This window comes from Lagopus muta, chromosome Z (assembly GCF_023343835.1).
Source record: "Lagopus muta isolate bLagMut1 chromosome Z, bLagMut1 primary, whole genome shotgun sequence".
Classification (NCBI taxonomy): domain Eukaryota; kingdom Metazoa; phylum Chordata; class Aves; order Galliformes; family Phasianidae; genus Lagopus; species Lagopus muta.
In genome coordinates, this window is record NC_064472.1 from 55,219,093 (window position 1) to 55,361,837 (window position 142,745).

The 142,745-nt window shown below is 43.8% G+C and overlaps 1 protein-coding gene across 5 annotated transcripts; it reads left to right on the forward strand.

Annotated features, from left to right (window-relative positions):
* Window positions 1–508: 508 nt before the first annotated feature.
* On the forward strand, window positions 509–117,474 carry LOC125686714 (PH and SEC7 domain-containing protein 3-like). 5 transcript variants are annotated; one of them, XM_048931048.1, is made up of 19 exons: window positions 585–620; window positions 6,415–6,660; window positions 11,053–11,161; window positions 23,119–24,187; window positions 25,363–25,755; window positions 38,029–38,235; window positions 38,340–38,420; window positions 41,734–41,846; window positions 44,282–44,340; window positions 48,272–48,361; window positions 72,083–72,126; window positions 83,376–83,569; window positions 87,289–87,359; window positions 93,403–93,560; window positions 94,446–94,590; window positions 98,049–98,192; window positions 104,090–104,230; window positions 115,594–115,770; window positions 117,388–117,474. In XM_048931048.1, the coding sequence occupies exons 1-18, from the start codon at window positions 600–602 to the stop codon at window positions 115,600–115,602; spliced, it is 3,294 nt and encodes a 1,097-aa protein (XP_048787005.1). In that variant the 5' UTR covers window positions 585–599; the 3' UTR covers window positions 115,603–115,770; window positions 117,388–117,474. The 5 variants fall into 5 exon arrangements, with proteins under 5 accessions (XP_048787006.1, XP_048787005.1, XP_048787004.1 ...); XM_048931047.1 differs by lacking the exons at window positions 115,594–115,770; window positions 117,388–117,474 and having other exon boundaries at window positions 104,090–113,624; XM_048931049.1 differs by lacking the exons at window positions 6,415–6,660; window positions 115,594–115,770; window positions 117,388–117,474 and having other exon boundaries at window positions 509–620; window positions 104,090–113,624.
* The last annotated feature ends 25,271 nt before the right edge of the window (window positions 117,475–142,745 follow it).

Here is a 142,745-nt window from a genome sequence, read left to right on the forward strand (position 1 = left end):
CAGTGAACTGTGAAAAACAAGTCAGAGCCGAGGGTTCAGACAGGCTGCTCAGAAGACATCTGTGCTCTTTTGCGCTCTGCATCAGGCTGCTTGGAAAAGCCCCTGGGCTGGAGCTGGGTATTTCTGTAGCGGCTGCAGGCGAGCTTCACAGAACAGGGAGCGCAGAGGAGAACAGCACGTCCTGACGCCCGCGGGCTTTTGGAAGCGCCTCTCACACACGCCGTCGTTATGGGTACGCGTTCTGTTTTGCGTTTCGCACTCGGCTGCTTTCGGTAATCCCGAAATTCTTTTTTTTTAATCTTTTTCACGAGCACGTGGTACCTCTCGTTCCTCTTCCCTTTCACTACCTCCCCCCGCCGCCTTCCCCTTCCCCCCTCCCGTGCCGCCCGAGTCCCGGCCCTGCCCGCCCCCGCCCCGCCCCGCCGGGCCCGGCCCGGCCCGGCCCCGCCGCCGGCCTGCTCCCGCCGCGCCCACCGTACAGGGGCCGCCCGCGGCCGCGCTGCCCGGCTCCGCCGCCGGCGCTGCGGCCGGCTGGGCTCCACGGCGCGGCGCGGCCTCGTGGGAGGGCGGCTGCGATCCGCCGGGGCCGGCGATGGGAGATGGACGGAGCCGGCCGAGCGGTAAGGGCGGCGTGCGGAGCGGGAGCGGGGCGGGGGCCGCCCGCCCGCCCGTCGGGGGCACCTCTTCCCTTTCGTCTACTTGTCGTTTTCTCTTTTCACTTTTTCTTTCTTTTTTTTTTTTTTTTTTTTTTCTTCTTCTTCCTATTACTTTCTTTTTATTTTCTTCGTTTTTTAATCTCCACTTTTATTTAGCTTTTCCTTCTCTCCCTCCCCCCCTTTCCTTTTCTCTTTTAACTTTAACTTTTTTTCGTTTCCTTTTCCCTTTTTTTTTGCCTTTTTTTTTTTTTTTTTTTTTTTTTTTTTTTTCCTCCTTTTCCTTTTTTCTTCCCTCTCTTCTCACATTCCCCTAAGGAGCAAAATCTCAGAGCCCGCCTGCTCTCACTGCTGCCAGATCCCCAGCCGCACCAGCCGCCCCAGGGAGGCAGCGCTGGGACTCCGTCCCGTGGCTGGGACCCTTAGTCTGCATCCTGAACGGTTGATTTTGCTTCTATCTCCGTGTAACTTATCAATATAACAAATAGGCGCTCTTGCTGCACTGATAGGCTCTTCTAATCATGCCAAATTCTTGAATTAAAGAAGATTTAGTGCAAAACCCAGCAAGTTAGTATCATTGTGCTTTTTGAGTAAAACAAGGGTTCAGGCAAATTCACCAAAGATACAAAGTTTTACAGCATGGAACTTGGACAGATACGCTCTTGCACAAACATCCTCACAAGGTGTTGTTATCTTAAGCCTTGCTGCAGTGTGCTGGAGCTGTGCTTCTCAGTGTGAGCATGTGGAGTGGTAATGATCTTGAACTTTACACAAGCTCGCTTAAGATGCTAACTTCTCATGCAGGCGCATTATTTTGATGCCATAAACAACATAATGGGGCTCCCGCAGGGTGCCGGTTAGTACATTGTCAAGCAGAGCACATTTATGTGCTGTTGAAGCGATTTGGGTGTGTAATAGGTAACTGCTTTTGCAGCTTCAGTCACCATCAAAACCATTAAAGGGCCATTAAAACAGGGAGAGAAAGTCAAATACAATATTTCCAATGAAGATGCTTGCTGCATACCCAGAGTTGGAAACAGTTGTAATATACTGCTGATAGTCATCCAAGCCATTCTGGTTTAGCTGGTAGTAAGGAATCTCTTTTATTCTAAGAGCTTTTTCATCAGTCATATCCTCAGTTGATGTGCATTAGCAGATGTTGCCATTTTAACACTAGTTGTATGTCTGACCTAGCTCTCTTAATTTTACAGACTGGGAATTTGGTGTGCAATGGGTGGTTTGGGAGTATGCCTTTGGTATGAGAGGAGGTGAGGCAAAACCAGGTAGGAATCCCTATGCAAATACCTCTGTTCAATTATAGCATTGGTTTGCTATAGAAAAGAGTGTAAGAAATTCCTCTGTGGTAGTGGTGAAGTTGAAAACAATTCCAAGTATGCTATGCATTGCTCTCTTCTAAACTTGACATTAAAAAAAAAAAAGTAAAATAAAATCAGGACTTCTTGATAGATAAAGAAAGAAAATTCTTGTTGTACCACTTGCCTGAGTGAAGGAGGTCCTCTTGTGCTGCTGGTGCCAAGCAGATTACCTGGCTTACTGTCGCCATTCCTAAATGATCAGGTTGGCAGGAATGGCATTGAGGATCCTCACGAACACAGCTGATACCTTATCTTCCTCTTCCTTCCTGGAAGGCTGCTGAAACTAGGGGAGCAACAATTTCTTTGCTGTTGTCAAACTGGGTGGCTAGAAGACGTGGGTGTAGTTCAGAGTGTTTCCCTTTCCTACTTTGTCCCAGGAATGGTCCTTCTATTGCCCACATTTCCAGGAAAGTTTTGCCTTTGGTTTTGCAGTTTGGAATTAAGAGACAGTTTGGGCTTTGATTCCCGCAGGATGAAGAGGCAGCTGTCTTTGGGAGGGTTGTGGCTGGTGCCACAGAGCGTCTATGCAGGCAAATGCTTATCTTGATGAATATGCTCCTGGTCCAAGTGCCAGGAGCTCCAGTACTGAGGCTGGTGGCTGTGGCAACTGGAATTGTGGCTGCCAGCATGCAGGAAGGATCCTTTGGCTATGGCTGTGAATAGTACTTGTGTGCGGCATGGGTGGTGGCCTGAAATGATTTCTGCTCTGTAGAGATACAGGCTGGCAGGCCTGGGAGCTATAATGGGAGTTTTAAGTCACTCCTCATTTTGTTTTTTGGAGTTCCTCTGTTGTAAGGGTTCTGAGTGAGCAAGTGACTTGGGTTTGTGTGAAAGCAGTCTTGGCTACACTAGGTAGAGTGAAAGAAATAAAAGGAAGGGAGGGAGGAGTCAACATCTGGTGCATAATGGTAGATAGGTCTTCGGGGTACCTGGTAGCAATCTGCTATACTGCTGTGCTCTACCTGAGGTTGGGGAAGCCCATGGCTGGCCAAAGTTTGAAGGTCAGCCAGTCACACACTGAAGCATCCCACTACATGCTGGCCCTGTGGCAGTGAGAGCAGCAGTGAGTCTAGTGGGACCTCCTCACTGTGGCTTGCAGACCACATTGGAATAGTTGAGAGAGGCATGTTCCAAGGATGTCCAGCCAGACTTCATTCTCTCCGAAGGTTCTGGTTAGGCTTATTGGTGATCAAACAGCTCCTCCAAGCCGTCTGTGTATGAAGCATCGAGGATGCAGCCAGACCAAGGTAAATCTTGAGCAGTTTGTGTCTTAAGTATTTAAATCTCATTCTGGGAGAATTTCTGTGTTCTGGGGCCTATGGTAGCACAGATTATTTCCAGTCTTTTTCCTCCTATTTGCATTGGGATGAGGCTGAGTGGTGGGGGTAGATATAGCATGCTTCAGTGGGATGAAAAAAACTATTTCAGAGCAATGATAAGTTCTGGTCTGATACTTTTAGCCTGGCCATACATGTCACATTTCTCTCAGGAGTGACACTGTTTGAAGTATGCTCTTGCAGTATGTTCCCAGATGCTTTTTGTGACCGTGTCCCCTCCTAGGTCAGAGGCTCCTCTTGCTGTGATACCAACTCCTGCAAGAGACCAAGTGTTCTTGAGATGCTTTTGCGTCTGGGTCTTTGTGCTCTGTGTCACAGCAACAAGAGAGACGGGTCATGGATGGACTTAAGTGCAGGGTGGAGCGGAGTTTATTCCAGGTGAGGGTAGGTTGCTATGGGGTTGTATCAGAGGAATTGTCTAGCCCTCGAAGCTTGAATTGCTCCTGAGTTGACTGTACTTCCTGGATGCTGTAAGCAAACAAACCTGCTGGGGCACAGGATCAAGCTGTCCATCAGCGGAGCTCTGTGTTACTAGCTCCATCAAGCACCTTGGACACCAGCTGCAGCTGCTGGAAATACGCAGTACTTGCCATGGCTTATTTTGCAAAACTGTACTGGAGGAAAGTGTTTTCAATGCCATGAAGGGTGGGATTAGCCTAAGAAAGCCAGCCTGGAACAAGCTCTTGGGCCTGGGCTGTCAAAGCAGAAGCAAGCTGGTAGCAGTCACAACTTGAGGACTTCATATTAAAGCCACAGCAATTTTTTTGACACTTGGTAAAAGAACTGAACAAGAAGGTGCTGTCATGAGTGAGCAACACAGTAGTGTGGAGCGCTAAGAAAACAGCCCAAATGGCAGAGATTAAATAATGAAAACCTCCCTTTGTGGAGGAGCAGTGAATGTGGTGTGCTCTCCCTTCTTAGCATGAAGTGGCATAGTGAAAGAAGTGGCTTATTTCCAAATTGTACCCATTTTTTTTTTTTTTTTTACAACAGTTTTCGAACAGGAAGTGTCACTAATAACTGCGTCTTCCAGGCTGGGCAAAGGCCAAATGCAATGGCAAGATGCACTTAAGCCTGGAATATGGCTGTGTTTCAGCCTTTGCAGAAGAACCATTAACAAGGAAGGAACTTTTGTCAGAAGATAACAAATTCTACTCTCAATGAGTTCTGGTTTTCATCAGCTTTCTTGTGTGTGAAGTGCCTGTGGCCTAATGGAAAAGAAAGATGAGATGTGTATCAGCTTCTCCACCAGTGGGACAGTTGTGCCAGCTGGCCCACTTTATGCTGCTTGCAGGGAATGTGTAGCCTTTGGTGTCTTATATCTTTCTGCCATGGCTGGAATGGCCTGGTGGCTTCTGGCCATCTGTGGGGTCACAGCTACCGGAGGCTGCCTGTTGCCCATGCTGGCACTCCCTGACTTATACTTCCTTAGCAAGCACTCTGCTCTTGCAAAAACATCTTTTCAGTCTCAAAGCCAGAAGCTCACATGCATTTCATTGGTGTGACCTCCAGCTTCTGCCTCAGTTCTGCAAGGGGAAGATGGATCAGCTCAAACTTTAGTCAGATTTCTGATCTGAGTAACTTCTGTTAAGTCTAATTAAAACTCTGAAAGAACAGTGGAGGTCAATGCTGTAAAATAAATATAAATATGTGATATGAAATAATCATGCAGAGTCAAACAGCTTTGGCTATGTTAGAGGCAGATATATACACATTTTTACATGATCTGATGCTGCACTGCAGCTTTACAGCTTGTCTTTCTGCGGAGGAAATGCAGGTTTTTACACCTTTGCAAATGTAACTTCTTGAGTAGCTCTTCTGAAGAACGATTAGCTTTTTGTTATTTTTTTTCCCCACTATTGAGTTTCCTGAGCTTGAGATGCAAAGAATATTTTAGTCACTCTGAGCTGTCTTAGACCAACCATGTTTGTAACACTGATTTGAGAAAGGAAGATGGTCTCTCTTGATAAACCCTCTTTCTTTACTTCCATCAGTAAACCAGAACTTTTTAGTTCGGTGTAAGAGGAAAATAGGTGCAGCGCTTGACTTTTGCTAGTTCTCAGCAGATGTTGCCTAGGTTTTGGAAAAAAATTAGTTGTTCAAAGATACAGATGTAACTTCTGGTATCCTCATGAGGAGCCCTATTTTAGCTTCTATAGGGCTGAAATTCATGTGGGCAGACTTGTAGTCTATCTAAACATTGTTCTGCCTCCTGAGTTATCTAAATATCATGGAAGTGCAATACCTGCTGAACAGAAGCAGTCTGTCAGTTTGCTAAATATACTCAGAACAGATTGAAGAAAAAAAGTAAACGCAAGATTTCTAGTATATGCACTGATGAATTCTCTGAATAAAAATGCTGGCTTTGTGCAGTTTTCCTTAAATCAGGCCTCTATCCTAATGCTGTCCGAGATGACGAAGGTGAAATACTTGCCTTGTGACTTCTGACTATTTAGATCTTTTTGCTCTGTTTTCTAAGAAGATGGTTTTTTGTACAGTGAGCAGCAGCATACCTCTCAGTGAGCTTTCTTTGACTTGACCTGCACACATACTATAGACATAATACATAGATGTCCAGAGGTCCTTACAGCACGCATCAAAAAATCACTGACTTGGCAAATGGAAAATGCTGAGTGACCTTTAAAGGTAAAGTGTAATCATAAAGACTTCAAATTAAAATGCTATGCACATTCACACAGTTACAGCTCAGACAGTGTCAGCCATTGCATGTTAAAAAGCATTTAATTCAGAATAGCAGCTGACTGCTTCCTTACGGCTTCAACCGAACAACAAAGCAAGCATTTCTTTAAGAGGAGAAAAACTGACATACAGGTGTAGAGCAAGATTAACAGACTGAAAACAAAATCTACCTGCAGCTGTTTGATTCTGCTGGTACAGAATGCATTTTTAGTTACCGTTTCCATGGCTTTTCTAAGAGGAGACTCTTGTGCCTAGTTTCTGAATTGAGCCTCTCATCAGACACTGAACTTTTGTGAAGTCTGCCTTTGAGGAGGGAGAACAGCCTTGATAGTATCTGCCTTCTCTTAGTTTTTCTCTCTTCAGCCTGAACGCTTCCCAGGAGGCAAACAAATCCTGGTAAACAAATTCTGCCATGTCCTGAGCGCAATGAGAAGCCTGCAAAGCCCTGATTCCTTTCGGCACATTCCTGGGGAGCGGGCACAGGGTGTGTGCCTGGGAGAGCCTTGCAGTGGGGATGAAGGAGCAGAGCCACCTGCCTCAGTGCTGAGCCTAAGGCCTGCCTTGTACCGGGACATGATGAAGCCTGATAAGCAGGTAAGAGTGCTGGTTGATGATGGCTGGGCCCTCAGTCAGCCCAGGAGCCTGTAGGTGGTTGTGGACGTCAGCAGGTGCCTGGAAAGGGTTTGTCTTGAAGTTTCATGAGGAGAATGTGATGGTCTCTACCTATGTGGAGGACGTGTATCCCTTAAGTTTATTTGGCCTCTTATTCTGCTCCTGCAGGCTTCTGGCTTCCGTGACACTGCTTTGAAGGGAACACTGTGGTTTGAGTACAGTCTGTTTGAGGAACCATCTCCTCCTGCTTGGTTCAGTGCTGACTCTTTAATACCTTCTTTTGATGTCTTCTGGCTGATGTATTAAAAGAGGTGGTGAATCACTTTTCATAGGCTTTTCCAGACCCCCTGTGAGTGCGTGCGTCTCTGCCATGCATTTCCAGCCAGTTCTTTCCTTTAGTTGAAAAGCTGTACCTGATTTAGTCATCCCTTTGTATAATCCAAAATGCTGGAGAATGATTATATGGATTGCCTTCACATTAGTCCTGTTCTTTCTCCCAGACCTCCTGGCTCTTCACAGACCTCCCTGTAACTCCCCTGCACCTTTGCTAATGTTGATATTGGTTGCTTCAGGTGAGATTAAGCCTTGCAGACCTGCTCTTCTCAGTCTTAATCTATTTACTATTGCTTTAATTTAAAAGTTGCGAACACACATATTAGCATGTGGGAGTGTGTGTGAGGAAAACAGAACATGGTGTACGAGGTCGTACAAAAATAAAAGCTACAAACCATCTCAGTAGTCTTTTTATGAGCACCAGTGTTCTCTCAGTTCCCTCTCTGCTGCCAATGCATTGGCTTTCAGAAGCTAGCATGTTTATTTTAGCTCCAGCTTTCCCTATTTCATCCTGTTACTTTGGAAAGTGACTTAAGAAAAGCTCAACAGAAATAGGCTTTTCAGAACAATTAGCACAACCTGTCAGAAGCACTAAGGCTTGCTGAGTTCACACCCACACAGGAATTCTAAATGTGCTTAAAAACCAAGGGGTGACCATTAGTGGTGCCGGGTGGTTGGATGGTTTGTCCATCCATGGCAGCAGAGGCAGAGCTCTCATTGCTGTGGAGATTTGACCATGGAATGGCAGCTTGATGTGGACACTGTTGGGAACCTGCTGAAGAACGCATCACATCTATCAAAACCTGTCCATCATTCTTGCCTCTCTCTTATGTATTTCTTTTTATTAGCAGTTCCTTTTCGAGTTACTGTGTTTCAGTGAATCTCTGAGGGAGATTCTTGACTGTGGAAGAGAACACTGACACAGATATTTAAACTGCTCCTGAAAGCATAAGCTCACCAGATCAGGGTGTGTGATAGGCTGCTGAAAGGCATTTTGTATCTTGCCAGAGATGCTGGTGAAGAAGTGAGGATTCTGGGCTGAGGAGTGGTCTGTGTGTGTGGCTGTGAAGTCATCCAAAGCTGATGCTGGATGTACTTAATTCCCTTCAGCCTCACAGCAAAGAGGAAGGTGGTAAACTTTGCCGGGTAGAGCACTGCACATAAGAGAGTAAAGAACTGTGGCTACATGCCTGTGGCACACTGTAGCTGTAAACCCCTCATCCTAACTGCTCTTTCCCTCTTGGACCTCCAGAAGAACTAGAGTCAAGTAAGCCAAGAACTGAAATCACCTTTCTTTCTCTGAATGGGGTGGCAGAGTTTTATTAACAAACCTTATAGGGAATCCTCTGAGGGAACTTTCACTTCTCTATCCTGGTGCAGTCCTTGATGAGAGGTCCCCTTCCTCCTGAGGTATTTTTAATGTGGCTGGTCTCCTGCTGTCTGTCTTACTCACGCTCCCTGAAGAATCAAATTTGTGCACTCCTCCCATTCTGATTTTCCTAAGCGCCATGTTGTCAGGTCTCTTCTATGAAGTCACTGTGGTCTGTCTCACTGCATCTGGCCTGTTGGGCCAGAGACAAGTGCAGCCTCTTCAGCTCCCAACCAAGAACTATGACCCAAAGGATTAGGCTTGATCAAATGTGATCAAATATGCAGAAAGTACTGCTAGAGAGGTGGGTGAATGGGCAGGGACTTGCTGCTCTTCTGCCTAGAGCTCAGTCTGGACTGAAAAACAGTGTGTTTGAGGCCTATGAGAAGTGTATGTACAGCTGGACTGATCCCAGCTGGACTGGGATTGATGCTTTGAGTGTCAACTTCTGTGGCAGTGACAATCACCAAATGCATCAAAGGTGGTGGTTAAAGCCCTCTGAGGGAAGCAATTAAGAAATGAGCCGACCAGGATGCAGATTTCTTTGGTCTTGAGCTGAAGGAGAAGGCTTAAGCAGGAGTTTTATATCCCTTCCAATCTTGCTTGCTTTTAATCCTTGCTAATGCAGCCTGGAAAGCTCCATGAACATTTGCCCAGCCCTTCTCTGAGCTCCTGGTTTCAGGGGCATTATGACTTCAGCAAGATTTAGGTGAGTGACAGAGTGAAGAAAGGAAAGGAGAGCTAATTCTTTTCTCTTGATTTTCTTCTTTAACTCTTCATTCTGTTGTCTCTAAGGAAGAAGCACAGTAAAGCAGTAGTCTTAAAACCAGCTCATACCTCATAGCATTCTCATTCTCTCCCTCTTCTTTCTCTAATATCTCTTGTTTAGATGAAATAATACAACCTTGTTGCTAAGCCTGGGTCTGGAGGCTGTGAACTGCTTTAGGTTATCCTTTTCAGGTGGCAAGATGAAGGTCTTACAGACCCTACTTGGACATCTAACTGTGAAAGGTTGTCCTGTACACTGAAAAATCATTCACTTCTACTAGTTATTGGGTAGTGAAGAGAGCATCGCGAGCCAAACTGTGCACAGTGCTCTTTACGATAAGGTATGGGCAAATATAAGCCCTTGAAAAATGTGTTTGCTGGCAGGGAAGCTCAGTGCAGATGTCTGTGAAATTCTGAAGAGCAGTGCTGGGAGATGGAGATGCTGTATTGCATAGGTGCGTAGATCAGAAATTCCTGACTGCCCAGGAACTGGAGCATTCTGCCCATTTTATTTTACTATTTAATTCATCTGTGAGCAGAATTTGGCATCAGCTAGAATTTGAACCACTGCATAAATAGAACAGTGAATGAGTGATGAATACATCCAAGAATGTCATAGATGATCTACTGCTCAGTTATTAAGCATGTGTGCTGGACCAAATTCTTCAGCACTGGCTCAAGGCAGAGAGGTGGGAGAGGTAATTGGGGAGAAAAAAAAACAGGAAAGCCGGGCACTGTTGTAGGGCATGTAGCAAGATGGTTATTTGCCAATATGGTCTTGGAAGAAAATACAACTGTTGGAGAGCTGTCCTCAAGGGAAAGTATAGATTTGTGATTTCATTTATTTCATCTGTTAAAGATCATGTGCTATTGTGAATTATGTGTCTCCTATATTTTGAATTTCTGTTTGTAGCTGACGCTTACCCTCAGGTATTTGATGGAAGTGCATAGAAGTTATTAATGTCCTGGGGGGCAGAATGTTCCATCGGCCTTTTTTTTTTGAGTATTTTTGTAAGCAAAGTCCTTTGTCATGAACCATGAAATGACTTGATATGCTGTAAGAACTGGCTGCTTCAGACATAGGGTATGAATACGAAGATTGATGAAGAATTTATAGAGTTAATGATTTATTTCATCTGTCACCTCAGAAACAAGAATTACAGGCTCTGTCTTGCCCAGCTACGTAGAAACTCAGTGCTGATTGCAAACAGTATTTGCAGTACAGTGTATTTCTGGAGTGTGTTTTAGAGATTTGATTTGGCCTCACCTCTCAGAAAACTAATTTTAATGTTAGTCATGCAGCCTTTCTTTCCGCTGGGAAACTGGGCTTTACCATGTCAAATTGCTTCTTATTAGCAGGAAGTGGTGGGTGGAGCCTGTGTGACACCCAGGTGCTTGATCTGTCCATCCATCCATCCCCCCAGATGCCTCCTTGTGAGGCAGGAGGATTACCCCGAGCCTCCTCCTGGCTAAAGAAGCACGTTCAACTTGTTTAAAAAAAGGTTTGTTTGATCAAACAAACCTTTTGTTTGATCATAAACAGAAGGTTGGGTTGATGTAAACAGTGGAGGTTGGGTGTAAACTGCCTGGCAGAGACCCTCAGACATCTCTAAACACCCTTCTACATGCCTCACTGTCCTTTTACCCATTTCTGACTCTCCCTGTTGTAGCTCTTACTCCTCCCTTTCACTGCCCTACTCTTTTGCCACTGAAACAGCCTGTCCTGTTTTTCATGGGGGTTCTAGCTTTGTAACATTCTTAGTTGAATTTACAGTTTCTGATACTCTTGCCCAGGCACTTTAAACTTTACCTTGCAACCTACCTGAATGGACCTCATGTTCCTGCTGCCATTTTTTTTTTTTTCCACTGAAGATAAATAAGCTTTGTTTATTTTGACTCTGCAGGCAGAAGCACTTGTGTGGGATAATGATATATCAGCTCATGCCCAGTCTGTTGCCAAGGCCAAATATGAATTTTTGTTTGGCTTGGAGGAAGAGAAGCCTTCAGAAGTGGGTAAGTGCTATTTATTGCTAATATGTGCAAAAACAGCCTGAAGACTTTTGGGAAGAAATTGCAGAAGCTGCTCCTGATAGCCATGCAAGGGCTCACTTGCTGTGCCATACTGCCCTTCACCAGAACTCAGCGTATGTGCCAGATCAAAAGAGCCCGATGTTTTGGCCATGGCAAATTAAAGCAGTTCTTTGTCTGAAGCCCTTATCTTTCTGTTTGGCTCAGCTGGGCAGCCTTGATGTGATGGGGGCTCATGTGCCAATCACACACAGGTGATGGGGATGGCGGATGGAGCCTGGCACTTCTACACAGTGGAGACATCTCAGCCATGCGTCTGTACTCCACGTGCCAAAACACAGCTCTGCCTGGCAGTCCTTCCAGGAATGCCCTGTATGAGCTGCACGCTGCTGTTCTGACAGCCAGAAGTAGATAAGATTTTAATTTAGATACTCTAGGTATACCTGAACTGCTCCCTCCACTGTGTTCAGTAATTAATGTACTCCAGATGCAATATCTACTGTTACGCCTAAGGATCAGTCTTGTTTCTGTACTGTTCTTTCAAACGGAGGGGTGTATCCTACCTTTCCCCAACCCCAGCTGAGATTAAAAAAAAAAAAAAAAAAGTTGTTACTGTATCTGGTTTTTTTTTTGTTTTTTTTTGTTTTTGTTTTTTTTTTTTGCTTCATTTTAATTACCACCAATCTCTGCCATCTTTGCAAAAGTATTTCCTTAGGCTGTTCTCTTTGCACCCTGATCCCTTCTAATCGCAAACTTTCTGGAATGTCACTTTTAATTAAAGATGATTCTCTTCCTACTGGAGAAGGGCAGCACAGAAACAAGCTGTGAGTTCCCTTACTTTAGTTGGGAGGAAAAAAAAAAAAGAAGAAAAAGCATCAGTGAAGTTTGGAAAGCGAGCAGTATGTTTCTCCTTGATTTCCTAAAGATAGGTCTTCCATGTGGGAAATCCTAATTGCAGAGTAGTTGGAGAGACAAAACCAAGCAGATGTCTTCATTTAGGAATTTTAAAAACTTTTACAAACTGCTACAAACATGTATATCACATTATTACATGAATCACAATGACCTCATTTCTAGTTTGGTAATAGACAATGTGAGAGTACTGTCAGCAGGCATTAGTACAATTCTGGAGATTGGCATTAATGAAGTATGCTGTGTCTAATAAATCCAAGTGAATCTGTTATTGTTACTAGCCAAAACAATTAGCAAGCATGATAGGCATTCAGAGTCATTTGACTACTTAGCAATAAAAGAAAGCGTAGCAAAGTATCAGCCAGAAGTATGGGCTTATGTATGTTCTTCACTATAGTTTTGCTGTGTTGCCTCTTGCCTTGTATCTGAATTACCTTCTGTACCTTTATTAATTAGAAACTATTATTAGGGGCTAACAAAATTAATGAAAAGGGAATGGCTGCAATGGAGAATATGCAAATAATTTAACAGTGGTTAACATCTAACATTTGTATAGCAGTTTTTGGGTATGATTCACAAGTGCTTTTTCTATACCATTATGCCTAGAGAATGAATGACTGTGATAAATACCACACGGAGTCTCAGAAAGGGTCCCTTACTTTGCAGTAGGGGGTTTCTTCAGCCAGAAAAGAGAGAAGATGAACTCCAAATGGGACCTTAAGGAGCCTCCTTGGCCTGTGTTCCAGCCACTTTGTCTGGGCAGAGATCTGCAGTCCTCCGTTTGTCCCTTGGGTAGTGATAAAAGTTTACTAAGCCATACGCCTTCTGTTGTAGATTTTCCCCAGCTGGGCTGAGGATATGTGCTCTCCTTGAGGCTGCTATTCCTCCTGTACAAAACTCAGATTCCCTACTGTGTGTTATTATGCCTACCCAGACCTGTTTCTTGCTGTCACAGGCAAATGTGGCCTCCTCCTTCTCCTGGAAGATGCTTGACAAAAACAGATGCACAAAGATGGCACTGCTCCTTCTACTTGTTTTCTTCAAACCAGTGAACTTTAGTTTGTTCTTCACTGCAGATTAATGAGTATGGAGGTGACTGACTGCAGCAGTACAAACTCAGGGCCTTGTGCACCAAAACCCAGCTTTCTTTGACTCAATATATACTAAATATGCTGTGATAGAACTTCAACGAAGGGTTAGGAGCTGTTTCAGTGGAAGCAGCTATGTCTGGCAGTCTCTCTATTTGTGGAGAGGGGGTAACACCACTGAATATCCAAACCAATTTGCTACTTTCTATAGTTGCTTTTAAAAGAAAGATATCGTGCTTTTCACGTGTCAAAGTTTGTAAGATTTCAAGTGAGTGACAGGGATAGTGGCCAGGAGCAGCACTCCTGTTTAAACTTAATCAGGAGAACAGCTTGCCACTGTGAGCAGTAAAGCTGAACTTTCTTTTATCTAACTCAAAGAGGTTTCACCCATGCTTTGGCTGGCCTCAGAAAATGAGAACACGATACATAAGCTGCTGAACAGCTTAATTAGTTATGCCTCCCAATTTGTCCTTTCTCTCAAAAACAGTCTTATTTCTGAGACCCTGTTGGATGCTGTTGAGAATCTATTTTTTTTATTTGGGTACTGAAATGCTTGTATTGGATAATACACTTTAAAAAGAGGGGAGAATGACTGGGGGAAAGCGTGCCAAACACTTCTGTTTGCATAGGTCTCACTCTGGAGACAGCAGACATGGTTAACAAGCTTATGGTCATTTTCACAGAGGAGAGGAGAAAAGAATCCACTTAGATGCATATAGAAGAGATGCTTAATTGTTGTATTCAATTGTGCATTCTAATAAAGCTGCCACATTACAAACACTTTCTCAGTTCTCTCTTTAGTACCCTCAGTCTGCTTTTATCTGGGAGCTTTGTAATCTCTGATAATCTGTACGCAGGCTCTGTCTTTGGTTTGTGACTTCTGTCTGGCTTTTCCTTCTCCTCCGTTGCTGGTCCTCCTCCTGCAGGGAAGTGAGTAGATGTATCCACACAGAAGCAGATTCAGGCCCCCTGCACCCTTGTCTCATTCAGTTGGGATAAGGGGACGTGTGTTTTCCTGCAGAGCCCTGCTCATGGTCTCTGTGGCCACATACCCCAGCACTGCCTCACCATACTCCTCAGAAGTGCCTCAGCCTCCTGCCTCCAGCAAAAGAAAATATTTTCTAAAATCTGAACTCGGTGGGAGTGCACAAGACGTCTTCTCAGCATCGCTTGCATAAAGGGCGCTTGTTGTTTAGGTCTGAAAGCATATCCTGCTCTGGATCTGGCCATGCAAACAGTGGTCTCTGTTGAACAGCCCCATCTCTTAGGCCTTGGTAGGCTGCAGAGTACTGATTTTTCTGACTTAGCACTTCATGCATCTAAATGCCAAAAAAAGTGTCTTGACAAAATGACAGTCCTAAAAAGTGTGTCCCTTATTTTGGAAGGAACCCTACAAAATGACTGCTCAAAGAAACATGTAATCCAAGAAATTCCTAACGCCTATCATATGAAGAGAGAAATCCAAGAAAATATCTTCGTAAAATGCATGAAATCTTTTCTCTGATACTTCTAGGAGGGGAAGCTGTTAGTCCTCCTCTGTAACAGAAAGCTTAATCTTTTTCACAAAAAAAGCCCTGTACAAGTAGTCCTGGGGTTGCTATGCAAATCTGGTCTTTCCCAACAGCTGCTGGGAAAAGCTTGTTTTTGAATTCCTGGTGAAATGAATAGCTTTTTGGAAAGCCTGTCACTCACTGTTTTGTGTACAGTGAGGTGTCATGAGGCAGCTGAGCTCATTGTAACAGCTTGCTTCTGCCAAAAGGAATGGTTCCAGCCACACACTGCTGTGCATTGCCTCATACTAACTCTTCTGTTCTTTTGATTTCTTAGCAAGCTTAATCCAGCAAAAACTTGGTAAGAAAAGGTCTAACAAAAGGCAAAGTTTCTCCTGGCAATGCATGCTGAATAACCTCTGCAAGTGATCAAACAGTGCCAGAGCAGGCACACAGAAGAGAAGGAAATACATACCTTAACCCATGTGACAATATTTATTCTTGAATGTGAATCATGGAGATGAGTGCATTTGCTGTAGATTTCTTTGACTTGTTTCAAGACCTAAGGAAGAGCATGGTGTTGTTTCTTTGCACATCCTTTTTGTGGTCCTAGATGTCTGATTTAAGCAGCCTTAAGAAAGTTATACCTGTAACTTATAGTAAAATATCACTAACTTTGTAAGTTCTTTGCTCTTCCGCCTTGCTTTCTTTGTCTTCATCATTTTGAGTCATGTATGTCCATCTCTGCTACATCCTCTTTGCGTCTGCACAAACATGGCACCTTCCTGACCCTAACTCTCAAAACTTCCCTTAAATCAGATTTATTTGCTTACATGTTGCACCATTCTCATATTTGTGGGGATGGCTAACTGTAGGCTTCCTCAGCATTTTAACCACATCACTTTCTGTTTCAATACCCCACCCTCTGTCATTTTTTTCTTTCTCACTCCTCCCGCCTCCAGGCAGCATTGAAAGTCTGTCCTCCCCAGTATGTTGTTTTCGTCAGCAGCTTTTCTTTCCTGAAAAGGTGCAAAAGGGCATTCTGTGAGGACTGAAGGGCTGCCAGATTTCTAAGTCCATTTTGCAGTGACAGAGCCCCTGAAGATACGTATGTACCTTTGAGATCCACTCCACAACATTTAGCAGGGATGCGCTTTAAGACTGAAATCTGGAAAGCTAAGATGTGGTGCTTACACGCTCAGTGGAAATTCAGTGTTACGTACACTTGAATTTGTAAGCTAAATTCTTATTGTTTCTAGGGTCCTACCATTGTTTGTGACATGCTGAAGACTGGCAAGGGTTTTTAAATGATAGTGTGCATTACTACTTTTTCTTGTGGCTGTCCCTGATGTTTGCTGTCTCTGCTGGGTTGTGAGACATTATGTGAAGCTCATTGCTCTCCAGGAAGAAATTGCACGTCTTGTGACCTGCACTTTAACAAGTTATCATAACCTACAGCTGCAGGGAGGAGATTGCCACATCCTTGACTCAGTAAACAACAAAGCTGTTTGAAGGGCAGGGGTTTAGTAGGAATTATAGTTAAAACATGGGCTATTTGTTTATTGATTTTAAAAGCACAGAATTAAACACTCAGTGGCTAGGAAATGCCAGATGGAGGCAGTAATTACCTCTTTTGCTGGCTGTGCATGATAGTTGGGGGCTGGTGTTGCCAGCTGCCCTTGGTGCTGGCTGGTCTCCTTCAGGCACCCTAATTGTACATGGTGCAGGCAGAGCACAGCAACAGCTGAGTAGAAACGTTTTCCTGGCATGATGGAGCCCTGCTCATGAGCACAAAAGGAAGGTCTTTGGTGGCTGATGTGATGCCATACGTGGGCACAGCGGGGCACAGCTGCATTGTTGCTTGTCCTTGCCCTGGGCACCTCTCAGCCCCATCACTTCTTGAGGAGAATGAGGGAGGCAGTACATAGGCATAAGCCCTCTGACAGGTTGTTGTCCTGGTTCATCTCTAAAGTCTTCTGGAGGAATAGCAGCATGTTGTCCTGCTCCTCAGGGAGTCTTGATAATGAACAGGTAGAATATTATAATTGCACAGGTAGATGGAGTTCTGGTGTGGTATCACACTGAAAAAGCATAACATGGTACAATAAACACTTTTCCTACTCACCATCTGACACAGAGCAGCTTCTGCTCTGGAATCCCATGTTGTTTATTTAAGACTGCTCAGCTTCCTGAGGAAGGGAATCTTGTTCACCCTGCCAGTTCCTGAAGAGTTCCCATGCAGTGTCCAACCACACCTTCAGCAGCAAAGCCTGAAGAGACACATACATCCCTCCATGCCCTATTTTTATTTTAACTGTGTAACTTGATATCCAGCTCCTCAGATGTTTTGATGACTGCATAGGATGCCTTCTTTTTAGCCTGTTTTATTGATCCTGAATCTCAAAATGCAACAAAGAACATCCTTTCCTGTGGGTGCGTCTGGTTTCCTCAGTGGCTGCTTGCGAGGACCAAGAGTTTCTCAGATTTGTGATGAACTGTATAGTTGCTTTTTTTTTTTTTTTAAAGACATCGTTGCTACCTTGAAATCTAGAGAGGTTTTTCTGTATTTCTGTTTCAAGGATTTTTGCTGCTTCTTAAAAGATTTGTTAAAAACACAGTATTTTAAATACTTAAATGCAAGTGCATACAGGGAGTCCTCCCTTGGTAGACTGTGAGTGTCAAAGCAGCTGTGGGTTGTCATTGCTCCAGAAGATTACTCTGTCAGCTGGAGGTTTTTAAAATAATTCTTGATATCACTACATCTGTCTGAACCTGGAAAATCATCTGTTAGGAGCTTCCTTTCTGCAGTGGATAAACTGTAAAGTTTGGATTCTTTCTGGATTTGCCATTTGAATTTGGGGATCAATGTTCATGCTTTCCAGCTTTTTAAACCCCGAAGTTGATGTTCTGAGAGTCACTGTGGGTTGTATTGAAGAAGAAAAATACCTTGCATTTAGCAAGACTTACCCATGTCACAACAGAAGCCCAGTTTTTCCCTTTGTATTCCCTCCCATTCGCTCTCATGCTAGAACTGTTTCACTCTACACATTTGCTTTCCAGGGTAATGACTCTGGGGACTGAGCTATCTCATTGACCATCTGCAGCCCATGCAGCAATTTGTAGCATATAATCCCTTCCACTAAGCTCTCCCAGCACGTGCTCTGTGTTAGTTTTGGACTCGGTCCTGTTCTGAGCTCAGTGTGGGCCTGCAGTCTGATGTGGCAAGGTGCCATCCTTCTTGCAGCCTGAGGAACAACGAGGTGCCCAGTGGAGAACTTGTAGTTCAGTGCAGTTTGAGTTACACCAGAAACTTTCAAACCCCATTTACCTCTGGGGAAAAAAAAAAAGAAAAAACTCTGTGAAAGAAATTAATAACATGTTATTCTGGTTGTTGCTTTCTTAATGGAGAGTATTTCAGTGTGCAGCCTGGAAGCCCTTCTCGGTCTCCTTTTCACAAGCAGTGGTGACTTGTGCCGCATGGCAGGTTGCAAGAGCTGGAGCACTGCTTGCAGCTGGAGAGGCTCTTGGTATTGTATCTGATGAGAGAGCAGCTGTCCCATAGCAGACTGAAGGTTCACCTCCTGCAGCCTCTTGTGGCCAAAACTAGAATTTAGGGAACAGAGAACTACACACAGTGATACTTCTCTGGTAAGGTCTTCTAATGTCCTATGGGCCAGGGGCTTCCTGAGCAGCATGAAATAGCTTGGTGGATGGAGTCCTTTCCTATGCTGGTCAGTTCAACTGTGGACTCAGTTTGGGCTGTTGGCCTCCACTGGGTCTGTGTTTCTGGGGCTTGTCTGTAACCTTTTCTGATCCTCTTTTCTTTGGGGTGAGGGATTTCAGGCAGCATGATTGCTTCTTCTGCTTAGGCCCTTCTGGTTCCCCTCCACATTCCTGGGTGTTTGCCAAAGAGAGTGTGGAGAAAGCAGTGGTGTTTAACTTGCACCTATTTTATAGGCCCTACTCCTCTCTCTGCTTCAGTCAGCTCCCATATTTCCACCACGCTGTGTTTTGCACTGTGCTGCTGGGCAGGTGGAGGCCTGGCTTCAGCTTTTCCTGGATAAGCACAATGTCCAAAAGCCCAGAGAGGCTGCAGGCTGCCTGGTATATGGATGCCTGCAGTCTGATCAGAAAAGCTCAGTGCTCGCATTATGTAAATCCCTTGGCTTTGGCTAGCAGAGGACTATCAGGGTATGGAGAGTGACATCATTTGGAAAAAGAGCTGCTGACAGCAATGGAGAGGCATCCCTGCTCTCCCACAGGCAGGGTCTGCTCCAGCTCAGTCTGCAGGTGCTGCCCTGTAGATCTGAATAGTTCTAGGTGAAGTGCTGGATGCAGTGTGCAATCTGCATGGCTCCCCCTCCCGCTTTGTATGGGTGCAGATAATGATAGTGCTGCAGCGGCTGTGATCTGTTCGTTCAACTTTGTCACCCAGAGATCATTTCCTTGTAACGTACACATTGTTTATACTGCCCTGATTTGGCTTTTACAAAGAAAGGCGACAAATGTCTGCAGTAGAAAGATGTCACTGCTGCAATTCTGCATGCAGCTTCACCCACGCATTGCTAGTGATCACTGCTGAGAGCTGCAGAGAAATAGGATGCAAGATGACTGCACTGTTGTGTGAAACCTTCAGCTCAGTAATGCTGAAATGCTATCAGACACCTTCTGCTCTAAAACCAACACAACACTCTCAGGATCACCATTCTGCCCCTTTATTCCTCCGTGAACAGTACTAGAGCAAGCAGCAGTTGAGCACAAGCAGGCAGCCTTCACTAGAGGAGATCTTTTTCCCCCTGCAAGCTGCCAAAGTGGACTCCTTAGCTCCGGCGATAGACTGAATGAGACTGCAGTTCCCCCATCAGTTTCATAATATTCAGAAAGCTTCCATTTACATCACTGTGTGCAGTGCAGGGCAGCAGCTGCCAGGAAATTTGAAACTATTTCGATTCCAGTTGACTAGAACAGCAGCAATTGAATTAGCTGGTATCGCTATAGATAAACTGATGATCTGTGCATTTTATTTCTTTGACCAATGGGTAACTGCTGGAGCTACAGTAACCTCTGTGAGTAAGGAGACTGTTCAAGCAAATATATCTAATTTCTCTTCCTAGCTAATATATATATATATATATATATACATATATATATATATATAAATTATGTATAGAGAGAGACACTCACACCATTCTTTTGTAAAATGTACCTGTGAACAGAATGTCTGTCTATGCTTGTAACTTGTATTTTTCTTCCTAGAATTTCCTTCTATTATGCTGCAGACAAGCTTGATTGAATTGGAGTGGTTATTTATCTATGAAATATCATATCTATGCCTGATGTAAGTCATGAATTCTTTCAGTCTCTAGTCATCAGAAAGGCTGCCAGTTGCTGTTAGATTATATTCGCCCGGTCTCCGTTTTCTAGCCACTCGCCCCCATGGTATTTTAGCCTTTTCTCTCATTGTAATTTTGCTCTGTTGAAAGAAGCTGCTTTCAATGCAAAGTAGAAATCGGTGTTACCTGATTGTGTCCTTTCATTGTTTGTTTGGTGGTGGGTGTTTTTTTTTCCCTGCGCATCTTCAGTGCAGTCCTTAAATTTTGTTGTTGCTTTTCTAGTCTTGTTTGTAATGCAGTCATATTGGGGGATGGGATTAGACAGGATATGCCAGTAGCTGCAGCAAGACATGATGCTGTGGTGGTGGATGGGAATAAGGGAGGAGTTTCCCTTAAAGAGCTCAGCTTGCTCCAGACACTGGCACCTGAAGAGATGTGCTGAGCAGTGGGAAGGGTTTTGCCTCTTGCAGGTGCAGGTGGTGCTGCTGTCTATATGGAGCAGAGACTGTGGCAGTGTTGTGTGTGGCTCTACTTCATGCAGCGGGAACAGGCTGTTGCTTTGGTGCCGCATATGAACTTTTTCCATTCATCTCTGAATGATATAATGTTTCTCCAGGATGCTGTGAAAGCAAGAAACCCATTTGTTTGTGGTCACACTGCAGCTGCAGAAGTCCTGCCAAAGCTTTGCTGCTGTAGACATCGCTGTAGAAAATGCCTTAATTTTATACTGTGGAAGTGCTTCCCTCTTGCCCACATGAAACACTTGCAGCTTGCGTGTTCTCAGAGAGGCATGCCATGCTCCTTCCCCATGTGTCTCTGTGCCTGCATACATACCTGCCTGTTCTACGTGCCTGGCTTTTCCTGAGTGTACTGAGGTTGCTGGAGGGTAATATTTGATTGGGAGTAGCTTATGGAAAACATTTTGGAGGAGAAGCAAACCGGAAACTTTCTTGGGACTGCTTTCTGCTGTGTGCAGCAGCCACCGGCGATAGAAGAGGCATGCAGCAATGTGTTCAGCATTCAGGGCTAGAAATAAGGCTGCTTCTGTTTCCCTCAGCTCGGTTCAGAAGCTAAGATAACAATTAGCAGAGACGAGTCTGGCTGCTTGGCATAAGCTCTATGTGGGGCCTTGTTGGAGATTGGCCTTCAATATGCATTGGCTGCATCTCAGCTCCATGGAGGTCTGGGGGGGTGATGCACCGGGCTCATTTCAACTGTTGGGAGCCTTTTGCTGGTTTGAGGTTGAGCTAGTGCTGGTGCAAGTATGAAAGCTCTGCAACCACACAGCATTGTTCTTTTCATGTCTTTTCCTAGCAGAAGCGTGTCCAAACGGTGACCTGGTGCTGGTGCCGTAAAACAGACAGAGAATGCATCCTCGGTGTGGTTGTGCAGTTGAAATTGTGTGCAGTGGGTGCTGCTTGTCTGGAGCTCCCAGAAAAGGCACATCTGGAAGTGCTCATCTTGGGGCAGGAGACTTCGCTGTCTTGTTACTCCTCCAGTGCATGTGTAACTGTGAGCTGAAAACCCTGTGATGGAGCCAGACTAGGAGTGCGGTGTCGACAAATTTCTGCACTTCACAGCCATGTGGGATCTTACTGTTTGGTCTGAGGCTGCGTGAATCTTGTAGCAGAGGAGATCCTTACTTGGCCCAGACACTGTCCTCAGTGGCAGCCCAGTCATCTTGATGAAATCTGACCCACTGAAGTTTTATTCTGGAGTGAATAAATCAAGGGTGCAGAGATGCCAGAGAACCTACAAGGAAAGAAACTGTGTCTTAGCACAGTCTGAATCTGTCAGTTTGATCCAGGGCATGCTCACCTCAAGCGCAGTATTGCAGTATTAACCCTGTGGTTAGAGCTACTCTCTTGTTAGCTGCCAGGTATGGGCTGCTTCATCTTGTCTTGTCTGTGTATCTACCACTGGCAGATACATAGCCACACTTGTGTGATGCTGAACTCGCATTAAATTATCCTCCCTCTTACCTTGAACTCAGCCTGTCATTAAACAGATATGTGAGTTTCTTCTCAGCAGTGGCTTGTGGCCAGGTTGAGAGGTGGCAGCCATGTGTTTGTAGAACAGCACCCAGAGATACACCTCAAGCTGGGCAAAGCATCCAAGTGCAAGTGGATAACTGGTTTCAGAGCTGTCCCTTGTAATGTTTTTCAGAGTAGTATTTGGATCTAGTCTCGTTATTTGGTTTAAAGCAATTTAAACCTCAGGCCAGGCCTTTCTCTAAGTTTACAGTGAACACAGCTGCAGCTGCTTTTTCTGAAAGCTCATCTCCTCCTTGGACCATGATATCAGGTGGCCAGATAGGCATCAGTGTGCCATCCATGCTGATTCATCCTCGCTCTGAGAACAACTGGATCTGTGTTACCCAAGAACAATAGGGGCCACTGGGTACTCGGCTCCTTTGAAAATGCCACCGATTGTTTTCTCTCCCTCTTTGTTTACTACATTGGTTTGAGAAGCAGCATGAGGAGCGAGTGCTAGCAGGCTTTTTGTGAAGCAGTGAATTTACTTTTTCAAAGAGAAAATGAGAGCTACTTGGTATGCATGTATTTCTGTAACAAGGCGTTCAGTTGCCTGAGTTGCTAAAGCAGGAGGGTAGTACTGGCAGAAAGTTGAATTACCATGTAATTTACATAATTGGTTTTGTAATATTTACTATGAGGTGTGGCTGATTACCTTCCTTGTGTTTCATCTTAATAAGTGAAAATTACCTAGAAGTAATTTTTAAGTAAAAACTGATGTGTATGACACATGCTGTGGATGGATGTTGAACCTCTGAATGTCTGCTTTCTTCAATTTTGCATTTGGCATGTGGCCTTAGATATTCATGGGCCACTGGGACCCTTTCCGAAGTGTAGCAGACATTTTTGGCATTCCTTCCTCAGCAGTACACACTTCCAAAGTAGGGCTGCCCAAAAACTCCTTTGTAAGAGGAATCAGTTGTGGATAACAGCAGTGTGAGCACGCAGAAGTGAGTTAAACAGAGTGGTGTTTTCCCTTCAGGAGTGAACGCAGTTGCTCTGTTATGAAAAAGCTGGGAGGGGAGGTTAGGCTTTTTGCTTATGCGTATACTAGGTAAATCCATACTCTGTTTTCTTTTTTTGCAGGTAGTGGCCATGGAAGTAATACTTTGCTGCCCCACACCATCATCAATGAATTTCCAGAATACGGCACTATGGAGGCAAGTAGAGATGCACTGAGGACTTCTTCAAAGAGCCAGGCAGAGCCTGTGACTTGCAGTCCAGAAGAACGGGACCGTTACCATATACCTGGCAGGCCTCCTCCCCAGTCTGTGGCTTCTGCAGATGAGCCTAGAGCTCAGGTTAAGGCAGCACAGCTGCACACTGGAGAAGAAGGTTTGCAACCTGTGGGTAACTTGCCAGAGATTATGAAAATTTCTCAACAGCTAGAAGCAACAAAGGTACAACAGAGAGCAAATACTTCTCTTGATTCAGAGACGCACATGGAAGAAAAGAGTGTTCCTGGCTGCCAAAATGTGCAGACAGCCAGAGAGCCAGTTGCAGCAGGCCAAGAAAAACCCTCAGACATGCCTCTTCCATCTAAGCAAACAGCTGAGGAAAAAATGCACTTGATCATAGAGAAAGATCTGGATACAATATGGACTGGTGAAAAGCAGACTGAGTCCTTGCAAGCCACCAGTAATAAAGCTGAGGAGGTCCACACAGCAGAGGAGACAAGTTGTCATAGACCATCTATGACAAACCTGGAAGCGGCCAGCACAGTGGAGGGGTGGGCGCAATCTGAGGAGTTTTCAGCTTACAGTCAAGGCAGAATGAAAATGGGTCCTGAGAGGAGGCTCTCTAAAGAGGCAGCTGTGAGCAAACATGTAGAATTTCAAGGGGTGGAGATTTTATGGCTGCAGAAAGCAGAGGACCAGAGCAGAAAGAAGCATGCAGTGCTGGAGACCACATCTGTGGAGAGAAAAGCGTTCCCCAAAACATCGAGCCACTCTGTGCCACTGATGATTGCCTCCAGCTTGGTCACCTTGCCAGACAGTGCTAAGAGTGAGGTCTGGGAAGAGCCTGGGGTGGGAGCTGCCTGTGAAGCTGCTCCTCTGGCACTGCTTGATGAAAGTGGGGAGGATGAAGTTTTTGTGAAGGACAAGAGGAACCGCAGCAAGGAGGAGACCACTGTGCTAGCGAGAGATCATGGCAGGTGAGATGGTGCCTGAGTGGTATGTGGGGGGAAGGATGAGTGTCTCTCCTTGCAAGCATGGGACTTGTGTCTGCCCATTTGGGAACAAACCGTTTGGTTTGCCATCAGCAGCATTTTTCATTTGTCTTCTGCCTGCAGCGTGGTGGAAACAGTAATGTTTCGTGTCAGTGTACGGTCATGGGCAGTGCCAGAAGTTAGCTGAACCCAGTCCACACCACAATGCTGGAGTTGGAAATGAGGCTCAGATTTGGAAGCGTGAAATTGTCTTTTGCAATCTGGTAATGATTGTGTGATGAAGAAACTGTGGCATATCATTAAATTTAGGCACTGCATAGGTCTGCCCACACGTACCCTGCTAGATGTTTTGGTTTTGAGCCAAGCACATGGAAGAGTGGTGTGGGCCATTCTTTGTAAGGGTGTCCTGATTTGATTGCTCTTCCTTATTGACTGTGTCTGTGATGGAATGACAGGTGCACCAGTGTCTGTGAACCAGTCAGCATGTGTCCCTTTGGGTCCCTGAGCACTTTGCTCTGGTTAGTGCTAGAGCCATTTCAGCCCTGATGGCAGTGAACACTTGAAATCCGCCCCTAGGTCTCAGGCCCTTACAGCCACATGAGGGCACGCAAGTCTCATCATGAGGCGTGTCAAAAATTGCTGGATTGTCTCAAATGGGGGAAAGCTTGAAAAAATAACCAGAGTGCACTCTTCCTACCTGATGCTGTGTGAGCTGTGGTCTTGCAGGATTCAGCCCAGGATCTTGCTTGCTTCACAGTTTTGAGAGGCTTCCTCCAGGCCAACAGAGTGCCTACCTGGGCTTGTGGCTCCAGCTTGTCTCTCAAGCATGGCCAGTGAGAGTGGTGCTAGTGGAGAGCTTGTGAATTTCTGAGTGGAGAAACTGACATTACCTTACATTAGGCTGTACATAGTGCTTCCCTCCTGCCTCTTGCCCGTCAGATTGAATCTCATGTCCCCCAGACTGTAACAAAGCAGAGAGGGAGATAGTGCTGTCGGAAGTGGAGGCAGCATGAGGAGAGAAGCTAGTGTGTTGTCCACTGAATGCTCTCCTGTACAAAGCACAGACCTTTCTTTTCTCTAAGGTCAGGAATGAGGAGGTCTTCTCAGTGGTCCAACCTTAGCTGCCAAACTGAAACAAGCTGTTTGTGATTCATTTCTAGAATCATGGAGGAGGGAAAAGCAACCATGGGAGGATATGAAGATGTGGTTGGACAAAGGCAATCTGACGTCTCCACCGATCTGTACAGCTCGCAGTTTGAAAACATCCTTGACAATACCTCTTTATACTATAGTGCAGAGTCTTTGGAGACATTATACTCGGAGCCTGATAGCTACTTCAGTTTTGAGATGCCACTCACTCCAATGATCCAGCAGCGTATGAAGGAGGGCAGTCAGTTTTTGGAGCGGACTTCAGCCTCAGGACAGATGGATGTCTTTCATCTTCCCCCTGATGGGGAAGCAAAGAGCTGCTGTGAAGGGATCGCCAATGGCTTAAGGAATGTAAGCGAAGCGCTCTTCAGAGGAGATGTCACAGAAGTTCCTCATTTGGGAAGGTAAAAATAGTGGATGGGCTTTCTGTGTTTGTGCTTAATTTTTCTTAATCCTTGTATACTTCAGCAGACCATTTCAGAGTCTAATTATGATCCTGCACACTGCATGCTTCATACACTAACTGATTTCTAGTGTAATAAAGTGAGCTGTAGAAGAGAAAAGAGCCATCCAAACCACTGTTTATTAGGAAGTACAGATGTGCAAATTTTTGTAGGTTTCTCTGTGATGCCTGCAATAAGAAAAAGGATTAGTTGTGTTGTAGCATCTCTGGGATCTGTCACAGAGAAGTTAGTGACCCAATACAGATGAATGTTCTTGTTTTCACTTACATCTGAGTTTAACAGCAGCAATTTTAGGAAAAGTAAAATCCTGTGCACCCTGATGAGTTGTCCAAGCGAACCCATGATCTGAATGTTAAAGTTGTGTCTCTCATTTCCTCTCGAGATCAGCAAGAGTTTTTCCAGTTATTTCTGTTGAGACGAGGCTTGGCTCCCACTTTGCCCTAGTTAACTGCACTAGTTGGCTGATTTTCTTAACTAGCGCACTAGAAACTGAGAAAGGATTGTTGCAAAAACTTTGAAGATTCAGGCAAAGGGAGAGACAGTTAAGAAGAGAGTTATGGGAGAAGCAAACACTGGGCTAAGTAATCAAAAAATTCTGAAAGTTTATACAAACTCGCACCATGAGAAACTTTCCTCATAAGGTGTTGTCAAAGAGAAATGGGGAGATGGGCAGGTCACAGCACAAGGGTACAGCCAAAAGCAGTGGAGGAGTGAGAGATCTTGCAAGTGACGAAGGTGCCTTGAGTCTCTTTCTTCCAGAGACAGGACATTATGTTAGTAGACCTTAGACTATTTCCTTAGATGGGACTGTATAGTCTGAGCTTTCCTGGGCATTTGTAGCAGAAGGTGTTTTATGTGTTTAGACCTTTTGTTTGCAAGTGTAAATTATTCATTGAGCAGAGGTGGTTTTGTCAGCTTCATGAGGAGCTTAGAGTTAGAAACCGAGGTAAGTCCTGACACTTGCAGCTCCTTCCACTGAAACCTGCAATTGCTGTAAGACTGTAGAGTAGTGGAAGACAAGCAGTGTGTGCACTCTGTTACCCCATCATTGTTGCCTTAGGTGACCCTCATGCTTAAAAGTGTCCTCAGGTAAGGTTCACACTGGCTTATCAAGACAGCATGAGGATGAAGTGAGCTCAGGCAGAGCTTGGAAACGTGCTGATTGCCCACCTAGTGTGGATTTCATTAGGAATTAAGTTCATTTGAGTTTAAATTTGCAGTGATAGAGAAATACTAACAGAAGCTTTTTAAGGAGCTTCTCTCCTTACTAATAAAACATTTTCACAGAAGTGTGTTTTTGACCAAGTGCTGTGGCCATCTGCATGACTGTTAGGTACAAAGCCTGAGAGTTTGCTTTCTTATGGTGGGTATGCATAAAAGAGTGTAGCTGCAGCAAAGCAGCCAGCCACAGATGTGCCCAAATGGGTAATTCTCCAGACAATAGTTTAATTAACCGCCCCCCACTATGATAGTCTAAAATTGTGCTGTTTTATACTGGGGCACAGATGGCTGGTAAATCATGTATGCTATAGCATTGAAGCCACAGAAGAACTGTGGTGTTGCAGCATGCTGTTGAGGAGTGAAGTTTGAGTGCTGAGGGTTGCATAGGGTTTATTTAGGTGATTTGTCAAGATGGAACATCATTGTAATGCTCAGGTGAACCAGACACAGCTGACAAGCAAACTGCCCCATCCCGGTCGGTGCCCGCCTGCAGTGCGGCGCAGAGCCGCCGGAGGTCCCCGCGTCCTGCGCCCGGCAGCGGGGCGAGCGAGGGGTGGGCGGAGCAAGCAGGGGGTGGGCGGGGGCTCGCGCTGCTTTGCCAGCCTCTCCTCTTCTGCCGGAGCCTTGCTTCCAGCTGAGAGAAACAAAAACCGAAAGCGAAAACACAGCAGCTCCCTACGCGCGGATATTCTCATGATATGTAGAGAGTGTGGGAAAGCGTGTAGGCGGAGTACGTTTTCCAGTACCTGCCTTAGTTGGTGAGGGAGAAGGCTGTAAATCACTGACAGTTCTCGGTTCCGTATGGGACGAGAGGGTGCATATGGAAGCAGAGAGCTTTACACCTGGAAATGGCACGCGGCGTCCCTGCTGCAAAAGGAGAATCGGGGGCTTCTGGCGGCAGTGCTGCCTGGGAATGGGGCCGGCCCGCGGTTTCCGAGCGGCTGTCGGGGAAGATCGCGGGCATTAATGGCACGCGGACCCTAGGTGGCGTGAGGTTGTAATGTACAGCCTGCAGTGACTCCGTGTTCTGCTGAGCGAGCGGGAGGATAACATCCTTCCCAGCTCTTAGGAAATCACTGGCTCTGGGAGGGGTCAGCCCTGGTATGTAAAGGCCAGTCACATGCCTTCAGAACTGAAAAAAGAAAAAAAAAAAAAAAGAGCGAGAGAGATTAAAGGCTTGCGGGCTGCTAGTTCCTATGGGCTCCTCTGCATCCGGATACTTCATCCCTACCAGCTGCTGGCCATGGCTGAATGCAGTAAGTGTTTGCGCAAGCTTGCAGGGCTGAGCGTGCTCCCCTGGCAGGGGCTGGTGTTGCTGTCCTGGGCTGCAGCTGGCCAGGGGAACCTGTGCAGCCCTTTGCAGAAGCAGTCCTTTCCCAGCAGAGCTTCTTTGCCCTTTGCATCTGGCTCAGATGTGAGGAGAATGGGATCCTCAAGAAAGATGCGTGTGCATTTTGCGTTCTTTTGGGAATGACTCCATCTCCTGTCATTATTGTGGGGTTTAATCTCTTTCTTAATTGTGTATGAGACATTTCAATGGGGAAAAACAAATTTCTGCTCTTGAGATAGGTTTAAGTCTCCCCAGCTGGCAGGGGCTGAGAGTGTATGCGAGGTTCTGGACCTGGAAATAGCCTTCATCTTGTTAGAACAGTATGGCACAGCATGCAGTGGCAATAAGATCGTATTTGGGTGGCATTTGGTCCTCTTACCTGTGAGCTATCCCTGCAGCTACACCTGCATGCCAGCGTAGGGCAGTGCTCCCGCATTGTGTCGGCATTGTGCTGAGATGGAAGAGGGTCCCAGGCCCAGTGCCTGGGATTTATTCTTCCTCGGAGGCAATAAAGAAGAGTATTTTCAAGATTCTTCCCAGACACTGAGCCTGAGTTTGTGTGGCCCAAAATAGGTGTAATCATTCATACTGAATCAGAGTGGGAGAAAGGTTATGTATTTCTAAAACAATAAGCTATAACTCACTTTTCCCTCAGGTGTCTTTGCTATGTATGCAGTGAGCAACTGAATAGCACTATGTCCCAAAGCAAGCAGTTCTCTCTATGATGATCGCTGTATTTCTTTTCTGTTTTCTGACTTTACACAGAGAATTTGTTTTAATCTTTTTTTCTGCATTCTTTGTAGCAGACTTTGCATTCCCTCTTCCCTTGTATACTACTGTCAGAACAAAGAAAGGAGAAGATCCAACTTCTGGCATTTATCCTCCTGAATTGTCTTGGAAGGTGTGGTCTCTTGGTAGGACATAGCCCAACATTTTTCCAAATCCAAGGAGAGAGAAGAAAAAAATGTCTTTAGCAGCTCCAAATACTGAAACAGACAAAATATTTGCCACCTGCCATCATCTTCAAAGGATTGCTGCTGCTCAGCAATTTTTGCACGTCCTTTGTTTTTTGTTTTTCTTTCTCTAGAAATGCAAACACAATTTTAGTCTCATAGGCGTTCTTTTGTAATTCAGGGGGTGGTGGTGGGAAACAAACTCCCTCAAGCAATCTGCTGGTTTTTGGAACAGATGCAGAAGAATGTTGACTGTAGTTCCCAGTGATTGTCAGGTTACTCTTACTGGATTGGACCTCTCAAATTCTCATAGTAGTTCCCAGCTGTTTTCTTTCTTCTGCATATGGATCATTTCCAGTGCTTTCCTTACTGGTGGTCTGCTTACTCCTCTTTACTAAACTTTGTGATAGATAAAGTCAGTTTTGAATCTACACTGAATTTACACTTCTGGCTTTCAGTTTACACCTTGTTTTTATTTTTCCAGTGGTAGCTTATATTTGATTTTCAGTGTAAATGTGAGATGCAGAACTTGCATACTTAATGGGTAAACTTTCTTCATTCATTTTATTAACCTCTGCAGCTGCAGCCTGGTAGGACTTTTCCCTTTTGAATACTCACCCTATGACTTGACTGTGTGTTTTCATTCAGAATGAAATCTGCCTAAGATCCCTAAGCTGCGAAGTGGCTATGTTTTGGCCTTCATGTGTGACATCACAGTGACACTGGGGACCTAGGAGGGCGGGGCTGTCAGAGAGTACCACTACTCTTTATTCACTACTTTGGACCTATGGAGAAGGATGCAGTGAATAAGAGCAGTTGCAACTTCCTTTCAAGCTGGTATTTTCTTGGTTGTGTGCTTGCTTATGAGCTGGCTCTGCTGTGATGAGTGGGTAAGTCATGCTGTGCTGGCTGCTGGCAGCATCTCACAGAAGTGGAGATTTTCGTAGCTGCCTTTTTCCACCTGTTCTCGCTTGAAAACGCCCATTTAGAAAATTGAAGTTACTTCTCAAATCACTGCAATGACAGCACAGCAGTTGCAGTTTCAGGAATTAGGAAATGAGCTCATCTTTTTTTGTAAACATAGGATGATGCAACGCTCTGGTGGAAGTTGTTCTTTGGAAAGGGTTGAGGGGACTAATGGAAGCAGAAGTCACTCTTGAACCTGCCTGTCAGTGCATCTAAGTTGTTGTGTTTCTCAGGTGCCTTTTCAAAGGCGCAGAAAATGTGCTATGCTCATTGTTACATTTTTTCTCAAACTGCAAGAATGCCTGGAGTAAGGAGAATTTTTCTGAGAAGTGTTGCTCACTGTCGTTACAGGATAGTGAGTGTATCAAATGTGTCTGCAGCCAGACAGCAAGCACACACATACTGGAGTGCATTTTCTGTGCATGGCTGGCTGAATCCATCGGCTACTGAGATGTGAGGAAATGTGATAGCCTGGCACAGACGCACTAAATCCAGGTAAAGACAATATGGCACAACCTGCAAGGATAGGTTTCTTTGGAATGATAGAATCGTAGAATCATTAAGGTTGGAAAAGACCTGTACTAAGTAATTCTAACTGTCAGTGCATCTCCACCGTGCCCGCCAACCACGTCCCTCAGTGCCACATCCACACAGTTCTTGAACACCTCCAGAGACGGTGACTCCAACACCTCCCTGGGCAGCCTGTGCCACTGCAGCATTGCTCTTTTGGAGGAGTTTTCCTCATATCCAACCTGACCCTCCCTGGGTGCAACTGTAGGTTTTATTGCTGTTACCTGGGAGAAGAGGCTTACCCCCACCTCACCACAGGTGGAAGTTTGAGGAAGTTTGAGGACTGATAGGATTTCTCCTTAGCCTCCTCCAGACTAACAATCCCAGCTCCCTCAGCTGGTCCTCATATAAGATTTGTGCTCCAGTCTCCTCACAGCTTCATTGCCTTTCTGTGAACTTGCTCCAGGGTCTCAATGTCTTGTAGTGAGGGACACAACAATGAATGCAGTACTCAAGGTTTGGCCTCACCAGAGCTGAGTACAGGGGGGCGATCACCTCCCTGCTCCTGCTGGCTGCACTGTTTCTGATACGAGCCAGGATACCCTCGGCCTTCTTGGCCACTTGAGCACACTGCTGGTTCTCAGCCCCTCTCTGGGGCTCTTCTGAAGCTGGTGTCGCTGTTTTGGCAGGTAGGGATTTGTCCCTTTGTCACATTAAAAATGTTAGGCCACTTGTCATCATAGTGTCCCCTGCTGGAGGGTACTTTGGTAACTCGTGGTGAGGCTCTCATCACACGGTGCAGGTTTGCCCTGCTCTGGTTAACACAGTGCTTGTGGTGCAAGTTCAGTGAGACTTTGTAAAAGTGCCTCCATCTCCTAAATAAACTGTTGTTTTAGGCAAAAAGGGCTGCTGATTCCTCGCCTCTTCAGTTCCCAGCCTCCTCCAAAAGCAAAGCAAACAAAACAAATACCCAGGAGCTGACAAAAACAAAAAAAAGGTGGGGGGGAACATGGAGCAGCTGATCAGTTCCCAAAGCACTCTGTATAAAGCTGTCAGCAACTCTGCTAAGCTGGCACGTGTTGGCATTCCTCCATTAAAGTCAAAGCCATGTGGGTCAGAAAGCCCCTGTTCACCCAAGCCCGGGCACCTGCCAGCCTGAGGCAGTGCCGAGTGCAGGTTGCTGCCATGTCCATTGGCCACATCGGGCTGTCCATCAAGCCTCAAGGTATCTTGTGGGTTCCTTTCCTCCTGCTGCTGTGTGGCTGTTGGGATGGAGGGCAAGCATAGTGGGCAGCAGCGCTTGAAAAGAATGGGGACCAGAGCACACTTTACCATCTCTAACCCTACCATAGCATTGAAAGGAGCATGAAGTTGAAAGGAAAACAAACCTGGATTATTTTTAGCAAAACACTTGTAGTTGGGTGGCAGTGAGCCAGTTTAATAAAGGACATACTGTCTCCTAAAACGATTGTAATCTTGTCTCTGTGTGGAGGGACTTTGTGTCCTAGTGCTGCAATCCGGTAAAGACAGCATTTACAATGCAACCCTACCAGAATTGTTCATGTTCAGAACATTTTAGCAGTTAGCTCTGCATTTATGATTAACAGGAATTCTTTTAATCAAAGAAAAAGGCATCTGATCTTAGGGAGCAAGAGCTTATTTTTAAGCAACACCATTCATTCAGTGCTGGAAAGTGACTTTGCATATGTGTTCATTGATAGCCAGTAACAGACTGTAGGATTTATCTGTTTTGTCTCCACCCTTTGTGACATGAAGGAGCTTGAGTACCTCTCACAGCTCCTTGGTGTCTCAGGTCTGTGCAGTCTATGCTCCCTCCATGTGTGCTCATGGATATCTCCTGATCTGCGCAGCAGTGAAGTGCAGCTGCACCAGTTCTCAAAGAGTGATCTACTTCAAAGCATGCCTTTGAAGAGAACTCCTTCTTAGGACTTCAAAGCTGATTAAACAGTTCAGAGTGAAATTGCACAATGAGTCATCTACCAGGAAAAAGCATTACTTTTTTAAAAACCTCCCGTGGTCTAATTTTGGAAGAGCCCTAGAACTGGAGGTGACTGGTAAATCACTGCTTGACGTGGTTTTGGGCTCACTTCTGGCTCTGGAGAACCTGGTTCAGAGCAGCTCTCAGCCTGTCATTTGCAACAGCAACCAAGTCGTCATGCCCTCCTGCTGCCAGGGTTTCATTTCTGTCTAAGGCTAGGGTTGAACCAACCTGTTCAAGCACTTCAGCTCCTTCAAAATACAGCTCAGCCAGTGACACAGATTGTTCCTCATCTGCTCTAAAGCATGGAAGCGTGTTGCTGGCTGAGTATGAGCATTCCTCTGGAAGTTTGTGGGGCAGGGCTTCATTCTCTTAGGGAGAGATTTTTCACACAGCCTAGCTGGGCTCAGCAATCCACACTGTTGTCAGTGACTCCTGTGTTTCTGATGTCTGTGCTGTTCTGCAAGGTGAGAGCTGCCATGGGGGCTGTTTGGGAACCAAAAGGCTTGGGGTGAAGGCATTTCAAACAATGAGCAATGTAGCGTGCAGCGTTAGCAGCCCTGGTTTTGCTCCCTGGCAGATGCTGCGTTCCTACTGCAGACAGCATTTGTTCTGGCCCTGGCTTCAGTGAGCCAGAACTCTTCTCCACCCTTCCTTATTTTTTATAATTGCTATGGTTTTGCTCTGATAGACTTTGGCAAATGCCTGACTTAGTCTGCTTTGAAGCAGGGCTCATAATAAGGGCATGCATGTTTGTTTGAGAGAAAAAAATGTGTTATGAACTGTGTTACTGCTGCTTCCTTCCTCCTTTCTGTCCAAAAAACTCCAGTTAGGTTGAGCCCTGAGCATTTTCTGGCTGGTGGCTGTGTTGGCTGCTCTGTTTGATATTTGAGTAGGAACTCTTTCCCCATAGTGCAGAATGCTAATGTGCTTTTCTCTGGGACAAAACTGAGAATTATTTCCCCACAGGTTTGCTGAAAATTAAGAGCATCCCAAGGTCTGATGTGCCTGACACTGCAGGTATTCATGTTGAGGTTTCCATCTGCAGTCCTGTAGACTGGGAGATAGAAACTGAGATGCAGCGTGCCTGGACCCTTACCTGTGGGTTAGTGGTCTTGCTCTCGTGTGTTTGGGAAGTTCTATCTGTTCACCAGCCCTCTTCAGCATCACTATGAAAGTTTGAATTTTGCAAACAACATCAAAAAGACAAAAATGAAAGTTAGTATAGAGGATTCTTAAACAGATCAAGTGTGCCAAGTGCTGAGCACAGTGAGATACCTTGGTGTTAGGAGCTAAATCCCCATGCACCTTGTCAGTAATGAAGTAAAGAAAATGCTATGAAAAGTTTCAGACCCTTCCTGGCTGTTGAGGCATGCTATGGGAAAGCAGCTTTGCAGATGTTGCTGTCTGCATGTTTCATCTGTGAGTACAGAGAAGTAGTTGATGCTGTTAGCACTGAATTTACTGCAGTGGCTGTTCACTGAATTGCTATAATTTCTGCTGGAAATAGTTGCCCAGGGCATGTGCATGCTCAGCTGAGAATATAGGAATGCTTTGGCAGAAGCAGCAGGGAGGATGGTCATTGCTGGGGACAGAAAAGAGGTGTCAGTACCTGATTTCAAGCCAGAACCCATGCACTGTGAGGCTAAAGAGGTTTGTTTTTCTGTAGCTTCTGTTTCCTGATAGAAAAGATCAATACAAGGATGAAGATCAGCAGCTGTTGCTGTGAAGGCAATTGGGAGTGGTACTGTTGCAATTTGGCCTTGAATACAGAATTAAGTGAAATATAATTTACTACATTTTCAGCCCACTTTTGTCAGTAAAAGTTTCTCATTTTGTATGACGAAGAGTAAAGCTGCATGAGAAATCCATGTCCAGTCAACTCTCTGTTTAAAGCCCTTTCTTGTCTCTATTTAGCTAGTAATGCTGCTGTGGACTCCAGATGTTTAGAAGCTGCAGACCATGGAAGACAAGCCTGTCTCTGCAACATGGGTCACTCCTTGCCTTTTGTTTAAGTCCCTTATAGGCACTTTGCAGAAGGAAGCTGATGTCAATATCTGCATTCAGCAATGAGGGATGGATGGAAAGAGTATACCTGCAGAACCTGGAGGTGCCAGGAGATGTCAGCCCTTCCAGGCCCTGTTAAATTGACCTGTCCAGGAGGAACACAGAAATGACAGCTTGCCATAGCCATGCTGTGAACATAAGGTGTTTATATACCTAAGCCTCTGATGGCACAAGCAGTGTCTACTCACTGTGTAGGAAACTTGAGAATTGAAGTCTCTTTTCAATTTCCCAGAACACGAGGCTTACAGACAACCTGTGTTATTGATTTGACCACCTTCTTGTATTTATTAATTAAGCAATGTGTTACTTAATTGCCAGAAGGACGGAAAGAAGCTGTGATTTGATTATCTGTGCCAGGACTCTCAGTGAGAATGAAGAATTTAAATCGGGGAAGCTGGGGGGTGAGGTTTTTATGCAGCTCTGTCAGCTTCTTGCTGAGCTTTCACAGAATCACAGAAACACCAAGGTTGGAAAAGACCTACAAGATCATCCAGTCCAACCATCCAACTACCACCAATAGTTCTCACCAAACCATATCCCTCAACACAAAATCCAGACATTCTTTGAACTCCTCCAAGGTTGGTGACCCATTCCAGTGCCTGACCACTCTTTTAGGGAAGTAGTATTTTCTGACATCCAGCCTGAATCTCCCCTGACGCAGCTTGAAGCCATTCCCTGTAGTCCTATCACCAGTTACACGAGAGAAGAGGCCGACCCCCAGCTCACTACATCTTCCCTTCAGGTAGTTATAGAGAGCAATAAGGTCTCCCCTGAGCCTCCTCTTCTCCAGACTGAACAACCCCAGCTCCTTCAGCCGCTCCTCATTCCTCCTACCTGCTCTGCATTAGAATGGCAGCCTGAGAGGCACAACAGAAGCCTGCAGCTCCTGCATGGTTCATTTCACCAAGTGGCAGACACTGGCACTTCTCTTTCTAAACTTCTGGAGGTTTGTGGTAATACTGACTCTTGCTGTGCACTGGTTCCTAACAGAGTGCAGATGTTCCTTGTCAGCTCTGGCCATCTTTCCAGGCTATAAATACTGCCTTTAGTAAAGAGTGGTGGTGAAACAGGCTGTGATTTATGAATGAGGTTGCACGAGTTGGCCTGGCTTTTGAAGTAGCTTTTGTGTGTGGAAAGCACTGTGGGTGTGTTAGCTCGCCTGTTTATTCTTTGCTCTTGTTCAGTGCTAAGAGATGGGTGTTCGAAACCTGTTGTAGCAGGTGTGAACGGATAAGGTGTTGCTTTGGCCACATGTCAGAGGAGGTGGGAATTTGCTTTCTTCACAAGATTGGAGTAGACCAAATTTAGCAAATTTGTAAGGAAATTTCAGATGTTGGCCAACCTTTTGTTGAAGAGGGCTAAAGAGATATTCCCCAAATCAACAGTGTGAGGATATTCTTTTTTATTTGCTTTCTGGGGTGGTTTGTGGGCAGTGTTCTGAAAGCTGTGTTTTCGTCCTAAATCCCATGATAGACCACTGAGAATGAAGCCCTTATATTTATGCTTATGAAACACCTTATTATGTACACTTAAATAAATGCATATTTGCAAGAAGAGGGTGTCTGTTTTCCCCAAATACTCAGTTAAAATTGATGAAAAGAAAAAAGGGGGGGGGGGGGGGAGAAAAAACAGAAGTTGTACTGAAGGTATGTTTGATTCTTCCATTTGATGTTACTCTGTAGGTAACGCTTCTTCCTCTAGTAGCACTGCATACCTCCCTCAATTAAACCGTATATGAAAAGAGAGCTGGGGCACAAGTGATGGTATGTGTTGAAGGTGGTGTGCAAAATAGCAAATATTTTTGTTCTTAGTTCACACTGCATGAAAATCTCATCATTGGAGGGCTAATAAAGAACCTTCCAGTAAACTGGTAGGTAATTGCTGCTGGAGTGATCAGCTGTGCTGACTGTGGCTTGTCAAGCCTGAAAATTGCAGTGGCATATGAAACTCTGGCATGTCAAAGTGTTGTGTTTAAAATCATCTTTAACTCATTCCACTCATATCTGCCCTGTGCATGGCCTCTGCTGATCACACATTAGCTCCCTGTAAACTAAGACTTGGTGGAAAGAATTTCTGTATAGTACTTTTTTTAAAAAATAGAAATGCTGTCACACACACAGAACTGAGATTGTGCATAAATTTTCACACAAGTATCTGGGAAAAGCTTTTGCAGACTTTAAAAAAAAAAGGTTTTTCCATGTGCAGGGAGATGTATGTGGGGTACGCTTTCTTATGTGGAAGGTTTTTGCCTCTTTGAGGGGACAAGCAATACACAGCTTAGCCAGAACTTTCCTCCGGCAGCAGAAGTAGGAGGAATCTATAAATGTGTGATTTATATAAGGTGCCCTGGGACTGCTGAACATGCTGAATATCCTGACTCTGAGCAACTGATGAGGGAAATGTACTACTGCCATGAGGGAACAGGAGGAAAGCGAGCAGCTCTCTGGGCTGGCCCGGTGGTTTATGTCTCTCTCCAGTTCTCCACACCAAGCTCCTTGCTGCAAGTCCTGCTGCTATCACTGGTGGAGCCTCCTGGTGGGATGCCTTCCGTGTGTGGCTGCATGGATGCTGCTAAGACTTCTGGGGAGGTTATCTGGGGAGTAGCATTGTTTCCAGGACAACTGGGGAAGAATGAGGAAGGGACTTCTGCTGATTCAGCGTAGAGCTGCTGAACACCCTAGCTGGTTGGCTGCATTTTCCTGTGAAAAGTAGCTAATGGCTCGCTTATACAGAGGCCTCTTTACACTGTTCTCAAACGCATTGGGTACCTGCTGCTTGCAGATGATTGGATTAAAAAATACTAGTTCAAGAAGTAATTGAGAAGCCATTATTGTCGGTGCGGTTGTGGGTTGACTGTAGCAGATAGCCTTTCTGTTCAGTGAGCAGGTTTTGGACACGGCATATTCAAAAGGTGAGTCTGAAGCACAGTGTGCTTCTAGGGTGGAAAACCTGTATTCGGGTCTCCATGTTTAACTGTTATACTCTAATGGCGATTAAATAAATGTCCCTGTTCTACACAACTCCTTCAATTAATTGGTACTTGCTCTACCACGTAATATCACTTTTGTACTATTAATTACCTTCTATTCTAAGAGGAATTAAATCTTTCTCAAAGCTGTGTGTTGTCACCTTACTTTTTTTCTTCCCACATTTTTTGTATCTGATAGCGCTGCTGGACTACAGAATATGGTGTTAGACTCCAGTGCTGCCATGGGGAGCAATAAACTTCAGGAGAAAGATGCTGTTGGAGCCCTTGGCCATGATCTCAGCAACGGCAACAGCAGCAATTTGGAAGCAGCCAGGCACCTGGCTAAACGCCTCTACCATCTGGACAAATTCAAGCGCTCTGATGTGGCAAAGCATTTGGGTAAAAAGTACGTGCTGATGTGAGGACATATGTCCTGTTGTTCATGTTACTGATATGGGGGAGTTCACTCTTGAATGACTAACTTTTCTTTTTTTCCTTCTTTGTTCAAAGCAATGAATTCAGCAAGCTTGTGGCCGAAGAATACCTTAAGTTTTTTGATTTCACAGGCATGACGCTGGACTTCTCACTCAGGTATATGCCTCTTTGCAAACCTGATGTTCTTGTTCTAATGACTGTGCTGTGTGCTCTGCTGTCCTGACTGAATAGTGGGAGTTTTAGATGGTAAAGAATGGAACTGACATATTCTGGGATGGAGCATTTCTCTCCTGTTTGGCTTGGCATGCCACCACTGTAGCACTGTTGGAGCAGTGGCATTTCCTGGAGAGGGCGATCTTTGGGTGGACCTGCGTAGATATGATCCTTGATCCTTTTCTCCTTGACAGGGAGAAAAATGACATATCAGTGAACAGGAGGACTGCCAGGTGCAGCTGAGGAACGAAGGTGTTGCTCATGCTGAGCTGCGTTGTGCTCACTGACTTTTTCACTGATGCCTTTTGGAGCTTGCTCTGCTTGGGTGCAGAGTGCAAAGCAGGGGCCAGGATTTCATGTGGCTCAGCAGCCCTCTTGCTGTGTCCCTCTGAGGCACCTAAAAATATGCAGAATGGCAAAAGCCTCTGTACTGAAAATGCCTATGAGTGTTTGGTTGCTGCCAGAATGGGTGTTTGAAAACCCATCCTTCAAGTTTTGTTCCTTTTTACACCAGAATTAGGCCTCAAATTAGGCCTCAGTTTGTTTTCAGGATTTTTTCTTAGGAGGCGGTGTACCAAATTTTTGTAGCAGTGGCCTATTGGCACAGTTGATGGATAGTTAAATGCTGACAGAAAAAGAAGAGGGATTTAAAGTGAGTTTCAATCATCTGACTTGGGTTACTCTAGAGGGTTATTATTTTTCACTAACTGTACAAACCCCAGAAGGCTGTGGGTTTTGTCAGTCCCCTTACAAATAATTTCCAGGAGGTCAGCTGCCAGCAACTGCATCTGAGCCGTGCCTCTGTCTGCAGGGCAAAAAACAGCACTCAAGTCCTGCACACTAATGGCAGTGGGAACACACCTGCAGAAGGGGTTAACAGAGTGCTACAATTCTGCATGCTCCAAGGAGCTGAGCACCAGCCCCCTGCAGGGTGGAGGATGCTGGTTCCTTGTTCTGGGTGTTAGGTGCCCTGAGGCGTGATTCTAAATATACCCGTCTTTTAAATTGTGAAATCCAACACCTAATTATTTTGCAGCACATTTTTAGGCGGTCTCTTCTCCCTGTGGATCTCCGGTTAATATTAATAGTTGTGACCTTCTCTAAAATATGCTCTCTCTGGCATGATACTTAGATGCTCAAAGAACTTGAGCCAAACTGCAGAGGCTGTCAGGCACCGTTAGTGCATAGAACAGTCTGAAGTCAAAGGATCAGCGCGAACCCCAGTGGTATGCTACCCCACATATGCAGGAGTGAGAAGTAGCTGTGCCATTACTGCTGGCTTGCTGGTGAGCCGTGGTTTGTTAAAGCATGGTGATGTGTTGGCACACCACAGCCCATAGCTGCAGCCCTGACCCGCATTACCCCTAGACTGTGTGAAGCTGTTGTACGGTTAGTAACACGGTTGACGGACAGTCCAGGATATAATGACAGTCATTCATTGCCCAGCTCTGCTTCCACATGCATGTCACCTTGTGTCACTCATGCATCTTTCTTGTTTATTTAACAAGTGTTCCACCATTTGCCAATCCGAGGGGTCTTTCAGATGGGTAAATGTCCTGAAAGCAAGGAGAGGCTTGTAGGTCTCTGTTGACAAGCATGAGCCCGGGCTATTGCTGGAGAGAGCCCGAGCTGGAAGAGCTGGGACAGCTAGTTGTCAAAAAGTTCAATTAGGGCAAGAAATAGGGTTGGATGAGAAATCCTGTAGAGACTCAATTGTATGTACTTGTGAATTTAGTAATTTGCAATACACTGCATGTGAAATGAAGTTATTACCAGGCAGATCACACTCTGTATGGGTGTGAGATCACTGCAAGTATGGTCTGTCTCTGACCTTACATCAAAGAAAAGCAATTAATATTATTCTTCCAGGTCAGACAGACTTTCAGTGCTTCAGCAGCATATTCCTCACTTCTCAGATCTGGTGTTTCAGTCCTATGAAATATTTAAAATTTGTCTGTTAGGCACTCATTTTGTGTGCCTTCTTGGTTTAGACCCAAAAAGTCTGTGCTTTCAGGCTCTTCTTAGAAGCATCTTAACAAATGAGTGTAGGCTGATAGCACTGAGGTCATCTCTTGGCTGCAGATGTGGGGATTTGGGCAAATGCAGTAGTTAAAAGAGATGGCTCTGGGGAGCCATCCACAATGAGGCCTTCCAGTAGTTGAAGGGAACGTATAAACAGGAGGGAGAAAGGCTGTTTATGAGGGTGGATAGCGATAGGACAAGGGGAATGGTTTTAAACTTGAGTCAGGGGAGGTTTAGGTTAGATATTAGGAGGAAGTTTTCACAGAGGGTAGTGACACACTGGAACAGGTTGCCCAAGGAGGTTGTGGATGCTCCATCCTTGGAGGCTTTCAAGACCAGGCTGGATGTGGCTGTGGGCAGCCTGGTCTGGTGGTTGGCGACCATGCCTGTGGCATTGGGGTTGAAACTTGATGATCATTATGGTCCCTTTCAACCTAGGCCATTCTGTGATTCTATGATGCTTGATGAGATTTGGCTGCAAAAGGCTAGCTTTTCTAGCAGGAGCAATAGTGGAGTGGGAAGAGGCAGATGAAGAAGTCCCTTCTTTTTGCACAGGCTGTGCCCCTATATGCATCTGCCCTCTGCCCAGGACTCAAAAGCAGTAGCAGGGCAGGTTTTGCTCTTTGTGCTACTGATGCACAACAGGAGAAATTTCTGTCCTCTTTCTCTCGTTTTCTGCAGGGCACATGGCCACACTGCCCTTCTGCAAGGTGACTGTTGGGTCATGGCTGCTGTGTTACATGTCCCACCAGAGGGAGGATTTCACGTTCTGTCCCAACTCCAAGTTCTTAGTGCATATGCCTCACTTCACTGCCTGGATTAGTTCCTCTGATTTTGATGGAAATAATGATGGCTGTAAAGTTAAAAGGTGCAGGCAAAAAGGGCAGAGAACATCCTGGATGTATGTTGTACATGACCTGTTACAGTGTCTTACCTGAAGAAATGAAAAACACTGAAAACTAAGAAAAATTAGTTCAGTTATTAAATTTGCTTGTTAGCTGGTATATTCCATGGTTAAGACCAGTGGTAGTTTAACTCCTAGTTCATGTACTGTGATGTTGGAATTAACTGTGCATGGGTTGATAGTCTGGTTTCCTTGACAGGCTTCTTGGAGCCAGCTGTTGGGCATGTGCTTATGTATTTCTTAAGCTCTGTAGCTATATATGCTTCCCCTGTCTGAGGGGGATAGAAGGATTTATGATTTTAATTTCTCCTTTCTATGCAATTCTTTTAGGAGTTTCTTTAAAGCCTTTTCCCTTATTGGAGAAACTCAGGAACGAGAGAGAGTTTTAGTCCACTTTTCCAGCAGATACTATCAGTGTAATCCAAACACCATTTCTTCTAAAGGTAACTTTGCTTTTTATAAGAAGATGTTTAGTCTCCTTCTATCCTCCCCTTGTTTGTATGGTTGCATGTAGGGTGATGTATAACTGTTGTGCCATGCTTTAGAAATTGCCTGTTGTTAGCATGGAAACCCTTCATATTGTCCACACGTAATCATGTGTAAAGATCTTTAGGCATCCTCAGTGTAAATTCTTAGTTGCAGCCTCTTCAGATTTAAGTGCCTGCAGTTCTGTTTTTCAGTCTCACTGACTCTGAGTGTGTGTGGGTGCCTGCACTCTAGCTACAGTAAATGAGAATGCCATCTTATCTGGAAGTGATGCAGTTCACTTTTCATACACCAATCCATGCTTGTTTCTTCTCACACACTGATGCTGCACATGCCCATTCTTGCCAGTTACGTAGGTGAATTTTGGATGCTGTAGACCCTGGCGAGTTTTCATCTTTACTAACATCAGTCAGAGTATTGCCTCCTTGCCAGTGTTTTCAGTCATTTTGGAAACTGATGAGAAAAATAAACAAGCAAGCACACAGATCGAACTCGAAAAAGTTGGCATTCAAAAGGAGGGCACACTGTCAGCTGGCGTGGCTCCTGCGTTCAGTCAGCCACACCAGCAGTGGAATGTGACTGTAATTCCAGTGCTGGCTGATCACACACTGAGAAAGCTGAGAAAGGAAGGAGGGTGAAAAAGAAATATACACAGGCTGAACTGTGCCTCTGGTTCTCTAGTGTAACTAAGGAGAAGCTGCTGCATTTGGAAGTGCTGTCCTGTTTACTTACCCCTTGTTTTGTGGTTAACCCTTGTTACAGTGAGATGGTATTTGTCATTTGCCCTCATTATATCTTTTTAGCTTCGCTGGCTTGCCTGTCAGACAAGAGAACAGGTAGCAGTAAGGCGTGATCTGCTCCTGTGCTATCTCTATCCTCTTTCTTATGCCTTTCTTATTTTAAGTCAGGACAGGCAGTAAGTAAGAACAAGCATGTCATTTACAGATTAAAACAATAATTTGTGTTTTGATGTGGCTGCCTTACTCTAGTCCAAGTTGCAGAAAGTACATTTCCAGTTCAGAGCCTGAACAAGTGTCTGGATTAAAGTGAGTCCTGTAGACTTTGCATAGGGTTTTAATGTTGATGCTGAATTTCCACTGTCAGTAGTCAAGTGGTGCACTGCAGAAATGTGGTGTTTGTTTCTTTCAGTGGAAATCCAGGATTGCGTTTGCTTTTCTCTTTTCTCCTTTTCCTTCTTAATCCTCTGGTTATATTTGCGATTTGGAATTGGGAATGCAAGCTGCTGTGGAGAAATGCACAGACCTGAACAGAGGCACCACAGATTCAAGCTGCTTCAGACTTACTATTGTTAGTGATGATAGTAGTACTTCTTTCACTCCGTGCTTTGCTAGAATTCTGTCCCATTGGTTGGGTAGTAGGCCCTGTACGAGCATGATAAGAAAACATAGTAGTTGTCTTGAGGGTTGTCTTTTTGTAAAGGCCTTAGGCCTGTGATCACACAGTCTTACTGACTTTTAAGATATGTATATCCCCGTCCACCATTTCTCTTCTTTTACAACACGGGAATCTGTATGTGATTTGGCTACAAGAGATTTTAATTGCAGCTCACTACAGGATGTCTTTGCTTTATAAGTGATCATTTTTCTCGCCTCTGTGAGAGAGGAGAAGATGACATCTGGTGTTTATAAACAAGAGAACAGATAAGTTATTTTTCGTAGTGTAATAGATGTTTGGAAACTGAATTTAAGCATTTGGAGATTGAATTTAAAAGAAATGCGTGGAAAATGAGGAACATGAGAGTGGTGTCTACTTTTGCAAATGTTGATCCTTACTGACATTCCAAGCTGTATGGCAGTGACTCTGGGAGTGCAGTCAGGAATAGTGTGTCTTTTCTGGTGCCTTGTGGAGGACCTGTGATCAGGAGGTCATGCAAGACCTCCTTAGACATTGCTAGAGTACTCACTATCCAGCACGAAGTCTAGGCAGTGAAAATAAATGGCTGAAGTTATTCAGAATTCTCCACTGAACTGAGGAGGGGTCCAGAAGGAGAGAAAAACAAATACAATTGTTATGTTCTATCATACTGTACGGAAAAATAGCCGTTTTCTGTCTTCACTTTCTGTTCTAAACAGATAAAATAAAAAGGAATTAATTCAAGCTATGGTATTGATGTCAGCATGGTTTCCTGTCTAGTTTGCTTCATTTGTGGGTGCTGCAAGATAGTTTTGACATTCATTAAAAGGTGAAAGAAAGGTTGCTCTGTTTTGGCAACTGTGGAATGACCTCACTGTTTGTTTATTTATTTGTATTTCTTGATAAACAGATTACCATTAAAAAAAAAACAGATTCAATTAGACTGTGAGGCTTGGTTTCATTCATCCTTAAGGGTACAGTCTTGAGTTTGCATGTGACTGGTTATATCTCTCTGCAGATGGAATTCACTGTCTCACGTGTGCCCTGATGCTGCTAAACACTGATCTGCATGGCCACGTGAGTATGAACAGCTTCATATAGATTGTTCCTGACAACTCTGTGCCTGGAGGTAACAGTCTTCTGGCAACAGAATCCCTTTGCTGATGGGCTGATTCTAAAGTACTCTGAACATCTCTGTTGCAGACAGTAAACAATGAGGTGGTTGTTCTCCCTGAAACTGCTGTAGCACAGGGCAGAGCTGTCCAGCATGCCCAGGAGTACACAGGTCTAGGCCTGGTGTTGCACCTGATTTTACCATTATGTGTGAAGAAGCTCCTTGTCATTGAGCTCCTTCTTTTCTTGTCTCATCCCCATCCTTTCCTGATGATGGCAGGTGGTTCTGACTGGGGAACTGTTGTTGGGATTGATTTCTCCTTTCCAGTATGTAAAAATACTTGGAAAAGTGGGAGAAGGAAGGGAAGTGAAGAGAAACTGGGAAAGTCACAAGGGGAAGGTGTTGGTTGTAGGCCTTATGCTGCAGAGGGAAGATCTGGTAGAACCAGAGTTCTGCTCAGCCAGGGTAATTATGAGTGTGCCTGGAGGCAAGAAAGTGAGGAGGGGTGTGGATACCCTGAGCTGAAGCCCCGCATTCCCCCAGCAAATGCCTCTCCCCAGTGGCTGCCTGGGGGAAGTAATTTTCTAGCTGAAATTTTCTTAGTCACACTGGAGTAAGGTGCCAGCAGCCCTAGGACATGTCTTTCAGCACTCATGGTGCTGAAATAGGCTGCTATGCATAGTATTCCTGTGGTGGGAGGTGTTCTCTGTCCTTACACAGCAGGGATGTGGGTTGGGCAGAAGGTGACAGAGGCTTGTCCATGGGGACAAGGGTAGCCTGGGCTACATGGTGGTGGGTTTGTCTGCAAGGGTTGCTCAGCCCCTGTGGGGCAGACCTCTGTAGTGGGTGCAGGTAACAAAGCCAAGGCTTCTGTATGCTTCTCCAGGGATTTTGATGCCCGCTTCACATTGATTGAAGATCCCATTGATCTGAAGATAGTAGGAGCAGGAGAGGAAGGGGAGTTGTAAAGAATTTTGTCCCTGGAAGCTGGGCTTACCTTAGCTTAGAAGTGCGTGGGACAGTGAGTGGAATTTGGGGAGCATGCCTTGGTGTAATTCTCAACCTTCTCTGCTTCCCTTGATTACATTGCACTGCCTGCACAGGTATTCTGTTACACAGGGTAGCAAACAGCCTGGCACAACACGGAGGGAGGACTGAATATTGTGCCTGAGCTGGCAGTGTTGCCTATTGCTCTCTGTGATTCTTTAGTGGGCTTTTTTTAGATACTGGAGGGAGAGAGGTGCTCTGGCCCTTCATTGCTACTGTTGATTTGCAGCTGAAACTGAGGTGGTTGAGTGATATACAGTGTAACGTTGGAGACTGTATGGAGCTACATGTATGGAGCTCTGATGTTTGCCAGACTTCTGCGTATGTGTTGCTTCTCTCTGTCCCTCTGGGATTTCCTTTAATTTTGGTATTCTTCTTGCTGTTTTTCATTTTTCTGCATAGCTGGTAAGTTAGGCATTTCTGACTTGGAATGCAGCTCCTTGCACAAATATACTAATTGCCTGTTTCCTAACAAAGACATAATGCTTCAACCTGACCTGAGCATGATTCTACAAGAGCAGAAAACAAATGAGTTTGAGCTTGTCTACACTGAGCTTTTTTTGTTGCTGACAATACTAAAAGTAACTGCAAATAGTTTTGTTTCATAGTGAGCTCGATTTCTTGTAAGGCCTCCAGTCTGTACCTCCCTTAACTCTTGTAGACAAGCTCTTACTTTTTCCTTTATTTGCCCCTGCTTTACAACACTTCTTTCTCTTCATAAATACAGCATTTTTGCTAGCTATGTCTTGGAGATGCATGCTCGCTTTTCTGCAGGCAGGCCATTATCCAGACTGTAAGAACATGTTAGAGAGGTAACTGTGTTCAGGGTAGCTCTAGACTTCCACACACATGTTTTGGAACCTGCATGGCACTGTGTGGAGACGTTAGCTGTGGTCCTGAAGCAAAACAGCCATTCATTTGGAGTACTAATTATCTCAATAAGTAAACTGGACCATACTGCAGTTGGGCTTGGTCAGTGTGGAGAATTACAAACTGCTATGGAGGAAGCAAACAGAAACAGTCTGATATCTGTAACAGGGAAGAAAGAAGGTGTTTGCACGTTTATGAGAACAGCTCCAGATTGCGCCCAAAAACTGCACTTACGAGCTGTATTCAGCAACCAGAGAGCCAGGATTGTAGCCCTACTATGTTGTTAAGATCTTTAATGATGTGGGAAGCACTGTGTGCACCTCTGGAAGTAGGGGTATTCCTGCCTGTCTGCTTTTTGCAGAACTACGTGGCCAAAGACTGTGGAATCTCCCTTTGCATCTAGATAGGGTTGATAGTCAAGGTTTGGTGAATTCCCAGTTTTCTCTAGGCCTCTGTTATGGAATGGGAGTAGTTGAGCAGCCCAAGCAATCATGTAGCTGTAGCATTGAATAATCTATGTTACTGACTCATCCCTTTCTTGGCTTTTAACTTCTGTCTGCATAAAGCTCTTCCAGAGTAGGCTGTCAATATTTCACATTTTATTGGCAAGGCAGGGCAGAGGGCATAAAGTTGGAAGGCTGCTTCCTCAGGGGAATAGTAAGCAGTCTGTTTTGCATGCAGAAACAAGGCAGGTACCTTGTAAGGCACTTACATTAGTCAGAGGGAGCAAGTGCAGCAACACTGCTTATTGGGACACAGTACTGCAGGTGGAGGTTTGCAGCTTGGTAGCCTGATAGAGGCTAACTCTCAGTTGACCTAGAAGATTATGGTTAGTTTTTATTCTGCAGCCAGGGCATACCCTGACCATGGAGTAGACTCACCACCTTGTCCTCTCTGGCATCTGTAGAAATACTGTGGTCATCAGAGAATCCTGATTTCCCATTGTTCCTGTCGTGTTTCTTCCTATGCTTTCTTTTTTATCAATTTGATATTACCATTTCTGTCTGCTCACAAGGTTTCCCACATGCAAGTCTGGGGTTTTTAGCACACGGGGCACTAGGGAGACCTAGCACAGGCACTTTCTCTGATGGCTGACTGAGACTGAGATTCAGGAGCAATTTAAGGCAGCCTCAAGCCTCCACTTGAGGTGATTTTGGACCAGCAGGCACTTGCTGAAAGACTGTGGCTCAGCTGGATAATTTCAGACAATGAATGAAGTAGAAAAAGAAAAAAAGTATTACCTGGAAAGGTCAGAGAGTCATAGAACATTCTGAGCTGAAAGAGACCACGGATCATTGAGTCCACACCCGGCTCTGTACAGTGCTGCCCAGGATTCAAATCCTGTGTCTGAGAAGTTGTCCAAACACTTATTTGATTTCTGGCAGCTGGGGCCTTGGCTACTGCCCTGGCAGCCTTTTGGTTGCCTACTGCCCTCTGGTGAAGAACCTTTCCTAACACACCCCTGATCCTCCACTGACAGCAGCTCCACCTCAAGTTAATCCCAGTGCTGTGACTCAGAAAGTGGGTGCTTCTGTGTATCTAACTGTTGCAAGGCAGTTGCTAGTGGACCATTGGAAAGCTAAGAGAAAGGTCTGGAAAGAGCCTCAGTTTTTTGTTTCTTTGTGCCTCGCAACAGAATCAAGTAAATATTTTCTCTCAGAGACTGATAGAATCTTTGGAAACATGGGGGTGGAAGGCACAATGCATATACCAGTGAGCTTTAGCACCACCCTGTTCATTACTCTACAGTACTTAGCTTTTTTCTATTCAGATGGGCCCAAATGCACTTTGCTGTTTCCAATTAAGTTCACAAAAAGATGCTTGCCTTTAAGTAATGCTGGGAATGACTTCTTAGTAACATCTGCCTTGGGCTTGATTTAAAGCTGGGAGATGTAATTTATCTGAGATGTTGCATGTTTATGTCATTTTAGGAAGTAGCATGGCTGTAGTGCTTTGTTTCTCTGTCATCTTTTCCAGAACATTGGGAAAAAGATGACCTGCCAAGAATTCATTGCTAACCTCCAGGGGATGAACGATGGTAAAGACTTCCAAAAAGAACTGTTGAAGGTAAGAAATGAACTGCAGAACGTGGGTCTCAGTATCAGTGAGACAGCTCACACCCTGCTTGTGTTTTCTGAATTGTAAAACAGACTGTATTTCTTCTCCTGAACTATATACAGTATATACAATGTATATTCTATTGTTTTCCTTCTGCCTTTACTTGAAGGTGACTGAGACTACATGCAGCATGAACAGTCAAGACCTATCTTCAGTGGGGCTAGCTTCAGAGCCATATGTTTTAAAAGCTCAGGTGGCCATGCAGTCTCAGATTGCTGTCTCTTGATTGAATCAGAGAGAAGCAGCCAGTTGGTTCTGACTATTGAATACGTAAAGACTAATCCTGAATTGTGTATCTGGAAGGCGAATGGTTTTTCATCAAAGGTGCTTTGGGGTTTTCACGTCAGAGCAGATGTAATTTCAGATTACAATGTGCTGTCTGGTACAGACTGCTTTGCTTCAGATTTTATTCATTAAGTTTATGCCAGTAGTTAAATCTGAAGAACTGGGAAAGAGGCTGAAAAGGGTGGATCTTGTTTCATTGTCGGTAATAATGAGAATGTTTCATTTCTCTTTTTGTGTGATTGTTGGCATGAAACAGCAGTCTGTTTGAATGAGGAGAGGAGTGCATACACCAGAGTTCATAATTTTTTTTTGTAATGGAAATAATAATGAGAGGTTGCTGCATCTGAGGTCTGACCCAAAGCCTATTGAGGTAAATCAAAAGAACTGCTGCCTCTTCTGTGGGCTTTGTAAGGCCTATTGTGAATTGCAGATGAACCTGCGTAACTGTAAGTGGCAGTCTTTGTTTTCTGGTAATTGGTAGTTTCTCCAGTTTCTCCAGCTTTCTGGGGAGGACAAGACCTAGTGCCAGGTCCTGCACTTTGGCCACAACAACCCCAGGCAGCACTGCAGGCTCGGGATAGAGTGGAAGACTGTGTGGAAAAAAAGAACCAGGGGGGCATTGGTCGGTACTTGACTGAACATGAGCCAGTAGTGTGCCCAGGTGGCCAAGAATGCCAATGGCTTCCTGCCTTGTATCAAAAGTAGTGCAGCCAGCAGGAGCATGGAGGTGATCATCCCCCTGTAATCATTACTGGGGGGGCTGAACCTCCAGTACTGTATTCAGTTTTGGGCTCCTCACTAAGAGACACACATTGAGGCCTTCATATGTGTTCAGAGAAGGACAACTAAGCTGTGAGGGGTCTGGAGCTCAAGTCTTATGAGGAGTGGCTGAGGGAGCTGGGATTTTTCAGTCTGGAGAAGAGGAGGCTCAGGGGAGACTTTATTGCTCTCCCAACTGCCTGAAGGGAGGTTGTGGTGAGGTGGGGGTGGGCCTCTTTTCCTGCACGGCTGGCGATAGCACTAGAAGGGAATGGCCTCATGTTGTGCCAGGGAAGGTTCAGGATGGATATCAGGAAAAAATTTCTTCTCAGAAAGAGTCGTCAGGTGCTGAAATGGGCTGTCCAGGGAGATGGCTTAGTCACCATCCGTGGAAGTGTTCAAGAACTGTGTGGGTGTACACTGAGGGACAAGGTATAGAGGGGAAATATTGGTGGTAGGTATATGGATATCTTGAAGGTCTTTTCCAACCTTGGCAATTTTGTGTTTCTGTGATTCATTGTAAGGAACTGGGAATGTAAACTCAAACCCCTTGTTATTAGTTTTCATATCTTTATTTTTAAGATCTGAATGCAATGCTCATCTGTCAGTAGCATCGCTTGATTTTTTTTCATGGAAGTTCATTTCTTACCCTGTCATAGAGAGATGTGTTAAGATTAATTTTCAAGCTAATTGCAGCCCTTACTGAATAAAAAGGTCTCCAGGCTGTGTTTAAATAACCTTCAGAGTGTACTGAGGAGAGATTTCCACTGGTTCTTACCTGCTGTTTATTTTTCTGCTGACAGAAGTACACAGTTGAGGCTGAATCTTGGTGTTTATTATTGACCTTCAGACTAATGCTGAGACTGGCTGGCTCTTTGCCAGCCCACAGAGAGCAAGAGAATGGGACTCAAGATGTACTGGAGGCAGTAGGATGGAAGAAACCTGGTGCCAGCATCCTGCTTCATTTGAGATGTTCTGCCTTTCTCTGCATGCCGCCCTAATGCTTTCGGGACAGATGTGGCACCCAGCTGTGGTTTGTCATCTCACTTGTCTGAAGATATTCTAGATGTTCTGCCCCTTGTTCTATTAATGTACTGGTGAAGAGAAGCGGAGCGCATGGCAGTGAACATGCATTTCAATTGCTACATTACTGTGTCCACAGCAGCTACCCTGACACAAGTTGTGTGATTACAAAGATTTAGCTGAAATTAAATTTGCATTAGCGTCAATAAATTAAATTCACAGAACCCTGCTTCAGCACAGTGCTGAAGCGCTTTTGGCTTGCTGGTGCGTTAGCAGGACGGCTAATGACAAGCAACTGAGGCTGCTGGCCGATTCCCTGCAGCTCTTCAAGGTTTCTGTGAGAGAAGGACCATTTCCACAGGGTGGCAGTGTGCCCCTGCGAGAGCGAGATACTGACACCCACGGTGCGGTTGGGAAGTAATTGTGCTTTTCTGCCTCTGGTCCTCCTGCATTCCCCTCGTGGCTCTGAGATGAGCGTTGCATCACTGTACAAAGTCTGCAGCTTTGCATAGCCAAGCCCCAAAGCAAAGCTGAGCAGTGTTGGAATTGCAAGAACAGGGGAGAGGTCTTAACAAGTGATTTACAAGTGGTATTCATCCAGGACTTGGAAGTGCACTGCAGCTTTTGTGGTGGGTCTGAAACACAAAGTCAGTCAGGGCTGCAAATCGTGCTTGAGGTATCCAGAACACTCAGGGCTTGCAGGCAGAAGTCAGGTCAGTTGCTACAATTTCCCTTAGTTCCACTGAGCACAAAGTGTAGCCTTGGGTACTTGTTTTGTCAGAATGGGAAAAAAGGCTTTCAGTGGGCATGTATGAACATGTGAGGAAATTCAGTTCTTCTTTATACATGATCAGCCTCAGAAAACTTTGGATGTGAGATCTGATTGCACTTTTCTCCCTGCTATTCCCATGAAGGACCCTACCTTTGTTTTATTTTTTATTTTTTCCCAACAACAAGGCCACTGTGGTAAACATCATCAGGCATTGTTGTTCAGACCATAATTCTCAGTGTCATTGACAGTGCTTTGGGAATGGGGATTTTCTTCTGGCTAGCAGGCAAATGAGAAATGCTAATATGGTTTCACTCACTGTGTGTTTTTTTGTCTGTTCATTAACAGTGAAAATGGTTTCACTTTTGTACACCCATCTGCACAATGGCTCATCTCTTTTTCCTTTTATCTCCCTCCTTCTGTTGGAGCTGAGGTTGCCTTTAGAGCTAGGACCCATAATGGCAAGTATGCCAAACCTCTGATTAACAGTGTGTTTCTCCCTATGAGATCTGCTTGCAGTATTCATATATTCAGTGCTTTGCCAGGCAGACAGATAAATGCACCTTCCATTTTATTCCATTTTAGTTCTGGTTTGACCATCTGTCACACATCCCATTAATCTGCCATCAGCTGCTAGTAAAGGCCAGAAGTAGAGACAGTAGCCTGATTTTCACTACGTGCTGTCAGTGCATGTAGACCTGAGTGTTGTAGTTTATACTTATTGCAGAGTTCCTGTATACCTTCAAAGTGGAAGCAACTCCTTGTAAATAAGAAGCAGCATCCCAAGCTGTGATTCACTGAATCACAGGACTATCTTTGTGCGGCTGACCGGTGTTAAAGGTGAATCAAGCCTTTTAAATCCAGGCAGATTAAGGTTATTGAAATGAAATTTTTCAAAGTCAAGAAAACCTTTTGTAACTCCTGTTCTTTGGCTCTGAGCTCTCACACTCCAAGCATACAAATAATTTTATTTTATATCAAGCTGGGTAAGGTGATCCTGAATTACTAGCAGTGTTTTCTTTTCAGCTTTGATCTGTAGCAAAGGTCACTGTGCCATTGTGAGTCTAAGTCTTGGAAGGAGGCTTGTGAGTACAAAGAATTGTGACTACCCTTGTTCTGGCTGGTGCTGCAGTACTCTGGTATGGGTGGGCTCAGTGCTTACCCCTAAGGTAGACTGTGAATGGCTTTCTTAGCAGCATTTACAGATGGAGACAAGTGACAGATTTTACCAAGACCAAGAAATGTAGAGAGACTCAGCCACACCATTGATCTCTTCAGAGCAGGTGTACCTGAAACCCCAGGTTAGCTACTGCAAATGCCACTGCAGAAGGTGAAAAAGCAGGAGAGATTCTGCACCTCCATTAGTGAGAGTGAGCTGAACACATCAGAAATAGTTACAACAACAACTGCATCCAATATGTGGGCTGTTAGCCAGAGGGAATCCATTACCAGATCATTGTTCGTTTATTCCTGCAGAAAGGCAGGCCATGGTTAGTATCCAGCAACTTTGAAGGGAAATGAAGTCACTCTAGGGGAATATCGGGAACCTCAGGAATCTCGTGCCTACGCTGCAAGATTAGCTTACTGCAGCCTAATTCCTCGTGCTCACACCAGCTTTAACCTGATATAGTCATACCATCACCACTGATTGTACTGTTATGTAACTATTGTCTTCCTTCACTTTGTGAGAGTGGCTAATAAAGACAAAATAGTCTAATTTTGGCCATGCTTCATTTCCCACAGGCAGTGTGGCCCTACCTAATGCTGTGCTGGTAAAATGGTGGCCACTGTGTCTTCCTCTTTCTTCTTGTTCCATAAGGGAAGCAATAACAAAGAACTTTCTTATGTGAAGAAAAGTGACCCAATCCTATAGAGTGTGCCAAGAGCCATCTCTGAAGGAATGGATCCCTGCATTTCTTAGGCAGTACTTCGATTGTGTGGTGCTTTCCATTGTAGGAAAAATACTTCATTGTTAGGCCATGTGCTGAGATCCCACCTGCCTGTGTTGTTCCGCATGTGTCCAAATTCCTTGGCATCTGTAGTGTCTAAGATAACTTGTTTGTGGAGAATCATGGGAGTTCGTTGTGTCACAATTGCATGGGTTGTGCTGGAAGGAGCTACTAGGAGTCTACCTTCATTTCTGTACATCTGCAACACCTCTGCTGCTCCTGACTCTGGTGACTCTGTTGTGCCCCAGGAGGAGCACTGAACACAAGCTGTACCTGTCCATGTGTCTTCTGGTGGAGGTGGTGGCTCTTATCCAAGGTATCAGGCAGATCACCAAGCTGAAGGGGCTGGGATGCTTGACAGGGACTTGGCTAGAGCCCAGTAGGGACTGCTGATGGAGATAAGACTCCAGTCCTGCATAAAATATCTGCTTTTTCTCAAAGGCTATGTTTTTGGCTGGGCTTTATCTCCCAGAGAAGCGCTGTAATCAAGTGACCAAATTAAGTGGAAGTCACTGGTGCTGAACTCTTCTGAAGAACCAATCTCCCTTAATTTCCTAAATGATATTAATTCTTGATTAGGATTCTTGGGATATGCAATTTCCTATAGAAGCTGCAAGGTAGAGTTTATCTCATTTTACTGTCAGTTCCCTGTGCTTTAATTAAGGCATACTTTTTTTTTGCCAGTCTTTGTCTCCTATCTCTCCTCCTCTCTTTCCTTGTTTAAAAATCACCCAAGGCAAACACTCAATTAAAAGACAATTGTAGGCATCTTGCTTGATCCTTTCCCATCATTTCAGGTGTTTTGTGATGAAGAATAAGCATCAGTAAGCTAACTTTTTGTTCCCATATTGTTTACTCAGAGGAAATCACACTAATCAGGCTGCTGTGTACACTCCTAATTGTTCATCTGCAGTCTCTACAATTCCATTTTATGGCCAAAGCTCTTCAGCAAGGAATTTCCACCTTCCTGCTATTGCTGAATGGAAAAGAGAGCCTGATAAATTCACAAGAAGAGAGTTTGTAACAGCATGCCAGAAGGGACAGTGTTTATTGCTGGAGCACTGTGCAGCTGTGGGCAAGGCATGGGAGGGGAGAGGAGAAAATGTCTGTCCTAGAAGAGCCAGAATTCTGCTTGGCAGGAATCAGGACTTACCTCCTTGGTTCCTCTCCAGAATGAAGTTTTTCCTTTTTAAAATGTTTCTGCTGGGATAATGTTTCTGGGTCAGCTATTTCTTATGTTTGAAATGAAAGATCGGTTACTGAAGGCCTCTTTCAGCTGCTAGGAGACAACTGAGTCTAATCCAGTGGCATAAAAGTCAGAGAACACAGGATAAAACCATTAATCCTTGTCTTTAACAGTTGTTTGTGAAAACCTACTTTGCTTTCAATCAGCAAGAGCCACAGTAACAGTGACTGAAGGGAACACCTGGATTGCTTTTGCTTTCCTCCATCCTCAGTCAGGACTTTCCTGCAGCGATTAGCTTTGATTGCTTTGGCATGTAATACTGGGTGTTGTAGCTTATCCTCTGTAGGATAGTAACCAGCTCAAGCATGTCTGTGCAGAACTGTCAGTTAAGCCAGGTTGTGGTGATGTGCACACTGCTTTAGGTTCTGGTAGTAACATAGATTCTGACACTCCTTTGCCCAATGCGACATGCACATCTATTTAATTTTGTGTTCCTGGAATTTGGTTCAATTCATATAAAATTAAAGACCCCAAAACTATATGCGTCTCCCAAACAAGCTCAGGTATTATGTCTAAGAAAGCAATGAAAGATAAAAAGAAGTCTAATGCTCTCCACTGACTTTCTGCCTCTGAGCAGGGAAGGTAAAACTTTCAAAAGGCCTTAAAGTGTAAAATTTTGTAATGATGAGGCAGGAATGATGATTTTTCTGTGAGGTCTGGAGGTGGTCTGAGGCACTGCTTGTCCTGGTAGGAAGTGGGCATTTAGAGATGGGTCTGTTTCTGCTTCCATGGCCTGCATTTCTCTGAGTTATTTTTCCTGTCCAGCCTTTTATCTCTGTGCTTTTAGAGTGTTATTCAGAAGATTTCTCCTAGCCCACCAGCCTTCTATGTCAGCAAGAAGTGAAATCCAAGCAGTTGTCCAGGAGTTTTCTGCTAGGACTAGCTGCAATTACATGGCTCAATACCAGGCTCCTAAGAATGCTGGGGAGGGAGAGGGAGGGATTTTCATCTATGGATGCAAAGTCTCAGTAGTATCTTGTACGAGTTGATCAGGCGAGTGAATCATTTCATCTTTAGCTTTTCCATCTTGTTGGGTAGCCAGGGATGTCAGTTCTTCTCTAGTTTAACCAAAATGCTTTGCAGCTCCCAGGCACAGATGTTTCTGTGTGGACCTTCCCGTTTCTTCTGCTGTCACTATGAAGGATACAGAATGGTAGTCTTCAGCAGTGCTGTGATGTGCCACTTTAAAGAAGGAATTTTAGGCTCTTTTTTAGCTGGGAAATCTCTAATACAATGTCACACATGCATTTTGGTCCCTATGACATATTACTCCCACCTCCATGTAGGTAGAAAACAAATTCTGAAAAACATTCTTTGATCTTCCACCCACTGATCTGCTTGAAATTTTAGTTCTGTACAGCAATTCAAGGAGTAGGAATATAATTTATACCATATTAAAAAAAAAAAAAGGAGAAAACATTACTTCCAACAGTTTGGGGAATTATTGCCATAAATCTTTGGTATTCCTACCTTCTGTTAGTCATCACACTTTTGCAATGACATGGGATTTCTCTGTGACCTAGATACACTGTTTCCTTTCAGGCAAACGTACTATGTTGCCACTTGACTTTCTGTATGTGTTTATATATATATGTTTACAATATTTATTTCATTTTATTAATATTAAATATTTAATATTAATATTAAATGGACATTAAATGGAACATCTAGTTTCCTACTGAGATCTTACTTCTTCGATTGACAGCATATTTCTGAGATCTTGGTAAAAATGCAAGGCAAATCCAAGGCACCTGTTTTCTGCCCTGCTGACTGATTGTCTTCAGCAGGCATTGTGAGGGCTGTGATGGCTTGCTCCTGTGGCTGAGGCAAGCCAGACATGCCTTCATAGGTGTATGCATTGGTGGAGGACAGGGATGCTGGAGGCTATGCCTATTTATCCTCTGTGGGCTGTTCCTGCCACAGGGAAAGGCATGCAGTGCAGTGCAGGCAACACCCACGTGAAACTTTCGTGGCTCTCAAAGTGGCCTGGATTTTTTTTTTTTTTTGGTGTGTGTTTGTGTTTGCTGTGTGAATCACAGGGAGGCATTGAAGAAGGGCTGTTTTTTAATGCAGTCCCCAGGGGAGTGCTGAGTGGTGAGGGGTTTAAGTTGTTGACTGTAGTGTGCTCTCTGCGGCTATAGAGGCAGCAGTTGTTTGTGGCTGACAGTTGGCTTTGCAAGGGTGTTCAGTTTGCCTTACTGGGGCCATTTAGGAATGTTTTTTTGTGGGGGGATGGGAGGGATTTCTAGATTTCCTTGCTCTCTCCTGTAGCTATATTTGGCAGCTTTAACTTAAGGAGTTTGGTGGTCTCTGTGAGTTGATGCTTATTATACGGCTCCATTCATTTCTGCCAGCTGTATTTGCAGTACATCCTAGTTTCCAAAAGAATGATGCAGGAAGATAAATTTTTTTCCTCTTAAGACTATGCTGCTTGGCCAAGAAACTCAGTGAGACCCCAGTCTGCAACACTGAGCTGTTTTGTGATATACTGTGAAGAATCTAAAGATGGGTAACTGCATTCCTTTGCTTGTAATGCTAATCACTGTAAAGAGGGCATGGTTTTTTTGAATTTCTGTTACTGTAAAAGAGCTTTTTCCATTAAACTTGTGCTCTTCCATCATTCTCAGCAAAACAGTACATCTTAGGAATAATTTATTTTGGCTCAAGGTATAGTATGAATTCTGGAGAAACAGAGGTACTAGAATTGATTGATTATTCCACCAGCCAACATGGTTTCACTCAGGCTGCTTTTAGTGACTTAGTGATGTAAGAAGCCAGTAGTAAACCTTAGCATCTGTGACTGCAAGTCAGCCTGTCACAGATGTGCTTTTAGCCTGCTAAAGTAAAACATACAATCTTAAGTTACCCTCGTGGGCACATAGGAACAGTGCTTGTATTTTTATGGTACTATGACTTTATGTGCTTTGTTTCATGGTTGAGGTGGTCTCAAAGTACATGCCAGTGCAGTTACAATAGCTTAGTTGACAGGGGATAGCCTCAGGCTGTAGTAATTTGACCAGTTTCTATTGTAAGGATTACTTTCCATACTGTATGAGAAATCAGTCATCTCCAGGGATTCCTTCAGACTATGTCACACAAGTACTACAGTATGACCTGCAAAAGACGCTTTCTTGAGGACATAAACAAGTGTTTTTTGCTAGTGAATCTGCTGACAGTGAGGTAAAACCAAGCATCTCTATAAATGTTGGGTAATAATCTGCAGATAGTGGAAAATATAACTATCTTATGGAGGAAACTAGGAGGATAATGTTGAAAATTTCAGTTGATATCTATTGTTCTCTCACCATACATAAAACTTGTTACCATTAGGTTTCCGTGTTGACCTTGTTGCTTATGGATGTAAAAGCAAAATTGTCGCTCTACTGTTTCTGCTATTAACAGGGATGGCAGTTGGAGACATTAAGATTTAATCTCAGTTGCCAGCTCCCCTTGGTTATCAGACCTCAGAAATCATTATTTTAATATACTGTAATGTCAGTTAAGTAGTGTCACTGTTGATCAGTTGTTGAGCTTTAGTTCTGTAGCCATCACGTATGAGTATATTATCCAGTAAAATTAACTTTACCCTTCACATCTGTTTTGGGGGAGAAGAGCAAAACAGGCATGAAGAAAGAAGAAAAGCAATCTTCTTATGAAAGAAGATTTAATGTTTATTTAGCAAACAAGAGTATATAAAAGCAGTGTTAAATACTGCTGCTTTCCTGTGCTGCACAAATATGTGATTACTGACTCTTGAGTGTGTATTTTAGGTAATTGATGTGTGTATGTGTATTGTTAGCTTTTGTTGATGGTATTGTCACTGGGTTCAGCTTCATTTGCTTTAGCCCAAAGTTTCAATTCACCTTTAAGCTTATGGTTTGCATGTTAGAGATGCTGGTAGAAGGTACCCATGAATAGGGTCACTGTCCTTAAGGTCATCCATGTGATGTCACCATGCTGTTCTTGCTCAATGCCAAACGAGCATCTCTATTCTGCTCCTTGGCTACCAACTCTGCTGATCTCTGATCAAAGAGAAGACTTTTTGCCTCAACTGGAAATTCCATTGGGTGCAGACAGCTTTTATTTTTTTTTCTGGTATTGCACAGACATACCAGTCCCTCCTTAAAGAAATTACTTTTATCCACCTTTACATTAACAACCCACTTCTTTTCTCCCTCAGAAATCCCTGTTGTTTAGTTACAGATGCAAATCAATCCTGCTTGATATTTCTAAAATGCTGGGAACTCTAGTGTTCAAGAGTGATCTTTCCGTAGAGAAAAAGCAATTACTGTGTACACAGGTCTACTCGCTCAGTCAAGACTATATGACTGTATTAAAATGTACAGATGAAAATTAGGGACACTGATAAAAACCTAGGTTAAAGATACTTATGGTTTCAAAAGCATTGTCTCAAGGAGCTCTCTGTGTTTGAGAGTATTAGCCTACAAGTGTTTTCCATGCTCTGTCTTGAGGTGAGAGGAAACAAAAAATGAACATGAGACAACCTGTCACCCTTGATATTTTGGATTGCTTCTTGTTTACCGCTGAACCAGACCTGGTCTCCTGTAAATTCAGGTTCCTATCCTGCCTTAGGTTCTGCTGACCTTAGCTTGGAGAATGCTAGATAGTGAACTACAGCTTAGGTGCTGTTGATGCTGGCAAGGGAAGAGAATTGTTTTGGTGATTCAGTCTAGCTTGTGTTTAATAATGAAATTGCTCTGTAAGTTGCACACTGGCCTAGGTCTGCATGCGGTACCTAAGGAATATAATTATTTCACATGCATTGAAGGTGCTTGGGGAGGTGGCTTTATAAATCTGAGAGCAAGATTATTCTGCCTGGGCAGGGGGCTGGTAGGTTAGGGAGTGATGTGTGGCCATTTATGTAGCACCTGTCGGGACCTGCTGCTTAGCTCTTCTGGAGCTGTTTGATTGGAGCGTATTTCCACTAAGAAGATTTTCTTGAAAAGCTTTTGCACTAGCAGTGGATAATATCAGTTGGGTTAAGTAGCATAAAATGCTTTCTGGGAAGTGGTGCAAGTAGCTTTGAGCATGAAGTTGATTGTTGTTAGAGTAGAAGAGTCTTCTGTTACCTTCCTTGCAAGGTCAGTTTGTGTAGAATGGCTGGAGTTCATCTGCAGCGTGGTGCTTATGTGTGAGATGGGGATGGCCCTTCTGACCAGACTGTCATTGGAAATTCTTTTTGCTCTTTCACTAGATGGGAGAAGTCAATAGTCAAGCAGGATAAAGGCGACCTGTGGAGAATCAGAAATTTCTCAGGGAGTTTTTGTTCTGATGTTTTCATTCCTTGTTCCCTGCTTCAGTGAGCACTGCCCTTCAGCATTGCCCACAGCAATCATGGCCTGCAGTCAGCATCTGTGTTTATAGCATCTCTGGTGTAACATGATCAAAGGGTGACTGCTGGTGCATGCTGGGGAGAGAGTGGTGTCTTCTGCAAGCAAAAACACATCTATGAACATAATGCGGCTGTCTAGTCATTTGTCCTCTCAGGCCTGATTGCAAGAGGGTGGGAGAGTGTAACTATGTAAAACACCCACTCAGTTCATCTGCCTCTTATTTAGTCCTGGGTGCTGCAGCACAGATGGAGGCTAAGCAAGCTCTTGGCTTGATTCTACTGAGTCTGAGTGGGATTTGAGCATGACACAAGGCCAGAGGCCATCCACCTAGCTGGCAAATGTGGTTCAGTGTGAGGTATTTGTGCCAGGGCAGTGGCCTCTTGTCCTTTGCCGCAGTCACCACTGGCATGTAAGCATGCCACATGGTGAATGTAAGGCCTGGCTTCTTGGGGCATGCTGCTGGTTCACTGGGGAGAGGACAGAATGAGGGATAACTCTATGGGCTTCTCCAAAGAACCTGAGCATGTGGTGGTAGGTGCATTATGATGGGACAACAGGCTCTGGGATCCTCCAGACCTGTGACCCTGTTGCTGGCCTGGCTTTGCCTGTCATGGGCCACGTTGCCAAAGTCAATGTTAGCCAGGGTGAGGACCTCATGCACCCTGGTTTCTTGTGCTGCCTTTTCAACAATCTGCTTTCCCTTCTAGAGTTCAGGACAATGTCCCATTTGACTGCTCCTGCCTTGGCACTTGTAGGAGCTTCTCCACCTGTCCCAGCATGTGTCCATCAGCTGCTGCAACCGCATGCTGAGCATAGTAGAGTTAGTTCTCTCTCATTGTAGCATGTTGCCATGGCAATGTTCAGTCTGCTGCGCTCTGGGTCTCCAGGAGCCAGAAATGATGGTGCTTTTGCAACGTCGAGGAAGACATCTCCCTTTTCCCTTATATACACATCCACCCTGGTGACAGCACTGGCTACAATTGATGCCGGCCTCCCTTTATCCCATGCCTGGGAGAGCACAGCTCTAGGTGCTGGCAGCATGTCTGACCCACTGAGAGGTTCAAGCAGTTCCAGCTGCACACAAGGATGCTGGCAATTGCCCCACAGCCACGGAGCCTTGTGGGTTTCCTGCTGGGGAGGAGCAAGGTGAAGCTGGAGGATACGCTTTTCTAGTAGAATGATGTGATCACAGGTACCAATAATGTCGGGGTGAGAGCTGGACCTACAGCTGCCTGCTCTCAGACCTGCTGCAGATCTCCATGGAGAAAGCATCTCTTTTCCCCAAGCCCCTGCTGGAGTGACAGGCCCTGGCCAAGAATTAAGAATACCTTGGGTTGCTGAACAAATTCACTGAGGATGGATGTAATGGGGGCATATCCATGAGGCTTGTATGTGTCCCAGACTTCATCATGATGCTGTGGGCTTTCACTTGTTCCTCCACTGCTTTGAGAACCCATCAGTATTTTAACACCCAGAAGCCTGTAGCTGGCAGGTAATTAAACACTCTTTTTGCAGTGTCCTTTGTTATTTCAGACAGTAATGAGCATGGCAGGCTGTTGCAGGCAGGGAAGTGTGGCTGTGTGAACTGAAAATGAATCTCTTGCTTGGTATGCTGGCATTTGTTCCAGCATCTTTCTCTCCTCCCCTCTCCCTCTCGCGTGTGTATGAAGGGGGCGTCTGTGCTCGAGAGAGGAGTGGAGCAGGGGTGGAGTTTCTGTCATCCCTTTTCTTTTTTTTTTTTTCCTTTTTTTTTTTTTTTTTTTTCCTATCCAGTGACGTGAGCAATGCCTGGAACAATCAGGCTGGCTCCAAACAGTGTGCCTGAAGATGCTGGAGGAAACAGCCTAGTGCTTTTTAAGCAAACACTGATTGCTTGAGCCTGGGCTCTCCAGACACAACCTTTTCCAATTCCTCTTCAGGGGATTGGGAAGTGCCATTAGCTTTCTTCACCCCCATCCCATCCCATCACTTTTGGAAATGATTGGAGTTAACAGTGTTCAGAGCACCAGCAAAGTCCGGGTGAGAGCCACAGGTTCAGTGAAATACTCCCGAGAAGAATCCCTCTGGCGGCAATCCCATCGGTCAAAATCTATGAAAATCTCCAACTCTTCTGAGTTTTCTACTAAAGAAAGCAAGGTAAATAGCTAAATATTTATAGTGTTTCTCTCTGCCAAGAATGAAGGTGATGATGTTGAGAAGGTTATGCAGGAATTAAGGGCTTTGGATAATCTGCAGTGATTACAGAGTTGCTGTCAAGTCAGAAAGATCTCCGGGCTTGAGGAGAGACTGAAAGTGGAAAAGGTCGGATGTGTGTGGTGGTAGTGGTTGGGCTTTAAAGGAATGCCCTGTCACTGAGCTTGGTGCAGTAGTAAGCAGTGAAAACTTGCTACTGAATACTAATTGGAGCTTCAGGAAAGGAGACTGAGTTAGCAAGCAACATCCTTGCGATTATCCATCTAATGGGAATTATGAAAAATAGTTTTTGCTCTTTCTCTGCAGGTCTGTATTATAGTAGGTATGGATGCTAGATAAAAACATTGTCTTATTTGCATGTGTGATTAAACATTGCCATCAACTATTTATCAGGAATGCATCACTTCTGTGCTTATAGGAATACGATTGCCTGTCTGTTAGTGGCACAGGCTATGCCCAGCTGCTACAGTGGTTGTGTTCAGCATTTCCTTGCCCAGCACAGTTGTTTGTTTCCTAGATGAACAGCCCCCACTTCATGCAGTATCACTTCTTTCCATATGCCATCACTACTGAGAGGTACTTGAGAACCTCTGGGCAGAGCTTTAATACCTGTCTCCCTCCCAAATATGCTCAGTGATTCTAAGGATTGGATGAACTTTATGCAGTGACCAGATATGCCCCTAATTTTATTCCTTCTGCAAATTGATCCTATTTGGGATTAAAAGATAAAATCATTTGGTGAGGTATGCTGAATGAGGATGAAGTATTCCAGGACAGAGAAAGATGTTTAACCATGTCTTGAGTCTGCATACATGCAAAGAAGCAGGCATGCACACAGATCTCCCTGTACTGTCCCTTCTCTAAATCTTCTGTCTGTTCTGAGAGAAACCTCCTCTGCTATCCTGAAAACATCCTTTCGCTGTGCAAGAGTTCCTGGCACATCACACTCTGCCAGATTACAGCTTATATGATATTTCAGAGGCTCAACTGCAGAGCTTTAATCAGAATGATGCACACAGAAATAACTGATATTCTATTCAGTCTTGATCTAGGAATTTCTGTTTTGAGAGACATATTCACCATAACTAAGAAACAGTGTTAACAGTAATGGTTATGGCATGGCCATCGTTCTTGGTCTGTTGCTGATGCAGCGTCTCCTACTTAAATACTGCTACCTTGGCATGTGCCAAAATAAGGGCTGGGTCTTGCAAGTACCCTGCTCTTGGACATGCTTTCACATTAGGTACCAGAATAATTCTAGTCTATTTGCTGGGAGGATTTCTGTATGTGAAGTTTCTGCCTGTAAGAGAAACTTGGGTCTTTGGCAGTGAGTGAGGCACCTAATCTCTGTACCTCTCTGCTTCCTGTCCCAGGCTTAGTGCCCACTGTGTACACATGGTGTAATGTCCTCAGAGCGGAGACTTTCTCCCAGGGGTGATGTCTGACTCTGATAGCTGCTGCTGCAATAGCGATCACTGTGATCATCCCTCTGTAATATTCCCATTTCTCCCTCCTGAGTGCTGAGCATAGAAGGTTGTGGTGAGGGGTACAGCTGCTTGAGCTTCTGGCTCAAGAGGTTTAAAGTATATTGCAGGTTTGGTTTTGTTTGTGGCTCTCTTGCCTTATTTCATGTTAAGATATCTATCTATGAAGTACCTAGAACATGTAAAGGCTGTTTTGTGGAGAGCTGAGATGGTTCTTTCTTTGTCCATCATTGGTACCTGCCCAGCAGATAGGATCATAAGCATGCATGATTTTATTCCTCTTGTCTGTTTTCTTCCTTTTGTCTCTATTACAGGCTGTAACATTTCTTGTAGACAGGATTGCAAGTGAGATTTGTATTTTTGGCTCTGTCACTGTTTGGATGTGTGATTGTGGACAGCCCTGTTCTTTCCATGGATCCTTTCCCCCTGCTGTGCTTTGTCTGACCATCTATTTTATTCAGATGTCACTGACTTAGAGTCGGTTGATTTGTGGTTGAGTTTTAGCTCTTCTCTACTGCTGTATCACTGGAGGTTATTGCCTGTGTGTACCATTGCGAAGGAGGTCTTTTAATTCGTAAAGTCCATGTGTACGTGCTTGTACATCACTTCTCACAAAATGCGTTCAGTTCTGGGCTGGATTGTTATTAATATATATATATATTTTTGGATGATGGTACCATAATGATCCCCTCTGTCTCAGAGATTTTTGTTTGTAAATTTGTCCTTCGTCATATTCTCTGGACTTGTTTTCCCCTTTGTCTGTACTGCCTTGTACTTTATATGCTCCCAGTACAAAGGAACTACGGTACTCAAGACCTGTTTCCCTGTTTCTGTAACTGCTTTAGCTGCCAGGCTTAGGAGACATATTTAATCTATTTGTGCCCCAGAACTATATTCCACTGATGCCTTTGCACTTAGATCACAGTTTATTTTGCTAATCTAGAGAGTATTACATACCCTTGTGCTCCAGCCAGTATGAACAAGGCACGAGCATGGTGACTGTGTGTGAGATCTGCTTGCTGCCAGTATCAAAGAAGTCAGCCCAAAGACCCGTAGTCTCCCTTTAAAAATTAGAAAATGTTTCTGTGAACTTGCATGCACGTACAGTTGTATGTAAGAGAATAGGTAATACGTGCTGGGTGTATATTATAGGCAAGTGTCACAGTCTCAGGCCAGCAAGAGAATCTGTGAAAAGAATATTGTAAACTGATGTTTTCTTATTCTCTGGAGAACAGTCTCAAACCTGGCCTGCAGGCAAAATGAGTTGGAGGACCTCAGGGTCTTCTGTGTAATCCAGCATGCTCAGCAATCTCATCTCCTGACAGACACTGATTTCCTGCAGCCATAGGTGGAATTGCAGAGTGCCTGTACCTGTCCTGCCTGCAAATGCACAAGTCTAGTAAAACAGTGTCTGAAATTAGCAGTGTGGGTGCTTCACTATCAAGGAACATCGTCCTAGCATTTTTCTGTTCGTTTTTAATAATTCAGTATGCTGCCTTTACTAGTATCATTAAAGAAGCACTCTAGCTAGTACAGGACAAATCCTTCTAGCAACCCCCTTGTGTCAAGATTACAGAGGAAGCGTTTCTTGTATGGCATTAATTTCGTGGCTCTTGGGAGCCCCGGCTAACCACCTTTTTCTGTTTAATGATGACGTATCTGACACAATCTTTCTTTTTTTTTCTTTTTTTTTTTTCCTGCCTTCATTCCCCATCTTCTTCACATAAAACAGATTTTTTAACAGAGGAGTTTCTCTTAGAAATGTTCTCCGGTTGGTGACGCACTTGAAATTCCCTGGGTGAAATGATCTCTTTTTCCTTCTCGCTAAAACATTTCTATCAACCCGATCTCCACCCACACCAAAACAACATTCATTGGTTCCATATGCTGCTGAACAGCTCTGTGCTGTTTTATGAATAATGTATGCCGGCTTGTTAGAAGAATGTTTGTTGTACAAACCAGTGGAATTTAAAATTGAGAGTGATATCAGCAGACATGCCTTGCTGTGCACTAACCTATGGGCTTCTTGGGGTACTGCTTTGGCATCCTCACTGCACCCCTGTGACAGGAAGGAGGAAATGCTGCATAAGGCATCGAACATGAGCAGACTTTGAAGCTAGTAGGATGCTACAGGCACGCAGTGTTCTAAGTCCTTATATTCAGCTCACTAGGTGTTACAGATCCATGCATGGAGAAGAGGAGAAAATGTAAAGATCTGAATGTTGGGGGAAGGTAGCGAATAGGAGATGGTGAAGTAATGTAGATCAAATGCAGCTAACATTTCTGGGAGAGGGTCATTCTTCAAGGTGTATATATCTTCATACAGCAACGTATCTTACTCCCTTCAAACCTGTCAGAAGGTAGTGACACTGAGGGGCACCCTGGTCTGAAGGACTGGCATGTTAAATACAACACCTATCAGGACTGTATAATGACATCTGTGGTGTTTGGTGTTTGTGGTGTTTTGCTTCTGCGATCTATTTCATTCCTGTAGTGTCTGCTTCGTAAGTTGTGCTTCTCCCTCCAGTAAATGGTGTATGGTGGTGTAGCTGGACTGGTGCCTGGCTAACTGCTGTAGTCGTCGGGGTAGAGCTGATGGATTGGTTCTGAATGAGTGAGAGAGCTGCATCGGCAGCAGCATCTCAGGGAGTGGAGTGAGGTGCACTCTGTTCTCACCTTTGGAACACAAAGGAGACAGATGGAGGAGATGCTTCTGAATTTGTCTTGCCTTAAGGTATATACAGACTGCTTTTTCCAGTGTTAGCTAGCCCCTTCCCACATCCTGCAAGCTTTCCTGCTTCCAAGCTGAAGAATAGGAGATCTTTGTCCAGAGTGCGTCTGGGGCTCACTTGTGTGCCTGAAATCAACCCTTCTGCTACCAGCCTGAAATGAAGAAGAAATGTCCTCAGACAGGACTTGCGACAGTAGCTGCAGGGTGATGTGGGCCAGCCTCTAAGAACATAGTTGCAGCTTCATCCTCCATCTCCTGGCTGGCTGGAGCATCTGATGGAAGCTGTAAAAATCACTTGGTACATCTCATAGAATCATAGAATGGTTTGGGTTGGAGGAGACCTTTAATTCCAATCCCCCCCATTTTAGACAGGGACACCTCCCGCTAGACCAGGTTGCTCAAAAAAAGCCATGTTCAGCCTGACCTTGAATGCTTCCAGGGATAGGGCATCCAAAACTTCTCTGGACAGCCTGCTGCAGTGTTTCACAGCCCTCACAGTAAAGAATTTTTTCCTCATGTTTAGTCTAAAATTTACTCTCAGTTTAAAATCATTTTCCCTCATCCTGCTGCTGTGAGAATTCCCTCCCCAGCTTTCCTGTTGGCCCCCTTCAGATACTGGAAGGCTGCTATGAGGGCTGTCCAGGGCCTTCCCTTCTGCAGGCTGAAGACCCCCAACTATCTCAGCCTTTCCTTTTAAGGCTCTGAAGACCTCTGATCATCTTCATGGCCCTCCTCTGGACTTGCACCAACAGCTCCATGTCTTCCTTGTGTTGGGGGCGCCAGAACTGGACCCCAGGTGAGGTATCAAGGGAGCAGAGTTGAGGGGCAAAATCATCTCCCTTGACCTGCTGGTCACGCTTCTCTTGATGCAACCCAGAATACGGTTGGCCTTCTGTTGGCAAGCATACATTGCCTGCTCATGTTGAGTCTTTCATCAACCAATACTCCCAAATTCTTCTCCTCAGTGCTGCTCTCAAGCCATTTTCTGCCCAGCCTGTATCTGTGATTGATATTGCACTGATTCAGGTGCAGGACCTTGCACTTGGCCTTGTTGAACTTCATGAGGTTGGCATGGGCCCACTTCCCAAGCCTGTCCAGGTCCCTCTGGATAGCATTCCCCTCTAGCATGTCAACTATGTTACTCAACTTGGTATTGTCTGCAAACTTAATGAGAGTGCATTCAATCCTCCTGTCTGTGTCGCCTACAAAGATATTCAATAACACTGGTCCCAGTAGTGATCTCTGAGGAACGCCACTTATTGCTGGTCTCAACTTGCACACTGAGCCATTGATCACAACACTCTGAGTGCAAGCACCCAGCCAACTCCTTATCCACTGAGTGGTCCATCCATCAAATCTATTTTTCTCCAGTTTGGTGATTGAGATGCCATGCAGGACAGCGTCAAATACTTTGCACAAGTCCAGATAGCTGGTTGTTCTTCCTTTATCCAGTGATTCTGTAACTCCATCATAAAAGGCCACCAAGTTTGTTGACATGACCTACCCTTGGTGAAGCCATGTTGGTTACCACCAATCACCTCACCTATATTTTCCATGTGCTGTATTTCCATTTCCTGCAGTAGTCAGATGGTTCTTTCCCAGGAATGACTGTAGAAATCAGAGCAAAACTGGACGTGAGCAGAGAGCCCGACAAACGAAAAACAGGTCTGGGTGATTCTGACTCTCCAAAGTTGGATTTGGTTTTGCCTCTTTACCTATTTGGCAGTCATTTCTGCTGCCTTGCCTTTTGTGCACAAAGCAGGTATAAAAAAAAAAGTATCAGTGGTGTATTTTCTTCTTAACAGGTTTTTCTGGATACATGCAAGTGTGACCATAAACTGGCAATTACAGAAAATATGCTTCAAAAGCCTGTCTTATTTGATCTTTTGAAGGAAGGGCTCATGCAGTGCCCCAGGAGGTCTTCATTTTCTTGTGCTCTCTTGGCCAGGCTTTGTTACCGGAACAGTTTACCTTGAGGAGTACCTTTGCATTCCCAATATCTTTGTTCCTGTGTACACACCTGGTTGTGTCTTCCTCTGCTTTGCATGCAGAGACTGACTCACAGCACAGCAGGCAGCTGGCAGGTGCTGAGAGCAGCGTGCTTAAATGGGTTCAGGTTTTTGCATGTGGCAGAGTTTTGAGGAAGGTAATGATGCAAAGTGACCTTTTATGTTTTGTTTCTTGTCAGCTTTGTAAATAAACGGGAGTTTTCAGGAGAGCTTTCTGCTTAGTGTTGTTTCCAATTGCAATAAAGATACTGATTGCTGAGAGACTGTTGAAATCTAGATTTCTAGTTTACCTACTTACCAAAGGGTAAATAAGGATGGAATTTAGTGACTTCTGATGGAGCTATAAGCTTTTTGCTTTCTTTTAAAAAAGAGAAAGTCCACATTTGTTGTCCAGTTTATGAACAAAGTTTATTTTTTTTTTTTAGACACTATGAGTTGTTAAGCTAAACTGTAGCTAAAGGAGACAACATTGGAGTTGAGAATGATTCGTACTATTCTGTTCTATACACCAGATAATTTGTTTTTTTCTCCCTTGAAAACTACTCTCGCTTCTCGAGGAAGCTTAGAGAAGTGCTGAGTATGATGGACCCAGAGATCAGCAGTTCTCAGAAAAGGAAAAAACTCTAGGCTATAGATTTTTGAGTTCTGTAATACGGCTTAGAAGGTAAAACAGTGATATTGGACACTGCTGAGTTGCTGGTAGCTGGGGGTCTGGATCTTGTTTACAGTAGCCTTGAGTGCTGAGAAAGAGACTCTCCAGTCATATCAGTCCAGCTTGGAAGGTGAGACCAGTGAAATATTAGTTCTGACATCCCCTGCTGTGGTTCAGCCTCCTGATTTTGGCTTAGGTGGTTAATCAGCTAAACACTTCCCAGGCAAGCAGGTAAGAAGCTCCGACTGTTGTCAAGTTGTAACTGTGCTTTAAATCAAGATCTTTTCTTTGTATTCCAGAAAAAGAGTCATGAGTTTGTAAAACCTATCCTTCAACCTAGTCAAGTCCCTCCCATAATCTCCGATCAGCTTTGTTGCAATTTAGTGAAGCACTTAAGTGATTGTGTTCAAGTTTGTTTGATTTAATCATACTCCGGAGAGATGTCTGCTGAAAAGAGCTGCTGTCTGAACTGGGGTCTTGGGAAACAGCCATGAAATGACAGAGCAGGTGCTGGGCTGTTCACATCTGCCACTGGTTGCAAACTATGGGAGAAGGAAAGTAATCTCTGTATCTTGAGAGAGCCCAATAGATACTGGGAATATGCTAATGCATAAACAGTGTTGGAAAGAGAATGCAAAGCAGCTCTGAAAGGCTCGTGCATTCAGTGGCCAATGCACAGCAGTCTCTGCTGGAGAGGTGGGTTGAGGGGTCCTGTTTGAGTGCAGATGCATCACCATTCCTTAAGAGTCTGCTCACCAGGTTCTCAGTGAACATGTTCTGTACAGAGCTGCCTGAGCTGCGGATACTTTCTAAGGTTTGCTCTTCCATTTTGCAAATAGTGGAGACTTGCTGAGAGGTTGCATTTGACGCTCCATGGGGGACACAGTCCTGTTTACAGTGTATGCCATATGACTAGATTGTTGTATGTTACTCTCTAAAGAAGGAAAATGGAGTCTGGCTCAAATGTAAAGATTGGGACAAACACATGTCACTTTCCACAAGGCAAAAGCCTGGGGCATTTGTTGTTCCTTCACCAATCTGGAGTTCTGCTTTTATGTGTCTTGCTCTTTGGCTGCAATGATCCTTAGAGACCTCCTTAGCAGCAAAATCCATAAAAAGCAATAGTGCACAGGGCAGGTGTTCGTTTTCAGAAATCGTGACCTAATCTGATATTTGGGCCAGAGGGCAACGAGAGGCATTTCTAACACCTGTGGGCAGGCTATGTTATAAAAGGCTGTCCAGCCAACTGGGGGAAAATTCTATCTCTTTACCCTGTACTGAGAAATAGCTTTCTGTCTTCAAACTATCGGAGAACGCTTTAATAGTAATAGAGGAAAAAGGCCAAGTAAAAAATAATAACAATGCCTTAATTAAATCATTGGAAGTGTTGTGGCTTTTAATTTGAAGTACTGGGCAACCACAGGCAGTCAGTGCTGCTTTTCTGCTTATGTGGAAAAATGGACTGCTGGCTGCACGGTAGGAAAAATGTAAGCCCTTTGTGGGTTTTTTTTTTGTTTGTTTGTTTGTTTGTTTGTTTGTTTTTCCTTCAGAGTATCCTTACAATCTCTTACTAACTCACATCTGAATATTAACCAAGTTGCCTACAGAATGCCACAAAATCCCTTTCCTTCACCTTCATATGGCTCTGTGCCTTTGGGTTAGAGATTCTCGTACAGATTTGGATGAACAGACAGTGAGCACTCAAGAGTTGAAAATGTTTCATCACATTGCTATGGGTAGTGCAGGAAAGCCTTTAATGGTGGGAACCTCTCCAGCAGTGTGAGCAGCATGGGAGATGATTCCTCCTGATGGTCATATCTGTTCCATTGCTCTGAGGAACCTACTTCTATGGTACAGAGTGCCTGAAAGTCGTTAAATATGCAGCATCAGCATGAAACAAGTTTTACTAGTGTGTTTGACCTAGTTGTGAATGATTCAAGCAGGCCAGATTTTCACAAAGCTGAATATTAAGACTCTTCAAATAGATTGTGCAATATATGGAAAGGAGTCAGTGGATCATAGGATGAGCAGTGGAATATTTTCATGGGATTCCCATTGTGAATTCCATTGTGATAAACACACAAGACTAGCTTCAACTCTGTAGTCTTCCAAATTATTCTTGGTTTGGGTCAGACTTAAGACTATTTAAGTGCTAACGTTTCTGTTGAGCATGTCATAGCTATTATAGTATGTGATTTTCAGACTTCTTCGTACTTGATGTGCTACTTTTTGGTAATCATGTGCATCAACAGTTCTGCTACACATTAACATATTTCAAGGTTGTGTAGGAGTTATGTGCCAGAGGGAGTAAATCTAGCTATGTATATAAGGTAAATCACAAATGTGGATTATAAGTGTGAGAATCAGGGACATTCCATACCAAAATACTTTACTTGAGTCAAGTGCCCTATTTGAACAAATCCAGTAGCTTATAGATATTGCAGGCTTTTATCCATTGTATGTATCATCTAATGAAGAGCTGAAATCAGATATTCTTATCCAAGTGATGCATATCCTTTATCTCAGAAGAAGCCTGTCTCAACTATTTGATCTTTCCCCAGGCTTAATTCACCCTGCCTTTTTGTTGTAGGCTGGTTATCAACAACAGAATTGGGATCCCTGTTGTCAAACCTACTAGCTTCTGTCCTTTAATGTAAAAGAGCAATTTTGTTAGCAGATAGCAGTCTAGGACATTGAAATAGAAAAGCTACATATAGTTTATTTTCTGTTTTACACTTAAATTAAATACATTTATATCTGAATGGGAGGAAGTATTCACGTGCCTCTGAGGTTCAGAGGCTTTGGATAGTTATCCTGGTATATTTTTATGGGAAAGCCCATTTGGTGAAATCTTGTCCTCATTGCTGTCAATGGCCAAAACGTCTAAGTGGGTTCAGCAGGAATTAGATGTGACTTTGAATTTCATAGTGACATGCAGGACTCTAGTTGTGTGGATTTTGCAAACTTTTGGGATTATTTAAGAATAAAAAATAAAATGATTCTGTTCCAGAAAATGAGTGTACTCTCAAACTCTTTTGTTGTTTTTTTTTTTTCCTTGAACAATTTCTGCTCAAGACTTTTATCTTTCCGTAAGCAGATGTGGTTCTTAATCAGAGACTGCTCACTTGCTGGTAGAGTTAAGTAATTTTTATTAGCATATTAATGTATGATTAGCAGAGATAAGAATAATTACATCTCCTTTCTTTCCCTTTGCAGGCCCTCTACAATTCAATCAAGAATGAGAAGCTTGAATGGGCAGTGTAAGTATACTGCTTGGGATTTAGAAATTTAAAAAATAGTATCCATGTAGTAATCTTTTTATAATTCCTACTTCAGTATCTGAGTAGGCTCCAAAGCCTGTAGAAAATAGCCAGTGTATGCACTCAGTTTGCTTTTCTGTTAATGAATGACCTGGCAATACTGCCTCATCTGTTTCTCCAGTGTGGAGAGAGTTAGTGATAGGAGCCAACTGCGTTTGTAAGAAAAGAGGACATTTCATTTAGTAGGAAACTGCAGCCTGAAAAGAGAGAAATTAAATCCTCCATTGTCCAGTGACTGCATAAATAAAACAGATGTTGATTTCACTCTTTATCTTCCAGTACATTGTGTCAGAAACACTGAATAGAAACACACGTCTTGGATTGAGTTTCCTGCTGTTGGTTTATTGTCTTGGTTTGTCTTCTGATTAAATATGGATAACCTGACAACAGTCTGATACGAAAGATGATAAATTGAGCAGTCTGATATCTGCTGATATTAGCTGCTTGTGACAGGCTAACACATGTTAATTGCTGAAATACTGTGGATAAGAAAGAGCTTCTATTTCTTACTATGTTAAATTGACATTCCTCTGTGATTAGGTTTTATGTGGTGTGGGTATACCAGCAGTGAGTAGAAGAGTCTGCTTTAGATCTTGCCTCTTGAAGAGCAGTGGATTCTGGTATAAAATAGAGGAATGACATCTTTATTTATTTTGGCTGTACAGAATACTTGCCTGCGTGGATTTACCTGAAGCCTCACCTTCCTGAGACTACATGTATATGCATCTTTTGTGCTAGCAATCCTAACACTGCCACAAGTCCTGCAAGCCCACTGGTTTCTGATCTTCCAGAAGCTTTTAATTTTCAGGTGGCTCTCTTGTCAGGGCATAAAACCATGCCTGTAGGGGCTGTTAATCGCAACTGAGACTGGAGCCCCTGTTTGGAAGTCTGTTGGATAAATTTGGAGTCATGAGGAAGGTGTACTGGTAGTGAAGGTCACCAAGAAACGCAATGTCTATAGAGCCTTAAAAGAAGCAGAGTGAGTGCAAGAGTCTCACTTCTCACAACAGCAGAGCTCTTTGCAGGACACTGTCAGATATTTTAGACCCAGCAGAATCTGCTGTATGACTTTCACGATCTCAGAATTTTCAGCTCTTTGCAGGAGACCGTATTGTGTCCACTGGGCAGCTTCCAGATAGGAACTGGCTCATACCAACCTGGCACTGCTCCCATTAGCTTCAGTCAAGGTGATTTATAAGATAGCCTTGGTCTTGTTTAGGCAATAACTCCTTTGGCATTTACACAGCCCAGTACATATCCCTTGATAATGAATTATTTTGAGGAAAAAAATGCAAAGCAGGCTAGAGGAAGGGGAAAACAGAATCTTGAATAAAACTTTGGGGTGCGGATATAAAGCAACTCAGAAGGATACTGGAACTGATGTGAAAATTACTGTGGTGAGAAATGAAGCTAATTCTTGACAAAGCTAAAGAAGTAGTACCTTTAGCTAGCCTTAGGCAGCAGAGATCTGTCTGGAAGATGACGTGTTAAGATGTCTCTCCTTACTATTAGACAGCTCTCTGCTGATGTAAAGTAACTCTAGAGAGCCTTAAGACTGCCTGAACTGAAGGGAGAAGACGCATTACTTTCTCTCGAAGAGAAAGGTGGTGGGAATGAGATGTGATCAGTTTTGCTGTGACAGAACCGGGGATGATCTTCACAGATCTTCTTTCCAAAGAATATCCGTTTGCTTTCCCTGACGGAGTTGGCTGGCAGAGAAGTGAGGCAGTGTGGAAATAGGACTGCAAAACCTCAGCAGAAGCTGCCTCGTGACCCCGGTGTGATGAAGAAACACCTTTCCTCTAGTGAGAATAACCTTGAGACTCTAAGATTCTTATTTATGAGCTAGGCAACAGTTTATGAGTGTCACCATCGATGCGTTGTTGGGGGATTAATGACCGTCAGTAAGTCCTTAGGCAAGGGAGCCTGATGGTGTTGAGTGTGATGGGTAGAACTGTCACCTGATCCTTATCTCAGTAGTTACAGGCTAGACATATCATCATCCCAGATGGGTCACTGTCCCTTTCTAGTAGAATTACAGTGTGGTCCTAAGCCCACTAAGAGAAAAGACTACCATTGATTCCAATTCTGTAGTCAACAGCAGTGGCATCTTAATCAGCAGATGTGCTCCTTATTTATTTCCTCAGGCGTTCTGTAGGAGGAATATTTTTTCATACTTTATGAATAAAGAAACATGAATACAGCTCTGGAAAATTGCACTGCAGTTCTTCTTCTGCAGTAGTTCTAGTTTGGAGTTCCCCAAAATGTTAAAAGCAAGTCAGTAGCCATGATCTGTAAAACAAATGGATCAGACTCTGAATTCATGAAGTAGATGTAGATATGGAGAGCACTCTCCTCCAGATCCCAGAGTTTTTGTTTACTTTTCACAATAGAACTGCCAAGAAATGTTCTGCCATTTACTTTTATTATTTGCTATTTCCTCTTGCCTTTATAAAAGCAGCATAGGAAAATTAACACATCAGATATGACTTTTCTGTTTCTTATCCTGTTCCATATTTCTTTTGTACAGAATACTATTCTAGAACTCTCCTGTGTGTTGTACTGTGGTTCATTTCCTCAATCACAAGTCAAACATAAAGTAGCGAGGAGAAATCACTGAAATATTGGTAGAAATTCCTACTTACCACAGTGAATCTAGTTAATTACCATTAGTCATTGTTTCATCCACTTAGTCTAATATCCTGATTTCAGTGTGCTGATGTCACAAGAATCCTCAGTTGATGCAACTTAGCCATGATTATTGTGTTGTAATTTCTCATGCTTCTTAAACTTCCCCAAGGCTTGTGATTTTTTTCATAAGATTTTTCATGATTACCTCTTGTTCTGCTCTGCATCTCCTCTAAGGCTAAATAAATTCAAGACTCTGTGAACAGTTATGTTGAGAACAGATAACACTGAGAAGAAGGACCTGTATGTATTCTTCTCAGGCTGTAAGGGCTGTTGCAAAGGAGAAAGGTGTGAATTATTCTTCATACCCATTGTGGGTGGGCTTATGTTTGAAAGAAAGGAAGTTTGAATTTAACATGAAGAAAAACTTTCTATCAATAAGCCTTGTAACCCTGGAAATAGCTTTGACAGTACAAGCTATGTATGTTTACTCACTCAGGTTTTCATGAACTATTTGAGCAAATATCAGAAAGATAATGGATTAGGAAGGGTGGGTCCAACCTTGGAGCCAGAGAGATAGATTAGCTGATATTTTAACATCCCTTCAATCCCATTGTCTACAGTTTTACAGCCCAGGTTTTGCAGATGTTTCTCTTCCTTTGGCTTTTGCACCAGTTATTGCCAACTGGAAGGTGGATAAGCAAAAGGAGTTTGATTTCAAAGAAGCCAGAGCTGAATGTTTGATTTATGTGATGTCTGCATGGAAATGCAGCAGTGAACTTTGTTGTTCTCCTTTATTTGTAATATTATGTCTGCTTCCTGTTGCAGACAATAGGAGTAATAAAATAACCATCTTAAAATAGACAGAGTAGTGATCTAGAATTAATACATGAAATCCCAAGTTGCTCCTTACAAAATCTCAGTAACCAAATGCTGCATTTGAGCTAGTCATAACGTGATAGCTTCCTCCAAGCAGGACAGTACAGCTTTCAAGTTTCCCATGGTCTATGAGCAATTGATGACACAGTTTTCTTTCCACAGAAGTTCAGACATGAAAACACTAATCAACTGCACTGAAAAATAAACTCCTTTGAGCTAGACAGAAATAGTTTTTTTGGTATTACTTTGAGACAGTAATACTGGAGAAGAACAAGGCTATGGAAAAAGGTTTCTGCCGAATTACTTCTGAGTTTCCTGTTACAAACTGGAATGCTGAGATGGGCTGATTGTAATGACATCTGTGTTGAAACTCAACTTTTTCTAGGTGAAATCCAGAAATCTCTCCCCATTATGAATGCCTTTTTTTTTTTTTTTTTTTCCCCCCCCCCTCAATGTCTAGGATGTTTTCTGTTTGCAAACTAATTGATTTTATAGACAAGTCAAGTGGTGGCTGCTTGGCTCTTGTACAATTAGGCTCCACCCCTTCTGGCAGCACAGGTGAATTGCCTTCACCTGTGCTCCTGTGGCTGACTCATTGCTCGCCTCGGGTGATCAATCAGAGGTTCAGGCCGTGATTCAGCAGTTCCCATACAGCTCTCTTTTCTTCTGTCCTCTATTTGGGAAATATGCCATTGGAAACTTCTTTCCACTGGTTTCCTAAGTCAAGCTCCTGATTGTAAAGTTATCCATCCAACAGTTTTGTATAATTATATGCTACAAATATGAATATTCTTTTAAATTTGATGTAATTCTTTTAAATTAATGTGGTCAGTCTTTTGCCTAGCCATGTCATGTAAGTTTTCTACTTGAACAAATGAGAAGAAAAATGGAAGGTTTGACCATATCTTTCCTGTTGAAAGTATTTTCTAAGGCAGATCCTCAAATCAGGCTACAGAGCAGTTCAGAAGTGTTTTTGTTACTGATAAAAGTGAATGTTGTTTTCCTCCAAGACCCCAAAAACACGTTGTATGGCAGCATCTTTATTTCTGGATATGTTTCAAAACTGTTTTTAAGAGGCAGGCATTTTCTATGGTTGTTCTAAGATCAAGCATGTGGGAAAGAAAACTACTCTTTCAATTCAGCATCTTCAAATGGGAGAACAAGCAGATTGTTGCTTTGGTTGTGCTCGTTCTCAAGAGAAACCAGCGGTATGATTTATTGTTCTGTCTGCAGATCCTTTTCCAAGGAGATAATATAAAGGAAGATGAAGCTTAAGCTCTTCCTTTTGCAGATGTCAGTTACCATAGGGAGAGTCTTGGAGAAGCACTATTAGAAGCCTTTTCTTGTCACCAGTATTCTGCCAAGCTGAGATTATAGTAGTCGCTTACCATCCTTAGCCTCCACAAGAGGATTTACAACCATTAGCCTCTTTCAGTCCTCAGAGAAGTTCACCAGAGGTATCAGTTCCTGGCCCAGAGCCTGGAGTGATATCCCTCTGCTGGGAGGGACAGAAAGGACTTAAAACCTCTTCACGTTCTTGCAGACTTCATGATAATATCTTGCTAATGAAATCTGTGTTAGAACCAGCATTTTCACCCAAAGGCACAAAGATTATTCCGTATCTTGTATTAAGGCATTGAGCTTGGCTTTGACAGGGATGTCATCACTGCCTGTGTGATAATAGATCCATTACTTGGAGTACACTTGCATAGAGACACTAGATGTTGACTGTTATCTGCATCACAAAAGACCTTCAAGCTAGGGACATTACATGACTTGAATAATCTCTGAGAGCCTTCTGAGGTTAAGGAAGTAGTTTTACCCTTCACAATCTAGAATTTCAAGGAAAGATCAGTTTTCAGGTGTATGTATCCACAGGCCAGCTGAATTTTCTGCACCTATTCCTTCTTACAACCATACCCTAAAGCTGGTGCAGAGTAAACTCGGTTTAACGTATCTTCATTACAGCCTATCCATTTTTGGACTGTTCTTCAAAGGAAATATGTTTTGTACAGCCCTACAAGAACATGTCAGCCTTACATGAGTATGAGAAATGAGCCAGGCCAAAAAAACAGTGACCGATGTTCCTTAGCTGCTTCCCATAACATAAGCCAGAAGGCCAACCACCTCAAGGGTGTGTTATCGGGGATCCTCTTGAATCTCTCTAGAGAAATATGTGCCCTCTGCTCCCTTTTTGTTTCTGAAGAGCTTTATATACCAGTGAATGCAGCATGGGTAATAAACAGGTATACTTAGAATGTGTTTGCCACTGCAGTCATGGAGACCTAGAGGAACTTGCGTGATTGGAATGCTGTCAGGGGTGACTACATACTTTTTAGGGGAAAAAAATGTCCAGCAAGGTGAGATGGGGGAGTCACTATATGAGACAGCATCTAGAACATATCCAGCTCTGCCTAGGGATGAATGACAAACACGTGGAGAGCTTGTGGGTCAGAATTATGGGGCAGGCTCATATGGGTGATGCTGTTGTAGGTGTTTATTACAGGCCACCTGATCAGAAGGAAGAAGTTGATGAGGTGAGTTGATGAGCTGCTTTCTTCAAGCAGCTGAAAGTAGCCTCACAATTGCGTGCTCTGGTTCTCATGGGAAACTTCAGTCACCCTGATACCTGCTGGAAAAGCAACATTGCCAGGGATGCATAGTACAGGAGGTTCCAGTAGTATGTGGAAAATAGCTTCATAATACAAGTAGTGGAAGAGCCAGCGAGGAGAGGTGTGCTACTGGAACTTGTTCTTACAAACAAGGAAAGATTTGTTGGGAACATGAAGGCTGTGGGCAACCTCGCATTTAGCGACCATGAGATAGTTGAGTTCAGGATCTTAAGTGGAAGAAAGAAGGCAGTTAAGTGGGATTGCAGCCCTGGACGTCAGGAGTGCCATCTCTGACCACTTCAGTGGCCTACTTGGAGGTATCCCATGGGCTAGAGCACTGGAAGGTAAGGGGACCTAGGAGAATTGGTTGACATTCAAGCAGCACTTCTTCCACCCTCAAGATCGGCGCATCCCTAAAAGTAAGAAATCCTACAAAAGTTGCGGGAGAGCTATGTGGATGAGCAATGAACTCATGGAAAAACTCAAATGGAAGAAGAAAGTCTATGGAATGAAGAAAAGGGGTCTGGCCACTTGGAATGTAGGAATATTGCCAGGGCTTGCAGGGATGCCACAAGGAGGGCTATGGCCCACTTGGAATTATATCTAATGAGCAAAACCAAGGACAAGAGAGCCTTTTTTATGTCAGTAGCAAAAAGAAGACTAGGAAAAATGTGGGCCCACTGCTTATTGAGGTGGGTGCACTGAGAATGGAGAAGGCAGAGCTACTCAATGCTTTCTTTGCTTTACTGCTAAGACTGCTTCTTGAGAATTCCAGACCCTTGTCACCATAAAAGAGTCTGGAGAAAGGAAGTCTTTACCTTGGTTAAGGAGTATCTGATCAGAGATGATCTAGGCAAACTTGAAACACAGTTCAGTCGACCCTAATGGGATGTAGTCATTAGTGCTGAGTGTGCTGAGCCATTACACATAATCTGTGAAAAGTCATAAAGAATGGGAGAGGTGCCTCAGAAGTGGAGGACAGCTAGTGTCACTCCAGTTTTCCAAAAGGACGAGAAAGAGAACCTGGGAAACTACAGGCTGATCAGCCTGATTTCTTCACAGCTTATTGGTAATGATACAGCTTATTCTGGATGTCATCTCCAAGCAAGTGGAAGAAGAGATGATGATCAGGAGTAGTTAACATTCACCAAGCAGAAATCGTGCTTGACCAACCTGATAACTTTCTACAACGTCATCACCAGATCACCAGGTTAGGTGAGGGTAGAGCAGTGGATGTTGTGTACCTCAATTTCAGCAAGATTTTTGGCGCTGTCTCTCACAACATCCTTGTAGATAAGTTTAGGAAGTGTGGTATAGATGAGTAGGCAGTGAGGTGGATTGAGAACTATCTGCCTGGCAGAGCTCAAAGGGTTGTGATCAGTGGTATAGGGTCTAGTTGGAAGCCTGTAGCTAGCATGTTCCTCACAGAATCACAGAATCACAGAATTGTAGGGGTTGGAAGGGACCTCCAGAGATCATCGAGTCCAACCCCAATCCTCAGGGATTGGTACTGAATCTGTTCTTGTTCAACATTTTCATTAGTGGCTGGGGCAAAGAGATAGAGTCTGCTCTCAGTAACTTTGTTGATGATACAAATCAGGGATCTGTCAGGAAGCTGACAGATCAGAAGGCTGTGCTACCATCCTGCAAGACTGAGCAGACTAGTGAGTTGAGTGGGGAGGAGCCTGATGAGGTTCAACAAGAGCAAGTGTAGAGTTTTGCACCTGTGGAGGAATAACTGCACCAGTACAGGCTAGGGACTGACCTGCTGGAATAAAGCAGAGAAGGACTTGAGTGTCCTGGTGAACAACAGTTTGGCCATGAGCCAGCAGTATGCCCTTGTGGCCAAGAAAGACTATGGTATTATTAAAAAGCATGTGGTTGTCAGGTTGAGAAAGGTGACACTCCACATCTGCTTTGCCCTGGGGAGGCCACATGTGGAGCACTGTATCCATATCTGGGCACTCCCCAGAACAAGAAAGAAGGGGAGCTACTGGAGAGAGTTCAGCAGAGGGTTACAAAGATGATTAAGGGCCTGGAGCATCCCCTGTATGAGAAAAGGCTGAGAAATCTGGGACTCTTTAGTCTGGAGAAGGCTGAGAAAGGGATCTTATCAGCACTTAAAATATCTGAAGGGCAGGAGTCAGAATATGGGGACTATCTCTCTTCAGTGATGCCCAGCAGTAGGACAAGGTACAACAGGCACAGACTAGAATACAAGAAGTTCCATATGAATATGAAAAGACTTATTTACTGTGGGGATGACAGAACATGTAACAGACTGTCCATAGAGGTTGTGGAGTCTCTGTCTCGGTGGAGGTATTCAAAACTTACATGGATGATTTCCTGAGTAACCTACTTTGGAGAACCTGCTTGCGGGGTCTGTGATCTTCAGAGGTCCTTTCCAACCCCTACCAGTCTGTGATTTTTACAGCTATTTATCACCTTTTTTGCTGACTAGTTTATGTAGGGGTACATGCTTGTATCAGTGCCCAGTTGACTCCATTCCTGGCCAGTCCTATTCTAATTTTTGAGGGTGTGTGACCGAATACATTACCTGAACAGTTCTACTGCTTTGAAACTGCTCCCAGTCCTGCTTTCTTCTTATGCTTAACCACTGAAGTAACATGAAACATTTGAAGAAATGAGTCCCAGAGCCCACAGAGAGGCTAATCAGCTGTTCTTCCATTCTTTCATGTCCTCTGTAATGAGTCCCTCTACCTCTGTTGTTCCCTTCGCTGCACCTGATGGACTTGCTTATATGTCTTGACCTCCAAACAATCAGAACATTTAGCTCTCGGGTGTGTGATAGGCTTCTGAGTCTCAAAGATGTCCCATTTTTAGTGACAGCTTGAAGGACCATTTTAAGGCCTGTTCCCTGTCCAGTAGGCAGGACAGCAGATAGTATTTTATCCTTGTCTGTTCCATCTTCAGTTGTCTTATAAGGAATTCCTGCTTATTAGCTGCCCTAGAGGTGCTGACTTTGAGAGCGCTCCCAGCAATAGCGCTGGCTAGGATCCCTACTGGTCACAACTCCTGTAGTTGCTTGCATAAGGGTGCAAGTACATTCCCACAGGACAGGATCTGTGTAGGACAGTGTGCTCCCATGGACCGAAAGAAGATAGTGCATTCCAAAAAACTGTAAGCTGACAAGGAGAAATCCACTTTATCCTTGTCTGAGATCCCAGAATTCACAAGCCTGAGTGCTAGTGCCCTACAGAAGATTTTAGTCTAGATTAGGCACTGTGAAGTACACAGAGACTTGTGTTGAATGTACTCCTGAAATGGCCAGATATAAGAAGTATTTGTCACAGTGGTCTGGCCTTGCCACCAGCTAGTCAAAACAGGAGAGGAAAGGTGGGGACAGTCAAAATTATCAGGAATTCCTATATTTTTTTAACTTGGGACAGGGCTTCAGCAGAACTCTGCACAAAGAAGTTCTATTGCTTTGACCAACAGGTTTATTGCATCTCTCTTTGTTCTGGAGTAGGAACACATGTATTGATAGGCTAGAAGATGGAAGAACTGGTGTTCTCTTTCAGGAATCTGGTTTTCCAATAGAAGTTTTATTCCCCTTACTAATCAGAAGATTTTGCCAGCCAACATCATGATTACATATAGTGCACCACTACCTACATCTCTACAACTGAATCAAATACTTAGGATCTTTCTGTTGCTCTCTGGCTGAATGTGTAGCACTCATATCCATACTGCTGATAGATTTCACCTGTGCCTCTGGATTTGTTTTCCTTGTTATTATAACAGTCCATTGCCTAGGTATTGCTTCAGACTAAATTCCGTAGGAAACCATTTCAGCAAGGGTTGGGATGTCACAGATGATCGCTGTACCTGCAGTGTCTTGGAGGATGTTTCTTTGGATGGCATTCATTTGCAGACCATGATTGCAGCATGTCCCAGAAGGAGACTGATACATGCCTTGCTACTCTTTGTCTGATGCACGACTGTGTACATATGCACGTTTGGAAGTTCTGCTTTGGGTTACATAGTTTGCCATCTGTGCAGATCATTTGGGTCCAGTGAAATGCTGCAAATTTTCACTTTCCCTCTCAAGTAGCTATCATTGCACTCAAGCGTTAGTGACCTTTTTTTGTCAGATGCTGGATTTAGGAGAAACATTGCTACCATATCCTTCAGTTACCAACTTTTCAGCCTACTTGGTGCACCTTTGTCAGTCAACTGGAAAGAAACGTGCAGGGACTTCAAAAGAGACTGGGCTGTACTGTAATCTGACACTAGCCATGATTCCTCCAGATGCACTATCCACCTAGATCCAGTGACCGATTGTTCTCTGAAAACAACATGGACATCCTTTGTTTTTTATGTTAACTTATCCTTTTTGCTCTTGGCTGACAAGCAAGAAGGCGTTCATTATCTGGGCAGTGCTTGTGACTTGCTGAAATAGATCGCCTTGTTATTCCCAAGGGCTGTGTTGAGTACACTGTACTAATAAGTAACGTTTTGAGCAGCATTCTGTTTCTAAGATACAGATAAGACAATTCACCTGCTGTAGTTTTTATTTTTAATTTAATGCTTTTATGCTAGTCTATGGAGGAAATTGAAGAAAAGAGAGTAGAGCCTGTGTATCATGTGTGAAGTTAAGGAATAAGTCCTGGTGATCTCTAGTAATCTAATGTTTCTCATCTACATGTGAATACTTGAAGAAATCAAAGGTTTTTCAGGAGAACGTTGCAGGCAACTGTTTTCTATTATAGCACTCAGATAAGTGGAAATAAAAATAAGTGAAGCTGTAGGACATAGAGCACTTTAGAAAGCCTGTCTTTTAGAAATATAAAAGGCAATCTTGGCCATTCTTTAAAATTCAGCTCCTACAGCTGTAGGCTGTTCTGGTGAAGTCGATTAACTTTGCTTACAATGATGTTGATGCTTTGCTTACAGTTTGTCTATGTTATAGTGTACATCTGGGTTTCTCTTACATAAGGTTCCCTACGAAGAGAGGGGTAAGTTTTGACAAGGAGCATGCAAGATTTACTAAAATGAAACCTTGCTGGTCAGTTGCTCATTCATTCTCGTATTTCATTACTCATTAAGGGATGAAGAAGAGAAAAAAAAACCTCATTCAGATGGTACAGATGAAAAAGATAATGGGAACCAGACGAAGGCTGTAAGTCGGATTGGAAACTCTAATAACCCATTCCTGGACATCCCTCATGACCCCAATGCTGCTGTGTATAAAACTGGATTTCTGGCTCGGAAAATCCATGCAGATATGGATGGAAAGAAAAGTAAGTATCCTTCACATGTAACATCATAACTCTCTTCCCTGTATAACATCGTATCTCTCTTCCTTGTAATCTCTCCACTGTATCACTTAGGATGAGACTTTTTGCTTTTCAGGGTGAATAGTGCTGCTTCATTAAGGAAAATTGCAGCAATAACAAACAACCCAGCAATTGGATTATCACACTCTCACTATCAGGCCAGGATTTACAATGTTCAGTTCCATTTGCATCAGCTCTAATGCATGTGCCTATTGAGTAATGTGGTACAGCAAAGCAGCATGAATCTTTTGTGCTCAACAAAAATGGATCTCGTGGTTTAAGAAGAGAAAATAATTTCAAGTGAATTACAGCTATTCAGTAGTGTTTTGATAATTCTCCTTTTCCTCGTGTGGTACCAGGTTGTTTCAAATCTCCCCTCTCCTCTACTTCTGTCTTTAAAAAAATGTTGTTCATCTCTGCTTGGAAGATCCTCTAAGTGTTCCCTCCTTTCCTGCTCTTGGGTCACAATTCTGTCAAGTCTAGCAGTGTTTGGTAACATCAAGAATTATGCCATGCAGTTTCATAAATAGTCTTTGTAAATATTCTTTGTAATAAGCCTGCTGTGTTTCTTATTTACTTTTAATTAACCTTTTTCTTTCTTGTCCTACTTCCATTCTCGGAGCACTAATTATCATAGGTGTTTGATTTGCCTGCATGCATTTTGTTGTTTGGTTATCTTCAGTTGCTTGTTTTCTAGTAAGAGTCTTAGAAACAGCAGAGGCTACTCAGGACACCTGTATTTTTCCCATTTATTGTTGAAGATCAGTACTAATGGTTCATACTTCTGGGGTGAATCCTGAAGAGAAAAGAGAATCCTGACTTTGTGATTAGTTTTCAGTAACTGCAACTCTATCTAGTTAAGCTAAACGGTTTTGCACTTGCATGTTGTGCTAGTGTATTTTAGAAGGTACGTTTGAAGGACTGTGTTTTCAATGTGGAGGCTAGTACAGCTAGTAAGCTGAATTCAAGTGGTGGTGATGTGATCAAACTGACCTCATTGTTTGTGATGAGTGGATGTTGTGAGTAGGTTCTTCTTTATTAAATTTGTTTATTTAACCTTAATAAATAATTATGTATGGTTGCCGTGATTAATTTGTTTAATTACAAATATTCAGAATCACTCATTATTCAGCTCATTGAATGTTGGCGTTTTTGAGATAATCCTTTAATGAATAAAAGCCAGTTGTAGAGAGGAAGTCCTGGGAAATTACAGACCTGTAAGCCTTATCCTTGGGCCTGAGAAGATCACAGAACAGATCTAGAAGCTGTGTTAAAGCACATGCAAGATGAACAGGTGATCTTTGACAGCCAGCACAGCTTCACCATTAGCAGATTATATCTGACCAATCTCGTATCCTTCTGTGATAGAAAAATAGCATCAGTGAACTAAGAAAGGGCAATGGATATTATCTACCTGGACTTCTACAAAGCCTTTGACATGATCCCACATCACATCTTTATCTCTAAATTGGAGAGAGAAGGATTTGAAGAGTGGGTAGAGAATTAGTTGGATGTTTGCAGCCAGAGGGTTGTGGTTAACAGATTTCCATGTGTAGGCCAGTCATGAGTGATGTCCCTCAAGGGTCAGTCTTGGAACTGGTGCTCTTCGACATCTTTATCAATGATGCGGCCAATGGGATCAAGTGCACCCTCAGCATATTTGCAGACAATGCTAATCTGAGTGGTGCTGTTGGTAATACACTGGGAAGGAGTGCCATCCACAGAGACCTCTGCAGGCTTGAAAGGTAGGCCCATGTGAAACAAATGATGTTCAACAAGGCCAGGTGCAAGGTGCTGCCCTTGGGTTGGGGCAGTCCCAGATCTGTGTACAGACTGGAAGAAGAATTCGCAATGAAGAGCCCTGCGGAGAAAGACTTGAGAGTTTTGGTAAATGGAGAAACTGTACATGAGTCGGCAGTGTGCACTACTTGCAGCCTGGAAGGCTGAAAGTTTCCTGGGCTGCATCAGCAGAGGGTAGCAGCAGAGAGGGGGAGGGAGTTGTCCCTCTCTCTTCTGCCCTCGTGAGGCCCTGTCTGCAGTACAGTACAGGCCTGGGGTTCCCAGCACAAGAAGAGTGGGGATCTGTTGGAGCAGGTCCAGAAGAGGGCTGCAAAGATGATCAGAGGGCTGGAGCACCTCTCCTGTGAAGAAAGGTGGAGGGAACTGGGCTTTTTCAGACTGCAGAAGGGAAGGTTCCACAGTGCTCTTCCACAATGCTCTTACTCATCCACAATGCTCTTGTGGCATTCAAGTACCTAAAGGGAGCTTATAAGCAGGAGTGGGAGTGACTTTTTACATGGCCTAATAGTGATAGGATGAGAATGGCTTTAAATTAAAAGGGGAGATTTAGGTTGGATGTTAGGAAAAAACTCATTACTCAGGAGGTGGTGAGGCCCTGGCACAGCTGCCCAGAGAAGCTGTGGTGCCCCATCCCTGGAGGTGTTCAAGGCCAGGTTGGATGGGGCCCTGGGCAGCTGAGCTGGTGCGGGCAGCCCTGCCCACAGCATGGGGCTGGGGCTTGGTGGGCTTTAAGGTCCCTTCCAAACCAACCTATTCTGTGATATAGTTTTATGAAAACGTGAGGAATCTGCCCAACCAGGGTGCCTGCAACAGCAGCTTCTGTCTTTATAAGTATCCTAACACACTGTTGTAATTCAGGAGAGCTTAATTTATGTAAAGATTTCTAAAGTGAAATAATATTTGTTGCATAATACAAGTAGGAATAATGTCCACTGTGTGAGATGCGAGTGATTAACTTCTGGAGCAAATGAGTAACAACTTTTTCACTGCCACTTGGTCAGATCAGAATGGGATTCCTTTTTCAGGGTGATGCTTTAGTCATGTACAAGCTATTAGTTGCAGTATTTAATATATATACAAATGGATGTTGGTCACTGGTGTGTACTTGGTGGAGAGTGAACTTCAATGCATGCTTCTGGTCTCTGTCTCTGTGACTGTACAGCATATGCCTTCTTTCCCTGTACCACAGCTGAATTTCAGACTGGAGCTTTCATACTTTTTCTCCCTACAACTCTCTTTTTTTTTTTTTTTCCTCTTTTTCTTGTCCCTATGAATTTATAGGTTGGATGCGTTGCTTTTGTGATGCTCTTCAGTGTTACTTCAGGTTTCTTGAGAGGTGATTTTTGATTTGGCTCCTTTCTGCTTCCCCTTTGGCTTTCCCAACAACTGTGGAAAGAAGGGATAGAATGAAGCAGGCATCTGACCACTCAGTGCCCATTTGGGTGAACAGCAGTTGCAAGAAGGAAGGATGCACTTGGGAGGCATTGCTTTTTGGGCAATGTTGCACTGATTCTGAGCAGTGGCTGCGACCTGCTTGGACATGGAGAAAGGGTGTTTCCTACTGAAAACATCACCACTGTACAAACCTCAGACCTAACAGTATAGGAGCAGTGTCAGTGCCAGAGCAGAAAGACCACATCTCTCAGGCCTGCTTTCTGCATTGCTCCTGTTCCCTTCTGATCCAGTCTAGTGCTGTCTTCAGGGTTGTTTTACTCTACCTTACAGCAGGTATTTTCAGGCACTGTGCAGGCTGAGTTGCATTGTCCTTTGAAAACGAGAGTACAAAGGAGGTTTTACACAGGACTAATGTAACTCTCCTGTTGCCTAGACAAAGTGTAAAAATGGATCTGAGTTAAATGGGTTTTCATTTGTTTTCTTTGCAGCTCCCTGGGGAAAGCGAGGCTGGAAAACCTTTTATGCTGTGCTGAAGGGAACAGTCTTGTACTTGCAAAAGGTAGGAGAAATCACTATCTTTTGGAAACTTATTGAAGGGGGATAAAGCAGCAGGCATCCTCTCCACTCTCACAGCCCATCTCCAGGTTCCTTTCCCTCTGACCAGCAGTGTATCTGCTCTCTTTGTGCCCCATCCTGTTTACACGCACACTGAGATGTGAATTCTTTTATTACCGTGCTCCTCCATTTTTCAGTTTCAAATTCAGTCTCATTGTCACTATCCAGATGTGCACCTTGTCAATTCCAGTTTATGCCATCACTGTCACTCATGACTGGCAAAATAGCTAGCTTCACAAGCTAAGACAGCATCATCTCTCTGTGTCTTGCACAGATTCCTCCGGGCTGCTTTTAACACTGCAGTTGATATGTATGACTTCACCTCCTATGAGGCTGTCCTCCTTTCCAGTCTTTTCACAGTACACTTTTCTGCAGTGACTGCAAGAGCAGCTGCAAAACAGTTTAACAGCAGCTTGATCTTGGTAGGAATCTGCAGCTTATGCTCCATAGCAGAATTGGAGGATACCATTTTTTTTCCAAAGCAGGATAAAACACTTATTTCTAAAAAAATTTTACTCTCTGCCAGCAAGAAGTCTAAAAAAAACGTCAGCTTCAAACCCTTCAAGTCTTTTGGCGCAAGCTTGATTGTAATGCAGCTTTAACTATAAGCTTTTTTAAACTGAAACTTCTCTTGGAAAGTGAGATGGAATATATGAGCAAGAACTGAGAGAATCAAATTTTGTCAGTTTGTAGATTTTGAAGCCTTTGTGTCTCCTGCCGTAAGTGTAATGTTCTTGATATAGGTGAGTTCTGTCCAGGTTGCTCTGCGTTGTAGAAATATGCTCTGCTGAAAGTGTTTCTGCATTTCCACTGTGTTTTGCAACTGTAAAGAGTGCAAGTGCATACTGTTATTTCCTCCTTCTTTGTTCTGGGCTTCTGATGTTATTGTTTTCTTCAGAAGCAGCATGGTGTATTGGATCTGTGATAAATTGGATCCATTTCTTACAGCACAGGGTTGATGAGGTGGCTGGTCTGTGCTCAATGCCTGTTTGACAGGGCTGAAGTGCCGAAGCAGACCGAAAATCTGGAGGCAGGAGGAAAGGTTTGGGCTGACAGTTGTGTGTTACATGCTCCAAAGCCAGTGTGAGAGACTAGAACCAAATGTCTTGAACTGCAGCTAAGCCTTCCCTCTGGTTCTTTTCCTGGCAGCAGCTTCAGATTTTATTAAAATGGTCTATATGGCAGGCTTGCATTTTCACTTTCTTGAGTGAATTGCAGTCAGCTGCTTTGATTTCTGAAATGAGTCATGTTTAGCATTTATCTGAAAAGACTGGATGGTTCCCTAAGAAGTAAGAAGGTTCCTGTCCATAGCATATGAATTAATTTTTTATTTGATCATTGATGGGGATTTAATAAGCTTTCAAGGGGAAGAAGTGGAGGTGCTGTCCATTTTAGAGTCTTAATTAAAAACTTCTGTAAGTGTCACTGTAATATTAGTTAAAAACACTTAGACAAAATTTACAGATGTTGATGTATCATGCAGATTTTCTGCAGAAGGTTGCTCTCCCCACTGTCACCTTCCATCTCTTGGTAAGCGTGAGAGTGATTTCACATCTGGCTACACTTTTGCAGAACAAATACATTGGTGGCGTTCTTGCTCTCATTTGTTTTTCAGTTGTGCATCCTGCATTTGTCATGGCACTTGAATTCAGTGATTACAAGATGGTTGCTCTGCAAAGTAGTGCTCTCCCACATAGCCCTGAATCCACTTTCACTGAAGCTGTAGCAAGGGACAAGCTAGACTTTTAATTCAGTGCTAGAAAGGTTGACAGAGAGGTCTGATGGGAAGTGACTCACTCCCTGAGTGATGGGGCAGCTGTGAGCCTCCCGAGGGTGCCTGTGACCCCCGCTCAGCAGCAGTGCCTCATGCAGCATCAGTGAAACATCCTCTGATTTCTCTTCAGCTCCAGAAGGTCCAGCAGGGCTTTGCTCCAGCCCTGAAATAAATCTTGCATTGTTGGGAATATGCTATTGTGGAAGTTGGCAATGGTAGGGTTTTAAAATATATGGCTAGACCAAGTTTAGAGATAGTAAGTGCTGATGAATTATTGTTTCCTTCTGCAATATACTGGGAGACAGAAATTATCCCAATTTCACGAAGTTGAGGAGGATTTTAGAGCAGCTTGATTTCTGTGTAGAAATGAAGAACTATGGTGGTAGTTACGAGCAAGGGATTTCCTTCTCTCTGTTTCCCTTCTCTCCTAATTATGCAGTGCTGCAGGGCAGGATGCATACCCGTATGCATTTACAAGATTTCCCTCTGTCTCTCATTATCTGTATATTTGTGGAGGAAAAAGCTGTGATGATAGTTTCATTGCACTGAGTACTATTCAAGCAGAGAGAGAAATCTCACTTGTGTATGCCCACAAATAAATGTATAGGCCTATGCACTGTTACTTTCTGTGCTCATCTGTAACTCAGCTGTTCCTTCAAGACATTACTCTAATATAAATATTAATAGTTTGTAACAGCTGTGATTCTCCCAGTGGGTAGCGTGATCCCAATTCTCTTCCCATTCTCTTTGCATAGCAGACTAATTCTTATTTTGCTGTAAAGTCTATAGATGAGAGTGGTTCCTAAACGGCGGTCATTTGAGATTTACAGGGAGGTTTATCTGGGCAGTCTTGTCTCTGTGCCCTTTTCTTTTTTTTTTTTGTTTCATTGGAACAGCTCCAGTGCTAATTACTGTGCTGCATATTGTTTTATTTTTAATGAGTAATTTGTGAGAGAGAGAGTTTCTGAATTAGCGAGCACAGAGGCCACTGGAGGGGCTCAGTGGAAGCATTCACAATTAGCCAACTAAACATGTCTGCACAATATTATGTAAAATTAGAGGTTTGACATGTTTGGGCTGTTGGCCCTGACTCTGGACATCCTCAGGCCAAGGCTAATTTCCTGCCTTCAGTTTATAGCAAGAGGAAATCGCAAAGTAGGAGCTTGACAGAATGTCTCTTCACTGGACTGACATGGGATGTGATGTGTGTATAGAAAAGGGGCTTATAAGGAGAGGACAGAAGGCTGCCCTCGCTTCCTTGCTAGAAATTGCATATGAGCAGCTGTGCAGGACGTGGGCCTTGTGTTTTGACTCTGCTCTGAGGTTTGCAAAATCTTCGCTCTTTGATGTGATACTTTATAATCTTGTGGGATTTCAGGTATTTTTATGTAGTTATTATCAAATATGTTTCCTTTGTCAAAACTTACAAAAAAAAAGGGAAAGGCTATAAAGGGTATAAAGTGATCAGACACAAAACTTTCTGAAAGGATTTTGCATCCATTATGTGAGTTGACCAGAGGTGTCCATTCACGAATACCTTGGCTGATAAAAAGCCGACTGCTGTAGTTGGGTGTGTCAGAAAAGGATGCAGGAATGTGTGTCCATCTAGAAACTGGGTCAGCAGAATGTAGAAAAGTCATTTGTTAGGAGTCTGAGAAAGATGAATTCAGCATGTAATTACATTGTGTGCAACATTCACAGCAGATTTCAGTTGATATTGAGGTCACATTTCCTTTCTGGTTCCTTATGTATTTCTTGCCACTGATTTGGTCTAACTTTAGTGAGCTGCTTTTCATTCCTGCTCCACCTCCACACTGATGCTCGCACATGTGCTGTCCTTGGTGGCATATGAAATATGGATGTTCCTTTGCCCCTAGCATTGCTTGCCAGTTAAGAAGAGTTGAAGGTCTTAAAGGAAGAATTCTGACAGCACATTCACGTCCCTTCAGTTTTCTCTTAGGCTGGCCAACTACTGGTAGACATTTGTGGTATGCTGATGACTGCTTTTAGAGAAGTTGGCAGGGACCCATCTGTCAAGGTAGAGTGCAACCATCTGATCCAGTGGGATTAGCAAGGATCATAATGAAATCTCTCTGTCAGTAAGGAGGGGCTCTGAGTCAGTGCCGCTTCTGGGACTGCCCAAATGTGGAGTTGTTCTGGAACAGATTTAGACACCAGTGAATTGTGGCCATCGGATTCATCTTACAGAAAGCTGAGAGGAACCAAACATGGTGGTAGCTGGCACTGTCTCAAAGCAGTAATTTGAGGAAAGCCAGAATATCATGCTCTGAGGTCTAAGTTCATTTCCTGGCCTTGATTTTTTTCTCATTCCCTGGATAGTGGAGCCAGTCATTTCCTCCAGAGCAACCACTAAAGAAATCAACTTTTCTGCTTTTGAAGGAGGAGGCTTGCTTCCTTCATCATCAAGATAGAGCTGGGCGAGATGTTGGCCAGCCTTCTCTAGTTCTTGCCCTTTAGCTAGACACCTTCACAAATTTGCCTTGAAGAAGGGGTAGAGAGTGTCCTCAATGGGAGTAGGTAGAGTGTCTCATGATAGGAAGGTCCATCCAGTACTTGCTGGGACTTGGCAGGACCTATAGCCAGGAGGGCAAAGGAGCATTTGCCTTAGCTCTGTCAGGCATTGAAAACTCCTTATGTCACAGGTGATTAGCTGAAGACTACCCTTTGGACATAAGCACAACAGTTCTCTGCCTTTCAGCTCTGTGCTCTTGCCTCGATACAGTTGGAGCTGTTGATTGTGATGGTATTGCTGGTTAGCTGCTGCTTCCCTGGCTTACTGCTGAAGTGTCTAACAGGCAGCAGGTTCTAGGCCTAAACTAGCTGGACTAGCCTGGAAACTGGCAGAGTAGTGGGATGTTTTGCCCTCCCTTCTGGGATATGGTGGTCACCACAGGTGGTGACTGTCTTTCCCTGAAACTCATCCTGGGGAGCCCCAGACAAACCCAGCCTCACTGATGAGAGCACAGATGACCTCAGCAGTTGAAGCTCCTGCCTGTATACCAGCAGATAAACCATGTAAATTAATCCATTAATTCAAAACGTGCATCTTAAGCAGCTTTTCTCCAAGAGAAGTACCTTGCTGGGTGTTTAAGCTAATGCTGTCCCTGCTGTATGATTTGTGTCCTGTACTCTGTTGTCCACTAAACTCCATCTCATAACTCTTGTGTTCAAGTGAAGGGATCAATATTTATGACACCTGCAGGGAATTACTTTTTTGTTTTGCGGCCATCATACTAGCTCGCTTCAGGTGACACTGATGTCTGGTGAAGTCGTAGTCATTTCAAAGGAAAGATGTAGAATCAGTTGCTGGCTGCTTTCCTTGAGAAACATTGTACAAGACTGCTCATGATTAACTTTTCCTTAAAAAGCTTCTGGCTTTTCTTATATTCGGGAAGCCATTTGTAGTGGAGTGTGCTTTAAATTGAACTTCTGGCAACGCAATTATTGTGCACTTGCCCAGCTCCTGTTGCTCAGGAGATCAAACACTGCTCCCAGCAGACAACTGCAAGACAGAGAAGTTTGACTCACTGTTTTTATTATTTGCTGGGAGTGGTACCGTGTTGCAAACCTGAACAATCCTGTGCTTGCCATTTGCAGATCCTGCTCAGAAAAGGTATTCCCTCCTGTGGGTCATACAGATCTATGCTTCCAAAGGGGTTGTGTAATGTGGTGTAACCAGAACCTGGCCTGTTAACCCCAGGGATTTTTATTTTTCTTTTTTTTTTCCTTTAATAAAGACTAAAGATAGATATGGATTGTAGAAAATGTGCAAAGGAACTGTGTGATGGTGCTGGATCCATAAGGCTGTTAGTGTGTTGGCAGACCAGCCATTTCTAGGTTTTCTCTCTAGCATCATAGCAAAAGAGAGATTTAAAGAATGTTGCTGTATTTGCTTTGTGGAGATTGGTAGGGTGACTTCTACACTGTTAAGGACAAGTAGAGCTGTGGAAATTGAGAACTCCAGCAGGAATAAGTAGTTGAGTAGTGGAGATGGAGAGCTGGCCGTGAAGGATTCCTGAATTGAGGACAAATAGTCCACTGCTGATTTGGAACTACTTCTCTTCCTTTTGGAGAGACCACGTACTTTAATAATGATTTTCATCACTGTGCAACAAGGTTTTTCTGTAGATTAAGGGAAAAGGAGTAGCACGTGGAGAAATAAGGTGTCATTTTTCCTTGCTAATTTCTGTAGGATGAGTACAAGCCAGAAAAGGCTTTGTCGGAGGAAGATCTGAAGAATGCAGTTAGTGTGCATCATGCACTGGCATCCAAGGCAACAGACTATGAGAAGAAACCCAATGTCCTCAAGCTTAAAACAGCAGATTGGAGTGTCCTGCTTTTTCAAGCCCAGTAAGTGCTCTCTTCTGATTTGTGCCAGTAGTTGAGGGAAGAAGGCATTTCTAAAGGAGGGTTAAATTCATGCTTGGACAGGTTAAAGCAGAGGCTTAAAAGGTTCAATCTGTTTATATGATTAGAAATAAGATTAAGTAGTGATATGATTAGAGTGCACAAGTAGTTCATGAGAAAGAAATATCAGGTTTTAAGAGGCTTTTTAATCTAGCTGAGAAAGGCATAACAAGATGCAGCAGCTGGAAGCTGAAGCTGCAGGAAATTCAATTTGGAAACAAGGCACAAACTTTGAACAGTCAGAGTGATTAATCATTTTAACAGATGACCGAAGGCAGTCTTGGATTCTGTCTCCTGATGTCATCAGGACTTAGCCGGATATCTTTCTAGAAGATACACTTCGGTTAGAAACAAAGTTAGTACTTAATACAAGAATAATTTGATTAAGCTCTTCAGGCTGTGATATGCAGACAGAACAGATGACCTTCTTTTGGTTTCTGGCATTGAAAACTGATGCACAGGTTTTTTGCATTAGCCCTTATCTACCAAGATCCATATAGAACCTCCTAGAGATCTTAGGAGATCTTATCTGCAGAACAGATGAAACTTAAGACAAATGTCTGAATCAGGGCGTTGACTGCCTCTGTTCCTTGTTGCACTTGGTTTGGAATAGGAAAAGATGCATGCTAGGGTGAGTTATGGACTTACTCATGAGCTAACCTGTGAATGAGGCACCTAAACTAACTGCTCTCAAAAGACAGAAGACTCAGCAGACTCTAAAACCTGTTCAACTCTTCTTACTCTCACTTTGAAAGTGCCAGTGGAAGGGTAGGAAAGAGGGAGAGGAGGCCGAGTCAACAAGTGCTTGATATGTGTTTTTTCCTCCAGGAGCCAAGAAGAAATGCAGACCTGGATCAACAAGATTAACTGTGTGGCAGCTGTCTTCTCTGCACCACCATTTCCAGCAGCAATTGGTTCCCAGAAGAAGTTCAGTCGGCCACCCCTGCCAGCCACCACAACAAAGCTATCTCAGGTGAGTTGTTGTCTAGAGGGTTGGTAATGGAGATTGTTCTTGACTGGTGGGAGTCTGGAAAGTGGTCCCTAACTTTGTTTTGCTCCTGTCAACAGTAGTATTTCTAGGAAAAACAGAACATCTGCTAGGAAGGTAGATCTGTTTGTTTCCTGATTCAAGATTCTGAGTAGAGAGAACGAAGAATTAAGTTGGCCCAAAGAGGACATTGAAAAAGCATTTTGCTCCCCAGTCCAAAGGGAAAATCAGAAAACACTACTGAGTGCTGCTCCGTTATTCCCTTTGTCTAAGCTTAGAGGGACAGTTTGAGATATGGTGCTATCTGGAGCCTTTCAGCAAACAGGGAAGTCATGGTTCAAACATGACCTGTGGTTGTTTGACCTCATAGTTGTTTGAATCCCCATCTCTGGAGACAGTCAAGGTCAGGCAGGACAGGATCTGAGCAACCTGATCTACCTGTCGATATCCTTGGTCTTTGCAGAAGTGTTGGACTAAGTGACCTCTAAAATTCCTTCACAACTCAAACAATTCTATGATTCTATGAGGGAACATACTTGAATATATATTCCTCTATATTTCTGATGAAAATAAAGAGTCACTACTGTAACCAGTACCAGATATGGGATTTTCATCCCATGGGTATAGTCCTGCAAAGGACATTTCAAATACCATCAAACTGGTGTTATTTTTGTGAGTGTGTTTATTACCACTGATTTCAAAGGAAATAAACATATTTCTGATTATTTGGATTATTGCAATGGTTGAGGGTGAAAGATGATTCATCAGGCAAATATCAATTTTATTTCTCCTCTAATACTTTTCTGGAGGTCCTTATCAGCTGAGGAAGTTCTTTTCATATGTTTGTTAACTGTCACATGAACATCCTTGGTGTTCCCATATGATTATGTAAGCTTTTACGTTCTGCAACAACCTGTGTCAGGGAGTTTCATAGCTCTGATACTTCTTGCATGAACAAACATCCCCTGCTTCTTTCAACCTGGCTGTGCCTGATGCTTGCACCTGTAGCTCTGTGTACTTTGATGTGATACATGCCTGCAATTTCTCCTGCATTGGCAGCAACCCACTTCTCATTGCATTGATCAGGTGGCAGAAGGGAGAGATCCCAATTGTTGGTATATAATTTTATGAGTAAGCTGCTATAACTTTTTAAGTCATCTCCTCATGCTGGATTGCTTCTTAAATGCATTTTTGCCATCTTCATAGCCTAGCAACACTCCCTAGAAACCATTATCTCATGATCTGCATTTCTCTAAGGGGGTGTTTTTTATGTCGCCCCTGCTTTTTCCTGCTCTGTGGCAGTAGCCTTTCTTCTTACGATGTGGTGACCGACTTTCCATCTTCTATTCTGGGTTAAAGTTTAAATCATGTCTCATACAGGATAATAATAACTTGTCCTTTTGCTCATGCATACTTTTTTATATATACTATCTGGGGTTTCAATAATTTTCCCCCAGACACACAAAAAAAGCATTTTTACTCATTGTTCTGTGTGATTGTTCCATTTAGCACATTGTTTCCCAGTCTCCCTGTTTCTATTTAATCTGGAAAGAGATAAAATAGAACACAGCCCTGTGGTTTGTGTCTTGAAGAAAGGGAGGCACAAAAAGTGGAATAAGATAAGCTGTTTTAGCTAACGGCAGAAGAATGTTAACTGTTCAAAGCAGATAAATTCAAAGACAAGCAGAGGCATGTCTGCTTTTATCTGTCAGTGTGGAAAAGCTGCCAGCGGGCTGCTTCTTATTTGGCAGACAAAAAAATATGAATTGTCAAATGCCTCTGGTTGCTGTTTAGGATTCTGTGGGCTGAATCATGATGCACAGTACTTCTTCAAGGGGCCTCTTCCTGGTCAGGCAGAAGATGCAGTGGAAATGTAACATAGCTGAGGGAGGGAGGATGGATATGACAATTTCCATGCAATCATTGTACCAACTTTGCTTTTAATGTCTGATCTCAGTTAGCCTGGAGGGATGTGACAAAACTGTGTATAAGGGAATGCCAGTGTAGAGGATTTAGTAACTTTGTTTTCCTTTTTTCCTGGGGATGTGAATATATACACAAATACACCAAAGGGCTGCTGCCCTAGAAATTACAATTGCCAAATTAAGAGCTTCTCAAAGACCTTCTGTCATCAGAGTAGAGAACCCGCTGCAATAGGATGTCCCTGAGACCAGTAATTTAGCACAAAGAGTGGTTAGACATTACGGAAAGAACAGTGAGTTCATGATAGTTCCTAATAGCAACAGCAATTTCTGGAAGCCAGTAGGGATCAGTTTGAGCCTACCCATGTATAAACCAAGGCAAATTACCCACTTATTTTCTTCTACAGTCTTCTTGGAAAGTAAAAAAGTGAAACACAAGATTAGCTGGGGCTCAGCTATCATCCTATGTAGAAGTTTTTCCCCTTTCTGCACTTTTCTGCAGCTCAAATTATGTGAGCTGAAAGGCTTAGTCCTTGGTGTTACTCATAGTGCATTGCAGTTATGTCTGAGATAGACTTGAAGCTGCAAGCTGCACATCCACACCACTAGGACACTACTGGCAGCAGTCCTCTCTTCTGAGGCTGGGTAAGTGTCTAGTAACTGAGCTAGGTGTTACCTGCTGTTATGACTGACTAGATCATTAAGGTCTGCACAGTAGTATCTATATTTTGGATTTACCTAAATCAAACCTAGTTTTAAATCCAAGCATAGAGATGGCCAGAAGGCCATGCAGCAGGAGCTGGAAACCTTCTGAGCTGAGGGAAGGTTAGCTGACAGATGGACTGGAGGAAGTGAGTGGGCCTGGGATTATGATAAAGGAAATTAGAAAGGAGAGAGTAGCAGCTCTTCACTCTTTCCAACTGCACAGTGGGATAAGCACTAGTAAGCAGCTTAGTAAAATGAGATACCTTTTTAGGAGAGAGCAGCCCCTCTTCTTCTGGACGCATTGCATTGTTCTGAACAAATGAAAGCCACAGACTGGAGAGCATTTGCTAGTGTAGAAACGTAAGGAAGGGCTCTGATGCCATATCCTTTCTGTCCTGGAAAAAACTGCCTATGTATTGCAAAGACCTGAGGCAGGGTCTTTGCTTTTCTCATTCTGCCCTTGGTCCGACTCCATGTAACAGCCTTAATTAATTTGCCAAAAAATGTATTAGAGCAGAAGTGTCATGTTGTCAGTAACGCTCTGCAGCAAGCTGCTTCCGTTGCTCTCAGCAAGGCAAGGGATGACAAGTTTGCTATCTTTCCCAGTGGCATCTGCTCACTGCTGAGTTTTTCTGCAAAGTTGGCCACTTTACTTGGATGCCTTTGAGAATGCTGTTGGGGACAGAACTTTGGGAAAACAGGTCTGATCAATCTAATTAAGATTATTTAAGATAAAGCAAACGTTCTCTTTTAACTTTTCTTTACTGATTGAATGTTTTAGATTCTATAATTTATGTGCCTAATGTGTTTCTGAAGGATGAACAGCTGAAATCCCATGAAGCTAAGCTGAAGCAGATCTCCACTGAACTTGCTGAACATCGCTCCTATCCTCCTGACAAGAAGCTCAAAGGCAAGGAAGTAGATGATTACAAACTGAAGGACCACTATCTGGAATTTGAGGTATGTATGGGAAACTTTATTGCTTTTACTTTTTGTGTATGGATGAGGCTGGTTTCATACTTCTAATATAATCCTGTAGTTCTTCAATTTTCACCTTATTCCAGTAAGGACGATTTCTTTCTCAACAAAAAAGTCACAGTGGTCCCAGAAGTCTAGATATGGGTCCTCCTTTTGATAAAGACTTCCTGTGACCTTGGCTGTGCGCTTCGCTCCTTATCTGTAAAATGGAAAAATGTGACCCTCTTTGCCTCTTTTATCTTTTTGAAAACATGACAAGCTTTTTAAGCAGGAGCTGTCTCGTGTTGCAAAGCCATGTGTTGTCCAGAGTGATGGAACTTTACTGTAGCACTGCATTGATGTCATTGCATATGGTGAGTTTGAGATGTTTTGTTCAAGGAGTGTGGCTGGCCAATTTGCTTTTCTACATTCCACATATCTGAAATTATCTGACCAACAGTCAAATGAGGAAGTGGCTGATAAGCAAAGGGTACACAGTGATGTGAACAAGAGAGACTTCATAATCAATAAAAGAGTCATCTCACATATAGCACATAATTAAAGCAGAGATATAATTAAAGCAGAGTCATCTCACATATAGCACATAATTAAAGAAGTGCTCATAGAACAACATTATAAGGAAAGCTTTCATACCCTTCTAGGGCAAGGAGAAGGAATTAGAGGTCTGTGCTGTTGCAGGGCTACAATCTCATTGAGACTGGAGAGATTCAGTAGGGTAGTTCAGACAACAGAATGCTGCCATGAATGGATACAGGCTTTTTAGGAAGGACAGGCACAGTGAAAATATCTTTTATGTGATTTTGCTGCTCACTCACACAAAGCTTTGCTGAGAGTTTGTGGATCAGTATTAGCATGTGGAGCAAGACAGGTGGCATTGTATTGTCTGTCTGATAGGGCACTTTCAAAGATCTGCAAGAAGAGTTGTGCTTGCAGGCCCTGGTCCTCCTGCAGAATTTTGACCACCTTATTATCCACTTAAGAGACAGCACAGCAGGGCACAAGCAATCCAGGAGGTTTCTGGAGTGCATCAGCAACAACTTCCTAATGCGGTGATCAAGCAGCAGTCAAGGAGAGACACTTCTCTGGACCTTTTGTCTGAACAAAAAAGAACTCAGGCACATGAACTTTGGGGACAACCATGGCAGCAAGTTGCTATGAGATGTGGACTTCATGATCCTGTAAGGAGAAGTTAAAGCAAAGAATAAAATCACAACTGTGAGCTTCAGGTCTGTTCAATGAACTGCTTGAAAGAAACCTACGGGATGCAGCCCTCAGGGGGAGAGTGCTCCAGGAGAGCTGGTCAGTTTTTAAGTATCACCTCTTCCAAGCTCAGGAATGTTCTGCACTAACAAGCAAGAAACCAAACAGAGGTAGCAGAGGCCTTTGTGAATGTAGAAGCTGCTCCTGAAAGTGAAGTACGTGGTGGTGGAAGCTGTAGAAAGTAACAGTAGGAATTTAGAGATACTGTTCAAATATCAAGTTTGTGTTGCTGGTTTTAAGGAAGCCAAAACCTATGAGGAGTTGAATTTGGCAAAATGTAGTAAGGTCAAGAAGAAAGGTTTCTGTAGGCACCTTAGCAGCAGAACAGCCAGGGAACGTATGGGTCCTAGTTGGAGCCTATAATGGAACAGCAGACGTGGTCGCAGTGGACAGAGAAAGGTCAAAGTAGCCAGTATCTTCTTTGTCTAGATCTCTATTGGTAAGACCAACCTTCACCCATTGCAAGTCCCTGAGCCTAGTGAATAAATCTGGAGCAAGAAGCCCAGTGAGTAAATCTGGAGCAAGGCAGATTTATGTACTTAGGAAATTATATAAATTGGATAGCACACAAGTCTGTGGAATCTGATGAGATTCACCCAGGAGTGGAGTTCTCAGGGAGGTGAATGATGTAAATGGGAGGCCATTCTCAATTACCTTTGAAAAATCATGGTGACTAGGAGAGGTTTCTGAGGACTGGAGGAAAGTTGATGTCATTCCTGTTTCAAGAAGAGCAAGGAAGAAGGCCCAAAAGACTACGGGCTGGCCAGATTCTTCTCTATCCAAGAGAGACTGGTAAAGTAAATTCTCCAGGATACCCCTTCCAAAAAGACTGAAGACAAGAAAGTGACTGGGTGTAATCAGTTTTTGTTTATGAGGGAGAAATCACCATCATGTGAAGAGAGAACAGTGGAAATGGTTTATCCTGACTTTAACATAGATGTTGTTGTTACCTTCTTTCATATCCTTAGATAATCTGATAATGAGTATTCTGGGAAAGTGGGCAGTGAGGTGGCTTGGAAGTTGATGGTCAAACGGTTATGATCAGTGTTGAACACATCAGTCAGTTGTGCACAGTCAGGCCACACACTTCTCCTCCATGGGGGTGTTTTGCAACTTTCTTTTTGCAAAAGGAAAGTGAGCTATCTGAACATGCAGAATGGGAGCTTTCCACCAGTTTTGTGATTTCCTCACGTTCCCTTCAGAACAGAGTGCTGTCAATGTCGTGCAAGGAACTGGTAGCAGACCTTGCTGCATGAGGTCCCTGCAAAAGGGCAAGAGGCAGGTGAGGAGGTATTTTATACTCACCTCTTTCAGGCAGAGCCTGCTGGCTGACTACACCACTCATCTGTGTACAAAGGGCCAGGCTGATACATCCCCAGAAGAATTGCAGAAAGGACCTCTTAGTTCCCAAGGAAGCAACATAGTCCCATTAGGGACGAAGAAGCCAAATTTATTTTCTTCGGGTCCTTGTAATTTTTCCTCAACTGCCTCAGATTCCGTCATTCTTATTCCTGATGTGGTTCCTGATGTGGGGTTTCCCTGTGAGTTGGTGCGACCAAGGAGTTGACTGTTCCTTGTTCAGGGATGTGCCTTCAAGGATTTCTCCCTACCTGGTGTCTTTGCTTCTTGAAACCAAGCAAAGAGCATTTTCTCTTTTCTTGTTGACTGAAGAAGTACTACTCCAGATTATGATTGTTCAGTATGGCAAATATATGAGCAAGAAATCTTCTGAGTGCTGTTAGGTGAGAGGTGAAACTAGGAGTTTGATGGATGGCTGCCTTATCTCTTCTTTACATGCATTCAGGCTGCAGAGATAACTACTTTTAATTTTTGTGCTGTATTTTCTTGACAGAATTTTCTAGATTTTTTTTTTTTAAAAGGAAATTTCCACCAAATTGAATACTTAGCTTCAAATGTCAGAACATTAATAGAGCAAGTTTGGAGCTGAAGTCTAATGAGAAGCTTCCAGATGCATTGCTTAATTGATATAGAAATGGCAAACACGCATTATCCAGCACAAAGTGGCCACTGATGAAAGTGCAAGGCAGAAACTAGTCCTTGTCCCCTAGTGTTGTTTAGTGCACCAACAAAAAGCAGAATTCCATATGGTGGTAATGTCTCCCCCACCCTTGATGAATATTATACTGATACTAGCCTTAGAGCACTTTATTGGCTTCTTTTTTTGCACCGATGTCCCATGTATTTCACGATGAATCATCCATCAGCCCAGTGCATTGTCTGAATTCTGCTTGCTGTTTCTACATTTCCTTTTATATTGTATGACACATCTTATCTGCTTAATGTGTTTGTCTTTCGCATTGTGGAGCTGGAGCTCCAAATATGGAATTTATAAGAATGCCTTTTCTTAATTTACTTTTTAGGTATATTCTACCTATTAGGTCTTGTTTATTCAGAGGGCTCTCTGGAAACACTGTCACATTCTCTCATGTTTTGTTCTTTATATTCTGCTCTTCACCGTAGTTATCAAGCTTTTAGTCTTTCTGCCCTCAAATAGGTATTATTACTTGAACTTTTATTATGAATTAGAAGAATTTTCACTAAATGCTTTTTCCTTTGTCAGGAACATAACAGTTTGGCAGCTGTTTTCAATGAAAATGCTTACACCCTCCTTCTCTGGCCCACAGCCCACTGAGTTCACCTTGATTACAATGCTTGCTTACAACCTTAGTGGTTTTATCAGGGTCAGGCTGTTGAACAAATGCCAGAAAATGGGTTGATCAGTTCTTAGCACCTCCTGCCACAGCTAATGTGTTAGAGGCCTTGCAGTGACCTTTCATTAATCTACCTTCTTTTTGTTGGTTGCCAAGGTGGTCTGTGCAGAAAGATGTTGTCACAAAAGAACAAAAGCTTCACTTCAGATGAGAATCCAGAGCAAGCAGGAATGGTTCGTGTAAAGCGAACCTCTTCCATACAAAAAATGCAAGTGTTTGGACAGAGAGCAGCTTTTATTGTTCTTGTGAGTTGTCCTGTCTGGGGAATGTGCCCTGCTGCTCTCTCATCTACTCCTTCTTAAAGTGTGACATCTTCTCAAGGGCTCAAAGGTAGCCAAACTGGTAGAGTCTGAGCTTAGATGGGCTTGGCTTTGATTTCTGCCCCTTGGGCTAAAGCCAGAAAAGCAGGACCCACTGATGGGAATGGAGGGTTGCAAGGGACAGCTGTAGCCATACAGGTAAGGATTTTTGTTGTCCCTTAGTTCATTTTGCCACACACTATATCCATTTATTTCAAGCTTACGACCCATTACAAGTGGTGTCCCCCAAGGGTCGGTACTGGGGCCCATCTTGTTTAATATCTTAATTGATGACCTAGATGAAGGGATTGAGTGTACCCTCAGCAAGTTTGCAGATGGCACCAAGTTGGGAGATAGTGTTGATCTGCCTGAGGGTATGGAGGCCCTTCAGAGGGATCTAGATAAGCTGGATTGCTGGGCTCAGGTGAATGAGATGAGGTTCAAAAAGGCCAAGTGCCCAGTCCTGCACTTTGGCCACAACAACCCCATGCAGCGCTACAGGCTTGGGGATGAGTGGCTGGATGTGTGTGAAGAGAAAATGGACATGGGGGTGTTGGTTGATGCTCGGCTGAACATGAGCCCACAGTGTGCCCACGTGGCCAAGAGGGCCAACGGCATCCTGGCCTGCATTAGAAACAGTGTGGCCAGCAGGAGCAGGGAGGTGATCATCTCCTGTACTCAGCACTGGTGAGGCAGCACCTCGAGTACTGTGTTCAGTTTTGGGCCCCTCACTGCAAGAAAGACATTGAGGCCCTGGAGCGTGTCCAGAGAAGGGCAACGAAACTGGTGAGGGGTCTGGAGCACAAGTCTTATGAGGAGCAGCTGAGGGAGCTGGGATTGTTCAGTCTGGAGAAGAGGAGGCTCAGGGGAGACATCACTGCACTCTACAACCTCCTGAAGGGAGGCTGTGATGAGGAGGGGTTTGGCCTCTTGTCCCAGGCAACAAACAGGATCCGAGGAAATGGCCACAAGTTGTACCAGAGGAGGTTTAGGTTAGACATAAGGAAGAACTGTTTCTCTCAGAGAGTGGTCAGGCACTGGAATGGCTGCCCAGGGAGGTGGTGGAGTGGCTGCCCCTGGCAGTGTTCAAGAGGCGCCTGGATGAGGAGCTGCGAGATATGGCTTAGTGCTTGTGGTAGCAGTGGTAATGAAAAGATGGTTGGACTTAGGTGATCTTGCAGGTCGTTTCCAACCTTGTGATTCTATGATCCTATGTTTTCTGTGAGCACACAGTGTCTCAATACATATGAGGTGACTCAGTGTGGCTAAGGTCAGAAAGCTCCTTCTTGGTGTTGTTACTCAGAAATAACCACGCATTCTAGCTAGCTGAGAGCCACCATTCAGATTGGAATTTGTATGCTGCAGAACTGAGTGTTTTAAATTGCACAGCATTTCCTTGAGCACAGCCTGACCGAAATCCTTTTTGCACAGTGCAATTTACATTAGTCACCATTGTTCATATCCATATTAGACTCCTTACTTTCAACATCACTTGAAACTTGAAGCTATTACGTCATCTAGATAATCTTTCAAATGTTTCTGCAGAATTTGTCGTATACTGATTCAACCCTTTCTTTTCATTTCCCAGAAAAATCGCTATGAGATTTACATTGGCCTCCTGAAAGAAGGGGTGAAGGAGCTGCTGAGTGGAGGAGAGAACGATGCGTCAGGACTGAAGAAATCCCACTCGAGTACGTCGCTCAATCAGGAGTCTCCAGTTAGTGCCAAGGTGAAACGCAATGTCTCAGAGAGGAAGGACTACAGGCCAGAAACACCCAGCATTAAGCAGAAGGTCACTTAGGGTGGAAATGACAACTAGGGGAACAGCCATGCAGCAAAGTACCGGTGGTCAAATTTTTTCCAGCTCAAAATCTGTCATACATAAAAATAAGTGCATCTGCCTGAATGGGGTGTTAGTGACATTTTCTATTGTATATTTTGCTGTTTCTGTGCAGATTGTGGGAGATGTCTTTGCTCCTGCTTTGCTTTGCTCTGTTATTTTATCATTTAGCAATTGAAGCATTGGGACTTTTTTGTGTTCTGTTACTAAAGGAGCTGGGGGAAGGGTAGAGCGCTGTCACGTATATTCTGTCTCTTCCCCATTTATCTCCTCCCATCGGCATGTGGCTTTCATCTCTCAAGTCACTTGTCACTTTATTTACATGGTGGGTGGGAAAAATAACTGGACAAATGCTGCAGCATTGTGAATATGAGCGGTAGCTGTGAGAAATTTGTACAAACAGGCAGCTGCAGAGGGCTGGATAGAGTCTAGAACAATGGGAACAGTGGTTTCCTGACAATGCAGAGCATGTTGGTACTGGTAATTAGCAATGGGTGCTGTAGTAAATAGCCACTCTTGCTTGTTGCTATTGAATTGACCCTGGACCCACAAACGCAAAGGACTGCAACCTGGAAATCTCTGGCAGTGCTGGGATGACAGCATTGGAATCATTTGTTTGCTTCTTTCCAAGCAAAAAGTCTTCTCCTGAGTTAGCAGGGTGGAACGTGTCCAAACCTGTGCTGTCTCTGTGGTCAGGGAGATGAGGAATTACCAGGTTGGAATGAGCCACTGGGTTGCATATGTGTTCTAAAGACAAAGGGCCTCTGTGTAGTTTTTAACTATACACTCTCACTTAGCTGCTATATAGAGCCTTATGATACATTGTCTCCTGATGCTCCACTTTCCAGGAGTTTTCTTGTTGGTACGTGCAGATGCATGCAATTTCTCTGATAGTTACAGAGTACTTTGCTTTTTCTCTTCAGGAAACGATTGTCCCCACCTGTTCATTTTTATGCTTTAGCTGATATGCAGGTGGAAGAGGCTTGGGCCTACTGGAGAATGGCACTGACCTTTTCTCACTCGGAGCCAGGATTTGATGCAATCCTGGTTACTCTGTGCTGGAGGCTGGCGCAAGGCAGCCTGACTGACACATCCTACCCTTCACCTGCCAGTTGCCAGCTCACCTTGCAGCTCCAGCACATCCTGCTTCAGACTTTTGGAAGAAAGTAGAGGGTGGGGAGAGGCTGCCATGGGTAGAGCTTTCCATACTTCCAGACCCTGTTTGCCCCACAGATCCTTGCAGTATTCGGCAGTCTTGAGTGCAGAAATGTTGCACAAATCATTTGTCTGCTTCCCAGTGCCTCTTGCCTTATGGAAGCAAGAGCATTGGCTTGCCTGGTACTGTACACTCTCAGTTTTAATCTCTGATGTGATACTGTCTTGCTGGGTGAGCTCAGACAAGTCTCTCCCTTTTCATCTTACCCTTGCCACATACAGAATAGTATAACCATTCTGGCCCTTTTCACAGAGCATTCTGAGAGGCAAGGTTGAGGCCAGCTGAGAAATGTTGATTGCTAGTATTTTTGTTATACCTGGCACAGGGCAGCTGTCCTGATGGATGTATAATGTATAGAGAAGCGTCAAGATCAATACAAGGACTATTTAGAAATGTGATGGTATTTAAAGCCCAAATAACGTAGGGTCACACATCAAGAAAAATTACTGTCTGATTGGATGTGCACTCTGCCAGACTTCCCAAAGTGCCCAAGTCAATTAGTCTAGTTTGTTGAACTGCTGGTTCCATGGACAGACAAGGGAGCAATCAAAGATAGAAGGACCTTAACAGGTGCCACTTGACTTGCCTCCCCCACTGAGAACCACCATGCTTTCCCAGTGTGCTCACTGTTGGCTGTAACCAAGATGACACGCTCTCAGATCGTCAGTCCCTGCAGTTGCAGCCTGGCAGCGAAACCAGATGGGACTGATTCCATGTGTGATGTTGCATTTGCATGACACATGTGATGTGCACATTTGGAGTTTGCCAGAGTGTGGTTGCTTCGTCCAAGGAATCGGCAGGTCAGCTCCTAGCCCTGGTAATGTCTGTAAATACTGCAGTCCTGAATAGAAACTGTCAGCGCTTGTTTAGTGCTATAGCTATAGAAGTTCTGTGTGATTATTGTGGAGCATGTGTTCAGTCCTATTACTCAAGAAAGATGCTTTCTTTCACTGGAGCCAGAGGGACAGAGTGCAGCGTACTGCACTGGGAGACTCACTGTGTGATAGTGCTTATTGGAGGGGATTGTTTGAATTAATCGTCTCTGGTAGGTAAGAAACTCCAGGGGGGGGTGGAAACAAAGCCAGGAGGAGATCCCTGCAGCTGTTCGTCATACTCTGGTGGTTTAAAACAAACAGTGGAGAGGGAGGTTATGCTGAGATGGAAAAAAGACATATGGTTGATGCTGAATGCATATTTGAGAAGAAAACTTGCCCAGCTGTAGATAGTGGCATTTCATAGAAAGTGTGCAACAGAAATAGAAAAAGGGCTCAGGTTTGTAAATGGGCCCTGCTTGACTTTCAGAGCGGAGTTGTCTGTGTGAGCTTTTCAAATGCAGCCTGGAATATGCACAACAAACCTCTTGTGAATACAGAGTACATAGCCTTAAAAGGTGAAGAGGCAACATTTAAATTTTTTTCTCAGCTTTTAAGATGTTCTGGATGCTGTAGGCTGCAGTTAAATTGCTGAGCTCAAAAAGAAATGATTCCCGTAAAATGCATTTCCCAGCTTTGACAGAGAAACTGCTTAATTCCTTTTCAAAGTTGTTGCAAAGGAGATGATTTGAAGTAATAAGAAAGTCAAAAAGTGAACTGCAAAAATGTGTTTTTTTCAGTTTTTATTATTTATTCTCCATTTCCAGGTACACTTGCAAATGGATTAGGGTCTAAGCGTTAAGTCTCATCTGTGCTTAGTAAATGCAGTTTTTCACTATATTTTTTAGTGATTAAAAATCTGTTGAGCTTGGAGCACTCTTGGTGAGATTGTTGAGGCATGCAGATTAGTTTACTGAGAATTTGTCAGGTTCTGCTTCAGTTTTAATTAATGTCATTTTGCTCCATTGCTTTACAAATTCTAGGCATCCCAGGCAGCCAAGTGAAAATGCACATTTCAGAGGCCAAGAGAAAAAGGAGATGCTGTCGTGAAAGCCTAAGCCTCCTGGACTCCCTTAGGAACAGGACCATCTACTAAGCAGTACTGTCAGTTGCTTGCTTTTTTTTTTCCCCAATGCTACTGTAAAGGATGGACACATGCTCTCAGGGGGCATCAGTGGTGCATGTTGTTGGGTGGTACCACGGGGAGCCTGACTGGATGGCTTTGCATGGTATCAGTACCGGCCTCTCTTTGTTGAATGTTTGACCTCCGTGACTCAGGAACTCTGTTGTAATGTGCAAGAGTATACTGCTGAGTTCCAACATTCCCCTGCATGCCTGGCTGTCCCCACCTGATCTCAGTATGGATTTCTGGGGATGTTCAGTGTGAGCTGGAGTTAAATGGGGCTTGTTTTGGGCCCTGTTCAGCACAGGTGGAGCTGTGTCTAGATGCTCAGTGTTAAGACATTGCAGCACTGGCTCCTTCAACTGCAACTGACAGACCACCACCAGTGTGTGCAAGTGTACAGCCCCTAAGGCAGCCTTTGCGTTGGTGCCTGCAGGGAGGCATCGTTCTTCTTTGCCATCCTCCCTGCTGCAGCATGCCGCCTGGAAACCGTCGCTCAGGCAAAGCCTCTGCCCACGTCTTGAGAGGGGGATGTGGAGAAGGGAGCAGGATTGGGCCAGCATCCTTCTCTGAAGCACTGCTGGCTGCTCACGTATGTGGGTTCCTCTCCTGGCTGACGAAGGAGAGGCAGGAAGGTTTGGACTGTGCCCGGACATGACAGGAGAGAGGGGAGGGAGGGAAGACATTTTTGTGCTTCTCCCTCCTCTCCTGCAGCCAAAGGTGAGATACTCCCCCAAAGCCAAAATTGCGCTCTCCTTTGTAAGGCAGCAGGATGCTGAGGTTTTTGTCAGCAGTGATGTGAAAGAAAATCTCTGGGTTGGCTTGTATGCATCTTGCAGATAAATCACACATGGACCAGTGAACATGACTGCAGCTTTTTAATCCAGTATTTATGTTGTGTCTTTAATTGATGTAGAGAGATAAGTCAGCCAGCAGGGTGATTAATGTAGCAGAGCTGTGGGGGAACACTGTTCAGCTGTGACGCCAACTCAGACACTTTTTCATCTACAGCCAGCCACTTGTAAATGGTTACCAGAAGCTTTCTAAGGGCTGTAACAGCTCATCTCTTAAGTGCTTTCTCCTTGATCCTGCCCACTCCAAGGGTGCTGCCTGTCCAAGTTTACAGCTCTTCTAGAGCTCAATGTGCAGCAGAGTGCTGCTTTGAGCAAGAATTTGAGCTAGCTGGCCTCCAGAGGCCCCTCATGACCTGGATCATATGGTGCATTCCTGTATTGAGGCTGGTTGTCCATCTGGCTTGAAACAACCAAACTTTTGGCTCACTCCAATGGGACTGGACACCCAGTTGATGAGAGTAGTCACTTTGGTGAGTAGGTGTCTGCGGCAGTGGAGAAAGTCAGTTGCAGCAGGGTTATCATTGCATTTCTGCAGTGTGCTTCTCAAAAGTGGGTAAGACTTTTTTTTGCAGACAACTTGTAGCTTACAGTGTCTGCATTTTCCATTGCTAAATCAATTTTGGCCTTATCACAGTTAGTCTGACAGCTCCTCCTCCTTTTCTGTCAAGCTGCTCCTGTCTGTCATCTTAGCACCTCAGCTGCTTCTGTGTAACAGGTCTCTTCCCTTCCATGCTTGCAGAAATGTGGAAAATTTGAGTGTCCCATCTTGCCTGGAGAAAACCTGCTCTGAAGCAGTGCTGCATCGAATAGATAACCCTTTGAGCAGCTTTCCCATTCTGCTCATTTGTAGCCTGTATTCCCCAGCTACATTTATAGCTGGAAGGTGCGAGACATGAGTTTCAGACTCCTGTATTCCTCTTGTGTTGTGCTGCATGGATGCAAGGTTCCCCTCCCACACTTAGACCAGACACTTGTGATGTTCCTAGTCACCTCTCTACAGATCTCAGAGGCAGAGGCAGTCTTCTGTGGGGAAACTGACATGCTCTTTTGCAAGGATTTGGGTACTTTCCCAAATTCCAGGTCATAAATTTCAGGGAGCTGTGTGGGGAAAAAAAGAAAGAAAAAAAGGCATCATTTTCAATCCGTGTCCCCAAGCACAGTGAGACGATGTCCAGAAATACCATCTGCTTTTGCAGAGGCAAAGGCAGTGTAAACACCTTATCTCCAGCAATCTTCTAGGTGGCGGCCTGTTGGAACTGTACTCAGTGTGGATCTCCTGAAACTCTGGGGTGCCACATTTTCTCTGAAATGGCTGTTCTGAAGTCCACATTTCACCAGTGTTCCTAGAGCGTTACTGAAGCTGCTCAGCATGTGCTTCTGGTGTCAGCCGCCTGGGCTGCCACAAAGGGCAAGCTGAGGAGATTGTGTCAGAAATGTCCTTGAAAGAAGTGATCTCTGGCTTATACTTTATACAGAGTATTATTTATAGTGTATATTTGTGCAGTTTGCCTTCGCTTCTCCTCTCTGAGCTCTCCCAGCAGCATAGGTATGGCTTATGAACTGCTTCACCTGGGGTTTCTGAGCATTTGCTCCAGAAAGAAGAGGCTTGTCGACCTCCAGAGAAACTGTATTTCCCAAGCTACGGACCAGTACATGGGATCATTTCCAATATGGCTGATGTTACTGAAGGCATTCAGAAAGCCAGTGCCACCCTCCATGGCTCTTCACTTCCTGGATCCTGGGGCACACTGTGCTCCAGTATTGCCTTTAGTGCTGGGGAGAATTAGAGATGCTGGCTTCTTTTCCACATACACTGCACTGCTTGGGAAACTGCCCTCAGTTTCTATCACCAGCTGGTTCTCTCCCTTGTGACTGCAGCAACCTGGGCTGTCACGGCTTCATTGGGAGGGGACTACTTTAAATAAGAGTTAAGAGGAGAGGTTGCCCTGGAGAGATGTGTCTGGAAGCCCTCTGTGAACGTCAGCTCTCTGTTGGCAGTACCCAGCTCAACAGTGAAAGGCCAGCTTGGCCTTGCCTGCAAGTAGGTACCTTCATTCACTTTGTTAGCTGCATTTAAGCTCTATGTGAATTATTAGATCACTTTCCTTAACAAGTCCAAGTTACAGCTTTCCCAGAGGCTGCACTGTTGACCTGACTTTGCTGCTGTGGTCAAAAGGAGCAAATGTAAGCCAGCACAAAGTGTTTCTGTCATTCCCTTTGAGTAATGAAGTGTTCTGTAAAAGTTATAAATTGTTAAACAATAAGGGACCTACCATGGCATCTGCTGTTAAAGCTGTGCCAGGAATCAGCTGGAGTACGTGCCTAAGGTGTATTTAGCCTGAGGAAAAAGTACAGTACTTGGCAATGCATGGTTTAGAAATGCCACAAATTACAGCCACACAGCTTTTCTCTGACATTATCCTTTGCAACTAGCAGCCACTTTGTAGCAGTGGTCCTGTCTGTAATTCACCTAAACTAGACCAACAGCAAGATGCATTTTGCTCAAGCAGACAAAATTTCAGCTTTGCATTGGGCAATGTGAATATCCTTGTTTAACCACTTAGCAGCTAGCCACCTGCTATGGAGACATGTTGGACACAAAGTCCTTTGTCTTCCCAGAGCCTCTTGCTGGGAAAAGGGTGGTCTGTGGTTCCCAGTCTGTGCTGCTTCACAAGCAAGGCACATGCTATTGACAGTAAAAGTCTTAAGTCACTTACACACTTAGGAAAACTTGGTGCTCAGTGCTGTGAAGTTCTGAAAAAGTGTGGGATGAGAACGATGTTGGATTTTTTTTTTATTTTATTTTTTCATGTGTACATATTCGTGACAACTGTCCTCTTACTTCAGGCTAGAAGAACAAAGTTTTTTGGCAGTTTGAAAACTTTAAAATCAATACTTTCTGTGTGAGGTACAATCTGAGGCTTACAGTACTTGGTGAATGTGTTTAAGTGATGCCTATAGATGTGTGTATGTGTTCATAGGTATAGTATGGCTTCTGTGACTCAACACTCCAGAGCCTGCTGTTCTTTTCTGAGGCTTATTTTGGTCAAAGCATTTAAGAAGCTGCAAACTGTGTTAGGATGCTTGTTCTTATTGTTCTCAAAATAAGTTAGAGTCATCAGAGCTTTTGCAGAGTTAGGCTATCCCTTGAGCTGTGCCTCAGTCTCTGTTGTGTTGCCCAGCAGGGGCTGTGTGTAGCTGAAAGCAAAGGCATATATCTGAGAGTCTAAGCAAGGATCACGGGGTTCTATTTTCTGCTAGCTCAACACTGGGTTATCTCCCCATTTCTGTTAGCAGATGCCTGTACCATGAGCATCAATGCCTACTTCTGAAAATCACACTCTGAAGATCAAATATACAGCTTTACTTCTGAAATTGTTGACCTCTCTCTGTGAAAATTCAACAAAAGGGCGTCATGTCCAAAACCGTGTCCAAAGCAGGACAGGTGCCTGTGATGTCTCCTGCAGACAGAATCACGCAGTAGTAGTGAGGGTTTCTTTCTGCAATTATACAGATTTCAAGAAGAGTGTTTGTTTCATCAGTGGGGAGAAGAAGACCAACAGGAGTGAAATATCACTATAAGGCTTCTTGTTTGACTCCCAAAGGTTTCCCTTGTGAGATCTAAACAAGTTGTTAAGAGGTTGCTGGGCTAAGTAAAGGCATAAGGAAGGATTTTCTAGTGGATTTTCCAATTTGCTCTAGCTGGTGCAATGTTAGGACTATCTGCATTATTCTAGGAAAGAAGGAGCAAAGCCAGAGGGTGGGATTCTTACCTGGAATCATAAAACTTATCAGATGTTAAAGTGTTAGCTCGAAGTACTCGAGTACTTGTGAAGTCATGGCTGTATGCTTGACTGGACCATGGCCAGTCTTGCAAGACTAAGATGCAAGTTGACTGCAGCGGAGGGTGAAATTAAGAGGGACATCCTCATCATCTTCCTTTGGATCAGTTGTGATCCTTTTCAGGCAACAAGCTCTCCCTTGGGTTACCTGCCTCCCTTGGTGATGCAGAGAGTAAGTGAGTTCAGAGTTGTGGTAGAAGTTGGCACTTGTTCTCAGCCTGAGAAGATGCAGTTCAGAAAAAGCATCTAATTAACAGTTTCTATGGTGTAGTACCCCTGTGGGAACAGTGACCCTCAGCAGCAGTAGTGCAAAGACCATCTTGCACATGCATGTGTGCACACTGCCCATCTCCTTTGTGCAGACCTAACTTTACTGGGCCAAACAGCAGTCCTTGCAAGATCTTTCCTCTTGGTGGCCTCCTGTCCCTTTTGCCAAGTGTAGGAGCCTTCTTTCTCACACTGTTCAACTCACTTTACTCTTATCACTGACTCAGTGGAGTTTCTTCATACGACACACTAGAGACGCAGTCCCAGTCTCACTGCTCTGTGGTACTTCTTGGCTCTGCTGTGAGGCGACATTGAGGTAATCACTCTATCTTTTCCAGCAGCGTGAAATTTGCTGCTCTGACTCGTGGTGTGGTCAGGCTTGAGGCTATCTTACCAGGGCACTCCTTCCTGTCCCTGGGTGTGTTCATTGCCAGAAAAGCACATTCTTCCTTGGTGGTCAGAGTCAGACTTCAATCAAATCCTGGTTCATGGGAGACATTTCCACGTGCTGCTGGTGTCCACAAGGACTCAAACATGTGCTTGCTTACACAGAGATGGTTTCCTGAAGCAGAGTTGTCACTCTTTTCTACAGGTACCACAGGATGCCCTCCTTTATTCTGCTTCATGTAACTGGTACTAGAATGATCATTTCCTGATAAATGAAGGCACTTAATCAGTCCTCTTCTCCGCGGAGGAAGGACTTTTGGGGATATTGTTATATCATTTGAAATAATATTTTGGAATTTAAGTTTACATTGCTTTATTTTTCACTTGAGGTGACTGTATATAAATATTTTCCTCTATTTTATCATTGCTGATAAAGTAAGCCTACGGTATACAGACAAATAATTTGCCTTTGATGTATTGAAACTGTGAGATATAAAGTAGAATTCTCTCTTGTGTCCATGTTCCTGACTATTACTCTGTTCCTCAGTGTTTTTATAAGCTGGAATAAGTGTTGCTTACGGGCAACAGAGAGCCTGCAAGCTTCTCAATAATTTTTATGTAATTGAACTCAAGCAACCCTAGTGAAGGATCTCACATATGTATAATGATATATGTATATGTACAAACTTTAGAAAGAAATAAACCAAATGTATTTCATCTTCTGCAATTGAATGGTTTCTTTTGGAGCCCTTACCTTTCCTTCGTATGCATGGGAACATGAAGGTGGTATTGGGGACTCATAGCAACCCCTAGCTGGACAGACCTGCTCGGGGAAAATGTGTGTCCACCAGCTTGTACAGCTGTTCCTCAGAGCACCCTGCTCTCCTCTGGCAGTCAGCAGACTCCAAGTTTCCAGAGCTGGAGAGTGTGTGTACTGTGTACCTTACAGAAACACAGTCTGGACCAGCATGCCTTGGCATGGCAGAATGCATTATGGCCCTACAAGATGTACAGCAAACACTGTCTATCACAGGAATCTTGAGGAGACATGTGGCTGGGGCCAGCAGTAGGGCACGTGCACTAGTCCTCAGTGAGGACAGCTGGAGTATCTCTCTTTGTACCTCTGCAACAGGTTGCCTTATGTATGGGCTGTTACAGAATGTATTAGCTATGAAGTTACCTCCACTTAGCTGTGAAAAGACAGGAAGAGAAATAAGTGATTAAAGATGGGTTTGCAAGCAGATGGATTGGTAGAGGGAGGCTGCAGTGATCACCTGTTCAAAAATGACCTCAACCATTTTACAGAACACTTTGCTTGAGATTTGCTTGGGTTGGAAATTGCTGATGGTCTAGTGAATGGAAGGAAACAAGACCCGTGACAGACAGAAAAGCAGGACACTAAAGAAAAAGAGGGAATGCAGAAATATAGGTGAGAGTGGGTTCACCAGAGTGAAGGAGACTGCACAATGCATAGAAAGCAATTTTGTGTTTCCTGTTCTTGCACTGGATGTGGCTCATTGTGGGAGCGGAAGAGACTGATGAACAGGTAACAGGACACCTTCAATAGCAGGTTGGGCACAGAGAACCTTCACAACAGGCCTGTGAGGTTTTGTTTGGAAACACTGGTAAGGAAGGTATTTTTTCTTACCAAGATCTCTGTAAATGACCATCGTGAGATAAGTTGTTTTTTTTTCCCTCCTAGAAACTTGGCACATTAGATGAATGCAAGACTTTGAGGTAGTTACGCTCTTTTCATATTATGCTATGGAATATCAGACTTTTTCTTTGCTGTTCCTGTATTTCCTATCCTGGTTACTTCGGATACTTCAAAGCTCTGAGAGTTTCTGGTCCTAATACATGTTCATGGGTTACTATGTCTTCTAAGAAAGGGCTATAGAATTGATAGTGGAGTGGGAGTTATACTTAGGAAGATGTATTAAATGCCTCCTCTAATGTCCAAATGAATGTTTGACTGTTTGTTAAAGGTAATGCCAGTGCTTATCACTACATCTTTTTCTATTTTGTCTTCCTAACTGACAAAGTCAACTCTGAGCACATTCTCTTTATTCTTTGTTGTCCATTTTCAGTTTACATTTCCGAGTAAGTAATAAAACTATCAAGTGAACCCAGAAGTTTATATATACAGCTAAAATCTCCACAGTCCACAGAAGCTACAGATGTCTTCAGCTATTTATAAATAATCTAGCATGAGAGAGTGACTTCACCCCAAAGTAAAGCACAGATAGGTCTAAAGTTGTCATGGATATCACTAGGTTTGAAATTGGAAGAGTTCTTAAGATAGCAGAGTACTGATGTGCTGCGGTGGCCTCCTAAATGGCAAGGCAAGGGCAAAAATATCTGGAGGCTTTTAGGAGCCTCTAGCATTATGCGGAGAATGATATGGTGATGACTCAGGTTTTTATCTGTAGTGTCATTGCATTTTCCTGCTCTTTCTATGTTTGCTGCTAAACAGATATTTTTCAGAAGAAATTATACCACCCACCATACTAATCATTTCTCCCTAAAATTGGGCCATGCTAGAAAAAATGGACTACTACACAGCAGATTGCCAGCCGCTCTGAGATTGCTCTAATGATCACATTTGTTACAGGGTATCTCTTCTGGTCACCGTTCCACAGCTAATTTTGGGGTGCATAGGGTACACAGGTGATGTGGATCTTTCTTTTGTAGATCATCTAAAGCACACCAATTCTTCTTAGAGAAGATCATCAATGGAACTACATGAAGCTGACATTGCCCCAGGAGGAACTTTGGAAAAAATGTGCTTGTATACAGAGGTAGCAGAACTGGGCCAGCCATGGGCAAGTAATACCAGTCTTACAGAGCAGCTGAAGCAGAGAAAGGAAGGTATGAAAGAGGCAAAAAGGTTGCCAGAAATAGAAACAGTGATGAATAAGGTAGAAAATCAGGTGAAGAACAACGGATGGGGGAATATTCTGGGGGGAGGAGTGCCTGTGCCTACGAATGATAGTGCTGTTGACTGACAGACCCAAGCCAGAGGCAGTTCCTGTGCGATGACCCATTGACTTTCCATCTGGACTGTGTCTGAAAAAATTGGTGTGGGGGTGGGGTGCACAGGGATAGATCTGCACCTGGGTTATAGGTCATGTGGGGAGGGAAGCACGGTGGATTTGTAACTGAGTGGTAGCTCTGTGTGACACATAGTATGGAAAAGCTGATTAAACTGATTAAAAGCTCTGTAATTGTATAATAGTGTAGAAAACAGTATAATTGTAGGCAAGTGAGGGTATTGTGTTTATTGGGTAATCGATATATTCCTTATTTAATAGCTTGACCATTTTCTTAGTAGTGGTTTGAGTTGGTTTCTGAAATAAATTGAATGGGGAGAATGGCTGCAGGACAGTTCCCTCTTACTGTAAACCACTACAAGTTTAATGACTCAGACAACTAAAAAGATGTTTGTAAGAATATTTGGAAATATTTGAATTATGCAGGAGCTCTGCCAGTGGCCACAAGGTAAAAAGGATGAATACTGAGAATGCAAAAATGACATTAAAAGGACATTTTGAGAAATCAAGGCCTGTGAGTTAAAATCTCAGTGACAGACTTCTGTAGTGCAGAAGCATTGTGTTTTCTCTAAGAACAAACATTACTTGTCTGCACATGTGAAGGCACTGGGGGATCTTTATCCATGCAGTCTTGAAATGTAGGTGAAATGTACAGATGGCTGGAAAACTGCAGAAGACTGCAGAATATAGCATCAGGGATAGGAAGCTCTGCGGAAAAAAAATGGCAGGGAGGGTTTGCAGTAGGGGAGAGGGAATGGTTTGAAAGCTGAAAGCAAGGAGAAAACTAAACAAGAGTGTAAAGAAATAGCATGGGAGGCAAGTGAACTGCATACAGATCCATCTATCATTTGAAAAAGCAACCCATTAATAAGAAAGAAGCAGCCACCTATGAAGGTTGCCTAGCACCTTCCTTTGTCTTTTGGCAAAAGGTTCATGTTCCCCCACTGTTTGCAGGGGAGATCTGAACACTGTCAGGGCTGCCATGAGGTCAGGAGAGGGTGCTGTGTGCTGGCCTTCAGAGAAGACTGCTCAGAGGCAGCCAAGATAAATACTCCTTTCTGTGCTTTGTAGCTTGGAAGACAGCAGCATCCCTGGGTCTGTGCACTGTCTGCTGGATGTGGAATGTCTTTGTTGGGAAAAGCAGGGAAACAAACACTCACAGAAAGCAAACTTCCCCCTGAATCACTGTGCAGAGATTGTTAAAAAAAAAAAGTGGAATTTGTGTTTGTGTGTTTTTCTTCCCTGAAGGAACAGTCTTTGTCAGACATAAATCATCCTTCTGTCCATTCCCCTCACCCTTTGACTCTGAGCTCAGAAGTGCTCAGTAGAGACATTCCATCACCTCTGAGAAGGTGAATATTTTTAATTGGTTTGAGCAAGCTTCACCCTTCTGCCCACATGTCCAGTGTTAAAGAAGAGCACTTTGTCTTTTCAGGTGAATTCCAGCCACGGCCTGCTAACAAGGATGTGTGTCTCTAGAAATTTGTGGTGGATGCAACCTGCAGAACAGGTGTGTGCCTTGTCAGTTGGGAAGTAGATTGGATAAGGTGACAACTGGGGCACTGCTGCGATGTCAGGTGTGGAAAGCATTTCTGATGAGACAAAAGCACATGTTATACCCACACTTCTCAGTGCATGTTGCTCTCCATCCCATCCAGAGCTGTACTGTGCGGGAACATGAAGTACTGAGACCAGGGTGGATGGAGCCAGAATAATTTCTGGAGTAATGCCGACACCAATTATTACACCCCTGTCTTCTCCCAGAGTGATGCTTGCTGTGGTAGGCTGTTGAAGTGGGCTGTGCCTGGGGTGGCAGTACTCTCTCTGTCTGGGCTGAAACATCCTGCTGGGATGGTTTTGTGGGGGCCTCACAGCTAGCCAATGATAGCAGCTATGGTGTAAAACCTGAATCTGCTACCGCTGCCGTACCCACGCTGCGTTTCTCTGGCAACTGAGGTGTGGGTGGCAGTTAGAGGTTGTAATTGTTTCTGGAAAAAAAAAACAAAAAAAAAAAAACAAAAAAACCACACACACAAATCAAAAAAAAAGAAAAAAAAAAAAAAAAGCATGAAGAAAGAAGTTGTCTTTTTCTTTAGCTGCAATTTCTGAGTGCACTTTAGACAAATTGTCAGAATCCACATTTGTGTTGGCAGGGAACCAGACTCCCTGGCACACTGATTAAACGGTGTGTGGGCAAAACGTAGGCAGATGATGGGGACCTGTACAGCAAAACCTCAGAGAGCCTTGTTTTCATTTGCTTTTTTTTTTTTTTTCCTCCCTCCAAATTCCTTTTAGGATAGTTTTCTGACCATCACTCATTGGCTCTGCTTTGAGTCTTGATCCTCTTGACATTGGGCGCTGAGAAGATCAGTGAACCCAGAGCAGCAGCTGCTTGTGGTGAATAACTCTCACTGACAGGTAGGCAGGTGAACCTCTGAGTGCAGTGAAACTGCCGGAGAGACCCAAAACGTCGGACTACAGCAATAAAAAGGAAATTTTTACAGGTGGATTGGACTCTTTTCTTCCAGTGGCCCACCTGGACATGAAAGGATGTTCTCCTGCTCCAGCTTCAGCCTCCCTGGTTAGTCTGTCCATGAGGGCCCTGGGCTCTGACACCACAGGCAGCCACCCAGGAAGAAGTGGTGCTGAGGAATTTCAGACATTAGCTCATCTGCTGCTTGAATCTCACAACCGTGGCATTTCCACACTGTTGTGTGTGTAGAGTGAAGACCTTTGCATATCGTTCCCAGAATATCTTTCTATCTGACAAGGTGGGATCCCTTGGTTCACCTTGGCTTGCATGTTCACTAACCTTCTGTTTGTTCTTTTATCATTTCTCTTAGGGGTTATTTGCACGCTGTCAGAAAGGTAAGATGAGTTGATGAAGCCTCTGTGACCACAGCATGCATCACATGGATGCTCTCTCTTTTCAGGAACACAATGATAGAGCTCCACTGTAACTCAAAGACCCTTCACTTCCGTGCAGCAGGTGATGCCACCACAAAGGGCTTGGCTGGATAGATGCATCTGAGGGGAAGTAACTGCTTTAAAATGCATGGGATGTACTGCATCAAATACTTTGGCACTCTGATTCAGATGGCCACCTTGCATTCTGGCTTCTGGAGTGTAGCACGCTGTATCCTGCAAGAGTCTCTTTTAAAATCTGAACACGTTCTCCACAGCAATTTGATTCACATCTTTCGCTAATTCCTCTTGAACTTTCTAAGAGATCTGGCACAAACAAGTCCCTAGAGGTATTTTACAGCCCTTTGGGCTCTTGCTGTGCTCATGATTCATCAGATGTCTCTTGATGTGATGTTTAGCTCAGAGTGTAGTCTGACAGGGCCTCCTTGCTGAGCATTAGGAGATGCAGATATCCTCTAGGGGATGTATGCCAATCATACAGTTTGGGACTTGCCCACTCTTGATTTCAGAGGGTGCCCAGGCAAGAGCTATTTGGAAGCACAGGCTCCAGCCCAACCCAGCCTGATCTGCTGTGTGCTTGGGAGCCAGAAAGGTTTCACCCCTAGTTTCACTGGGAGCAGACAAAGGCCAAGGCTGAGTGCATGTGCCAGTTCTTCCTGTACTATTTAAATGCAAACTCTCCAGGGCAGGGGCCTCAACCATGTACATTCAACAGTAATAAATATTAATCCCCATGATTTGCAAACAGCAAGGCTTTTGGGTACTGGCATGGCTTTAATAGAAAACACAAAAGGCCTGGCACAATGTTTATGAGCCCTGGAGATGGTTTAACTTGTTCGAATGCATACTTGGCTTTGAGTCACAGATGTGATCAATCAAAGGAGCAGTCCTTTCCTTCTGACTCACCAAGGCTGTTTCTCTGAATCTGTGGGGTTTAAATACCCATTTGACTCAATTCAAGCTTCAAGTAGTTAGGCTTGAAAAAAATCTGACTGCCAAAACCACAGTTGTTGCAACTGTCTCTGACTTTGGCAAGGTCAGGGAGAGATGGCTTGGATGCTAAAGGCAGAGGGGCATGTCTTTGTCTTTCACCAGCTGAGAGCTGACCTCTGTGGGCCATGCAGTGCAGATTTGCTGGGATGCCAAACCTAGAAAACTTCCCCTTTAAATTTTGTCTGATCTGCCTTTCTTCCCAAAGAAAAGACTTTAAATAATAATAAAAAAAAAAAAAAAAAAAAGAAGAAATCATGCAAATGCTCTCTGCAGTAAGCTGTTCAAGTTTGCCATTCCATGCCTGGGAATCCTGATTTTGTCCAGGGACCAGCCTCCCTTATCCATTCAGTTCCTTCCATTGCAGTACAGTTTTTATTCTACATTTCCTCAGCAGATATACTAAGAGTCCCTGTAAGTTTCTGCAGGCCTTGGTCTATTCCACTTTGAATGATGAAAGGCTGCCATAGTTAATGGTCACTGTTGCTTCTGTTCGGGTTGTGGTGGGTGTGAGAAAACACTGCATTTGTTTGGCTGCTTGTATTAGCTGTAGTGTTGACTAGCTGAAGTTTGTCATCCTTTGTTCCTCCTTCCCATCTTTCCATGTGAAGGTTTCCCAGCAAATGCCTTTTCCTGTGCCCATGCCTCTTTCTTACTGGCCCATTGGTTTTGTACTATTTGCTCTTGAAGAGATTCAGTCTCTATGCTCACCGTGCATTGGGCCCCTATCTGAGATCTCAGAGGTCTTCTCTGAGAGACAGTTTAGATCTTTCAGGTTTCTGTAATTGTAGACCTGTAGAAAAATCAGTGATCACCTTAAAAGTAAACAGCCGTATCTACAGAGGTCAAAATCCCTCTTTGCAGCCTGTCTCAGCTGTGACACCTACTGGATAAGGCTTTACAAATGACTAATGCAAAGCAGTATTTACATGATAGATTCTGCTCAGCCTTTGTACTTCAGACATAGAACTATGGGAGCGCATCCAAAGGAGGGCTACAAAGATGGAGAAGGGTCTGAGGACACAGTGTGTGGGGATGCTTGAGCACCCTCAAGGTGCTCAGTGCAGAGCAGAGGAGCTGAGGGGAGCCCTCATGGCGGCTGCAGCTCCTCCCAGGGAGCGGAGGGCAGCACTGAGCTCTGCTGTGTGTGACAGCGACAGGGCCGAGGGAACGGCATGGAGCTGCGTCAGGGGAGGGCAGCTGGGGGTCAGGGAAAGGGGCTGCACCACAGGGCGGTGGGCACGGCCCCAGTGCTGGAGTTCAAGGAGTGTTTGGACACTGCTCTCAGACGCAGGGTTTGGATTTTGGGTGATCCTGTGAGAAGCCAGGGGTTACACTTGAGGATCCTATGGATACCTTCTAACCTGGGATAGCCTGTGGTCTGTACCCCCAGTACTTAGATTGCTCTGGTTGCATCACATTTTATCTTCTCCACATGCTGTTGTCCTGAAGGCAGAAATGAAGCAGAAAAAGTCCAAGTGATTGGCTCACCTGGGAATCTGTGAGCACATACATGAGGTGAATTCTCATCTCACACTCCAGGGTCACTCTCCTCTTGTAGCTGCCTAGAGTACTTCAGCAGCTTTACCTCCTTTGTGAAGATCATCCCATCTTGGTTTTACTGTCTTATTCTTCACTAGTAATCTCTGTTTAGTTCTGAATTGCCAGCAGAGAAAACGTCACAATTTACCAGATCACTGCAATTATAGCATATCTGCACCTCTCTTACCTGAAAATCCCAGTTAAAGTTCAGACAGATTTATTAGTGGTCTCTTGTATTGCAGTCATCACCCCAGTATTGTTACGCTAAGCAATATGCAAGCCCCCCCATGGCTTCACACTGTTATTTCAACCCATTTGTTCTCAAAAACTGAAATTCAGAGGTAAGTGCTTTATTGGGCTTTTTGCAGTAAAGTCAGGATGCACTGACTGCAGAGCAAAAACATTAGCAGGCAAAGTAGTTAAAACAGACAGATGAAAAAGACAAAGAAACAGGCACAGATCATTTTGCCCACGGTCAGATCGTTGCTATTGTTTACTGTCCTATAAAACTGTTATTATGCACAATAAACAAAAACAGCAGTAGCTTGGATTGAGGGCAGAGGTTGGTGCTGCCCTGTTCAGTAGCCTTCAGCCTGCCAGGTGGGAGGAGGAAAGCACAACTACAAAACTAAGAATGGAAGTTCTGCTCTTTCAGTGAGCTTGGAAGGATAGTGTTGCAAATTAAGATCCAGGATACCCCTTATTTAATAGAAACATTCTCCTATCCAATATTAAATAACATTACAGATTTTTTTTTTTAAATTACTGTAGTTTACACTTGGAATTTTAGGGTCACTGCAAGAGAGGATCCAACAGAGGGCCATTAAGTAGATGAAGGAATGGAGCACCTCTTCCATTCCGTTGCATTCCATTCCATTCCATTCCATTCCATTCCATTCCATTCCATTCATTTCCATTCCTCACAGGAATGAGAAAAGGCCGAGATTGCTGGGTCTGTCCAGCATCAAGAAAAGAAGGTTCAGGGAGGATCCTGGTAATGTGTATAAACACCTGAAGGGAAGGCACAAAGAGAACGGAGCCAGTGGTGCTCAGCGCCAGGACAGGGGGCAATGGGCACAAATTGGAACACAGGAGATGATGGAGCACTGCCACAGGTTGCACAGAGAGGTGATGGTGTCTCCTTGGAGAAATTCAAAACAGCCTGGATATGGGCCTGGGCACCTTGCTTATCTGTTCCTGCTGGAGCAGGGTTGGGCCAGATGGACCCAGATGTCCCTGCCAACCTCACACAATTCTGTGTGTTCAATTCTGTAATTTTCCTGCTTAAGCCCTGCATAAATTATACAGCATTGGCCAAGTGTCCTTACTAATTTCACTCTGCAAGCAATCATAAAACATTTAGGTCTGATATGAAATATTCAAGTTCTTCTCTGATTGTTTTTGAATCCTTTATGTATAATTCAAAGAATTCAGTACCACAGCAATTATTAACCATGGATATATTGGATTACAAGAAAGCTGTAGAAAAGAGAGAAGGATATTGAAAACAGAAGGAGTTACTAAAACTAAAGCAAAAACTTGTGAATGAAGAATTTTCCTTGGATAGTGAAAACAAGAATTAGTCCCTGGTTGTAAGGCCAGAATGACCTTGTTGGTAAGTGCTGCAGGCATTCTGCAAAGCACTGGGTGGGGTTATTATTGTTGGCTCTAAGCTGTCCTTGTACCAGATGAGCTGCTTGACCTCTCTGTGCCTCGATGCAGTGTGTCCTAGCTTTCCACAGTGGTGCTCCACAGAGCATCACTCTGCAGCTCCCACAGTCTGAGCTGGGGAAGTCCCCTGGAAAGATTTCAGGGCATCTACTTTGTGTGCCACTTGGAAAAAAATATCCTATTGTACCATTGTCAAAAACAGCACCAAACCTCCTGATCTCTCCTGCTGCTACGTAAGCAGCACTGTGGGAAGAAGATGGTGAGGTGGGGGTGCAGATGGAAGCTTTCAGTCTCAAAGCCCCTCTTGCTCTTTCTTGCAGCTTCACTTTATTTGAAACCCACCAGCTTCTAGAAGTTTTCTCTTTGTCTCTTTCCCTAACACCTCTGCTCTTGGCTCTGTACACCCATGAGCCCAAGTGCTGTGTACTCCTGCTGCCCTAACATCTCACAGTACCCCAGTGCTGGGGTAGCTGCCCTGGGACCCTGGAGTGCATCTCCTCTTTGCTGCTGTACTCCCCAGAATTTGCCTTCTGGCTTTCCTGGCTGCACAGCTCCTGCACCCTTTCAAGTTGGCCACCTGACTGGTGGAGTTTTGCTGCAGGGTGGCCAGGGGGGTTGGTGAGATATGAGAGGGGACAGAACTGCTAGATGAAGTTTGGCTTTCCTCTCTGGCCAAAATAGTCACCGCTGTGATTATTCACCCTTTCCCAAGCTATTAGTGGCTTGTAGGCGTACAGAGTTTCAAGAAATGCATCATGTATTTTCAAGCTAGATAAAGAAATCAGCTACTATGTTTCTGAATAGAAATGTGAATTTTTGGAGAGCCAAACACACATTTGTTATTACTGAGGAGCCGAATACTTCTGAAAACCTGGCTCTGTGTTGCTGCTTGCAGTTCTGAGTGTGATGCAGTTGCGGGTGGGGACGGTTCAGTGCTGGGAGCTTTCACGTGGATTAGTAGCACAATAGGCTCAGGAGCAGAAGGAACAGTTTGTGCATTGCATCACAGCAGCTAAGAAAGGCATATGTGAAATATCACCCTCCCATCAGCCACGCAGGAATATATCTCAATTCTTTCTTTCTCAGCCAGCTCCCGCTTCAGGGGCAGAGAAAAACGAAGCCCTGTGTTGGGACTGCGGTCAGTGATTGCAGAGGAAAGGGCCGTCCTTGGTGAAGTGGTTATCATGCAAACCTTGTGCCTGCTCCAGGGGTGCTGGGACTTAGCATTCTCTCCCAGCAAAAGGAAAGGAAGGATGGAGCAGGGCAAACCACTATGCATTTTAAACAGCTTTGATTCTGGGTTGGAGTTTTATGTTAAATACCATGATTCATCTCTATTTATTTTGTTAAGCAGTGAGCAAGCAGAAAGTCTAGCAGCTGAAATGATGTGCCTGAAAGACTCCTGGCAGGCAATCCATCAAACAAGTATTGATTAGTACTGCCACAGGAACCATTTTGCACACTAAGACCTTAATTCTTTACTCTGACAAATGCTCACTTAGATGTAAATTAGCTGAAGGTGTCCTTCTTTCACACTGTAGAACTGAATTGGGAATGAAGGTTTGGTCCCCAAAGGGCAGAGTATGGAGAGCATTCTAAGGGCTGTGAGGAAAAAATAAAGTCTAAGATTCCACTTCTTCCAGGAACTGTTGTTTTTTGTTTGTTTGTTTAAAAAAATAATAATTAAAAAAAAAAAAAAAAAAAAGAAGAATAGAGCAGATAAAAACAAGATTTTCCTCTTGGAGGTAGTATGGTACAACTAAAAAGTCCTCTACCAGGATCAAATGGCCTAGTGGAAGCTTGCTGGTACTGACCAGCCTGGCCTGTCTTGCCTTCCGTGGAGCAGTGTCAGCAGATGCAGTTATCTCACTTAACTTTACATTTCAGCTGGGGACTTCCCCGTGCTGCCCCAGTAGTGTGCATGTCAGTGCAGTGGATAGGGCCAGGCTGTTCTCTCCCAGAAGGGATCTAATGATGCCATCCTTGATACCTCCAACCGAACGGCTAGTTCCCCCTTGATTTTACAAATCTCTCTAATCTCATTCCAAATGTCAGACTTCAATTTATAGCCATTGGTTCTCATTGCACCTTTCTCTGCTTGATAAAACAGCCTTTCAGGATCGAGTATTTTCTCTCCCACTGGGATGCTTTTACACTCCAGTCGTGAGCTCTGTGGTTACTCCTAAACCCTCCACTTCTCTCAGTGTTGGGCATCTGCTGTGATCCTGATGGGCACCGAAAGCCCGTTGTAGTCCTTTCCCTACTCACCTGTACAGGACTGAGCACTCAGATGCAATATTATTCCTTCAGTTTCCTCATATGGGCTGATGCAGGGTCACACTTTTTCTCCTGCTTCTCTGCAGAGACTTGGTAGTGGAACTGCTCATAGTACATGGTCCTAACAGCCATAACACAGCCCTGCATTCCTTCTAGACTCCACAGTGGTCTCTGGGTGAGTTTCCTAAGTTTGGAAGGCCTGATGGACTTTGAGCTTCTTTGTGCCATGAGCTATGAAAACAGGTGATGGTGGTATTTTCTGCTGATTCTGTGTTGAACCAGCTGTTCTCTGTTTTCTGCCCAAGTACAATAGTTGGAAGAGTTGGTTCTTGCACTGTAACCAAAATCTTCTCCCAAGCCCAATGGAAATACATGATGAAACAATCAGTAGGAGTCCATGCTTGTCTGTTTCTAAACGTGGTGTGTCTCTGTGTCTTCATGTATCACCTGCCTAACAGCAGAACCTAGTGACCCCAGCCAAAATCAGGGCTTGCACCCCACATGTTATACTGTTGTTTTATGGGATAGATTGTCATGGAAAACAAGACAAAACATCCAGGGAACAGCCCCGAGAAGAGGTGTGGATTTGTCAGGTTGTTGGTGAGTCACCAATAAGCATCTGCCCAACACGGAGACATAATGGATGGCTTCACTGGTGTAGGGAGGCTGTTAGTTATGACAGGCACACAGAGGTCAAATCTGAGGAAGATCCTGGGTGTTCATCCACACTGTGCTCTAATGAAGCAGATGGCATTTAAATGCCCTCAGCTGTGTCAACGTGCAGATGAGATTCATTCCCTGCCCTGGGACAAATGCAGCACATGTGAATTAACCAGGACCTGCTGGTGATTGCGAGAACCCCACAGTAGCTCCATGAAGCAACAGCCCTGGTAGGATGCAGCACAGGCAGAGAAGTGGGAATCGTTCTGCCCCTCCTCTTGTGTCCAGGGAGGGCTCTTGGTTCCTTGCCAGATGCAGTGCTGTCTCTATTGCCCAGGGAGGTCTCAGTTAGAGGATTTTCCTGTGTGGGACTAGCTTAGTCCTCATTGTGGCAATAAGCAAACACCTTGCTATTCCACAGAATCTGATACTGTTTGTTTAGGGGACTTACAATATTGTGGAAGTCAGCTGCTTGATCCATCTCATCAAAAGCAGCTAATGCACCAAAATGAAACAATGCATCTGTATTTCATCAGAAGATTCACAATTCAGTACACACCACCAATGCACCTGAAGTTGCACTAAAACAACCAGGCTGTGAGGTCATATACTGTTATGTCCTGGAGTGTTAGATCATGTAGGAAATACAGAGGTGGAAGATGAACCAGTTTCTTCCAAGCCACTGCCTAAATCTACTTTCTGTCTTAGAAAAAACAGTTCATTACAATGCTTTACTGGCATTGATTTTGAGGTTTGTTGGCTTCAGTGCAGTTCCAGCACTGGCCAAATCAAAATTGTTAAAAATTCCATACCTCAATGTGTTTTGAGGCCAGTATAACATGTAATAATCTTAGCAAAGCTGTAATTTGTACTCTTTCAGATGTTTCTGTGTTTTTTGTTTTTTGTTGTTGTTGTTGTTTTTGTTTTCTTTTTTTCAGCTAATTATTCCAAGAACAGGTGGCAGGGGAGAGGGCAAATGCATCTGTGGAGACATGTTCAATCTCAGCTATTTAAGCAGCAATTAGTTGTAGTCTCTCCTGATTTATTAACTTGGGCAGGATTTGGCATCACAACATATTAGTAAGACTTGGACAGGGAGTTCATAAGCAACAGTTTATATGTATGGTTCTAATTGGACCTCTCACAAAGCTACTTCAGATTATTAAGATTGTAATGGTAGTACAATGTGAATACACTGCTGTGTAAACTGATGTGACTGCGCATATTTTATTCTGGCTTTGTAGTCACTGGAGACTCTCTGTTCCCTTCTTTTCTTTCACTCCTTGGGACTATTCTCACTTCACAGCTCAGGTGTGAAGTGTTGACTCCTCATGCCAGAGAGAAGCAGAAAAAAAAACCATGGGGACACACAGGGTAGGATTGAGCTAGGGCTCCGATAGAGGAAAACGTGCAACTGTGAACAATCAGGGCCTGATTCTGTCCGTGGTTTTGCAAGACAGGGCTCAGAAGTGACACCTGCAGTCAGATGCGCACAGTGGCTTGGGTCTTGTGCCCTGCTTCGTTTTCTGCTCTGCTGTCTGGTGGTACCTCTTCACCGCTGCTCAGCACCTTTCTTTGCTGTGTGTGCTTCTGACTCCTTCCATGTAATGTCTCTGCTACACTGGCTCTGGATGCCAGAAAGCGTTAGCAGAATGCTGCAGGGCTGATGCTTCTTTGTGGATGTCCTAAATGCAACATGAAGAACATAGCAGTGCCTTTACTGATTTTTCCAATCTACACTATTAGCCAGCCACAAAAATAGGGCAAAGACAGTGTGCCGGAAAGACAACATGAAAGATGGAGCAGACCTGAAAGACACAAGAACAGTGTTTTGCCAGCACCGGCATTCAGGCTGTAGGCTCTCAGTGCCCACCATATGGAAAAATTTTAGAGAGACTCCACATTTGGTGGTGGTAGTACCTCAGCACTGATTGCTGCTTTAGTCCAGCTGTTCTAAACATCTCTGGTGATGTTTACTGGGACAAAAGTTTATTATCTCTGATGATATTTATTCCAACAAAGGTTCCTCACTGTCAAAAGGCAGGAGGGCATGGAGCAGCATCTCCTGGGAAATGGCAAATAGGATAGTACATAGCCACTTTTGTGAGCCCAAAACATATTCTTGCATTTGAGACCATTTGGATACCTGTATGCTTTCACACAGCCATGTGCAAGAAACCAGAGCTAGGACTGCAGGAGGAGACAGATGTATGACACACTAAGCCCTTTACTGCTACAAGGAGGAGCTGATGCTGAGAAGGAAGGCTGGCCTGAAATGCCAGAGGCTTGTCCTAGGTTTTACTGCACCTTTGCTACCACAATGTTCCTTCTCTCACACATTACTGGGAAAAACCCTTCAGCTTTGTCTCATATGGCCTGTGTAACAAGTGTGATCACCATGACCTCCAGAAAGACCCATTCTGGTCATAAGCACACATACATACTCAGTGTGTGCCACTGGTGCAACTCAAAAATCCCTGCTCTGGGGCATGAGAGGACAGAAAAGGCAAGCCAAGGAGAAAGCAGAGGGTGCAGTCCTGGACATAGGACTGGCTTTGGGTGGGCGCTTAGAGCAATAATTATGCTCCCAAGAGACCACAGTTGCCCTTTCTTAGGGCCAGGGCAGGGCAGCCAAGGGAGTTTCTCATCCCCAGGGACTTACCAACTCTGGTCCTGCTTCCCCCCCACCAGAGCACACACCCAACCTTCTCTGTGTTGGCCCCCAGCACCAGTCTCAGGATTTTGCTTCCCCTGCTGAGAAGTTAGGAGGCAGCTTCTTGGTGGCCAGCATATTCTCTGAAGCTTGTGGGGGCTTTGCAGACACGCCCTGCAGCATCCTGTGTTTCTCCTTGTGGAAACTGCTGGTAAAACACCTCACTAACTGAGGGAGCAGGGCAGGAAAACAGTCAATACTCTGGAAATACTCTCTGCTGATGCTCTGTGTAAGCACTTACCTCAGTGTGCACTCCACCTCTAGAAATAAGAGAGGGGAACCCAAACAAACAGTGGCAGTTACCTCACGAATATCCTGTCCTGGGGACTTCCTTACTTTAGTTACAGCCTTTGTTATTTCCCTTTATGTGTTTAAAGCCAATTATTTGCAAATGTTTCTACATTCATGTGTTACTATGAGGGCAGAATTACCCAGTTGGCCATCCACTAAGACATTCAGTATTTGAGGCACTGCCTTAAGTTCTGTTAATAACTTCTCTTTCTGAAATTAATCCTTTGGACCTTGAAGACCTATGAGATACTAACCTTCCTCAAAGGCCTCTTTACGTATCAATGCTGCTAGGCAAGGGTGTATTTTCACATCATCACTGCATGTTCAACTTCCCAGGATATTCTGGTACCACCCTGGCATGCAGGCTGCTCATCTGTGCCAGGTCAAGTTGCTCCTTTCATCACTGTTCATTCCAAAAGGAATAGTAAAATTAGTGAGTAGGCTGCTAAGCATTTCCTACAGAGCTTAGCCAAGCAACACTTGTGAGGAGAAAAGCTCCTGATTGCCTCCACCTCAATTTCAGCTGAAGATGAAGCTGCAAAAGACCTTCTGAAGAACAGCGACATTTCCATTATGCTCTTTCCATCACACCACCCACTGGAGGAGTGAAATCTTCCATTTCCATGCCAGTAGGTGGCATTGCTTACTCTCTTAAATGTCTCAAACCTAAGCTAGCATTCTGTTTGCCTTCAGAGGTACCCTGCTAGAAAGTGGCATGGCCTTTCCCAATACTGCTACAACATCCAAGCCCAGTGTCTGAGGTTAGGCTGGAAATCAAGCTGGTATCTACTAGGACTGAAGTTCTGTGAGAACTTTCCTGTTGGAATTACAGGGGCAGAAACAAGGTAGTTTTGTGCTGTAAGAAAATTTGTAAACTGGATAAGGTGGTGTGGTTACTCATGTTACTGAAGAACTGCAGTATATGCCCTTGTCACTGCTACAGAGGCTTACCAAGGATGAAGACAGTCTGCACAATGGAGCTGTGCCATCCCCAATTACAAGGCTGTCTTGCACTAGGTTGCAGTTGTGGTTGCAATCATGTCCTGTGTTACTCCATGGCACGGACTGCCAAGGATGTGACTATGCCATCTTTGTCCCCAGTGGATAGCCATTTCCTGTCCTGGAAATAAAGCACATGGGACATCATTTGTCTATCATAAACTGGGAGAGTTTTTCAAGTGGATGTTGAAAGTTCCTGGTTTTGACATAGCAAACGCAACTTTGCTGAGGATCAGCACTCCAGGAAAGGGAGCTTGGCTAAGTAGGGCTGGTCATAGTGCTGCCACAGGAGACTAATGCCTACTGGATACTGGGAGAGAAGCGGCATATGAGGAGAAAGTCAAGCAGCACAAAGGCAATTGGAAGTCTGAATAGTCAAACCCACAGATGTTGTCCTGCAGGAGAAAAACACTTAGACATATTCTGAACACTTAGACATCTCTGAAGGCGTTACTTCAGAGAACAATTCAAGTCTTTGTTGTCAGTGAGTATCCTAGAGCACTGTCCCAGTAGCTGGTACCACTCAATTAGACTTATGGGCAAAAGATCTATTCCCAGCCCATCATTGAGTGGACACCAAAGTGGACAGACAGGATACATTAAGTGACATGACTGAGATCACCCTGGACAGCTATCTCTGAAACAAGAGGCTATCATGTTACTCATCTTGATGCAGGGAAGTAGCACAACTTTTGAATTGTGCAGGGCAAAGCAAAACTTTCTAATTAACCGTCTCTGTATCACTGCCCAGATCAGTAGGATAAGGTGTCCCACTGGAGCACCTAAACCCACCTAAAGATGATGTGTCTCAAGGATAATGATGAGAGACTGTGTGATTCACTGGCCTCCTCTGAGGGGATTCTGTGCAGAGAACAGCCTGTAGAAAACTGATTGAAGGGAAAGCAGGGTCAGTTCAACCCTAAAGAACCACATAGCATAATCATGGGGCATGGGGAAAGTTTGGGAAGCTGATCAAAAACCAATGTTTTGCTATCTGTTAGAACTCTCCACTTCTTGCTATCAAGATGATATTCTGAACATGCCATTGATCTAGTTCCAGAGGTCAGTATGATTATGCCCTTTTTTGCATGGCAAGTAGGCCACTGTTTTCTGTGTTATGCATGGAATCTGACTCAGGTATGGAATGCATTTGATGTCTCATACAAGCTGGCCATGGCAAAGACAAACAGGCTGCTCTTGATTCTGTAGTGATTTCCCTCTCCTATCAAGAGCTGTACCCATATTTTGTTTAGAAAAGGCTCACTGGAGTGCATGTTCACCATTTCAGGAGTTCAGTTAAATGAAATGAACTAAACTGTGCACAGAAAAATTCCAACTTACAGCTGGAGACCTTGATCTATTTCAAAGCGAGGCCAGCCTTGGCCTTGATGACACAGGCTCAGGAACCTGTGCCACAAAGAAGGCACCCTGTTGCCAAGACCTGAGGACACAGATGGTGACTCTAGGCCATTGCCCTCTAGCCACAGCTGAAAGGTTCTATTTTCTACCTTATCCCTCCTGCTGCTGATCAGAGCTGAGTAAGTTGGCTTCTGAACACAAGCTGTGTAGCAAGTGCAAGGTCTGGGGAATACATTTCCTTATCAGGTGACCACTGTTAAATACCTTACAGTTTGTATCATAATATTCCTTTGTCCCAGGCTGAAGACTCTTGAATGAAGAATATAATTAGCATCAGACAATGCTCACTGTGAATTAAAAGACTTTCAATTCCATTGTATGTTAATTCTATGGAGTCTACTTCAATTATTCTTTCACAATTTATTTTTAAATTGCTGCAAAGCACTAGAGTCTATTCTTCTTGGAAAGTGATGTATAACAAGCTGTGGGATGTTCTCATGGAAGGCGTCAGGTTGCCTTCTCATGCAGCAGCTTTACCATTTTTGGTTGCAGTATTGTATGGAAAATTTGAGGGCAATTCAGGTTCCTGAGCACAGTACCATTTTAGACCTTTGACACGTTCAAATCCTCTATCTAGAATAGACAGTTTCAGTATGAAACCTATTGGTCCACAAGGTTCACAGATAGTTGACTGCAAGGCATAGCTCCAATAGCTGGCTCCTATTTAATGCAATACAGATTATGTATTGCATATTCATGTGCCAATGGAAGAACAGCATTGTTCACTAACTTTGGAGTTGTTTAGGGGAAATTAGCCCCTTGGGTTAATAATCAGTTCATCACTCGCTTACTCAATGTCATGGCTAAGAACATCTTAGCCAGGAGAGACTTGCATAAGAAAGGGAGTGGAAAACAAAGAGGCTTGTATGGTAGGATACCAACTGGTTTCAACAAATTAGTGACTGTGCATATTGTCTTCTTCAATAATAAGAAATAACAGAAGTCTCTGTTTCACTTGTGCAATCAAGGAGCTGACAGCCAAGTAAAAGGCAGTCCATGCTTCAGCAGGTTTATTATTTTGGTTTTTTTTTCTCTTGCAGTTAGGAAATCCCACTCCTCTACCTGTGATGGTGTTGACTGCAAATTTCACAGGACTGGCCACCTGGGCTGGCCAGTGCCCCCTGACTGGGAGAGTCCTCTAGGGATCTCTCTGCTACAGATCAGTAGCAGAGGCACAAAACACATGGTGTCTCCTCCTTGAACTTGGCTGCGGCCCTGCTCTGCTGTTGGCAGCCCTTTCCCAAATCAGCTTTTAGCATTGCATGGTATGTCATCAATGGTATGATGTACACTTGCTAGGACAGAATTAGCCCTGAAACGGCCAAGAGCTGGGAATGGCTCAGGTGCCTGAGAATGGAGCTGCTGGTGCATGTAGAGATCCCAACCTGAAGGTGAACCACTGACACACAGACACAGAGCTTCCAGGAGTGTTTCAGCCTCTGCTACTAAACCTATTTGGTTGTGCTGGCTCTATTATAGGAAGGAGTCCAACAGAAAAGGGAAAAAAGAGGACTCTTTTCTTGCTCACACTCTGTGTGGCTACGTTCAGAGAAGAACTCTTTCTGAATAATGTAAAAATAACTTTTTTGAAAGAAAATAACACTGTGTTGTCTTATATAGTACTAAGGACAAGTGAAACCAATGATTTAGTACCAAAACTAATAATCTGTCCAGTAGCTTTTGGGAGATATTGGATTCTGTCATAGACAGGGTTGCAGCATGTTACTTTCCAGAAATGAACGGTCACAGAAAAGGAAGGGAGCGACGCAAGGTCTCTGAAAGATGGTAGTGCTGGAGAGGCTTAGAACTTTCTGTCATGAAGGAGATAAGGTGTGTAAGCAAGTTTTGGGCTATTTATTTGTTTCTAGTTATTTATACTGCCTACAAAACCCCATCAAAAGCAGGAGGAGAAAAACAGGATATAGAGCTCCTTATGGCTGTTCTTGGTACCTGAAAGCTGGAAAAAACAACCCAGGAGCACAAGAGGGCGTACAGCAACATACTGTTTTAACACTTTCTGCATGTGTCCCTGAAACACTGTGTGACAACTGGATTAGTAGTCAATGGATAACTCTTCATTAACAAGGAGCTGGAATAATAACCTGGTCAGAGCATGCTATGGACGGAGTGGCTATGTGCTTCCTTGCGGAGCCAGTCCTCTATTTATAGAGCAAGCACCGGCGTCAAACTGAGGTGTGCCGGATACTCATTGTGCTAGGCTGGAACTTGCAGGCGCCATCTAAGACCAAAATCCAGCTTTCTAGGCACGTTCCAAGCACGTAGTGAAGGGGGTTTTTGGTCTGCATGAAGTCCACTGTTCCTTGGGCACAAAAACAGCCACCGGACACCCAGATACCCATCAGACCACTCTTTAAGCATGTTTAAATTGGATCTCTGGACTTTCTCCTTCAGTTAGAGAGAGCACTTCCAAGATCATGTCATTTATTGGTTAGGAGTAGCCGTCACTGTTTGGCGAGGAGGTATATGTTTTAGAGCAGTGTGACAGCACATAGTATATGCCAGTGATTGCTCTTCTAGAAAAACGAATTGGCCAAGATCCTCAGATTTACCCCTGCAGGCTTCAGTGTGTCTTTTATATCATCTGGCAAAGACCCATGAGAGTAAACTGAGGCATAGTAAAGTATTTAGGCTTTTCTAAGGGCGTTTGCAGTAACAAAATGAGAGAAGTTGTTACAAGATCTTTTGCCCATACTAGCCTTTAGTCCAGCTCGCTGATCTCAGTGTGCAAGTGTGTTAAGTGACTGATGTATTTTGGGTGAAGTTTGAATTCAGGATCCATTCCATGCCTTCCCTTCTTCTTCTACGAATTTCATTGTAAAATCTTTATAGCACCTATTTAGAAATATATAATCATGTCTCAGATCTGGACATCACAATTTCTTAAACAGCTCACCACAGGTAGATACTGACCCACAGACCAGGTCTGTTCCTGCCTGTAAACTTGAAATGCCCATTCCTGTGGCCTGCATGGGAAGCCTCTGAGAAAAGAAACAAGATAAAATTACTCTAGATATCTTTATAAACTCATTATTGAATGTGGTGCCTGAGCTGAAGGTAAAAATATGGATTACTTGCTTTAATATGGGGATTTCTTACTTCAGGTATGTGTTAGAACTTCAGCTATGCTTTACCTCCAGTGTAATAGGCTGCCTATGGCAAGAGCTAATGGGGAGAGCTTGGTGGCTGAGATAATGCTACAGGTTAAAGGCACTGATCATCCCCGCTGGAATAACTTCTCCTGCAGCTAGTGACCTTTCCTGAGGCAAAATTGTATTAAGAAATATTTCTGAACTTCTTAGCTTGCATTTAATTTCAGTGAATAATGAAGAAAATTTAAAATAGCAATATGTTTCATAATTTGCGTAATACTGTCTTTTTCCTAACTGTACACTAGGGATGAATGGTAGAAGTTAATGAACTATTGCATAATTAACCAATTCATACAGACCTTTCCTGATTTTTCATGAGTTTGGATACTTCTGCAGCACAATGATGGGCTTCTCCTTGGAGATTTTTGTTCCTTCTTTTGCGTTTCACTGCTTATGACAGAGACTTCAGGGAATAACCCAAACTTCCATGTCTTTAACTTTCTTTTCAGTAGCTCCCAAGAGACTTGCTCCTTTATCCTTCCTATCAAATGATGTATGTGAGAGTGTCCAGATTTGTGTATATTTTTAACTTTAAAGTTTTTAGATCCAACTTGAAACATAAAGGAACTCCAATAGTTATCATGCAGACAGTTCTCGCTTTAACGGCTTGTTTTATTGCTGCCTTTGGTACTGCCTAATAATGCTGAATTCTCCCAGAATGTTTAATGTTTTTGAGTGGCCACTTTGCCACCAGTTTGGGTGTCAAGTGTTCAGATAATGGAATCATAGAATCATTTAACTTGGAAGAGACTCTTAGAGGTCATCTAATCCAAATGCCCAGCAAAGACACCTACAGGCAGATCAGGTTGCCAGGAGCCCCAACCAGCCTGACCTTGAATGTCTCCAAGGATGGGGCATCCACCACCAGTCTGGGCAACCTGTGCCAATGTCTCACCTAAATCTCTTCTCTTTTACTTTGCAACCATTTCTCCTTATCCTATCACACATCAGGCTCAGCTAAAGAGTCTGTTCTTATAGTCCGCCTTTCGATAGTGAAAGGTTGCAATTATGTCTCTTTGGAACCTTTTCTTCTCCAGCTTCCAGATCTTCTAAGAAAGTCTGAAATCTCTGGCAGTGGCATGAGATGTGGGTCTTGACATCCTTATTCAGGCAGCATGAAGTGAGGCTACTCCTTGGGATCAGGAACTAGATCTGCTTTGTTCTTTTGTTCATCAAATCCTGGGTGTCATCCTAACATAATGACTGGAACTTTCTTCTCACTGAATTAACTGAACAGATCTTATAGCCTGTGTTTGACTTTCTAGTTGCTGAATTGCATTCTTGAGGGATAAGGAGCAAGGGAAAAAATGTAATAAGTAAGAGCCAAAAGTTGGTGGTATGGACTTGAATATGTGAAAGAATAGCACACCATTATCTTTCTCCCAGTTGACTCTCTTGAGATTTACATGGCTGAACATGTAAGTAGGAAGAGCTGCAGTGCTGGCTTTCTGTCATGACACTGTTCTCTGGGGACTGAAGGGGATTAAAGTGGTGAGTGCTGCCCTGTTACCAAGGGGGACAGTGAGCATACAACCATTCAAGATACACAAACACTCTTTTCCTGCTTGTTTTTTTCAGGCTTCCCTGTGTACTGAGTCTTCAGTCAGCTGAAGTCTTACTTGTAAATGTGATGTGTTCCAGCCAGTACACATTTGAAAGCTAATTGTGTGCTGGATCAGGGCATTCCTGCATAAAGGCTTAGTTCGCACTGGAGGCCTTACTTGAAATCCACAATAGGGTTTCACAGTGAAGGTACCAGATAATAAATTCACCTCCAGCATATGACCCCTCTCCATTTATATTTTCATGCGGGAAGGTAAATATATATACTTCATATACCCAAAATGCACAAGTCCAAGTAATGAAATAAAAGTCTCCAAAGATAGTGAGGACATGATGTGTCTGCATCCAAGGAGGAATTTTTGCAATGAGGTATTTCCAGATCTTGGTGTCCACATCAACCCAAATCTGCATTAACCCCCAGATTTACTGTAAAGGGGTGGTATTTGCAGGTTGTAGACAATTCTCTGCCATGTATGCTGAGTTGCATTTAGCAATCATTTGTCTAGAGTGGTTGCAAAGCAAGCTCAGTTCATGCAATTTCAGCTGTGTGCTCCCTCCAGAGGATTGTGTCAGACAGGAAAGGCCTGTAACTTTTAAAAAGGTCATGGCTGGTCTCCCATAGGTCTTAGATTGCTCTTCTTCATCCTTGGGGAGTATATTAATTTTCCAATGGGTTTGTGTGGTTGTAGAGAGAGAAAGGATGGTGTAAGATCTTGGAACAAAACATGAGGCTGGGATTTAAGCAAGTTTGAGGCTAGAGGGGAATAGGCCTGAATAGGTCTCTTCATGGGTTCTTAAGCACTGATTTCTTGAGATGATTTACCCAAGTGCGAGGACCCTTAGGCTCAAGTTCGATTTCGGTGGGGTGAAAGAGAAAGTTGTGTTTTGAAAACAAGTCAGGCTACTGATCAACACAAGAAAAAAGATTTGGTAAAGATATGCATTCATGCAGTAAAAAACTATACAAGGATTGCTGAAAGAAGGGACTCATCACATGAGACCTTATCAGTAGAAATATACTACCAGTATCTACTTCAACTCTACAGTTTGCACATGTCTTTGGAAGGTGGGTAGTGGCGTGAGAATGAATAGCAGCAAAAAAATATGAACTGGTCAGAAAAATAAATTAATACATGAATCATAAATTTATACAATTGTGTTCCCAGCAGGATTTTGAACATAATCAAGAACTAAAGTATTTTCATGAAAACACTCAAACTTGTTGTTTTACTATTCATCCTAAATGTTTTCAAAGGCCAGAAGTAGTCATAACAGATGAAGCTAGTCAACGGATTCTGCTTGAATTCATGTCCAGTAAGTGGGAGGTCCTCCTTCAAGCTATCCTTCCATGAACTGCACAAATTGAGAGGATTATCTGACGTGGAAAGTAGCAAACTTCCATAGGATTCTGGGGCTTTTTTGTTGAGTTTTTGGAACATCAGAGTGTGTTTTTATGACACTTTTTCTAAGGGCTGGTGTTTAAGCTCTGGACCTTTGGATGAATTCTGAACAGCAGTGCACCAGTGGTTGGACTGGGCCAGGCCTCTGTCCCTACGACTCCAGATTTTTCCTCAACAACAGGTGCTAAAGGGGACACTGACAGATACACCAATCTGGGTGACTAAAACTAGTAAGCTGAATGACACTGAGAAATAAACACCTTCAGCCATTGTCTATAGCATTTATCAGCTGTTAGGTGATGAACCATCACTGTGCATGGTTCCCTGACACTATAGCTTTCTCCATGGCTGTCCAAGCAAACTTCATGTGCAGTTTTGGGTCACAAAACTCTTCCTCTAAGCTTCTACCTTTTTTCCTTTCCCCCCTTCTTGGGGCAACCCAGCTTACAGAGGTTTTGGAAATTTATCTTTCGCAGTACACGCTGTAATCATCAGATGACAGGTGGCAAGGTAATACATCATGGCTGTAAAACTCTCTCTATGTACTGGCATCCAACAGTGGTAAAAGTTTTGAGGATAGGGATTTCTCACCGAGCAACAGGGAGTGCAGCAGCAAGGGTAACTAAGCATAAATACACACACTGACATATTTCAGCTGGCCCCTGGAAGGAAATTAATACTGTCCCCTGCTTAAGTCAATCAATGCTCCCAGCCTTGTGCCTTAACAAGACCAAGATCTGGTGTGGTGTTCTGCTGGCAGGAATTAGGCAGTTCCTTCACAGATTTAGTTGGGACGCATAGTTTGACTCTTCCCTTTGAGGAGGTACCTGGTCTTGTTTCCACATGCGTAAGTCTTTTATCAGAAAAAAAAAGAAATAAGATCATCTGTTCAGGAGAAAGGCTATCTAATGGAAGGTCTTGTGTCACTGTAAAGAAATCTTACCCTTCACTGCCAGCTATTGTGAAGTTATTAGCGGCTGGTTAGAGTTGATTTACAGCATCTAGTCTGCATTTCTAGAAGAAAATACCTTTCCAGCCGGAACAAATCGAACAATTATACAGATGTCAAATTACAAAAAGTCATCTGCGTTCTTCATGCACTTATGTTTTCAGATTCTTTTTCCCAGATTTTTGGATATATGCTGTTATTATAAAGCTTTGGGAATTACTTCTTGGGGATGGACGTGTTTCATTTTGGACGAAACCCAACATTTGAAAATGTTATGGTTTTTTTTTCCTGCAGAAAAAAAACGAAAATTGGTAATGGAAAGGAAACTAGCAATGCACAGGAAGGTATTTAAAATGTCTGGGTAAATTTAAGACTAAATACATAATATACATACAGATCTGTTCTTGCCTCTCTTAATAGGAAAATTGAACAATTAACCACTTTGTTTTCTAGTGTGTTGCAAGGTAAATCAGTAAGGCTCATCCTGCAACATTCACTCAGAGTATGAGTCACACATCTCTACACATTGATCTGTATGCAGACATGCCAGCGGGGGCAAGTCCAAAAGCAGCAGCCCTGACATGTCCTGCCTGCTGCAGGCCCCAGATATCTGGAAACACATCTTACTAACAATGTTTGCCATACTGGGCTTCTCTGCATAAGCACAACTTAACTTTTGCAGAGATTCCAAATGTGCAGAGCAAGATGTATGAATGTGGGATATCATTAACAGCAATACTTTTCAGGATCAGTCAGGCTGGCATGTTTGTAGTGCAGTCCTCTGGCTAGTGCTGTTCCAGCAAAAGCAAAGGAGATGTTACATGTCCTGCCCTGCCAGCTGGACCATATTTACAGCTGCTCAGCATCTCAGAAACTGGCATTCACGTGAAGTACAAAACAGCTGAATCTGTATTTGCAGGTACATGGGATATTTCAATGGAAAGTAGTTGTATGCAAAAAGAGACCTAGTGCAACCTAAAAGCTTGCAGCTTAACTACCTGTTGGAGGCAAACACAACTGCTTATTAAAACCAGGATCAATATTCATTTGTATTCAAGAGCTACATGGCTGTTTCCTTTTCTACATTGTAAGAACAAATTTGAAAGCAGATGCCAAAATGAAAAGTTTTAAAAGGCAGCATTTTGCTTTAAAAATATAAAACCAAAAAGTTTTGATAGAATTATTGCTTAATCTTCAGCAATTTAGCTAATTCAGCATAAAACTGCAAAATACTGTGATTGAGTTATAATGCAAGTTTTCAAAGCCAAGAATTACTTAGGTTGAAAATACTTTGCTGAGCTCTACTTCTGCCCTGAAAGAGAAGCGTGCAGCTGTTTCACCGTGAATTATCCATGGAGCACTGACTCCTTCCTTTAGCATGCCTAATCAGCCCCAAATTTGCCTTATCCCATTAGCTTTGTTTGCTCTGTTGTATGTCTCTGCTTTATCTTGGGACAGAATCAAGGTGACAGCCAAGCAGAGAACAGGGCAGTGACTGCCCTCTTCAACTGTCTGCAAAACAATTCACAGTATGGTTCTCCTTTCTGATCCCAGTCCTCTAATGTCCTCAAAACACAAAGAAAGAATTTATTTAGCTCTCCCCTGTGTAAGGAAAATACTTAAGTAGGAACCGTTTTTTCCATGACCACAGGTGGAACTTCCTTTGAGGCTGGTTCTCTCCTTTACAAAGCTTTCCTCTCTTCATGCTGTTAAGGAAAAGAAATCCATGGGCCAAAACAACAACAAAGAAAACAAACCTGATCCACCAAGACAACAAACTACAACACTGAGATGTTGAAGGAGTGGGAGAGTGGCTTTTCACCAGCTTGAAGGCAAATACAAATGAACAATAAGACAGTGATTACTCAGTAAATTTGATTGTATGCTGACAATCAAGAGAAAACCCGGGGCACCTTGTGAACTAGTCATCAACCCCAAAAGAGGTGGAAGCTCTTTGGAATCACAGCGAGTCCTGTGGAAATACCTAGTTTATTTAAGATCTCTCTCCAGTCCTGCAATTACTCAGGACTCACAGCTTGCATTACAGAAGAGTGAATGTTTAGCCTTCATGGCTACAGAGAAGAATCTGACAAGGAGAAGGTTAAACCTCAAAAACCAGAAAGTAAATAAGAAATGCCTCACCATTTGTCTTTTGAAACAAAGCAAAGAAAGCCCAGCAGTTTTTAAACCAGGCTGAGTAGAGTTCATTTTTCTGCTGCATGTATTTTCTCAGCTTCTGCTGTCTGTTCAGCCCTGTACCTCAACCACAATATTTATAGAAAACCACAAGTTTAAAAAATGTGTACGCAATTGGATGACCTCACTTCTGCAGGTGGTGGAACAGGTACCTGTGTAGGCTTATACACAGCTGCCTCAAAGGGCACAGTCACCCCATTCCTGCTTTGCAGCAGCAGTATCTACTCACACTTTCTATGGCGGCATTTTGAAGAGGTTTAGGTGGTTTTTCTAAGACCTGATTTCAAGATTACATACTTCACTCAGGGCTACTCCCACAGAATCCCACATTTTGTCCTCCACAGTGCCTAGCCGCAATGCAGTCAAGCACATCCAGAAGTAGCCCATCAATGGCAAATGAAGATGTTCTGCTGCTCAGAATACTCTGAGCACACAAAAGAGACAGGAACTACCTTTTGCATGACAGCCTGTGTGGAGGAATACTGTTCAGCCTGGGTTGGAGGCAAGCAGGGCAGAAAGGAGTGAGACCAGGACAGTTTATGTGCTAAGATGATTTCATTTTCCTATGAATTTTAGGTCAAAAACTTTTATAGTTATGTTCTTACAGAGGAAAACCTGGAACCCCTAGTTCTTGCTGTAACACAAAATAATCCTTAAGGATATATGTCATTTTGAGCATCATGACCCCAGAACATTTGAGGAAGTTTACTTAACAACAAAGGAACCGATATGCCTTAAAAAAAGCACCTTCCCAAAGTTCTCATGGCATCAGAAGTATTGGAAACAAAATTCACATGTCCCTAATTATTTAACTGGGATTCTTAGGATTCCCGCAGGATAAGTAATTTGAAACAACCCACAGAGCTATGTTGCCTGTTTCCTCTGGCAAATTTATGTCAGTTTGGTTAGTTACAATGCTATCAGCTGCCTGGAGAAACAGGCTATGCTAATACCACTATTACCTAATTCATGCCTGGAGTCTGATCCTTGGAGATTTCTAAGCCTTTTATTGGCTCTTTGAATGGCCTCTTTATAACTTTAAACACAGGAACATTTACTGAGGTAGCTGCTATACTAAGTAAACAGGAAGGTTTATAAGAATAGCCTTTTTTTTTTTTTTGTTGGCATCATTCCAGCTACACAACTGCAAACTTGTGCACAAACACACAAGATGGCTTTTTTCACCCTTGGACATAAAAACAAAAATTCCCCCCAAGGACCTCATGGAAACACTGGGTGGTATGAATGGGGAGAAGATAAAGGCTCCAGTGGAGCCTGAAACCAGTGGCACCCAAAGGAGACAAAGAGCAAGCAATTTTCCTGCTTTCCATTACCTGCTCAGTGGTCCCTCTGGATTTACCCACTTAGGACTGTGCCATGCTTTCCCTGCCAAAGGAGGTCTGGGCTCTGTCTCCTGCTCTACACAGAGCATTGGAGCAGGCCACTTTGAACATCTTCCTTGGCTTCCTGCTCTCTGTAGAGCCTTGACACAAGGCCTCAGCAGCTACAGAGGACAACTGTTGCCCAGATGTGGTGTCACCAACAGCAGTTTCCCTGCAGCAACATTGGGGTCTCACTGCTGTCTCCTACAGCTTCAAGGATGCACTGGGCACAGTAGGAATGAGTCAGGAAGGAGATGGTGTTGGAGACCTTTAAAAAAACCAAATGATCATCTGCCATGTGTGAGTGCCTAGTGAAAAGATCTGTACTACCTTGATGAGATCTGACTGTGTTTTCTGTTTCAGAGGCTGCCCTCATGCAGAGCAGGTGCCCCTTGACTCCAGTGGGAGCTAGAACATGCCTCCTCTCTGTCTTCAGTGACATGCATGTGACTTTTGCATTAAAAATGCCAGACTGAGCACTTTAGGGCTTTAAAATCAGGCAAAAGGTCCCCTGCATTAGTGGTTGCCCTGAGCACATGACAGTGCTGGCCTCACATAATGCCCTGATGCAAAGATGAGGTACTTCCTTCAGTGGCTCTCGGTGAAAGGAAAATATCCCTTTCCAAGTTGGAGAGCCAGTCTACAA

Bases quoted from the DNA above. Each gene is read 5' to 3' on its own strand.
- LOC125686714 (XM_048931047.1), top strand. From the start codon at position 600: ATGGACGGAGCCGGCCGAGCG. The intron at 48,362-72,082 runs GTAAGAAATGAA...TTCCCTTTGCAG, and splicing joins TCCAAAAAGAACTGTTGAAG to GCCCTCTACAATTCAATCAA. The intron at 98,193-104,089 runs GTATGTATGGGA...TTCATTTCCCAG, and splicing joins ACCACTATCTGGAATTTGAG to AAAAATCGCTATGAGATTTA.